Source organism: Perognathus longimembris, chromosome 15 (genome assembly GCF_023159225.1).
Source record: "Perognathus longimembris pacificus isolate PPM17 chromosome 15, ASM2315922v1, whole genome shotgun sequence".
Taxonomy (NCBI): domain Eukaryota; kingdom Metazoa; phylum Chordata; class Mammalia; order Rodentia; family Heteromyidae; genus Perognathus; species Perognathus longimembris.
The window spans coordinates 49999032-50123732 of NC_063175.1; the positions used below are offsets into that span (position 1 = coordinate 49999032).

The window sequence follows — 124701 nt, forward strand, 5'->3', positions numbered from 1 at the left end:
GGTAAAATCACTCAGAGGAAAGTCAGCACATTTCTAGTTGACTCTCCATTTAGACTGCAATGCGTAGTGTTAAGCAGTCTGTCATTATTCCCTCCGTGCACTGAGTTAATGACATATTAACTGGAAGGTGCTCCAAATAAATAATAGGTCCTTATTGCCTTCCTTTGGAAAAGTGTCATCTTTAAAATGTACTTCTAGGGCTGGGGGCATGGTGTTACTGGTAAAGCACTCCTCCTCCAGAGGAGATAAATTTCCAGGGAAAGGTAAGTTCCAGTCCCGGCTGGTGGGAATTTGCTGCAGTAACCACGGGAAATGAATGCACTGTCCTAGCAGAGATGAGGTGCAACCGATTCAGCTGAGCCAGTTTTAATTCCCTGAAATTCCAGCCTTATGAAATTAGAGCACGCCGCCTCTGCACCAGAGGGGCCAGGGGACTGAACAGACTTGTGTTCAGGCTTCACTGAGCAATAGTTGACGTGGAAAACATTTAAACATGCAGTGTCTGGGTCAGATTGGCCCCACCTGGTAGAGAAGGGGATGGGGATTTTCCTCTCTGGATGGCTGAGAGCCAGCTTGTACAGCCTGCTTCTGCCTCTGGGAGGATGGCCATTTAATCTGAAAAGGCAGGCAGGTCTTTGGTAGAAACATCCAGACCCTTGCTACTCTCTCTCTCTCTCCTCCTTACCTGCTTTCTCTCTGTGGCCAGGTTCTCTGCCTCTGTATCCACCACTCTGCTATCTTTGGTGAAGCGTGAAACTGTAGCTTACTCGGATTGGAAATGCCTGCGCTTGGTTAGCATGAAGTCTGTAGCATGTTGCTTTGGGGCACTTGGTTTTAGAACAGCTCAATAATCCCATTGTCTGAGTGCCTGAAATCAGAGCCAGATGCCTGGCTCCTGCAAAGGGCTTCTTCCCCAGGGTAGCAAAATGCTTGTAGTTAAAAGCAACTCCGCTAGGTGGAGCTCTGTTGAAAGTTGGCCGGGGGGTTTTTGTCTTTCCCTTTCGGTATCTGACAGTCACAGAAACAAATTCTCAGAACGAATGAGGAGCTCCTGAAAGCAGGTTTAGAACCTGCAAGCCTGGCTTAACCTTCACACCAGACAGAACCTCCTCCGGCTTCCTTCACTAACAGCCTCATCTATGGTCAAGACCTCCCCGCCTCACCCCGGCTCGCGAAATCAGATGTACCATGAACTCTGCTGGCAACAAGTAGAAGAAATGGGTGTCTGGAGACTCTCAAGTCCATGGGGCTTAATATAGGATGTGACTGTCATTCTGGTCGCTGTGGCCCCCCAGCATGGCGAGTGGTCGGGTGAGCAGGGAAGGCATAGTTAGCACCTCATCATGGGTGGATGCCAGCCCGGGCTGGCCAGACCAGTAGAACACTCTGTGCTCATTAACACCCTTCTGGAACACTCTAAGAGTGGCCAGCTGAGGATAAGACAGTTTTAACACCAGGACAGGATAAAGTACATTTCCAGTTGGAGGGCAAATGCTCAAGATAGAGGAAATGGCTTATTCGACTTCTATCAAAAACATGGTGAGTTTCAGCCTGGGAATACAAGCGTGCGAGCAAGCATCAGGCCATAAATAAAGGGAAATAAATAGTAATGAAACGCTAAAGAATGTTCTCGGGCCTTCTTGTTGCCTATGGAAAGTTTTGCCTTTTCTGGCCATCTTCAAAGTTGATTATAGGTTTATGAATGATGGACACCAGAGCTCAAATGGGCTATAATGTATGTCCTTTATTTGCTCTGGAACAGATTCCCAACAGACAAAGCCAGGTGTGCCAGCTTCTCCAAGCCTCTCCTTCTCTGTTTGGATTTCCAAAGGCAGACTGCCCCTTGAGAGCCCCCCCAGCGGATACTGTAAACTAGGTGAACCTTCAGTATCTTCTGCACTCCGCATCTTCAGGCCTCCGTCTCCCTTGTTTTCCCTCTGTTAAAGCTTCATGGCAGGAGAACATGAACAGCAACCTGAAGACATTCAATATTTGTGTGCTGCTCCTTCCCTTCAGAACATTCTTCCTCATTTAGACAGCACCAAGAAGATGGTGGGAGTGTTTTGGAAGGCGAAGACTTCCGAAATGACCACTGGCCTCACCTCAAAAGACAATTCTGCCTTTCACTCTACCCTAGAAGCTGAAAAACCTGATGTTCAGAGCCGCGGATCTCACCCAGGAATCACCCCACTCCTTGGGTGGCCCCGTCAGAGACATTAATAATAATCTGCTCAATCCTTAAACACCACTCTGACTGAGGGGAAGTTGCCAGTGAGACTTTAAAGGTTTGATTTTATGAGAGATTTGTGGGCAAGAAGGGCTGAGGACTGCCATTGCCTGCTTAATGCCTTTTGAAGGCCAGAGATTTGGGATAATGATTATTCTGTTCATTCTTTCAAATTGTAGCTAGAGCTACAACGAGTGTTAGAAGTATAAGTGAGCAGTCAAAGTTCAGATACCAATGCATGCATGTACAGTCTTGGGAAATATATACAAGTTGGAGTCTTAAAGTAATAGCTTTCATTAGCCATCTCTCAGGTACCACCTCCTGTCTTCTTGTTTGCTCGGTGTAGTTGAGGCTCTGCCTTTGAGCACTCCTCCAAGCCTAATTCTCATGCAAAATGGCCTTTCAAGCAAAAACTCTGGGGCCTCCTTGTTACTGCTGAGCTACCATGGAATATGCTTGGCATTAATATATACGCAAACTAGAGTTCAGGGAGTTAATGCCTATGAGGCCAACTTTTCACCTACATTCGGAGAAAATTGTGAACATTCTGGAATAGGGTGCTCATTCTTCCTGATTGTATGTATTTTGGAGAACAATTATCTTGTTTCTCTGAACTCACCTCAAAAGATAACCCTGCCCTCCAGTCTGTCCCTGGCTTTCCAGAGACAGTACGTGGAGAATGAGCAAAGAAGCTGGGTGCAGAGTGGCACCAATCCTTACTAACACGTTCCAAGCCTTTCCCTCTCCTTTCCATATGTACTCTTTCCCCTTGTGCTGTTCTTTGCTCAATATTCTTTACTATTATCTGGGTGTTTATGTGTCCACCAAAATTCAGCGGTTAACATTCTAAATCCAAGATTGATAGCTCTCAGAGGCGGGACCTCTGGGGAGGTGGTTAGGTTATGACGATTCTGCCATTATGGCTTTGATGACTTTATAAACTAAGCTCAAGGAAGCTCATCCATCACACTACCATTCAAGGATACTGCTAGAAGATGCCATCTATGAACCAGAAAATGGGTCCTTACCAGATACGAAAGCATCTGACATTTTGATCTTGGACCTTCCAGCCACTAGAACTGTGAGCACTGAATTTCTGTAGTTATGTTATTATGTTATAACAGTATAAGTGAACTAAGACACAAGTATTCACACACAAAATTTGCCAAAGGCTTAACTTATAGAAATTCAGAGTACCATCATTATTTCTCATGGAGTAATGATGGAATCTTGAGTAAAATAAAACTCAAGGCATCAAGCTTGAGTAAGTTTTGACTATTGACCCCTTGAGAACAACACTGGAACCTTCTGCAGTGATGTGAATGTTCTACCTATGAGGTCCATGAAGCACAGCCAATATTATACACTGCTATAAACCATGCACAATTATTTATTTCTCTTGACAGATTTGGAATCCTGTAACCCAATTCATTAAGTCAACTTGACAATAATCCCTTTCAGTCCCTGATTGGATCAAGGTAATCTGTGTACTCTAGCTCTCTGCCAGAAAAAGATTCATGAATCCTTGGAAGATGTAAAAATATCCTACAGGTATTCAGCTTAGTCTTTTAATCTAGTTAGGCCTGCCAGTTCACACAACTAAGTGACCAGTGACAAGAGACTAAGCAGAAAATGAAATTGAATCCCAGGTAATCACGATATTGGGGCTATCTGGCATGGTCATTAAGGTAACTGTGATTAATTATTCAAAAAATAGATTTAAAGTGGGAACTTTCAGCAGAGAACTGGAACTAACGTTTTTAGAGGCATCAAGTGGAATCTTACAATTAAAAAGTAGAACAACGAAAATGAATAATTTACTAGAAAGGGTCCATAGATGAGTGGAAAAGGTGAAGAGAACTAGTGGAGTGAAAAAATAGGTCAGAAGAAAAGTATGCCTGAAGCACAAAAGAAAAACTAATTTTAGGAAAAAATGGGCATATTGGATGTGGTGAAGGTGTTAAACACATGCAGTTAGAGCCCCCCAGAATGAGAGAAAAGAGAATGAAACAGGCAAACTATTTAATGAGATAATTGCCTACAATTTTTCAAAAAATAGAGATATTAAATAACAGGCTTACAGATCCATAAATCCTCCATACAAAGAAAACCACCCCTATGCCTATCACAATCAAATGGATAAAAGGAGAAAGTCACGGAAACCTCAAATAGAAAAGATAAGTCACTTTCAGAGGAGCAATGATCAAACCAATAGTTAATGTCTTACATGGGAAAACATTTTAAACACTTGAAGGAAAAATTGTCATTCTACAGTTCTATTTCCTGAAGAGAAATCCTCAAATAAAATAGAAGCAAAATTAAAATATTTTCAGGAAAACCCAAGAAAATTCTTCAGTAGAAAAGAAAACTGACCTAAGGTGTGTTATGAGTTGAAGGAGTGGACACAGTACTCATTTAAGACAAACCCGAGTAAGTCAGAGGTACGTAGAATCCTGGGTAGAGTAACATAAGAGCTCTGTGAAGTGATAGAAACCTTCTGTGCTGTCCAATATGGCACAGGAACACTTTAAAAGCAGCTGATCAACCAAGGAAATAAGTTGTTAATGCAAGTTTATTTCCCTTTAATTTAGATTTAAATAACAAAGTAACTAACCTAAACTGTTAGTGGCTACTTGTTGGACTATGTAGCTCAAGGAACAACTACTAAGCCAATAAACAATAGACAGAGTTTCCATGAGAGAGAAATAGGAAGTGCCAAAGTTGCTAAGGATACCCCCATTGAGTTGTGCACAGCAAAGAAAGTTGCAGCGTTTTAAGAGGACCAAGTCCTGTGGTTCTTGAAACACATGGCTAGGGCCTATTCAGTACCAATACTGAAGAGCTGAGAGAAATTCACAGTGAAACTGAGACTCACTTTTCGGGAAAACTCCTGACCCACTGTAAAGACACCAATGCTAAACAATCTCACCACCAGCCTAGCTTCACCTGAACATAAACATGTTCTTATTTAATCCTGGAGGCTTAATCTTCTTTTTTGAGTCTCAAAGAAGCCCCACTCCGAGACTGGTTTTGATCTAGGCCAGTCCTTTTTACAGCCTCCCTGGCCAGCACAAGAGTCGTGACACCTACAGACCGCCAGGATTCCCAGAAACTCCAACAAAATGTTCCAATATCACCCCATGCAGCTTTTTGAGTCCAGAAAGCAAAATCTTCTATTTAGATTTAGATGTTAAATATGTGGATGTAGATGTTTGGATTTAGATTTTGCTCCAGATGATGGGGGACTAGATTTACCTAGCCCCCTTCCCCCTCCTGTCCCTTTTCTGAGAAAGAAAAGAATGAACTGTTCCACTGTGTGCTCTTGCTTAAGCCTGGAAGACACCTCACCTATGACACCTGTCCCCACAGCTCAGGACCTTCTGTCTCTTCCCCTCTAGACCGCTACCATCGTGAGAAAGCAGGGAGACGGGGAAGAGGAGCCCAATGGTGAGAGACGGGTGGGTTGCTATGACAATTTTCTGAAGACTTAGAAGGCTCTACTAGAAGTTCACAAATACATAAGAATCATGCTTCATTTGGAAAACTGAGGGTGGTCTATTTTACACAATTCCAACCCTCCAGATACGAATACAAAGAAGGAAGTTTTAGGGTAAGGAATTGTTGGTTCCCTGGAAGGAATTGTTGGTACACTCGAGTATGTCCATTTCATTCATTGATTTACTTTTCTAGGCTATGGTAGGAATTTAGAAGGTTAGGCTGTAAGTAAAAATATTGACTTTAGGTGGTCATTTAAGAATAGAAGAGGGCTGGGGATATGGCCTAGTGGCAAGAGTGCCTGCCTCATATACATGAAGCCCTGGGTTCGATTCCCCAGCACCACATTTACAGAAAATGGCCAGAAGTGGCGCTGTGGCTCAAATGGCAGAGTGCTAGCCTTGAGCAAAAAGAAGCCAGGGAATAGTGCTCAGGCCCTGAGTCCAAGCCCCAGGACTGGCCAAAAAAAAAAAAGAATAGAAGAGATTCTGGGTACAGAGGCTGGGATGCCTTGGGCAGAACACTCGGAGTCTGGACATATGAGGGTTTCCTGGTCCACTTCCGCCCTCAATCCATCTTCTCTGGAAGATTGGTGGAAGTGTGAATGGGACTCTGAAGCCTTGAGGTGAGTCTTGGAATAAATAATAAATACTTTGGCACTTGCTCCTGGATTTACTAAAAAAAAAAAAAAAAGGAAATATTCATAAATAAATTTTAGAATCTAAAATATGGGCTACTTGGCATTTAATATGTTTTTAAAACATTATTTACCTTTTTTTTGTCTTTGCCAATTATTAGGGCTGCCAAACAACTCTTAGAGATTTGGCCTAGCCCCACCTCATAAATAAGGATCTTGGCACAAGGGACAAATAGCGTCTGGGTTCAAACCAACCAACTGTCTGTTTGTATCTGCTGAAATAACTCCATTGTAGCCTTGCCTGTGTCAAGCATGTAAGGGAAGGGTAGCACTAGGGAACAGGACACAGCTCAGCTTTGACAGCTAAGAGGCAAACGCAGACAGCAGATAGGAAGCTACACTGGTTGGCATCCTTGGATCCTTGCTCCAATTGCGAGTTAATGTGGTCCCTCCTCCACATGGATTAGGGCCAAAGCCTCATAATCCTCAAAGCAAGTGTCTAAGAGTGATAGTTTAAGAGCAGGCTAGAGAGGAAATTCTGATTAGAGCTTACTATGGGTCCCTAATAGCAAGACCAAAGCCCACAAGGCAGAATGAGCCTTTCCAAAGAGACAGCTGGTTGCCTTTCATATTTCTTGCCCATTCTACAGATGGAAAAATAGAAGCTTAGAGACCGAGTTGCTTAAAATCACACAACTAGTAAGAGGCAGCGCTTTGATGAAGAAAACTATATACCTCATAAGAGACAGAGCCATGATAAAACAACGTCTATCATACCTCAGTGTATCCATCTCCAGTGTGTCTACCACAAGGCCCTCAAGATGGAAGGAGCTGATAAGGAGCATCTGAGGCAAAGGGAGAGAACACGAAATTCCTGGGTGAAGAGAAGAAGGCAGAGGGGCTGGGAATATGGCCTAATGGCAAGAGCACTTGCCTCCTACACATGAAGCTCTCGGTTTGATTCCCCAGCACCACACATATGGAAAACGGCCAGAAGGGGTGCTGTGGCTCAGGTGGCAGAGTGCTAGCCTTGACAGGCCCTGAGTCCAAGGCCCAGGACTGGCCAAAAAAAAAAAAAAAAAAAAAAGAGAAGAAGGCAGAGGGAGTTCTCAATATTAATAAGAATGCCCAGTCCTAGCTGGGGCTGGTGTTGGGTTAAGAGAACTTAAAGGTGGAAGCTGACATTTCCACCAGAATCAAGGTAACTGTGTCCAATGGAATGCCAAAATCCCCTTTATCATCTCAGAAGAGAAACAGATGACAAATGTCTGCTCTATGGTAAAGGTAACCATGCGAATACAAGTATCCATGTTAATGCCAAGTTACATATTGTTGTTATTCTTTTGATTGGCATGAATGTTACCTTTAATTGGCAGAATCCCTTGGAATGCTATCAGTTCTAACAGCAAGGTTTGTATATTTGACACCTGGAACAGATCATTTTTAACAATGCCCATACCATGTGACAAAATTAGTTTTAGTAGTCATTGTAAAATTACACAAATGAAAAAGAATTTTAAAAATTAAACTTCACATATATAAATAGATATAGTAGATATCTGCTATATTAATTCTAAGTTATTTATACAACACATAAAGAACTAGTCTGTTGCCAAAAGTAAACCCGTATCTGCCTGTCACAGTCTCCCGAGTTCTAGTAGTTACAGGTGTGTACTATTATGCCTAGCTTTAAAAGTAAATATTTTAAGCCGCAATCATTTTTTGAGAAAAGAGGAATTTTTTAATCCACATATTGGTGATGAATAGAACATTGCAACATTCTATTTTTGAAACATCTACAAATTTGCTCATGATTTTATCAAAATTGATTTTCCATTCATATTCATTCCAGCAGCATGGCCAGTTCAAGTAATTCATCTTCATTTATCATTGATCAAGTAATTTTTTTCATTCACTTTTAATGTCTGAAATTTTCTTTTCCCTGTAGTGAGAGACCTAAGTGGAGTTACCAAAAGCCATAAGCATAAAGATGAATGTTTAGGAGATCTAGATCCATTAAATCTCATGTCACAACAAGTTCCAGAATGTCAGTACAATTCATGACTTTGTTTCTTGAGGATCAGTTCTAGAAGATTCCCTATGTCTCCTCTGTTGACATTTTTTTTCTAAAAAAAAAAAAAAGGAAGAAAGAAAGATCACAAGGAAATTTATCATACATTTCTAGTATATATGGTTCTTGAGTCTTTCTTCTGCAAAAGAAGAGGAAGAAGGTGGGGGGAGGGAGAGAGGGAGGAAAACACCGGAGAAAAACGGCTAAGTAGAAGTAAACAGGGCCTTGAGCCATTACATCCTTGTCCGGTTCCTGTTGAAATCCACTGTGGCCTCAAAGCTGCTGCTAAGTTTATTCTGCGTAGGCGAGGCTGGCACCTTTGGTCATTTCTCCTAACATTTCCTTTTTGTATGTTGGCTTTTGTTTTTAATATAACTTCATTTTGTCACAATTTTTTTTCTTTGGGCTGATCTTGAAAGAAAAATACTAAACATTACTATACCTATCTGTCAATCAACTTGCTGTTACTGTGATAATGTGAGTGAGATAAACAACTTGTAAGGAAGAAAGATTTGTTGGGGCACGTAGTTTCAGGGGGGTCAGTCCATGGTCAGTTGCTCTATGGGTTTGGGGGTCTGTGGCAGCACAGTACATCATAGTGGAAATCTGCTATGGAATAAAGCTGTTCAACTCATGGCGGCTGGGAGATGAAAGAGAAAGGAATGGGCCAGGGTCCAAAGTGTCCATTTGGAGAGCACGTCCCCAGCTAACTAACTTCCTCCCACTGGCCCCACCCCTGAGAGGTTCCCCCATCTCCCCGAAGAGCCACCGCTGGTGACCAAGCCTTCAACACATAGGCCTTTGGAAGACATTCATCTCAAATTCAAAACACAGTGTTCGCCCGGTGCTGTCGGCTGACACCTGGGCACCTGTCTACTCCGGAGGCTGAGCTCTGAGGATTGTGATTCAAAGCCAGCCTGGGCAGGAAGTCCGTGAGACTCTGATCTCCACGTAACCAGCCAAAAGCCAGATGTGGAGCTGTGAGTCAAGTGGTAGAACACTAGACTTGAGCAAAAACAAAACAAAACAAAAAAGCTCAAGGCTAACACCAAGGCTCTGAGTTCAAGTCCCAGGACCAGCACAGAAAAAGAACCCCGCCCCACCCCCAACTCACTGTAATCATTTGCAAATCTTGGGTGTGGTTCCACAGAATGACAGAATTGAAGTCACACAAGTTCCAACCCTCTGGCTGTACAATCACCCATTGTTTATTTCTCCACCACTGTTGGGAGCAAACATATAGCGGCTGAGTCCTTGTGAGTTGACAGCCAAATTAACTTGCATGAGAAAGCCAATATTCATTATGGGAGAAACAAAGAAAGTGTGCTAATTAGGCTCCTGTATATACTATGAAACTCAACGATAGCTACAATTGTTTAGAAGTTATAGCAATAAAAGATTATTCCAGTAGGAGTACTAGGTCATAAAACATGTATTTAGAATTCCCAGTGCGTGCTGAGAATAAAAAGCAGGCCAACTTTGAGACGGTCTTATTTTTGATGTGTTCTCTACAGAATGTGTCCCTGCATTGTCTAAACCACCCTTGTGGCACCATTAACCCACTTTGAATCTACTATAGACTTTAATTGGGAAATTCACTGACCTCAGGATAGCAGCTCAGATCTGAGGGATATACCTTTCTGTGCCCACAACTCCATCAGGCTTCCATTGTCCTGACTAAATAGATTTAAAGACTGGATGGCCACAGCTTGGCTTTCTCTCCTGCAGAAGCCACAATCTGTTCACCTGGGAAGGGGTCCAGGTCTTCATGGGACCCTAGGAGTTTCCTTCTGGGGTTTCTCTCCCTCTTCCTAGGCTATCTGGAAGGTAGAGTTCTTATCTCCTTTAGCTACAGTTTAGCTTTGGGATTCTGGGATCTCTGTCTCTGCTTTTTTTTTTTTTTAAAGTAGAAATTTCAAATGTTAATTGAATGGTTTCTAAGGTCCTTTCTAATGGCCTCAGGAGATGACTGAGCCATAGAATGACCTTAGCCAGGCTGTCCCGGGCTCCTGCAGATGAGGAAGTGAAAGGTCAGCTCCTGGAACGGCCTGCTCCTCTTGGACTCCCAAAGGCCACTGCTGGCTTTTCCAAGGGTCATGTTTCCTTGCTTGGCATCTTCAGAATGGCTGGGCCCTGGGGACTTCCAGATGTGCCTCTGTAGCGTTCAGAGCCGGATTTCCTGGGCAGTACCCTCCTCTGGCAAACATTCTTATTTGTCATGGCAAATAAGAAGGGGCAGGAATGATTTCTCAAAGACAAGCTGGGGTTCTGCCCAGGAACCATACTCCACACACAAACTCCACTCCTGTTCTCCACACACAGCCTCGAGCTATCTCACGTCAATCTGTGATGGAAAATAAAGAAGCAGATGCCCATTTTAGAGATGGAGAAACTGAGGTGCCGATGGAGAAACTCATGCAGCTGCCTTTTGGGGGGAAGAAATAAGACTAGAATACCTTCCCTCCCAACTTATCCATTTATCCAACCCAACCCCAACTCGCTTAGCTCAGGCTTGGCTCAAGCCCAGTAATCTTGGTTACACAACAGACACCAAGCATGTACTCTGCTAGAGAATATAAATAGACACAGTGCCTTGACTCTAAGAATTCATGATTCAAAAGAAAAAAATCACGAGATTTGTACATTGAGCAACCAGATGTCTTTAGAAATGTGGAAAAAGGAGTAATGGCATAGAAATAGCTCCTTTTCTATGACTTTGTTTGTTTGTGTATTTTTATACCAAAATCTGTTACCTGTGTCTGGCAACAACGTATTTAGGAAATGATCCTTTAAAAAAAAACCCAAACCCTAGGTACTAGGGACTAGAAATTACACATCTGTGGCCCGTGTCCATGTCCCTGTAGATGTTTGTGGCACACTGTAATTTTCATGGTTCCCTGCCAACTTAGCCCACAGTCTCAGACTCTTTCCTAACCCAACACTGCTCAGCCACACATTTCACACAAAATTTCAACCATTAAACCCAACTCCATTTGCCATCTGGCGACAACATTTTAGCCTTATTATTCCAGGAAATGTGAAATGAGTGAAACTTGAGTTGCTTGACCTTTCAACCAGCTGCTCTCTAGTGAGTTTTCTCCCCACCCCCCCTCACCCCGCCCATCCCCCAGACAAAGGAGCAAAGCACTGTTAGGAAGTGGCCAATGGTGGCTAAGAACCAAAGTTATGCACCTGAGATCTATAAAACACTTGCAGAATAGACAGTGATTAAACCAGGGAAATTCTCTTGGTTACAGAGTATTCCTTCCTGCCGCTCTTTCAGAATTCCTGAAACAGATGTTCTTTGTGAAAACTTGCCTCTGGCCCAGATACTCCTGGTGTGCCCATCCCTTTGATGACTGGAGCTTGAGAAAGTTCCTCCCCAGAGGTATTTGCCTTTCCTCAGAGAATGGCATCTTGAAGATTGAGTCAACTCATTTAGAAATGCTTCCCAGGGAAATTTTAGCCAAGGAGAGGATTCAAAGAGAAGAATTTAGAGCCTCTGCCATGTTCTTTCCTGTCTTCTGACCCAGCTGTTTTTCCTACCCTCCCAGGTCCATTTCCCTGTCAATATCAGGTCATTCCAGGGTGAAAAGACCCTGGAGCTCTGGACTCAGTGGAATAGCATCTCCCCACATTCCGCCTTCACCTGGAAGCTCAGAATGTGAGCTGATCTGCAGAAGAAATTAAGGATGGAGATGAGATTGTGTGGATCAGAATGAGTCTTTATTCCAATGAGAGTGTGTGCAATAAGACGCAGAAAAAGGACACCGACCCACAGAAGAAGAGCTGTGAGGACAGAGATTGGAGCAACCCATTACGAGCCAAGGATTTTGAGCAATAGGCAAACGCCAGGGAGAGGCAAGGAAGGAGCCTCCTTGGAATCTTCAAAGAGAGCATGGCTCTGGCCCTGATGTCACTTCCTGGTCCTGATGTCACTTCCTGAAGGCCTTGATGTCACTTCCTGGTCCTGATGTAACTGCAGAACCATGATAGATACAGTTGTGTTACTTCAGGCCACACAATTTGTCATCATTTGTTTCATGAGTACCAGACTAATCCTTCTTCCATATTTGTCCCAAATCTTGACCCAGGCTCTGCTCTTGGGGAAGAAGGGGGTCAAAGAAACTTATCCTTAGACAATATCGATTTCCTCATGGTACAGGTGAGGAAATGAAGACACGGTTTCATTCATAAATCCACAATGGAAGCCAAGCAGGTAGTATGTTGATGGAGGCTGTGTCTGTTCTGTATGCAGTTGTGCAGAGAACCAGTGATTCTGAAGAGCAAACAAAGGCCACAGCAGCTTTCTGGGATTAAACAGCCGAGAAGAACTGCCCAAGGAAAATGAAGGCAACTGTGGGCTTCTCGGTATAAAGACGTAAAAACCAGAGCGGGGCTGGAGGATGGAAGAATGAGCTCACGTTCGCACTTTGGAGAAGCATTCTACCAGCTACTTTATGTCATGTCTATGGTCTTTGTTGGTGAGGATTTCGTTGGTCAGGACATTGTGCTCCGAGGAAAACACAAAGTCATGTGTCTATCATTTGATGTATTTTGCAAAGGTAATATTTCTTCCAGTTTTTTGAGGAATGCACTCATAGATCAACATCAGGAAGAAAAAAAATCCTCCACTCTTGTTACCTTTTGATGAATTTACAATCATCACGGAATGTAATGGAAAAGGATCAGTAGCCTTTGCATATGTTTGTATACGCTTAAATAACCAGCTAGCTGGCCAATAAGCCTTTGTCTTCTTTAGGGAAAAAAATGACTATTCACAATAAAGAAGTGTCTCCGCTGATGATGATTTAGACCTCCTTGGTGGCCAGGAGAGAAAGCATTTTCAGAGGACTGATGGATTCTAGCACAATGACCACCTGGTGTTCTGATGCTTTCAAGGGCTAATGTCTGAACAACTCAAGCATCGGAGGATCAACAGAAGCTAACAGAAAACATGGGTGACAGAGCACCTGCGGGGAGCAGCCTCAGATGGACTGTGCCTCCTCCCCCTTCGCCAGGCCCAAGCTCACGGTGCTTACTGCATCTGCATCTTGGTAGTGAGAACCTCTGTGAGGCAGCAGCCACGCCCAGCTGAGGGACGAGTGGAGTGTCGGCAGACTCTCCCGGTAGCCAGCGTCTCTATGGGATGACAGGCAGGCTGAGGAAGGCAGGTCTGTCACCCGCAAGGCAGTGAGGCCACTGGCTACAAGTTTCAAAGAACAGTGCTGTGGCTCCTCTCATGCCATGCAAAGGGTCTGTGGGCACACAGAGGTGGAAATCTTGCAACTGCACCTCTCTCCTTCCAGGAAGGCTCCCCTACCCATCCCATAAACAGTAGAAGCTCAGGGGAAGCCCCAAACATGGCTGAGTTGTGGCTAGATCTCAAAATGGTTATGATAGGGATTCTGAGCCCATATTCAGATCAACTGAGATGGTTTTATGGGAGACATTTCAAATAGAGGCTGCTGTTCCCTGGGCATCATATTATTTCCCAGAATGCTTTGTGCTGATTCAGTCACCCCAGAAGGTGGCTATGTTTCTAAGTTAAAAGAGACCTAGGGCTACCTGGGAAAGGCCATAAAGAAGGATGAGCACTGTGCTCATGTGTGTGTGTGTGTGTGTGTGTGTGTGTGTGTGTGTGTGTGTAACGCATGCTCAGTGGTTCTTTTGGATGCTTCAAGTCTGCTCCTAGACCTTCCTTGAAAGCTCATAAATAAACAAAAGAGGAACTTCCAGATGGCCACCTGGTCCCCAAATGGTAAACTTGAAAACCAGCTCCTTTTCCTGGAGGATAAGGAAGAGGGTCGGTCAGGGATGGGGGTGATCATTCAAGTGCAAGGAACATGCGAAGGATCACCCGCAGCAAGGAGGTTAAGGGCTCATGACACCGTATGTGCATTTCCTCCACATACATTGCCACGGAACCCTCCATGGAGACTCATACTCGAGCTGTGTGCTCTATGGCCGTGTCAGCTACAGCTGGGAAGGGGCTGGAAGAGAAAAATAATACCCTTGGCTTCCAATTATACTATGATAATAGTTTAGATTTTATTGAGTCAATAATTATCTCTGTACATTTAACAAAAAAAAAAAAAGCAAACCAAAACACAGCAAAGCACCCATTAGTCATCTGTCTGAGGTAAGGCTTAAATATATATTTAACACATATGTTTTTTATTCAATGCCCTGATTCAGAGCAAGGCAGGAGCTATTCATACCTCCAAGGGGTAAATGACTAGTTCTTATGGTAAATTAGGTTTTTGTTTTCATTTCCTTTTTGACTCTTTGTCTTGGTTTTCTTAAATTTTATTTGGACCAAAGGCAAGAATGGGGTGGGGATTCCGGCTTCTTCTCAGGACCTATGTGCAAATTGGAGGTGTTATTAGTCTCGTGGGGTTTCTGCTGGGTCCTGTTCCCAAGGAAACGGAGAGAGGTGCATTGATGTTGCCTAGACCGAGTGGGCAGGCTGGCGATGGAGCTCTGGTCACATAATGAGTCTTTAAGAGCAAGCGAGCTTGCCTGTCATGTCTGTGTGGGGTTGGAAGCAAAGGCTTCATGAACAATGTTAGCAAGTGCAACTGGCAAGTGATTTAGGACAATGGACAGTTGATGCAGAATCTCGGCTCCCCAAAGAACCGAGCACAAGACAACAAGTAGTGAGAGAAGCACAGATTAACTGAGGTGAAAGGAAAGAGATAGTAAAGTGGTAACAGGCTCCAGAGTATGGGAACAGGCCTGAGCAAACACCAAAGCCCCCAGAACGGGGTGAGGGCCAGCTGAAAGCTGATAGATGAGGGGGGAGTTGAAGAGTCCCGCCCACAGAAGGGGATTCCTTCGGGATGGACAGCTTTGAGTAGCAGGTGGTAGCAGATACATAATAGTATTTTTATTTAAACCGTGCATGTCCATTCCCACGATGCAATCTGTTATAATGCTATTAGGGATATGCAGTGTAGAAACATGAGCCCTCAATGAGGGGGGTCTCCCCCCAAAGTTCAGTTGAGGACAGCCAAGTGAATTTCAGCACATGAAGAAGAATTTCGTTTTGCTGAGCAAGTCCTCATTATTGGTCACTTGTACCCAGGGGAGAGGGCTCTACCCCAGTGTAATACTGACGGCCTCTAGAGGCATTATTCCAGTCTAATGTGAGAGACCCCATTTTCACCTCCTCCCTTTGCCACACAAATCAAACCGTGGAGGATACTGTTTCTCAGCTCAGGGCAACTTTACACCTTGGGGTGCCTTTAAGCTTCATCCCACTTTCCCCCCTTATTACTTACTATTCTCTCAGTGATGCAATCTTGGTTGCTTGGTTTTGTATGTGTGCCAGTCCTGAGGTTTGAACTCAGACGCTAGGCACTGTCCTGAGCTTTTGTGCTCAAGGATGGTGTTCTCCCACTTGAAACACAGCTCCCCTGCCGGCTTCTCATTGGTTAATTGGAGCTAGATGTCTCATAGACTTTCCTCCCCACGCTGGCTTCCAACCACAGCCCTCAGATTTCAGCCTCCTGAGTAGCTAGGATTGCAGGCGTGAGCCAGCAGCGGCTTGCTTTTGGCTTTGCGATTGGTTTTTTTTCTTTTCTTTTTAATATAGATTTACTTGTATCCAATACTGCCAGACTTCCTTCTTCTACTTATTTGTATTTCATTGGGAGGTGCTGAAACAATATCTCCCCCATTATCTGTTGAGATTAGTACTCTGTACATAGCGAGTATCCATCATATAGCTACTGATTTGTGGGTTAATATTTAAGCATCAAATCAGACAAATCAATGCTGTAATCCTCTGTGGTGTGGCCTCTCCTAATTACTCAAGCTCACATGATTGTAAGAGCTTCGTCCCGTCACTCAGAAGTGATTAATGCACTGTTGTTGGTGTAGCTTCGCCCACCACCACCTCCAAGCCCGTTGCCAACTGTGGTTTGCCATGGCTGGGCCGACATCCCGAAGGCCCGTTTGTTTGTCCTAGTATTCATTACTACTTGGCTCTCCTCCATCTGCTGCCAGCGCAGAGTTATTTATATCAGTGCAGAGAAGCCATGGTGAGCTTCGCCTTGATAACTCACATCCTCGGCGTGCTTTCCATCCCTAAGGACTCTGGACGTGGTATCTTCTCAGGAAACCTTTTCCCGTGGGCCCAGGGAGGTCGCTTGCCTTCCTGGGAAGTGGCAAATGCCAGTCGTGTGGATTGGTTGATAAGGTTCTTGCATTCGGATTAAAGGCCCTGGAGCACCAAGGAAGTAGTGGAACTTGCCCGCGGAGGTCATGAGAGCTGAGTCAGAGAGAGAGAGAGAGAGAGAGAGAGAGAGAGAGAGAGAGAGAGAGAGAGAGAGAGAGAGAGAGAGAGACAGAGAGAGAGAGAGAATACCCACTAGGAGGAGAGCCAGATGCTGAGTCATGGTCACCAGCTGGGCATGGGTCAAAGCTTCTAGAAGAAGCTTTGTATACCAAGAACACTGCACCAAAACATTACCTGTTACTACATAAACATGTGCAAGTTTTACATGCCATTTTTTTTCTTTATTGAGTGCATACATTTCTTATCCATCTTGTTACCTTCTCCCTCATTTTCCCCCACCTCCCCCTCCCCATCCCTCCCCCTGAGTTATACCCTTGGTTTACACCATATAGTTTTGAACGTATCGCTGTTGAATTGGTTTATCTTTTCATCCTTTATCTCTTGATTTTGGTGTTCCCTTTCCCTCCCCTAGTTCCTAGTTCCATTACAATATCCAGGGTACTAAAATCAGTTACAGTGATATCAGGGGTAAAACCACGGGAAAGAAGTACAAAAAGGGGGGGGCAGGGTTTCACATGCCATTACATGCCATTTTTGAAACAAAATAGACTAATTTTTTTAAAAACCTAACATTTCCCTCCCAAACTTATTTAATATGGAAATGTTTTAACTTAAGAGAAAAAAAAAACAACACAACACACACACAAAAGAAAAAACAAGCTGGGCACCAGCGGCTCATGCCGGTGATCCTAGCTACTCAAGCATCTGAGACCTCAGTATCAAGGTTCAAAACCAGCCCAGGAAGCAAAGTCTATGAGACTCTTTTCTTCAGTAAAACACCAAAACGCTAGAAGTAGAGCTGTGTCTCCGGTTGCAGAGTGCTAGCCTTTGGGCATAAAGCCTCGGAGACAACACCTCAGCGCAAAACCCCAGGACCAGTTCAAAACACAAACAGGTGAAGCTGGGTGTTGGTGGCTCATGCCTGTGGCCTGTAATCCTAGATACTCAGGAGACTGAAACCTGACGAACAAAGTTCAAAGCCAGCAGCCCAGTTAGAAAAATCTATTAGACCCTTATTATTCCTAGATAATAAGAGTGGAAGCAAAGGGGTAGCTCACGTGATAGAGCACCAGCCAGGAGAGGAAAATACCAAGGCAGAGCTTGGAGCCCTTAGTCCAAGCCCCAATAAAAGAAAAGAAAAGTGAGGGGCATTGTTGGGAAGTTACTTACCTCCCCATTGGCAGGCCCAGTCTATGAGCTCTGGCATCTACTCCCAATGATTTGCAGTCCTACGTGTCACATTTGGGCTCCTTCATCAGCTCTCAATTTTCCAAGCAATACAATTAATTACAGTCAGCATTTCATCCTTAGATACAGGATAGAGCATAAATAAAGGCAGCAGTCTACCCCAATTAACAAATTAATACAAGTCTACAGGCACAGGTCTCTAAAGAAATGAGATCAGCTCCCAAAGAAATCAGGTTGGAAGGAGGGGGGAGAGTCCAGCAAGCACTTGCAATGAAATTGAAAGTTTGCAAATTTCTTCTCTTGCTGATTGTTCATCTCAAGTGATAGCTAAAAAAACAACTTCCGGGAAAGGGTCAAAGAGAAAACTTATGGCCTGGTGAGATTTTCTGCTGAATATAAATCCTTCAAACAAATTTATCTACATGGTCAAATCACTACAGAGAAATCACCATCAGGAAGCTGATTCCTTTTTTTTTTTTTTTTTTTTTTGCCTCTAGATAAACATTTCAGCCAGGGAAATATCAACATTGCACCATGAGGCTAGTGTTGAAATCAAGCAGGTGGAGGGAAGGGAAGAGTGGGTGGGAAGTTTCTAAACACTAATTTTGAAATGCTCACAGGTCCCCAGGTTGCTCTTCACACAAGCAGGAAAGCCATTTGCTGCTCCTGCTCTAAGAAAACCACTTGCACGTTCTGTGACTGCCTCTGGCTTTGACTCTTTTTCTTCTCAACACAGCCCTGTCATAGTTCCCTTTGCTGTGAAAGATTCCTCTCATGCTTTCTGAAGGCTAGTTCAAATCGATAAAAACAATTTGGACTTTCAGCTTGGACAAGCAGATGCTAGCTGTTTTGTCTTTTCCATTCTGAAGAAAGGTAAATACATGGTAGTTTGTAAAAAGTCTTGAGAGAGAAACTGTTCTGATAAAATAGCTTCCCTAGAGTTAAAACAATATGTACAATTCATAGCCAGCTTCTGCTCACTAGTGAACATTTTAAGAGATTTTTTTCCATGTGATTTTTATTGTGGACTATTTTAAAACTCATGAATTTTTAAAAAGTATAATAAGCCTTTGAAACTGGACAAGTTTTCCTCCTGTTTTTAAGCCTTTATCTCTTGTTCTATTTCGTAATTACCAGCACCCAATCCTGTGGATTTCATGGAGAAGACAAAAGGAATCAGAACGAAGTTCTGCATCCCACCTTTCCCAAGCTACTGGTCCCCAGCATCCGTTCCCATGCGGGAAGCTTCCTCCCTCACCTGGCGAGCTGAGCTTCTCTGTGCTACCATCTCTGCTTCCCACCTACTCTCCATGCAGGAATATCTGCTGTCTTCTGTACAATGGTACCTACAGGGAAATGAGCATACATCAAAGTTACTATCTTTAAAATCCTTCTTCTCCCACGTCCGCCTCTACCTGCAGGCTCATTTCTCTGCTTTTTTTTTTTTTTAAAAAACAGGGACTTCTTTATGTGAGGCTTTTTCTACCTCCTTTCTGCCCACTTTCTCCTGAACCTGATCTAACCAGAAGTGAAGAAGAGGGTCAATATCCATTTTATGGTTAATCTTTTATTTATTTATATCATTTTTAAATTAAAAATTTCCTTTTGTCAGTCCTAGGGCTTGAACTCAGGGCATGGGCACTGTCCCTGAGCTCTTTTGCTCAAGGCTAGTGCTCTACCACTCTCACAGGGATTTTCTGCCCAGGCTGGCTTCCAACCTTGATCCTCAGATCTCTGCCTCCTGAGTAGCTAGGATTACAGGCATGAACGACCAATGCCTGGCTTATAAGTTTTCAATTTTTATTAGTTGTATAGGAGGGGTGGTGGTTCATTGTTAGCTATGATTTTAAATGAGATGGAAGAAACTATTGACAAATTCCTACCATTGCTAGTGCTTACACCAAGTGACAGCTGAAGTATGACTTTAGAGAAAGGGCCAAAGAGAAAATTTATGACCTGCACATTTTGCATGGAAAATAAATTTTCTTACTGTAACAATGAAATCACTCTCGTCATGATCATCAGTAAGGTTCTCCAATGCCAAACTCAATGGCATTGTCCTGTGTGAGGGTTGAAGTTAGCCATATGGCCTATGACTAGCCAGTGGTGTTACTGAGATTAGATGTGTAGGATCTTTCCTGTGTCAGAAGCTCTTGCTGGTATCTGTTTTTCAACCTTCTCCAGGTTACCTCATCCTTTCACCATTTTGGGATCAAGTACCTAAAACTTGGTTTCTGATGCTTGTAGTAAATGTACAGCACTGAACCCATTCACTCGAAGATAGGGTTACTTCCAAAATACAGAGGTGGGCTGCCATATAGTTTGGGAGAATCTCCAGCACCACACTGAGAACGTAAAAATGCAATTAACTAGAGAAGATTTAGGAGAGGTCTCAGGGCTCCTCACTGCCAGAAGGACTGAGGAAAATTTGGGTGGTTTCTTTGGGGATAAATAATCTATTATCACCTCCCAGAGGAGTCAGTCTTTCCTCTGCCCCTTTCTGGAGGTGTGTTCCTTGTTAAGGTTAACTCTGGTGCTCATTTTATTCAGCTCTGTCCTTTCAGAAGTGGGGCCAACAAGCTGAAAAGCAAAGTGAGCATGTGCTATGCACACAAAGAGGAAGCACTAACAGCCAAACATCACATGCGAAGGTGCTAAAATTCACTGACAACTAGATGCATGCAAATTACAATCGTGGAGAGAAAACAGGCAATATCTAGAAAAGGAACTTTCTGCTGACCTTGGATCACAACTATGGAGAAACTCAAAGGACCCTGCACAACATGATGTACAAGAAGTTGTGAATCATCCGTATTTTCTTTTTAGAAGGAAAACTAGAAGGGAGATTAGGGGATTGGATAAATTATATTTACACACAAAGGAATATCGAACAGCAATAAAAAGTGAACAAACTTCAGGCTCAACACACATAGGTTTCATGGAGCTCGTATGGAACAAAAAAGCAAGTTGTGAGGGGATGCAGAGAATAGTTTACAAAAGTTAGACATCATGGAAAAATGCTGTATTGTGTTCAGGGATACATATACACTAAAATGTGTAAATAAATAAGTGGAAGTGATGAACATTGGATTATGAATAACTGTCATTTCTGGGAAGAGGAGCGTGTAGGAGAATGTAAAGTAGTAGGAAATGTGAACAAAGGCGCATTGTACTTTATGTAATAAGCTGGGTTGTGGGTTAATCCCTTCATATAATGTAAAATATTGCATAATAAGGAGATGGGAGAAACAAAGGAATTAGGTGAGGAGGTCAGCTGTAGGTGTTTCCCCATATTGCCCAAGGGTATCTGTGGTCCCTTATGTACTGGCTTTTCTAGAAGTATCCTCAGGTTCAGCATGGGCACAGATTTGGCCAATATTTCCACGAACATGGCCCAGCTTCCTGGTTCATGAAACAATGAGTATGTTAACACAAGTTTCTGCCTTCTGCAGTTTTCACAGTACAGGAATGAAACGAGAACAGGGAGCAATCAGCTTGGCTCCCTTCATCTCCTCCTTTCTCATCTCCTTTCTGTTGTGGATTGGGTTTATTTCGGAGAAAAATAGGTAACCGGCATTGCCAGGGCTTTCTTCTCTTCTCTCAGAGTTCTTGGCCTGGTGTTTACCCACCTTCTCCAACAGCAGAAAAACCCAAACCATCTGAATAAAAGAGACACATGGTTATCGTGGACTTGTGAACATAAAAACGTGGGAAAGTGAGTTCTATTTTCCCTCTACACCACAAGGATGATTGGTGACCTCTTACCACATGAAGAAATGTCCATCCACGTTGAACAGCTGTAGTACAGGGATAAGGATTTCCCAGGGTTGCAGGAAGCACACTGGTAATAAATTAGCGGTGCCAAATGCCCATGCCCTTCAACCTCAATCCTTCTTCCATTTGTGGTGGTGTTGATACCTTGTGCTTACTAGGCAGCCATTCTACCATTTGAGCCACATCTCCAGCACTTTTTGCTCTAATTGTTTTTGAGAGAGGGTTTCATTCTTCTGCCTGGGCCAGCCTGGATTGTGATCTTCTTATTTGTGCCTCCTGCCCTAGCTAGAATGATAGGCATAAAAGATTATACTCAGCTGTTGGTAGAGGTCAGGAGGGAGGTTTCTTGTGACCATTTTACCCAGGCTGGCCTTGAACTGTAATCCTTCTGGTCTCTGCTTTCTGGTAGGACTACAGGCATGAGCTACAAGTGCTTGTGCTCTTCAACTCTCACAGTCTCTCTGTCTCTCTCCTCCTGCCGCTGGGGCTTGAAGTCAGCTTTCTAGACAAATGCACTACCCCTTGAGCAATGCCTCCAGTTCTTTATTTATTTTTCAAGTAGCATCTTACAGTTTTTCCCTAGGCCAGCCTTCCAGAAGCTGAGACCACAAATGCACATCACCACGTTCAGCTTGCTAGCTGAAATGGGGTCTTGCTAAGTTTTTGCATGAGCTGGCCTTCACTGTAATCTTCCTGATAGCCACGTCCCCAGGAAGTGGGATTACAGCATGAGCCAGTAATCGCTATGCCTGGCTACCTTTACAGCATTAAACAAAGATAGTCATCAAATACTGTGAAGTATTTATGTCTCCCAAATTACGAAGCAAGCCTAAAGTTTTCAAACAACAAAATAGTTCATAAAAATGTAGAAAAATCCAACATGTTGTTATGCAGCCATTAAGTATAGTCTATATAAGAGTCTTAAAAGATGAATGTTCAGAGACTGGAGGTGTGTCTCAGCAGTACAGTGCTTACCTAGCAAGCATGAGGCCTGAGTTCAAACCCCAGAAATGGGGGGGGGGGGTGATATTCAAAATAGTACTCTAGTTGGAAGAAGTAGGATAAAGAAAATTTAATCTAAGATTATCAGCCATGACCTATAAATTTAGTTACTATCTATCAGTCCATACAAACATATAGAAAAACAGTAGTAAGAGACTGAAATGTTAGCAAAAAATACTTTAAAGAATAAGTGAAACAAAAAGTCAATTCTTTGAAAAGGTAAATGAGTTTGGCAAACCTTTAACAAAACTAACCGGAAGAAAGAGGGAGAGGACTCAAATTAATAGAATTAGAAATGGAAAGAAGATCACACACACACACACACACACACACACACACACACACACACACACACACCCCCAGAGTAAATCCAGAGGACCATTAGGGAATATCTCAAAATCTATATTCTGATAGGTGGGAACATTTAGAAAGAAATGGATACATTTCTAGATACATAGAACCAACCAAAATTAAGCCAAGAGAATATAAACCACAGAAACAGATCAATAGGAAAGAAAGAAAAAAACTACCATATGATGTTACTATACCACTCCTGGGCACAAGCCGACACACAGGAGAGACACCTGTACACCAGGTGTATAGGAGCCCTATTCATTATAACTGCACTATAGAATCAGCCTTCATGCCGACCAACCAATCGATGCATAAATAAACTGTAGGAGTGTGTTGGGTCAGACTACATGGTATTTTCGTGAGGGAATTTCACAATTTTACAAGTAGTATATGCTAATTTAAAATGTAAAAGACACACACTTTAAAATATACACACAATAGAGCATTATTCAGCCATATGGAAGAATGAATTTTTGTCATTTACAGAAAATGGATAGAATTAAGTCAAACAAAATAAGCCACACTGAGTAAAACAAATATTTCATGTCCTCTCTCATATTTTGAATCTTGTCCTTAAAAACGAACAATAGGAACATAAAACAGCTTCTGTTTTGAAAGTTGTTTCCAATGGGAAGGAGATCTTGGAAAGGAAAAGGCTATAGAGGGGGATGAATGTGGTTGAAAGACTTTACACACTGTACGAAAATAGAACAGTGAGACCTGTAGGGATTATTTTAAGAAGGAAAGGAGAATGAGAGGAAATGATAGAGGCAATGGTGTACATGTATAAAAATATCACAACAAAACCCCTTTGTATAATTAGTATATGCTAGTTAAAATTTTAAAAATTATTGTTGAATTTTGCACACAGTTCATTTGTCTGATTCTTTTGAGGCAAACAAATGCCTTTCCCTCCATGGAGAAAACCAGTCTTATGGTTCCAGTGGAAAAATCTGACAGATAGGGCAACTCACCTGGAGCTTCCGGATGGAGGGTCTGAAGGAACGAGGCTCACGTGGGCGAGAGATATGGCTTATGTTGTGCCTTCCCAACACCTCCACCACTTCCTATATTAAAGCCCCAACCCCAACACTTCAGAATGCAACCGTATTTTGAGACACTTGTTGGAGATACAGTTAGTTAAGACAGGGTAATGATGGAGTCAGGTGGGTCCCTCCTCTACCATGATTGGGGTTCCTACCAAAAGGGGGTAATTTGCATACAGACATGCTCACAAGAAGAGCTCCATGGGAAGAGCAACGTGTACTGTCGCAAGCCAAAGGCCTAACAGAAGCAAGGAGAGAGGACTGGAACACACTCTTTCCTCGGGAGGGAATATGGGCCTACAGCATCTTGGTTTCCATCTTCTGGCAACCGGAGCGATGAGAGGATAGATTTCTGTTGCTGTTGTAAACTTCTCAGCTGTGGCGCCTTATCATGGCAGCCAAGAACACTTCCATGGTGATCCGTAGCCAAAGGGGAGGCCCTGTAGCTCCTCCTCCTGGCCTCCTGCACCCACAAAGCCCCAGCTGCCTTGTATCCAGAGCTCTGGAAGCCCTGGGTCAGAAGCAGCTGACACTGGAGTCCAGGGCCAGGTTACTCTGGACTCAAGGGAACCTGCTAGTAGGCAGGGTTTATTTCAACTTTCCGGTCCATGTTTATTACTGAACAGACACCATCACACAAGTGACTCATAAAACCAAATATGAAAGGAAGGGTGGCACCGTCTTTACTCCTTTAAAGTAACCTAATGGAGAAATCAATCATTGATTATAGTAGACAATTGAAAGCTACTCAAAGAGTTGCTCATCCAGAACCTTGGCAGTAGAAGGTTCATTTCCCACAGTGTTCTGAAATCTTTGCATCTTCGCAATCTTTGGCACCGGAAAACACCAGATAATTTAAGTCACAAGGTGTGTTTTTGCCTTAAAAAAAAAAAACAACAAAAAAGAAACAACACAAACAAAAACCTTCTTTGTTGGCAAGCCACCGGAAGTCTGAGAATGCAGGTGAGGTTGACAATCTGCAGGTGTGAGCATTCTGGGCTTGACTTTCAAACCAGAACCAGGGGAAACGGCCTGGGCGTTATCCCAAAGAAATGACTCGAGTTCTAACACATTATGCGTATTTAACAGTTACTCTCCTTTCAAAGCGGTTCACGAAGGGAACTGAAATTTGACAATGACCCAAGGGACAGACAGAATTTGCTAAATCTGCAAGAAACTAGGGCAAGAGAGATGACACAGAGGTGGAGCCAGAGGAGCCCAGATGGTCACCCCAGTTGGCCAGCTTCCTCATCCAATGCCCTTCCTTGCCAGCCCAGCCTGAGCAATCATGGGCAAGTTATTGCTCAGCACAAGGGCCTGCGTCTAACAGTCAAGCGCTATTACTCCATGCATATGCCAATGACCATGATGGCGGGTTGTAGTCTTTATTTCCATACACACCTCCTAGTGTTGGTAAGCCTACACTGCTTCTCCACGGCTCAGACACAGCTCAGAGAAGCAGCAACACAGATGTCACTGTCCTCGACACCAGGCTATCTGCAGGATCCCAGCCTGGAAGACATTGTGGCATGTGGCCACAGGCTGATGGGAAGGCTGCCATTTTTCCTCCGGAGAAGACGCCTGCTGTATATGCGTTGCATGTGCCACCAAGCTTACCCAGGCAATTCCGTGTCTGCTCCTAGCAAAACAAAATGAAAAGGGCTAGTGCAAGCTACTAAAAAAAAAAGGGTGTATCTGGCTTTGGCCATGTGTTAAGGCTTCGAATGACAAGGTACAATAATGTGTCCAATGAATTTTTGATTCCAGGATAAACATTGCTTCCAATATCCAGTTCTCTTTGCGTCAGAGCCCAAGAGAACATCCAGTCAAGAAGGCGACATCCTGACAAGAGTTAGGATGTAGGAGTTCCGTGGGCAGGGCCTATGCGGACTTTAGCAGCCATTACCTGCCATCTTTGCTGACGGGTGTGACATTGAACCATCGATCCACCCATGATGGGGCTGTTTTTCTCACCTCCCCAGAAGACCTCTGTGGAAACAGAGCAGCAGAAAGACTGCTCCGTCCTCCCAGCCTCTCACACTGGGATCCCTGGGATCCGAGGCGCACACATCTCCCTCCATCACGTTCTAGCCACAGCTCGCTGAGTATCTACTGTGGGCCCAGTCCCAAGCACTGGGAAGGGAAGACTAGGTATGTTCAGTTTTGAAAAGTGTCTTCTGCTGGGCACTGGTGGCTCAGGCCTGCAATCCTATGTTACTCAGGAGGCTGAGATCTGAAGGTCATGGTTTGCAGACAACCTGGGCAGGAAAATCCATGAGATTCGTATCTTCAATTAACCACCAAAAGTGAAGCTGTGGCTCAAGTGGTAGAGTGCTAGCCTTGATTTAAAAAAAACAAAGCTATGAAAGCTGGGACAGTGCCAAGGCCCTGAGTTCAATCTTTAGTATTGGCAGGAAGAGGAGGGAGGGGGAGGGCGAGGGGGAGGGGGAGGGGGAGGGGAGGAGGGGAGGAGGAGGAAGAGGAGGAGGAGGAGGAGGAGGAGGAGGAGGAAGAGGAGGAGCAGGAGGAGGAGGCTGGGAATGTGGCTTAGCCGTAGAATGCTTGCCTAGCATGCACGAAGTCCTAGGTTCGATTCCTCAGCACCACATAAACAGAAAATGCTGGAAGTGGCGCTGTAGCTCAAGAGGTAAAAAGAAGCCAGGGATAGTGCTCAGGCCCTGTGTCCAAGCTCCAGGACTGGCAAAAAAAAAAAAAAAAGAAAGAAAGAAAGAAGGAAGGAAGGGAGAGATGGAGGGAGGGAGGGAGGGAGGGAGAGAAGGAGCGGGGAGGAAGGGAGGAAAAGCAGGCAAGAAAGAATGAGTCTTCAGTCACTCAAATCCACATTTGTCATATGGAAGCACATCTCAGTCTTCAAAGTTATGCAATCTCCTTCATTGTGGAAAATTAAAACAACAGATAGCAGTGGGTAACTGTTTCTGCATACATTTTTATCTAAACCTCTTAGTGTGTGTATTATGAGGAATAAGAATTTATCAAAAGAGGAATGATTTTCAGAAAGTGAACAAACAGCCAGTACCTGTGTTTGCTAGGCAGGTATCTTTTATGCTTTGATTATTTTTGAGATAGGGCCTTGTGTTTATGCCCTGACTAGTGTGGACCTCATTACTTCTATTTACACTTCCCGCATAGCTGGAATGATAGACGCGCTAACACACTCAGCTCAGTTGTTAAGATGGGGCCTTACTAACTTTTTGGCAAAATTGGCCTCAAACCACAATCCTCCTGATTTTTGTCTCCCAAGTAGCTGGAATCAATGTAAGCTACAGTGCCAGGTCTTTACTTTGAACTTTTCAAAACATTAATTGGACACAAAGCTCTTCCCAGGAATGGACTTTATTGTATTTTTCAGTGTCATTTGTTTAAAAGAATTTAAAATAACTGAAATAAAGCAATCCAGAATTGTCATCCTTGTAAATCAACCATTTATCATTTCATCTGCCAGTTTCCCACGCATCTTGTTTTAAATGTGTAATGTTTAAAATGAAGTTGTACAACATAGATGGAATTTTATTTTTTCTTTTTACCACGAATCACCAAGAATTAAATTTCATACTTATCATTGTTTACAGAGTCTAGTAAGTATATTACCAATTGTCTACCATCATTCCCTATTAAAAATACTTCCCTATGGATTTTCTTTTTGTGTGTGTAATGCTGTTGGGACTTGAACTCAGGGTCGTGGTGTTCTCCCTTAGCTTTTCCACTCAAAGCCAGTGCTTTGCCACTTGAGTCATAATTCTATTTCCAGCTTTTTTGTGGTTAATTGGAGATAGGAATCTCACAGATTTGTTGTTCTTTAACATTTCCTCAGGAAAATTCCTAGCACTAGGTTTATTGGACTCAAGAGTATTCTTCCTGTCTGTACCAAGTAGTTCTAATGGTTCTCTTACTCTTTTCTGGAATAGTTTGAATGTTTCACGTCTTACACTGTAGTCTTTGATCCATTTAAAAAGTTATCTAGTTTCTTTTTCTGCTTGTGGATGTCCAGTTTTCTCCCTACCATTTGGTGAAGTGGATGTTTGGTTTGGTTCGTTTCTTTCTCTATCCTGTGTTTTTGTCTCTCTTATCAAATATTACATGGCTGTAGGACGGTGGGTTTATTTCTGAGGCTTCTGTTCTGCTCCATTAGTTTTTGAGCTTGTTTTTATGACAGTCTTAAGCTGTTTTCATTAGGATAGTTCTGTGGCAGAGTCTGAGATTTGGAATTGTTATACCTCTAGCACTGTTTTACTATTACCTAGGACCACTTTTTTAATTCAGGGCCTTTTGGTGTTTGTTTTTATCTATCAAATGATATTGGTATTATCCATTGGTATTGCATTGAATTTATTGATTGCCGTAGGTAATCCAGGAACATGGGAGGTCTTTCCACTTCCTAATATCTTGATTTTCTTCTTCAAATTTTTATAGTTTTCAACAGAGATGTCCTTCACTTCCTTGTTTGATTTTTAGATTTTGCTTTTTGAGACTATTAGCTTAGGGGTAGAATCTCTAGGGTCCTTTAGATATAGGATGCAAATAGGAATGGTTTTACTTCTTCCTTCCCTACTTGGAACCTCTTTATGTCTTTCTCTTGCCTTAGCTCTCTGTGTAGGGATTCTAGTACTGCATTGAAAAGGAGTGGAGAAAGTAGACATTTTTTATTTGAACCTGATTTGAAAGAAAATGGTTTTAAATTTTTCACCATTTAGTCTGATGTTGGCTGTAAGTTTGTCATAAACAACTTTTGTTATGTTGAGGAATGTTCTGCCTATGCTTAGCTTCTTCAGAGCTTTTATTATAAAAAGTGGTTGGATATTGTCAAAGGCTTTTTCTGCATCTGTTAAGAGGATTGTGTGATTTTGTCTTCCTTCAGTTCTGTTAGTGTGTTGTATTACATTTATTGATTTGTACATCCCTGAGATGAAGAACTTGGCCCAGGTGGGAACTCTCAGAGTAAAGTTCCAGAGGTTCAGCAAGTCAAGGAGAGAATTTACAAATGGAATTGCATCCAACTAAGAAGTTTCTGCATGGGAAAAGACATAATTCGCAAGCTAAAAAGACAGCCTGCAGAAGAGGAGAAATATTGACCAGCTATATATTACAATGGCCTAACATCCAGAATATACACAAAGCTCAAGAAACTAAACCTTGAAAGAATCATCAACTCGCTACGTGAACAAATAAGCTAAATAAAGACTCTTATCTCCAGTTAACTAACAATAAGGCAAAAGTAGAGCTGTGGCTCAAGTGGTAGGCTGCTCACTCAGGAACAGTACCCAGGCCCAGAGTTCAAGTCCTAAGACCAGAACTAATAAATAAATAAATAAATAAATAAATAAATAAATAAAGAGGAATGGGGGATAATGCATTTATAATATTCAATGCATATCCAATGAAACTAGGAGAATTGAGGGGAGGGTTTGGGCAGAGAGGGATGGGGAAGAATGATAAAAGAAGTGACCTAGACACATTGCACTTAAAAACTGATTTGTTGAATGGCAACCCATTTGCACAACTACTTCAAGATAATTTTAAAAGTCTAATTTTTAAAAAGAGTATTCTGAAATGAGTTGCTTTTTTTCCTTTTATAAACTTGGAATTCTTTATGAATTTGTGTGCCACCTGTGCAGAGGGCTGTGCTAATCTCTGTATTGGTCCAACTTTAGTACATGTGCTGCCGAAGCAAGTACTGAACTAGGATTGTGTGGAAAATTTCACAATAGCATCGAGGTCAGGAGAAGCATGAGGGAATTGCAAAAGCAAGCCTGGTGATCCTACTTAGGCTTGGCACTGGCCCTGGCTGGGGCTACATCTCTGGCCTTCATGCACAAAGAGAGGTTTGAAAGAAACAGACAGAAGAAGAGAGCTCCATCTAAAACAATACAGATGTGGCATAGCAATGACTAGATAGAGAAATGGTCTTTTGAAGTGATCTTTTGCCTTTATTGATTTCTTTTTCTTCTGCTATGGTGCTGCTTATTATAAAAATGGAGTTCCTAGTTTTCACTGATCTGTGACTCATCAGACAAGTCTTTTCAACTACTTTGGAGCTCAAAGTTGACTTTATAACCACAGGAACTCAATAAATAGTTCTTGGCTAATATTGAAGAAACTGAATTTTTATTATTTCATTCCATTTTTTTTTACAATTGCTACACGGCATGAGCAACAAATGAATCATTGTTGTGTTATAAACACAGAGATTGGAGGGTTGTTTGTTCTTGTAACAAAACCAACACTGTCTAGGCTGACTGACGGAGGATTTTCTTTGAAAAAAAGCACCAAATGCACAAAGGTATTTAAAATAGCATTGCTTATAATCACAAAGAAAGGCAACTACTCCAAGAATTAAGTTAAGAATGCCACTGTATTTAACTCATTAGACAATCATTAAAATCAATGTTTACAAAGAACTTGGAAATACATGAAATATGCTTATAATGTGAGACTAACTTTATAAGGAAGATAAAAATTATATACAGACATAGTTAACATTGCATTTCAAACGCTATGCCTACAGAAAATGACAACTGTAACAAAACAAAGATGGAAGCATTCAATCTAAGAGAACAGAAAGGACTTTTTTCCTTTCTCCTTTTCTTAATTCTCTGTGTTTTTGAGAGGGCACATGGCTTGTATAATTAACAAAAAATAGAAGGCCATTTTCACAGACCAGTGTCTGTCTACCTATCTATCTATCTATCTAGTAATCATTTATTTGACAAATATTTATACACAAAAATGTATTTATTGTATATCTCCAATCTACTTCTTTCCTTTCAATTTTATTTATGTATGGTACCAAGGCCTCATGCATGTTAGGCAAGCACTCTACCCACTAAGCCATATTCCTAGTCCTCCAATATAGTTCTTAAGAATTCTGCATGCTGGGAACCTAGCCATAACAGCAGAACTCCTGTTCTCACAGAGTTTACATTCTAATGGAAAATTATAAGCAGAAAATCTCTATTTACTTAAATCACTCTGAGAGTTTAGAGCTGCAATGGGAAATACAACCCTACTCTTTGGCCAGATGTTTCAAAACCTGGGTTATTTATTTTCTGTTTTAATTAAAGGCATTTGCAAACACCTTTGTAAGAAATCTATCATCACAATTAGAATTGTGTGTATGCTTTGTAATATTAATAGTGGTTATCAAAATCTAGGACACAGATGCCAATCAGAATACCGTGACACATTAATGAGTGTTCTCACATAACTCTTCTATGAACAGGTTCACAATGTCACAGGTATATATTTAATCACAGGGACGCATTTACTGGAACCAGTCTTGCATAAAAACCTTTAGTCTGGTTCTTTAAACTCCGAATTAAAAATCAGATTTCAAACGGCAGAAAGGCAGAGTCTCCTGGGCATAGGAAATAGGGGAACAGAGCTGGTCCCAGCTACCTTAGTGCCATCTCACTATGTTCTCTGAAGTCAGCAAGGAAAAGAGCTTGAACACCATTTTTCCCTTTAAAAAAAAGTCCAAAACACTTAGCAATTACATACTAAAACAATTAGTAGGGCACTCCATCTGTTTTTTTTAAAAACCTTTATTGTTTTGTGGATTCTAAAAGCAATATAGGTTCTTTGTAGGAAAATACGAGGAATACAGAACATGAAGAAAACTCTGAAGCTCATTTGTAATCCTGCCACACAAAGCTAACCATGGCGATAGTTGTCGTGAGCCTCTTGCGCGTCTTTCTTCCCCAGCAGAGCTGCCAAGCTCCACTGGGAACTGGCCAGGTGGGACATATGTTGGGCTGTGCGGGCCTTCTTTCTCTTCCCTTTGCAATGACTCAACTCTGGCATTGCACATTCAGAGCAGCCTTCAACAACATCGAAAAGAATGTGTGTGACTAAGTTCCAATAAAACTTTTGCCTTTCTGAAACCATTGGGCTGGCCTGACTTGGATGTGTCCATCATTTGCTGACCTCTGTTCTGGAATGTTTGGTTTGAGGGGAGACACGGGGATATATTCTCCCCATTCTCACCTGGTCATCTCCATTGCCATCATCCTAACTGCAGAATCTTTTTACTGTCCATAACTTCTAGGAGTAAATAAGTGTTTATTAAGTACCTAGGATCTGGGGAGGGGCATACAAGTCCACAGAGTTCCTAACCTCCAAAGGGTATAGGCAATAAGGAAATGGTGGCAAACACAGAATGACATGAGCACAGGAGAATTACAGGGGGCCTTCGGGGTGTGGAATAAGATTTTACCAAATCAGAGCTTCGGAGAAAACTTCCCTTGAAGGACGATTACGCTGAAATATGAGTGGTGACTAAAGTGTATCACCGTCCCACTGTAGGAGGGGAATAATCTAAGAAGAAAGGATAGAACGTATGTAGACACCTCTATGGGGCCAGTCCACATGGCCTGAGGAGTTGAGGCGGCCCACGGAGCCAGAACAGACACACCAAGTGGGAGGGGTGGACAGGAGCCACACCATGCGGGGCTTTCCGAGCACCCACAGCATTGTGAACCTGATCCTCTGAGCAGTGGGAAGCCGCCAAGGAAATGGAAGCAGGAGAGTAGCAAAATCAGCATCATGTCAAAAGATTTGAGCTCAGTGCTTCCCCTTCCTGCCCTCACCCCCTTCAGCCATTAGGAACTCTCCTGTCACAGAGTTTTACACATTTCTGCAGAGGAAACTTTTGAGAGTCCTCCTCTCCTGAGGGTTCTGCTGAGTTAACGCCCCTCCCTCCCCGCATGGGGAGAGTCCACAGGGAGAGGACCAGGAGTCCCTAGCCAGCACGGGGCTATTCTCATCTCCTGACCCTCCTTCCACTTTTCCTCCCCTCACTGGCTACTTCCTGGACACAACCCATATTTCCCCATCTTTTTGCTTTGGCTCAAGCTGTTTCTTCCATTTAGAGTGCTTTTAATTGTCATAGTCCATTTAGACTGCTGTCACACAAAAAATACCATTGACTTGATGTTCAAGAGAAATTTATTTCTGGAGATCAAGTCACCTGCAGATTCAAGAACCTGCAGGCCGACTTCCTTGTTGATAGATAGCCACTTTAACGCTGAGACTTCACATTGCAGAAGAAACAGTTGTGGCCTCTTTTACAAGGGCACTGAGCTCATTTATAAGGGGTCCCTCCTCATGACCTTATCACTACCCACAGACCTCACCTACAAATCTAGTCCTATTAGGGACTAGGTTTCAACATTGAATGTGGTCTGGTATTTTGTTATAGAAGCATGTTATTCTTAGGAGTTTTCCCCCAATTTCTGGAAATTAGATTTTATAGAAAAAGCAAAAAAAAAATAATAATCTGTTCTATTTTTTGTCTCTAGTATTAGAAAATACACCAATGAGATGTTTTTTCTTAGTTGTTGAAATTTCCTACCTGAGCTGGCTCCAAACCTTAATTTTCAGATCTCAGCCTCTTGAGGAGCTAGGATTAAAGGCGTATGCCACCAGTGCCTGTTTATTCTATAGCTTTTGTGTTTCTCCCTGCTTCAGCTCAACATCATTCCAATGCATTGGATTAGATCTCAAGCATTTAAAAAATGATTCTTGAAATGCCATCTGGCCAACCATTAGATGTGTCCACACAGATACTTTGCAGATTATCTCCAGGAAGGAAGAAAAAAAAGAAGAAATTCTCAGAACTATTTATACAATTATTCTACAGGCTTTGGCCTGGAAAACAAGAAACTAGGACTTTCAGGTTTTTGATTGCATTTCTTCTTTCCTGTGTTTCATGAAGTTTAAATTACAACCATCTGTTTCAGAAGATATAAAAAATCCTGAATTCCATCTTCTTCTGCGTTAACAGAATACTAACTCTTTGGGAAAACCTTATACTGATAGAGATGCTCACTGCTAACTATGGCCAAATCATAAGGTAAAACAAGTACCATACTACACCTGTCTACTCCACTGGCATTCTGAACCTAAGGACAATATAACATCAGCCTCTAAGCTCTATTTCCTGATGTGGATGTCTCTCTGTGTAGTTGTTGACATGTTTGTTTAATGACTGTGTTGTATAGAGGTCATGATGGAAAAACTCTGTGTCTTCTGATTCTTATTAGGGACTGTTACATGGTTGGGATTAAGATCATTCAGTTAAGATCATTCTTTTGTGCTTCTTTCATTCCAAAAGCATTCCCAAATCATTCCTGGTCCACTTTAAAGGCTGTTCACACTTGGTGATGAATTGAACTTGCTTTTGTTCTTACAGGTCAGGTGTAGAGATAGATGTACCATGTGCAATGGGTTTCATCCTATCAACCCCAGACCTCCCTTTCCAATACTGTGCTATCTCCTATCTCATTCTCCCAAATCCTGGGGCTTGGACTCAGGGGCTGAGCACTGTCCCCGGCTTCTTTTGCTCAAGGCTAGCACTCTGCCACTTGAGCCACAGCGCCGTTTCTGGCTGTTTTTCTGTATATGTGGTGCTGGGGAATTGAACCCTGGGCTTCATATATACGAGGCAAGCACTCTTGCCACTAGGCCATATCCCAGCAGAAAACAACTTTCTTATGGCCCCCTGGATCACTTTTGTCCTATTGGCTAATGTGTTGGAACAATTTACTTCCACAGCAGACTCTTCTTGGCTTAGAAACAGTTCTTTCTTTTTCCACTAATAAACCCTTTATTGAGAGCCAATTGTTATCGAAGTCCTGTGCTAGATCTTAGAGAAAGACAAACAAAACTAAACATTTATCTCAGAGTAACTGAAATGTAAAGAAATATCTACAACACAAGGAAATACGAACCTTCCAAGAAAAGCACTGAGTGATGAGGAGGAGGAATGGTTCCAAAAGTGGGAAATCATATTTTTCCTGCCATGTATGACTTTCTGGTATTTGAGTACAAGTACCTATTTATTATCTCATATTCTCTTAAAATCTCCAAGTTTTCAGTTTGGAGGTGTTATTCAAGTGGTACAGTACCTGTCTCGGAAGCAGTAGGCTCTGAGTTCAAATACCAATACTGCCATCAGTCAAGCAATCAGTCAAATCTATGTGTTTTCCAAACGCATCTTTTCATCTTCTTTTATTCTAATATTCCATTTGTGAAGGGCTTCCTCGCAGATAAATATAACTATTTCTTGTGTTGGATGGATTTGTTGGGGTCATCAAAATCAGGGAAAGAGGGAGATTATAGAGTGTTACTGCCATGCATGCTACTGCAACAGCTGGCTAGTTTAAAAAATCTTGTAAGCTGAGCAAAAGCAGAGACAAAATACCCAGTTGTGTCACACACACCACTGTAGCAAATGTGCCTCAGGCTGTCAGGAGAAAGGAAAAACCAATGACTCAGAAAGAACCAGGAGAGAGAAAGCTCCCCATCCAGCCACAAAGAGAAGAGATTTAAAAAAAAAATTGGGAAGCCAAATAGGTCTTAATAATGCCATTGTCAGGAGCAGAGTAGAGCACTAGCTGGCAACATTGGTCACCTGCCATGCTGTCAAGCTACCACTTAAGAATGACATCTAAAAGGAGATCTATTCAATTGCATTGCTTTCTATTAAGATGCCAAGCCCATTAGGAGGCCAAAGCAAAAGTCTTAGAACTAAAAGTAAACAAGTATTTTAAAGTACTTTTCTGGGGATCTGGAGATGGAGAAAGGCATGTATGCAATAACAAAATATATTATCTCAAAGACTAGAGGACATTAAAATCTCCTTGTATAGTAACTTAAAAAGATAATCATGTTCTTATAAAGCACTGATAGCTTATTAAGAACCAAATGAAAGGCATATTATAGAGAATGTCTGGAAAGTGTATAATAAGATTTTAGGTACACTAAACAAAATCCAGGAAGATCAACCTCCCAATTAGAATTCAGAGTCTTGGACACCCAAATGGGTATAGCCTGGTACAGGTAACTCACGCCTGTAATCCTAGCTATTCAGGAGGCTGAGATCTGAGGCTTGTGGTACAAAGCCAGCCTAGGCAGGAAAGCCTGCAGACTCCAATCTTCAATTAACCACCAAAAAGCCAGAAGTGGAAGTGTGGCTCCATTGCAAAAGCATCAGCTTTGTACAAACAACAGATGAACAAAAAGGACAGCATCTAGTCCCCAGTGTTGGCAGAGGGGGTGGGGTGGGGTGGGTATGGGGAGAGAGAGAGCTCAAAAGAAAAAAATAAATAAACCAACCCTGGAGTGCCATCATCCAGATTGCTGCTGTGAGTAGCGGAAGTCCACTAATAAGGTAGGAGCCCTCGTAATCTAATCACTTCCCCCATGTGTACCTCAGCCTGCCAACCTTTAGCACATGATCTTTTTTTTTTTGGGGGGGGGACATTTCCACATCCAAACCATAGCAGATGAATTTACTCTTCTGACATCATCACATGAATGTTGGGAGCTTTGATGGGATTGGTTCACTCATCATTCAGAACTCTCCCAAGTAAAACACCAACCACTAAGGGAAGGACAGCAGGCACTCCCTGCACAAGGAAGGGCTTTGGGTTTTGTAACTTTCACAAAACTCATTCTGCAAAGGAATATGGGTGAGTTGTCCATATGTTAACAGGATGATTAAATATCAGGAGAGCTGTGTGGTAAAGAACTTTTTTTTTTTTTTTTTTTTGCCAGTCCTGGGGCTTGGACTCAGGGCCTAAGCACTGTCCCTGGCTTCTTTTTGCTCAAGGCTAGCACTCTGCCACTTGAGCCACAGCGCCATTTCTGGCCATTTTCTGTATAGGTGGTGCTGGGGAATCGAACCCAGGGCTTCATGTATACGAGGCGAACACTTTACCACTAGGCCATATTCCCAGCCCCCAAGAACTTTTTTTTTTTAATACTTATTGTCAAAGTGATGTACAGAGAGGTTACAGTTTCATACGTTAGGCCTTGGGTACATTTCTTGTATGGTTTGTTACCTCCTCCCTCATTCCCCCCTTCCCCCTCCCCTTTTCCCTCTCCCCCCATGAGTTGTTCAGTTGGTTTAGGCCAAATGGTTTTGCAAGTATTGCTTTTGGAGTCGTTTGTCTTTTTATCCTTTGTCTCTCGATTTTGATATTCCCTTTCACTTCCCTAGTTCTAATACCAGTATATACAGTATCCAGTGAGCTCAGATGAGATACAGTGATAGCGTCGGTACAACCACAGGAAGTAGATACAAAAGGATCATCAACAAAAGAAGCTATGGTTTCACAGGGCATGTTTAAAGTAATTACAATGGTGATATAACACTCGTTTCCATAACATGGAGTTCATTTCACTTAGCATCATCTTATGCATTCATAGGAGCATAGCTATTAGGCTCTTGTGATCCTTTGCTGTGACTAGCCTAAACCTGTGCTAATTATTCCCTATGAGGTAGACCACAGAGTCCATGTTTCTTTGGGTCTGTCTCACTTCACTTAGTATAATTTTTTCCAAGTCCTTCCATTTCCTTATGAATGGGGCAATGTCATTCTTTCTGATAGAGGCATAAAATTCCATTTGTGTATATGTACCACATTTTCCTAATCCATTTGTCTACTCAGGGGCATCTGAGTTGGTTCCATATTTTAGCTATGACAAATTGTGCTGCGATGAACATTGTTGTGCTGGTGGCTTTAGTGTGTCCTTGTTTATGGTCTTTTGGGAAGATGCCCAAAAGTGGGGCTGCTGGGTCATAGGGGAGCTCTATATTTAGCCTACTGAGGAATCTCCATACTGCTTTCAAGAGTGGCTGAACCAGTTTACATTTCCACCAACAATGAAGTAGGATTCCCTTTTGGCCACATCCCCTCCAACATTTGTTATTGCTAGTTTTCTTGATATAGGACATTCTTACTGGCGTGAGGTGGAATCTCAATGTTTTGATTTACATTTCTTTTATGGCCAATGACATAGAGCAGTTTTTCATATGTCTCTTGGCCGTTCTCATTTCCTCATCAGAAAAGTCTCTTTTTAAGTCTTTAGCCCACTTGTTGAGGGGGCTGTTGGGTTTTTGTGGTTTTGTTTTGGAGGAATTTAATTTTTTTAGTTCTGCTTATATTTTAGAGATGAGGCCTTTGTCCATTGTATGGCGGGTAAAGATCTTTTCCCAATCTGTGGGCTTTCTGTTTAAGGTCTAGGGGCATAGCTTAAGTGGTAGGAATCCTTCTGTCTGGCAGACATGAGGTGAGGCCTATCCTGAATTCAAACACCGGTACCAGCAAAACAAGAGAAACTTTTAAAATCCAGGAAGTCACTCTACTGTTATGCATACTGAAATGTATAATTCTGAAGTATATTTTCATCTTCTCTTCATGCAACATTAACTTCAGATTGTAGTAATGGTTTCATAATTACAGACAGTATCCTGGTAAATATGGTGTTTTCCTTGTACACTAGGACAAGAAGACTTGATCTAAAACTGCAGTGTGACCATATGACAGGCACCATGCAAAAGTGGCTGTTCATATTTAAGTTTTGGTTGTGTGTTTGGGGCTTGAAATCAGGGCCTGGGCTGTCTTTTAGATATTTTTTTCTCTCAAGTATATGACTCTACCATTTGAGCTGCACCGCCACTTCTGGCTTTTTGCTGACTGACTATAAGAGTCTCTCCAACTTTCCTGCCCAGTCTGGCTTTGAGCTTCCATCTTCAAATCTCAACTTCCTGAATAGCCAGGAATACAATGTGAGCTACTTACTAGCATCCAGTTTTAAATCTTAACCAACTACAATTAAGAATTAAAATTCAAAGGGTGAACAAATACACCAGTGGGACTTCCACTGTGTGGAAAACTATACATCTTGTAGGTGGAGACAGAGGGAAAAACTGGAAAGAGCGAGGGAAGGGGTGACATGGTTCAAAAAGGAATCTACTCATTGCCTAACTTACATAACTGTACATCACATCTGTATATCCCATGTACAACAACAATACTTAAAAAAAAAGAATTAAAATTCAGCTTTTCATCCTCACCCCCAAAGCACAAGTGTTCAGTAGCTTGATGTGGGTATTGGTCACCATAGTAGAAGTATAGATACAGAATTATGGCACAGTTATCTGGAGCAGCTGCTACCTAGAACTTAATTAGTAGTTTGTTTTGTTGCTCCTGTTTACTTTGCTTTTGCTATTTTTGTTGCTTGATTTTATTTTTGTTTATTTTGAGACAGGGTCTTGGCTAAGAAGCCCACAATGTCTTCAAACTCCTGATCCTCCTACCTCTGCCTTCCTGGTACTGGGATTACAGGGAAATGCCACCATATCCAATTGCTAGTGCTCTTTAATAAAACACGGCTGTATAAGGATCATAGTTGATTAATAAAAGAAAACAAGGGGCTGGGGATATAGCCTAGTGGCAAGAGTGCCTGCCTCGGATACACGAGGCCCTAGGTTCGATTCCCCAGCACCACATATACAGAAAACGGCCAGAAGCGGCGCTGTGGCTCAAGTGGCAGAGTGCTAGCCTTGAGCGGGAAGAAGCCAGGGACAGTGCTCAGGCCCTGAGTCCAAGGCCCAGGCTTGGCCAAAAAAAAAAAAAAAAAAAAAGAAAACAATATAGAAAAAACTACATGGAGAAAATTAGTTGTTTTGGAATTCTGATTACAAATAAATGTTTAAGTAATAGCCATGAACATAGTAAAACATTTCTTTGCATAGCAGATCACTTTGGCAATATTCATTTATACATTAAAACATGTATACACACATATAATATATGTATAATATATGCAGAGAGAGAATGAAAGAGAGAGCACACACTGGATACACTTCTGTGTTCTACAAGAAAATAATAAAACTCCTTGCTTCTACTTCTACTACATAAGGGGAAAATATGATTCCTTTTTGGGGGCCAGATACAAAGAAATTATGTGCCAATTCAGGAAACAATATGAGATGAGAATATTATTACTATCATGAAGTTATTGCTCATTTAAAAGGGCATAGAAAGAGGTTTGTTAATTGAGATGGTGCTCGCACTAACTTTTTGCCTGGGCTGGTCTTGAATGGCTATCCTCTTCATCTCTGCCTTCAGAAGAGCTGAAGTTCCAGATGTAAGCTATCACCTCGCGACAGTGTTTTGCTTTGCTTTGCTTTTTGAGGCAGGGTCTTGTTAAGATGCTTACACTGGCTTTGAACTTGTATTCCTCTTGTCTCAGCCTCCTACATGTGAGATTGAAGTTACACACCAGAAAATAAGAAGAAGAAAGAAAAGGAAGGCATAAAACTAAAACTTTCAGTGCTTGGTAACTATAAATAAATGGTCAGTTGCTCATGTACTTTTCCCCTAGAGAATGAAGCTAGTTGCACATAGCAGGAAGCATGCTGTCTGACAGGATTGCAAGGAGAATCGGCCTCTGTCCACCCTGGCCTCTTGTCAGATATCCCAACTGGACAAGATGGATCCAGGGAGTGTCACTGTACTTTGAATGGTTGAGCACTGGATTCCAAATCAATGACGCTTCTTTCCAAAGAAAGACAAATAGAGCAAGGTTGAGAAGTGAAACAATGAAGCAGTCCTCGTAGGCCAGAATTATGTGTTTCGATTTTTTGGATTGGTGCCTGACATCTTGTCACAATGGTATGTGTTTGATTGAAATCATTGATCTTCACTTCTTCCATATTTTATGAACTGTGACCCATTTGCTAGGGTTCGTGGAGCCCATAGCGCTGGCTTCACCTTTGGCTGGCTCCCCTCAGTAGAATTTAGTGGCTGAAAGGGAGGGAGAGGATGTGCCGGTCCTCTTTTCCTCATCCGCTCACTGCCTTATGAGGGTACCAAAACCCCTCATGTGCTATGTCAAGCCTCTTCATGCTCCCACAGACATCCGCGTTTGGTCTTCCTTGGGCCTGGCAGAAAAAAGAAAAACAAGCACTGGCATTTCAGCAAGCCCCACTCACAAGGATGGGCCCAGAGGAAAGGCCCCGCTGACCGTAGAGTGGAGAGTGTGGACCATGCCCTGTCAGGACAAACCCATGTGACTGAACAGAGCAAGTACCAAGCAAGGCCCCTGCCACATGCTTTGACTTGGCTATGTCTTGTCCCTACCCAAACCCAGAGATCTTGTATCACTTGATCAGTGGTGGAAGAAGTAAGTGGATCTGACTAGCTGAGGTGCTGAGCCCAGGGACTCAGGACAGAGTCAGTAGAATCAGGGAAGGTTGGGCTGTGGAAACATTTTGCCACCTCCGCTTCCCACCTCCATAAGAGGCTGACAAGCTGCAAGGAGGAAAAGACCGCACATGCCCTACCTAGTGCCAAGGGCGTGTGTGTGACTCACAGGAGGTGCGCACAGTTATGAACGCATAAACACAGGACACCTGTCACTACCTAGCACCATATACAAAATGAACACCCCAATATATTCATTTCTAAAGGTTTTTGGTTTTTTATTTCCTTGATGGGCTAGGCATTAAACCCATGGTCTTGCTCGTGCTAGGAAAGTACTCTACCACTGAGTTACAACTTCAGCCCTAAGTATTTGAAAATAATTCATTAATTAACCATACAAATATAATAGATTATAATTAAACATTATACATATCCTAGAATATAAATATTAACATTGAAAATAAATTATTGACTTCATTGAAAAATTAAAGCCTTTAAGTCATTAAACTGAATGTACATGAATTAAATTTACTTCTTGGAATTTGGAATTTCTGTGCCTAAACAGAAAGAGAAGCAGACTGCACTGTTGCAGAAGTTGAAGATGGGGGATGATTTAAAATAGTCTTAAGGAAGCCCATCCTAATTTTTTCCCGGTTTTAGCATAAACACACCTGCTGAATGCAAACAATTCAAGAGGTTTGCCTCATATTTGAAAGAGTTCATCCACCAACATAATAAAAAACCATGGCTCCTAAGACAGGTCTGCCAAGTAAGGTTAAATAGATTGTTTCTATATATTTAGTCCATGTTCTTGAAAAAGAAAGTTGTCTTAGCCTATATGCGTGTGACTATTTGTGCTTGATCTTAACAGCTCTATTATTTTATCAAACTTTCCAAGCCCTATTGCTATGAGTGCCAACTCCTTCAATCTGTGCGGTGGAACCTTCATTCCTCAGTATTAGGAATCAGGCCTTAGAGGGAAGGGTTTGGGCCCTGGGGGCAGAGACCTAAGGCACAGATTTATGCTTTCCTTGCATGAGTTCTCAATCTTGTAGAACTGGTTAATTCCCTCAAAAGAAAGTTCTTTTAAGATCTAATTTGGCTTTCTCAATTTTCTTCCTTTTCCTCTTGACACGCAATCCCATTCACTTTCTGTCAAGAATTGAAGAAGCACGAGGCCTTGACCAGATATGCCCTTCCAATCTTGAATTTCACAGCCTTCAGAACCATGGGCCAAAATAAACCTCCTGTCTTCCTAAATTACCCAGCCTCCTGTATGCTGTTACAATAGAAACCAGACTAACACAACTATGCATCTGATCTTTGGCCAGAAGGCTTGAAGTGCGGCCTACCATGCTTCTGTGTAAACAGGCCATCGCTCATCCTGACACACTGTTATATACACTTATTCAAAATAATAAGATAGATCAATGGCACAGTGGTGGGAGTCTACTAATAGATCCACACATGTATGGCTAATTGAAGGGGCTGCTGAGACAATAAAATAGGGGGAAGAACAGTCTTTCAAAAGCAGTGCAGGAGAGCTGGATATACAAGAGCATGAAGTTAGATCCTTATTTTATAATGTATATAAAAGTTAGCTCAAATTGAATCACAGACCTAAATTTAGAAGATAAAAACGAGAAACTCATAGAAGAAAACAGAAGAGTAAGTTTACTGCCTCAGTGCCGGGCTCGGGTCGCCTCCCCTGGCACGGGGGTTCAGGCTCTACTCTAATCGCTCCCTTTCTCACCCTCTCCTCTGGTCACCCGACCCACAGGTAAGGCCAGAGTGGAGTGGGGGGCTCAGGAAAGACCTCAGGTGCACGCGGCCGTACGAGATCGCTTTTCCTCCCTCCTTACCCGTGAAGAAAGCCAGGCATACGCAGATCTTGGAGACGCTTCAAGAGCAAATCTGATTTAATAAGGGAGGGGCTAGCAGCTGATATAGCAGGGGTGACGAGAAAAGGGGTGATCGACCAGAGAGCTGGCGATAGGCTGGCGAGCTTGTCATAGGACCCCCTCATGAGCTAACGTCATTTGCTTAGCACCACACCAGGGGCAAAAAAGGCCGCGAGAATGGGGAGCACATGGGCTGGCGAGAAAGTTGGGGGGCTGTTCGCAAAGCCAGTTCTTCTGGTTCCAGACCCAAAGAATTGTGGCCTGCTTCCGCATTCCCCCAGGGCTGGGGGAAGGGCGGCATCTCGGGAGCTCTCCATTGCCCTTCCCCCTCAAGGCAAAAGCTGAACCCCAACACCTCAGATTTGTTAAGAGACTTAGAAAAATGATGCGAAAGGACAAGAAGCAAAATTACTACTTGGGGGTGAGCCAATGCACTAGCAATACTCACAGGACAGTATGTCGAAAATGAATTGTACAACTTGGGAGGGAGTCTGGGGGGAGGGAAGTGGAGAAAAATGAAGGAGGGGTAACAAGTTTGACAAGAAATGTACTCACTACCTTATATATGTAACTGTAATCCCTCTGTATATTACCTTGAAAATTAAGTTAAAAATAACTAATTGAACTTCATGGGAATTAAAAAATTTAACGCATAATAGGGCATTATCAAGAAGAGAGTGATGCTGGATGTGGTGGCCCACACCTGTAATCCTTAGGTTCTTTTTTTTTTTTTTTTTGCCAGTCCTGGCCCTTGGACTCAGGGCCTGAGCACTGTCCCTGGCTTTCTTTTGCTCAAGGATAGCACTCTGCCACTTGAGCTACAGGCACCACTTCTGGCCATTTTCTATATATGTGGTACTTGGGAATTGAACCCAGGGCTTCATGTATACGAAGCAAGCACTCTCGCTACTAGGCCATATCCCCAGCCCTCACACCTGTAATCCTAACTACTTGGGAGCTGGGCTTGGGAGAGACTGCAGCTCAAGGCCAGCCTGGGTAAAGAGTTCACAATACCCATATCAAACAATAAAAAGCTGGGCTTGGTGGCATTCACTGTCATCTCAGCTATGCCAGAGGCATAGTTCAGGCCTGACTGGGCCAATAACAAAAAAGAAAGAAAAGGCCCTATTAAAAAATAATGAAATAATAAAGGCAAGAAGGGTAGAGGCATGGACCAAGTCATAGCAGTAGATCACCTTCCTAGGAAGTGAAAGGACCTGAGTTAAAAGTCCAATACTGCTTTAACACAAAGACAGAAAATGGTTGCAGATCATATAGCTGATGAGAGGTGTAACCAAGATACATCAAAGTTGACACATCCAGTTGCCTATCTTCACACACGAGTAACCTGAGACTCACAGAGGTTAACTGATTTTAAAAAAGGTCATCCAGCCTAGTCAAAAGTTTCATTTCTAGTAGAATGTCACTTAGGGAAACCTGGAACATTTGTTTGACTTTTGGAAATGCTGGTTCATAAATAGTTACCTGCTAAGACAGTTAAGATCAGGATTGGTTTTTAACTTTTCTAATTGCATCACCAGATAAGTGTCAGTTTCATTTCAATTTCTTCCTTCAATTAAGTTTCGGTTCTGTTTCTTGGGATGTTCTGTTTCTATTTTTAGTGGTTCCATCTGATTGTGTTCCTTATCATTGCTCCTTTCTGACCTTTAGCTCGGTTGAAATAAAGCAGTTATTCTAAGGCAGAGGTTCCCAAACAGGAATATTAAAGAGACTTAAGGGGTTAGTACCATGCCAGTTTACACTGATCAAAATGTACCTACTTCATTAGAGCATGAATTTGCCAGTCGCAGCCTCAGTACCGATGGGTGCATTTGCCTCACTCACCTGGACAATTTCTTCGTGTGGAAAAAGTCCCCGAGAATGTCTGCCACTCTAGCTAGCCTAGTTTAAGAGGCTCACACCTGTAGTTTTGCCTTTGCCTACAGAAAGGACTGAGCCTCTGGGGCTAATTACAATTCTGTTCTGAAGTAGATGAAGTCACCATCTTGCTTTCTTCTATTCTTCATTCACAGTTGATCTTCAGAAATTCAAACTGTCCTAGGGCTCTGGTTTCTAATAGTTATACATTATTTGTAATGTATTGCTCATTAATTTTAAATATTAACACTTCAAATGATTCTATGATGAACACGTTGTTTATATATATATAAGGACTTCCTTTTTATCTTTTCTGGTTCAGTTTTTTCTTCTGGGATGCATTCCCAGAAGCAGGTGTTCCAAATGTCCACAAACTTTTAAGATTCCTGATACCTACTGTCATTACTTTACAAATCGGTTGCTGCAGTCATCTGTTTAAAGAGGCCTGTTTGGAGAATTTACAACCATGAGAAAATACATGTGCTCTTCCCAGATGCAGCACATAGATAAAGAATTGTTACAATTTTCTTTTCAAATGCACTAAATAAATTTGCCATTTACCTGGGCACAGTTTAAATGTAGTTTTTGTTTTAAAAGTATATTTTTAACTGTCATCAGTTGAAAATGGAATTTGAGTCTGGTATATATTTCTACTGTACATAAACACTTCTAACTCCCTCTAAATTTGATAAGTAATATTTGAACTTGTAGAGTTTATTTCAGTTATTCCAATTACTTTGAATAAGAATAGTGTTTAGGGCTGGGGATTTAGCTCAGCTGAAAAGCACCTGCCTGGCAAGTGCAAGGCCCCGAGTTCGGTCTTCAGCTCTGGGGGGGAAAAAAAAGAATAGTATTCAGCTGGGTGCTGGTGGCTCACACCTGTAATCCTCGCTACTCAAAAGGAGGCTGAGATCTGAGGATCGCAGTTTGAAGGCAGCCCAGGCAGAAGAGTCCCTGTGAGACTCTTATCTCTAATGAACCACTCAAAAATCAGAAGTAGCACTGTAGCTCAAAGAGGTAGAGTGCCAGCCTTGAGCAAAAGAGCTCAGGAACCGTGCACAGGCCCTGAGTTCAAGCCCCATAATTGATTAAAACAAAAGGAAAAAAAAAGAATATTATTCTTAAAATGGTATTATTTGGGATCTAAATTACTTGTTTATAGGAATTATAAATTAAATGATGTTAAAGAACAAAGAGAGCCAGTCACCATACCTAGGCCACCTAATTTACCCTACATTGGTAAGATTCACAGGGAGTGAATTCTCTCATCTTCGAGGATCTGGTAAAGCAGAATGGCACTTAATTATAATGTTGGATATTCTGGATTTAGCCCTAGGTTTTGCCTCTCCATTCACCAAAGTATCATGTTTCCCAGCAGTAAATCATTGGAACACTGGATTCCTAACCAAAGGTTATTTGATCTGGAGTCAGAATCACAATATGAACATTTGAGAGAGAAAACAGTAGAAAAGTCAGGTGCCAGTGGCTCATGCCTATAATCCTAGCTACTCAGGAGGATGAGGTCTGAGGACTGTAGTTCAAAGCCAGTCCAGGCAGGAAAATCTGTGAGGCTCATGTCTCCAATGAACTACCAAAAAAAGCTAGAAATGGAGCTTTGCCTCAAGTGGTAGAGTGCTAGACGTAAGCACAAAAAGCTCAGGGACAGCACCCAAGCCCTGAGTTTCAGGACCAGCACCAGAAAAAAAAAAAAAAGTAGATTTTTCATGAGGGTAACAGACAAGCCCAAAAAATTACCTCTTCTTCAGGACAGAGTAGGTTCTTCAAGTGATGTTGAAGTCCCATCTACCAGACTTACTAGCAGTTCACCTTGAAGAGTGCATCAGCCTTAGCACGTGCAGATATAGGCCATGCTCCCTAGTTTAGATTACAAGGAACTCCTCTTAAATATCTTTTTGAATTATGGCAGATAATAAAATTAGCTAAGAGAATTTAATTAGAATATACTCCACATCGAATACCATGACTTTGTGTGGCTTGGCTCTACGACAATTATTTTGAAGACTCTTTAAAGAATATTTCTGAGGATGACCTTGCTTGGACTTGGCTTAGATTTCCTTCATAACACATCGACAAACTGTCTCCTGGGACAGCTTCTGACTCTGCAATCCATGACAAGTTGATTTTAACCAGCTTCACTGGCTAATTTTTTGAAATATCACACGATCTGAGGTAACGCATTCAAAAAACCAGTTTTCTGAAGCCCCATCTGTAAATCTTATACTCCTTTAGTTTTCAGGTACTTGATTGGTTTTTGGTCTTATTTATATAGCTCATTATTCTAAGAATTTTAAAGGCATTGAGCTGTGCTTATACATGTAATAGTACAGTAGAATATCACTTAACTGTGAAGATATATTCTGAGAAATGTTCTATTGGTCAATTTCTTTGCTATACTAACATCACAGAATGCACTTATACAAACTCAGGTGGCATGGGCTGGGGATATGGCCTAGTGGCAAGAGAGCTTGCCTCGTATACAAACTCAGGTGGCACAGGGTCGCTTGATATAATCAAAACACATGACAAAACAACCCATGTGAGGTGTAGTGTGGGTGTTCCACAGCATCCTTTTATGTGGTAATGTTTTTATTATAGTATAGAGGATAGGTCAAATTAATGATAGAACATATAGCATACTAAATACACCAACCAGACACACAGTTATTTTCATTCTAAAGTATTGTATGTGCTATTCTTTCCTACAACTGCCAATGACAATGAGGAGTTTACTGCACTATGACAGTATAGTGGCCCTAACTCCAATAAGTGGTAGGAAATTTTCAGCTCCACTGCAATCAAATGGACCACCACTATAAACAAAGCACACCACTGACCAAAAACCTCATTATATGGTACAAGACTACATACTGTGATTTTATTTTATATTCTGAATGCATCAAATAGTACAATGTTTGCCCATTCACCTAGATATACCTACCACTAATATTTTAACAAATTTGCTTTGCATTCCTATGTCTTATTTTCTGAGCTATCAGTAAGATGTAGATACTATACTATGACACTGCAACTTTCAACGTTTCAAGTATCTCTTGAAAATAAGGATCTTTCCCCCAGAGAACCAGTGTCTTTACTTCACCCAAGAAAGCTGGCACTGACACAGTGTCTAATAAGGAGTCTATAGTCAACATTTATCTATTGGCAAAATGTCTTATGAGTGTTTTAAAATCCAAGAGTCAGATCATGAATCGAACTTTAATGTTATGTCTCCTTAGTTTCCTTTACTCTCGAGCAATCTCCTGCTTATATTCACTTTCATGGCATTGGTATTTTGAACATCCAGCTCAGTCATTTTTCATATAGTATCTCACAATCCAGATGTCTTATTTCTTCATATTTAACTACCTTGGCTGGCATATTGTAAACGGTGCCATTTCCAATGGCATTCATGACACAGGGAAGAATTCAATATTAAACTGCCTCATTTTTGGTGATACTAGTTGTAAGATAGTTAAGATAGCATAGTTAAGATAGCATCCATTAGATTTATCCATTTAAGAATACCTTATCTCCCTTTTTTATTCTTTTTGAGGTTATACTTGGGGAACAAGTAATTCTTTCCTTTTCCCAACAACTTTGCACCTAATGGTGAAAATGCCTTAACCAACTGCTATGTTTGGTGGTGGCAAAAGGATATTTCTACCTTTTTTTTTTTGGCCAGTCCTGGGGCTTGGACTCAGGGCCTGAGCACTGTCCCTGGCTTCTTTTTTGCTCAAGGCTAGCACTCTGCCACTTGAGCCACAGCGCCACTTCTGGCTGTTTTCTGTATATGTGGTGCTGGGGAATTGAACCCAGGGCCTCATGTATACAAGGCAAGCACTCTTGCCACTAGGCCATATCCCCAGCCCCTGTACCTTTTTTGCATCCTTCTCTAAAGAGCTTTCCTAGAACCATCCTCAACTCCCCCCATCCTCACTTTTTTTTTTTTTTGAGAATGTCTATGGATTTGGCTATTTTTAAAATTCAGTAATAGATATCTTTTCTCTTTTGAAACTTGATTTTTGTCAGATTTGGCCAGTGGGAACCCCCTTCAAATTGCCTGGCCTAGCCTAACCTTTTGACATGTCCCATCATGAACCAGTTGCATCATGGACCAATCAGCAAATGTATGGAAGTCTTGATCGGTTCACTGATCGAGATCAATTTGTATCACTAGCAAAGATATTACTTTGTTGGGAGAAGACTAGATAATGAGAACAAAAATCAAAAAGGTAAAAGGATAAGAGATGGGGGAGAATAAACAGCTCACCAATAATTTTATGTAACCATTTATTCTAAGGAGTTCATGAGCCAGGTCATCCTAACTACTTAGGAGGCTGAGATCTGAGGATCACAGCTCAAAGCCAGCCCAGGCAGGAAAGTCCATGAGACTCTTATCTCCAATGAACTACTCAGAAAAAGCTGGAAGTGGCACTGAGCTCAAGTGGCAGAGTGCTAGCCTTGAGCACAAAGAGACTCAGGGACAGCGTCCAGGCCCTGAGTTCAAGCCCCAGGAGCAGCAAGAAAAAAAAAAGTTCATAAATTCAGCAAATTCAGTTCCAGAGATCACTAAGGGAAACAGGAATGGTTATTTTCCTATCAGGCTAACCTTCAATTCTCCATTTCCATGGCAGAAGTCAGTGTTGACTTCTTCATGAACTCTTGACAACCCTTATTGTTTTGAACAGTTGGGCCAAAGGTCTATTTGCCTAGGAGAGATCTTTCAGAACCAGGGATTTTAGTGAAGGATGCCTGTATGGTAAGTACATCGTGTCATTCTGTTCATTAATTCCTATCATAAACCAGTTGCCCAATGGTTTTCAAAACCAAATTTTATTAGATCAAATTTATTTCCGGACAGCCTCTAAAGACAGATGGATTTCACTATTACTTCAAAATTTTCAGTGTACCATGTTTCTTCAAGTTCAGTAAGAACTTGGGCAGCTTAGTTAATGTAGTCCCTAAAAATCTTTCTGAGAAATAGAACCAAACTTATGGAAGACTGAGTTCAAATCCCACTACCATCCAAAACAAATAACAACAAAACAATTAAGTAAATGACTTATTGATGCTAAGGAAAGTGTAAAAAATCTTTGCCTGAATCACATGTAAAAATCAAGTTGAAGGTTAACACATTTACTCACTCTCCATGGCCTGTGCATTAACTAGCAAGATTAGCATGATAATTAGTGCTTAAAGCATTCTATCCAAGGCTTTAGGAATGTGAAAATAGGAAATAAAATAGTAGCACTAGATGCCAGGGTAGTTGATGTTGACAGCAACAGAAGAAGAAAAAAGCCAAGAGCCAGGAAGCATTGGGTCACACCTGCAATCCTAGCTACTCAAGGTGAGATGTGAGAATCACAATTCAAAGTCAGCCCTGGGCAAGAAAAGCTGAGAGACCTCATTTCCAACTAATCAGTCAAAAAAAGCCGGCCAGGAAGGCATGGTTCAAGTAGCATAACTCCAATCACCAGCAGAAAAGGTCTAGAGAGCTTAAGGCCCTAATTTCAAGCCCCAGTGCACACCAAAAAGGGAGGGACTTCCATACAAGTCCTCCTGGAGTTTTGGCCTCATTTTAAATTATACTTGAAGAATATAAGCAAACGTCAGATGACAGGGTGGATCGCCCTCTGTTTTGCCAACCTACAGTCTTGAAAGTAATTTTCCATTTCCCAACTTTTATCGCCTAAGCTGGTTCTGGATTCAGTTCATCTTTGTACTGTCTTGTAAAGCTTCTTGGGTATGACATTGTGAGATAAAGAGGGTCCAGCCTATTGCTCTCTCCACAGAGATACCAATCCTTGGGGGTTTAAAGAGTCTTATTTTTCTTTACACTCCTACTACATAGCTGTAGTGGGACTTTGTAATTTTAAAGCATTAAAGATCTTACTCTTCAAATTAAAAAAAAAATCTACCTCTTTTTTAACGCTCAAAAAGAAAAACCCAAATAGGTTTAAAACTCCGGGTGAAACCAGTAAAGCAGCAACCGTGAGAGGGACATTTCTGGAGTTCTTTAAACTTTAAAAAACGTAACCAAACGAGAAACGTTTATAACCAGTCAAGGTGGTAACTTATTAAACAGTTTTTGAGTCACAGGGGATTAACTCTGGCACGAGGATCCCAAATGCTCACGTGAGGAACCCACAAGTTTCTCAGCAAATAAATGATTCCTAAACGACGGGCACTTTGGGGTTTTTTTTCTTGGGGAGTGTCTTTCACTGAACTGGGGGACATCATTTTCAAAGGCCACGCAGGCCGGAGCTCATAGGGTCAGAGGCGTCCCTCGCGCACGTCCCCCCACCCCCCCTCACCCCCGCCGCCGGTCCCCACCCACCCGCCAGGCCCGGCGATCGCCCCGGTGCCGGCGTCAGCGCCGCCCGCGCGCCATGGCTGCCGCCCGCCGGGCCACCGACCCCGGCCGGTCCCCGCGAGGCGTCGCCGACGCCAATCGCACGAGTGACCCCGGCAAAGTTTTTGTGCACGGCTGGAATCTTCCCATGGCTGCTTTCACGAAGTCCACCAGGGGCGAGGCTGTGGACGGGGTCACGCAGGGGTTCGCACGGTCCCTCCGGGGACACGGTCCGGACGGCCGACCCGGGGATTCCCGTGCGGCTGGCGGAGGTGGCCCAGCGCCGCGGGGCCGGGCAGGCAAAACCGGGCCGGACCGGGCCCCTGAGGAGGGAAACACACCGAGTCGTCCGCTTCCCCGTCTCCCGTGGGTCCCGCAAGCCTCTGCCGGCGTCCGAGCAGGCTCCCGTCGCCGCCGCCCCGGGGGTTCCCACCCCGCGTCCGCCCGCCGCGGCCAGAGGCCTGACGCTAGGACCGCGCGGGAGCCGCAGGGTGCAGGGGTGGGGGTGGGAAGGCGCCCGGGCAGCGGTTGGGCGTGGCTTCTCGGAGGAAGGCGGGCCCCGGGGCGGGGAGGTGTACGTCACCGCCATCCCGGAGCGCTGATTGGCCGAGGCGCGGTGCGCGGAGCCCGCCAGCGTCTCGGCCCAGCACAGCCGCTCGGTCCGCACGGGCTCGCGAAGGAACCGCTCAGGCGCCGCCGCCCCAGCCCAGTGCGGACGACGGGGACTGGGAGGCGGAAGGAGGACACGCTCGCTCGCTCGCTCGCTCGCTCCCACCCGCACCCGGGCTCCCTGAACCGGCGCGGCGTCCAGCGGGGAGGAGCCGCTGCGGGCACGCCCCGCCTCTGGTCCGGGACAACGACGCCAGCGACCCCGGCTGGCTGGTCGCCGCCCCCCTCGCCGGCCGAGACCCACCCCCGGCCCTCCCCGGGCGGCATGGAGCGGCCCCGCTCCTGACGGCCGCGCCGCCGCCTCGGCCCCCGCCGCCGCCGCCGCCCCGGCCCCCGCCCCGCCGCACGGCTCCTCCCGCCCGCCCGCCCGCCCCCGCTCGCATGTCCGCGCCGCCCTAGCCGAGGATGCTGAGGATGAAGCTCCCGCTGAAGCCGACGCACCCCGCCGAGCCGCCGCCCGACGCGGAGGAGCCCGACGCGGACCCGCGGCCGGGCGCGAAGGCACCGCCACGCCGCCGCCGTGACTGCCGTCCCCCGCCGCCGCCCTCGGGCCCGCCGCGGGGTCCCCCGCCGCCGCCGCCGCCGCCGCCCCTGGGGCTGGGGCCGCCTGTTGCTGGCGGGCCGGCGGCGGCGGCGGCGGGCATGCCGGGCGGCGGCGGGGGCCCCGCGGCGGCGCTGCGCGAGCAGGAGCGGGTGTACGAGTGGTTCGGGCTGGTGCTGGGCTCGGCGCAGCGCCTGGAGTTCATGTGCGGGCTGCTGGACCTGTGCAACCCGCTGGAGCTGCGCTTCCTCGGCTCGTGCCTGGAGGACCTGGCGCGCAAGGACTACCACTACCTGCGCGACTCGGAGGCCAAGGCCAATGGCCTCTCGGACCCGGGGCCGCTGGCCGACTTCCGAGAGCCCGCCGTGCGCTCGCGCCTCATCGTCTACCTGGCGTTGCTCGGCTCGGAGAACCGGGAGGCCGCCGGCCGCCTGCACCGCCTCCTGCCCCAGGTGGACTCGGTGCTCAAGAGTCTGCGCGCGGCCCGGGGCGAGGGCTCGCGGGGCGGCGCGGAGGACGAGCCGGGCGGCGGCGAGGCGGGCGACGCCGAGCCGGACGCCGAGCAAGACGGCTCAGGCCCGGAAGGCGGCGGCGGCGGCCCCGAGCCCGGGGCGGGCGGCGGGCTCGGCTCGAGGGCCCAGGAGGAACTGCTACTGCTGTTCACCATGGCTTCGCTGCACCCGGCTTTCTCCTTCCACCAGCGGGTTACCCTAAGGGAGCACCTGGAGAGGCTCCGCCACGCGCTCCGTGGGGTCGCCGAGGACGCGGAGGTGGAGCCATGCAACTTTGCGGGCTCCAAGCCCCAGGTAAGGCGCGCGACGCGGCATCACTCCCCCCCCCCCTCCGTCCACCCCCGCCTCGCCCTCGGACGCCCCCTGACCTCGTCCCCGGCCCGGCGCAGGTGCCCTGAAATTCCCTTGCGTTGGCCCTCAGAGTCCTCATCTTCGTTTTGTTGGGCCACTTAACAACCCCCCAACCCCCCCAAACACCACACACACACCATGCATGCTTAGCCACCCGCCATAACAGAAGGCTCTAGAATACCCTACGTGCTGGGGTGGCACCGAGGTCCCGGAACTCCCAGCCCCAGGCTCTTCTCGCCCTAAGGGTCTTCGGACAGTTTTGGCTTTGGGCATTTTGGGGGCACTTAGGTATAGGCCAAAGTGAAGCCTGTCAACCAGCCGGCAGTCTGGCTGGCCCCGGGCAGTTAGTTGGTTCCCTTTCTGGATCTCAGGTCTTAAAGCTCTGCCTGATCTTGGATGAAGTGTTGGAAAGGTACGCACCAGGCCTGCTGTCCTTGTCTTCTTGGCAGGAGCTTTTTTGAAATGCCAAATGTGTGCCAAACTTAAAAACGGGTCGTATGGGCCTTTTGGTTTCTATTAAGAGGAATTAATATTCCCCAGAAAGATGTCCATGTGGAGACCTGCGAATTTACTGAAGTACTGATGCAGGGTGTCTGGGTCAAAAATACAGCTCTGGGGGGTGGCTTGGCTCCTCTGCTCCACCTCTGGCTCATCCACCTGTCTAAGGAGCCTACTTCCTAGTATTCTGTTGGGCCTTTACTATGGGGATGGATGTCGTCTAACAGTTATTATTTAACCTCCAAAGTGTCGTGGATGAGAATCCTAACGAGGCATGAAAGCAATTTAGTTATCTAGGCCCAGTAAAGTCCTTTGGAATAACAGTTTAATGGAGAGGAAGGGAGTAGGTTTGGGTTAGAGTAAAACCTATGTGCATTATTAACGACTTATTGGTGTGGATCAGTGTTTTGAAGAGTATTGATTTGGATGTCATGCTTTTCAGCTTAAATACTCTCCAGAATACCATAGTGGGAAGGAGGATTCCCTCCTCCTCGATGAAAGTTAATTCAATTTATACATATGCTGTCATTCAGTATCCCTGAACTAAAATTGTGCATCATGTTTCACCAATGGTGGAGACTCATTCATTACCTGTGGATTGGAGGAATTCAGGGGCTGAAAGGGACCTAGAAATAATCCAGGCTGAGCCTCTCATTTTTATTCGGATGCTTCTATGAAGTGACAAACTCATCTTTCAGGATAGATTTTTATCAAACTCAGATGTGGTAATGCTAGTAATCAGCGTTTTCTTGTGGATCGTGAAATTTCACCCTTTCCCAGTGCCTACTGCTACTAGTATGTGTGTGTGAAAGTGTAAAAGCCCACTCCACCCCTCAGCCTACCCAGTGAAGTGTATCTGAAAAGATCTGCCAAAGCCACTAAATTTCTAGAAGAAGGCACGAGTTCTGGAACAATGCGTAAATATTTTAACGCGTTTTCTTTAACAGTCTATATATAGTAAAGATAACCTTGAATGTAGGTCTGAGGTGAGGGGTGCCACGATGGAACCACTTCTGCCACATTCCACTCATACCATTCCAACAAGGGTACATCACTGGTTTCAGGTTTTTAGCTGCCAGTAGTCTTTCCCCCCCACCCCTTTCTTTAAATTTTGCTCCTAATGTGAGTATTGTAGCTCAACTAGACCAAGGGGAGAGATCCGTGCTATTAGAGTAACTGGATTTACCTTGACCGCAGTGTGAGGCCTTTCCGGCCGGTCGGTGAGGGCTGGGAGGAGTGGTCAAGCAGGTTGGGTGTCCTGCCAGAATTTCTGCCCCCCCCCCCCCAATACTGCTCCGGAAGTGGCCCTGTGACTGTGCCGCCCGCCGGGGGGGGGGGGGGACACTGAGTCCAGGGCACGCGCACCACAGGTGACACTGAAGGTGATTCCCGGACACTGGGGGGGGTGCTGAAGCACCTCCCACAGCAAGCTTAGGGGTTGCCGTGGGAAATCACGTGGTCACTGGCGGCCCCCTCCCCGCAGGCAGCCCGGGCTGTAACCCCGGGCCCCCACCTCCCCTCCCCGGCCTCCGGGACCCCCCCTCCCCCCGCGGAGGTCCCGGGCTGTCGTCACTCGGGCTGCAGGTGCGCCGGCTGATTGCAAAGCTCGGTTCTTCGCCGCAGTCGCACCCAGCTGTCGCTCCGGCCTCCGCTGCCCACGCGCGCACCGGGCCTCCTCCGAGTCCGCGGGCGGAGGAGCCTGGGGCTCGCGGCCTCCCCGGCGCCCAGGCGCGGTGGGCCAGCCCGAGGTGCCCGGGGAGTGGGGGGGGGGCCGCCAAGCACCACCCTCCCCCACCCCCCCTCCCCACCCCTCCCGCACCGTCCTCGGTCGTCGGGCGACGGCGTGGGGTCTGCCCAGGGGCGCCTCCCCTCCACCCCGCAAGATGGCGGCTGCGTGCGGCCCACGTGACCGGTGCGGTCCCGCCCCTCCCGGCTGGCGGCCGGGGGGGCGGGGTCGGGGAACGGGACGAACACGCTGACGTCGTTATCACGTGGGCTGTGGGCCCGGCCGGCTGTGGTCACCTGGGAACGGAAGTTCGCGTGGAGGTAACCTTGCGGCCACTTGCAGGCAGCTCACAATTGATCAGGAGTCAGGTGTTCCCCTGATGAATACTTGACGCTCCGGCGCTCCCCTGTATCTTCACCTATACTAAATGGATAAAGCAAAACGGACTCCTTTTAGTTTTAACCGAAAGGAGACGGACCCGGAACAGTGTTTTTTGGCTCTCCCAAGACCTGTACCAATAGCTGTCTTTAAAATGTCCTGTGATAACGAGCGATGTTTCAGGGAAAGCGTGGACTTTAGTACCCGTATTTTGTTTTATACCCCTTGAAGTGGGCCAGGTCCAGCACATAATTAGTGTGGTGCCACGGTTAAAATGTGAACAGCTGTGACAAGTTTCACAAACTGCCACTAGAATGGTAATTACTAGGTGGTGGTAGTAGTTTTTAAAGGTGGGATCTGGATGATTTTTTATAGTAAATGTGACATTGAATTGCATCTTGAATATTAGCATTCCTTTTAGGAGACTTGTGCACATTAAACCTCATTTCCTTCCCACCCAACAGCACTTGATTGCCAGTAGGTTTCATAAATTTCAGCACTAGGTCAATGGGCATTGGGGAAAGTATTCATTAACAGGAAGTGTGTGATTGAAGTAATTCTGTCAGAGCTGCAGACCACATGTATAATGTAGCTGAAGATGCACGGCTTTAAACATGGATATCTTCCTATTATTCGGGAGATAAAACATAAATTATATGTTAAGAAAAAAGCACTGCATCAGTACTTTTTTTTTTTTTTTGCCAGTTCTGGGCCTTGGATTCATGGCCTGCGCACTGTCCCTGGCTGAGCACTGTCCCTGGCTTCTATTTGCTCAAGGCTAGCACTCTGCCACTTGAGCCACAGCGCCACTTCTGGCCGTTTTCTATATATGTGGTGCTGGGGAATCGAACCCAGGGCTTCATGTATATGAGGCAAGCACCCTTGCCACTAGGCCATATTCCCAGCCCTGCATGAGTACTTTTAAAAAGACACTAGCACCAAAGAGTGCCCCTTCGTTGAAAAGGAACTAAGGTTTTCAGGTTTAGATGATTAAAGAAATGTTTCACCATACATAATCGTGAAGATCTGGCCCCCAGCTAGTAACATAAAGGTGTAAAAACAAAATACATAGATGCACACTAGTTAGTGGTTAATATGGTAGTTTGGGCTATTCTCTGGTTATTGTATTTTCAGGGTCCTCAAAACTTAGTTACTTGGCTTGATAAATAGTACTGTTTGAATGAAAAATGAGAATGTTATTAGACATGATCCTGAGCCTTAGTGTCATTTGAGCTATTAACCATACATGAATGGTATCATTTGAACTCAAAAAAATTACTAAAATTAGTAAAGTGAATAAAATAATTTTTTGTGTGTGAAATTGATAATCTTTGTATTATCCTTGAGCTTGGACTCCTTTCATAATATAGAAACTGTATCATCAGTTTGGGGCCTGAAAAAATTCAAAGGGTTGCTACACAAAAATGTCAGTGTGAGAGCAGCTATGGAAAGTGAGAGGGAAATAGTTGTCAGAATTTCTGCCATTGTATTAGGAACTGAAAGGATGCTTTTTTAAAATGACTTTTAAAAAGAATGTTTTCTGTTTTGAGACAGTTCTTACTGTATACCCCTGCTGGCCTTGAACTTGCCATATTTCTGCTTCAGCCACAAGATCGTAGGTGTATACTGTGTGTCTAGGTAAAAAGAAGAGTTTCAATGCTCGCTTTTGTTTAATATTTTTGGGCATTCCTAGAAATTTGATGCCTTAAATTCAATAGTGTCTTTGAAACTATGGTCCCTGCCTATGACTTTGTTCAGTTACAAGTTGGAGGTGGCTGGGTGCCATTTCACGCCTGTAAATCCTAGAGATATCTGAGTATCATGGGATTAAAACTAGCTGGGGCAGAAAAGTTTGTGAGGCTCTTTATCTCCAATTAACCAGCAGAAGCAGAGGTGTGGCTCAAGTGATAATTCTGTCAGCCTTGAATGAGAAAAGGCAAACACACAAGGCCACCCTGTGAGCCCTGAGTTCACGCCTCAGTGGCAGGCACACACAAAAAGTTGTAGGTGGGGCTGGGAATGTGGCCTAGTGGTAAAGTGCTTGCCTCATATACAGGAAGCTGTGGATTCGATTCCTCAGCTCCACATATATAGAAAAAGCAGGAAGTGGCACTGTGGCTCAAGAGGTAGAGCGCAGGCAGGACAGTGCTCAGGCCCTGAGTTCAAGCCCCAGGACTGGCAAACAAAACAAAAAGTTGTAGGTGGTCCTTATGTTTAATTGCTAGGATTCAGTGTACAGTAGACTAAAGCCTGGCATTTGGTCTTCAATAACAATTGAATATCCAGTAGCTAAGCTATTGGGTATCCTCTCTTAGGGCCATTTTTTTCTGTATACTGTGTTTGTTTTTTCCCCCCAAGTGAGGAGAACTCTGATGGGGAGGGGAGTATCCAAGGCTTTAACTCAAGTCCACCGATATATGCCAATATCCACCTGTCTCTGTAAGTACATGTGCTGGTCTTTATGACCTGTTTTAATTTTGTGGGGCAGTATACTGTGAAGGCCTTGGGGGAGTGGCATATTGTGCCAAGTTTAGTCAGGCACTTCTTGAAGTCTGAAAGTTCATCCCTTTCATGAACTCAGTTTTATTAACCAGGCTATCTATAAAATGGGGAAAGTAACTTCCTTTTGGGGTTATGGTGATGATATTATCGAGACAGGCAAAAATAACATGTACTATTTGGAATGTGCATTCTTGGTGGAGAATAGCCCTTACTACACTTTTTCAAATTGTTTTTTTCAGGAGTAGAATGTTTATTTGGATTTTAAATTTCTATCTTTTTTAATTTAAAGTTCACATAGCAGAGTATTTTGTATTGTTCCCCCCTTTGGTCATGCCCCTAAGTAGATTGCATTCAAGAAGGGCTGGTAATTGAAAGGATAGTATTTGGAACATATTTATTTGGGACAATTATTTGCATAATTCTTAGATTTTTAAAAAGTTGTTGAAACCCAAGAAGAAGAAATTCTGAGTTACAAGTCAAGAAAGTACATATTCTTTAGGTCAGGCATGAAGACTCACACACCAGTAATCCTAGGTAGGAGTTAGGATCTTCCTGAGCTAGTTGGGAGTGTTGTAGGTCCAGGCCCATTCAAGCAAAAAGGTAGCAAGACTCCATCTCAACTAATAAGCCATATGTGGTGATTCACTTCCGAATCCAAACTATGCAGAAACTCTGTTTATGGCCTGAGATTGCTCATGGGCAAAAATGTGAGGCCTTGCCTAAAAAGTATCTAAAACAAAAAAGCATTGGGAGAAGAGCTCGAATACTAAAGTGGTTCCTAGCAAGCTGAAGGCCCTGAGTTCAAACCACAGTACTGTACTACCCAAAATAGGAAACATAATTGTACCACTGCTGTATTTGGGGATGGGAAGAGAGAAAGTACGTATTTGGATTATCATCCGCATGAAGATATAATCTTTATCTACTTTTCACATTTACATAGAAGACGAATTTAAAGCTATTTTGAGTTAGGTTTTGTGGTGTATTCCTATAATCTCAGCACTCAGTGGGCTGAAACAGGAAGATTACAAGTTTGAGGCTAACCTGGGCCAAAATGTGAGCTAGTACATGAAAAACAAGCTACCATGAAGTTACATAGTTATTGGTTGGGAGCAGACTGACATCTACTTTATTTTTGTTACTAAGTAGCTGTATAAAGAGGTTGCAGTTCCATGTGGAACATCTTTTTATGGAGCATTTTCCTATCTTTTTATAGATGCCATTAGGTTAGCTAAATTTTTAACATGTTATACTATTTTCCTTGAGATATATTAGACTTAAAAAAACAAAAACAAAAAGTGTACGAAGTGCTGGTGACTTACACTGGTAACCCTTGGCTATGATTTAAGGATCTCAGTTCAGAGCCATCTGCACAGGAAAGTTAATGAGACTCTTACCTCCAACTTACCTTACTAACTACTAAAAATATGTGCACACAAACACACACACAAGATCTGTACTACTCTGAAAGCATATTGGGCTTTAATGTCACCAGCACTATTTTTCATTATGGATGACAGTATATAAAGTGCTTCTTTACACAATGAATTCTTTTGTCATGACAAGCTTGTTTATTCAGTAGACACCCCCCCACCCCCCCCCACCCCCAGCTATAAAGAGTCCTGGGAGAAGGGAAGTGCCTGGAGGAGTGTTTATGTTATAGGTGATGGGTCCTGGGCAGCCCTTTTCCTTCTGCCCCTGTGCTCCCAGGAATATGTGGCCTTTAATTCCCTCCACATATCTTGGCTCCTTGGGAGTGTTTGATGCTCATTCTGAGGTCAGATTTTAAGTATTGAAAAGGTATAACCACTATAAGGTAGGATGTCTTCCACATCTAGTTCATATAACTGTTGTGAAGTTCATTGTGATGATTTGTATAAAAATAGAGCAGCTATATAGACAGTTGAGATAATAGGAGTTGGATTACAAAGGGCCTTGTACATTTCTTGAAGAAATAAGGCTGTCAACAAGTTTTATGATCACAAGCAAAAATATTGTGTATGTTTGCCTATGGCATATATCACCTGAAGGTCTGATTTCACTTGAGACTTAATCTGTATAAAGGGAACTCCAGACTCACCCAGTTCTTCTACTGGTACTACTATATAAGCCTTGTATTCTGGCTGTCTAGTCTTCATCCTTACTGCCACCAGAATTTCATGACTTTATGCCTTAAACACTTAGAATACTCTCCTAACTGATTTCCTTGCTTTCAGCCTATCTTCTATCTTTTGGATACTGATGCCGGGTACATCTTCCTAAATAAATACTTAATTATAACTTCATTTTCTTTCGGTGACTGGTAGACCCTAAGTGGGTCTTTGACTTCCAACTCCCATTTAAGTCACAGACCTTACCTTGCATCCTAAGTTGGGTTTGAATAGAACACCCACCTCTGTGGTGTTTGTTAGAACTGTTTTCTATGGCAATCTTAGGATACTTGGCCAAGTCTGAGTCCATCTAGCATGTATATTTGGTTGGGGTTTGGGTACTTCTGTAATTCTTAGTGTTATTTTAAAATATAAAATTGACCTTCCCTACTGGGCTTTTAAATTCCCCAAAGTTTAGGCATCATTGGCTCATTTATTTTTGGGGGGAGGGTCAGCATAGCAAATATCCTGAGTGCACAGGCATAATTTCTAATGCTTCTTCTTTTCAAATTTAGCTCAAAAATACCAATGTGACAAATTGCATTAAGACTAAATGCATCAGACAGTAATTTTTGCTCTTACTTACCCAGGTACTTCATAAAAATATATATATTGCTATATAATGTAGCCACAGGTTTTGGGGTTGTTTTTGTTTTTGTTTTTGCCAGTCCTGGGGCTTGAACTCAGGGCCTGACCACTGTCCCTGACTTCTTTTTGCTTAACGCTAGCACTCTACCACTTGAGCCACAGCACCACTTCTGGCTAGTTCTGGTTATGTGGTGCTAGGCAAGCACTCTGTCATACAACTAAGCTACATTCCCAGCTCTCACTGTTATATATATATATATATATGTATACATATATATAAAATATTAAAAGGAATTTTAAAGATTGGACATGAGTCTTCAATTAGTGAATCCTGAATAGTTGCACTTAAGAAATACTTGTCAAGTGAGGACATTAGCATTGTGTGTGTAGAATAAGTTGCCACTCTATCTAGCAGTGATGTTTTGATAAAAATGGAGAGACATAAGTTACAATGTATTTTCTTCTTGTCTGAATAGTTTACTACATGGAGCCTCTTCCAGTGTTAAATCGCCAGTTTTTGGTCTACAGGGAGAAAGGTGGCAGTAGAGTAATACCTTGCTGTCCTTAGAAAGCTAAAACTTGTCTTTTCTCATTGAGAGGAGCAGTCTACAAAGTAACTGATGTTTATGCTTCTTTTTTTTTTTTTTTTTTTTGGCCAGTCCTGGGCCTTGAACTCAGGGCCTGAGCACTGTCCCTGGCTTCCTTTTGCTCAAGGCTAGCACTCTGCCACTTGAGCCACAGCGCCACTTCTGGCCGTTTTCTGTATATGTGGTGCTGGGGAATTGAACCCAGGGCCTCATGTATACGAGGCAAGCTCTCTTGCCACTAGGCCCATATCCCAGCCCCTGTTTATGCTTCTTGTTAAGACTGTCTCAGCTGGGATAGTTTCCATAGACTAATACATTCTTGCTCTACTGGTCCCTGGAGAGGATAGTGTGGTCTCATGGGGGTGGGGGTGGGGGAGGAAGGGGTGGCTGTAGTGTTTGGAATTACTTCATTTTTTTTAAAGACCCATTTACATACAGAGAGGATGCCAGTGTATTTTGAATTGAATAGTTTTGTTGGTTTGGGGGAATGATTTGGTTAGCTTATAAAGTGCTTATTCTAACAGGTGCTGTTAATGCCAAATCCTACCATAGTTTTACCTAGTCCTACAATGTGGGAAATTTTTTTTTTTCTGCCAAGGTCCATTTGGATACTTATAGCATCATTCGTGGGCATACAAAATTATCAATACAGGCAGATAGGTCACAGGAAGCTGATGGAAAGCATGTGTTTGTGGCTTTTCCCTTTTCTGTTATGTGACAAATGATTTTTTTTTTTTTTTTGGCCAGTCCTGGGGCTTGGACTCAGGGCCTGAGCACTGTCCCTGGCTTCTTCTTGCTCAAGGCTAGCACTTTCTGTATATGTGGTGCTGGGGAATCGAACCCAGGGCCTCATGTATACAAGGCAAGCACTCTTGCCACTAGGCCATATCCCCAGCCCCTGTGACAAATGATTTTGAGGACCTTCTATGTCTGTCCCCAGCCAGATGTTTCCAACCTTGCAAGTACTTACTAATCTACAAATTACATACGGTCAAGGGTCTTCCTTAAACTCCATAAAACCTGAATTTGTATGTAGTTGAAAGACTTTCTGTTCTGAAGGCTAGTTGTGCTGTAAGAGCTAGTGCTGCTATAGGAGCTAGAACTGCTAACCGAGCCAGTGGGCCCAGCAATGCCTGGTTTCTTTCACAGCAGCCAGCTCACTTCCTGTTGAAGATAAGTGGCCCAGGTATGTAGGTAGCAGTTTCCTGATTCAGTTTCCTCATTTCTGCTGAGAAAGAGAGCTTCTCTTCTGTAGGGGGCAGAAGGAAAAGGGCACCCAGCTACTAGTGCTGAAGAGCAGGCCCCAGCATTGGTCCGGGCTCTGAAGCCAGGCCGATAGCCTCTCTGGATCCTGTACCTTTGTCCTTTTGTGGTCTCGTACAAACATTCTTTTTCACATGTCAACTAGAAGATGGCACTGTTCAGGTTGAAGTAGCAGAAACAGGGAGAGCTTTACAAGGAAAACACCAAGGCTGCCATTACTTCTCTCACCCTCTTCCACTCCTGTCCAGAAAGCTTCTGAAAGCATTGTTTTACTAGATCTTCCTTAATGGAAATGAACCTGCAAGTTCAGTTTCTTTTTTGTTAAAGACAATTTTTAATTTTTTAGTTAATAATAAGTGCATAGAGTTCCAAAAGAGAGTATGGTTTTCCCTGTTTTATCTTTTGTCATCTGTCCAGTTCTGCTTAGCTACCCATTATTAGTTCTCACATGTGGCGAATACCTTTCATGGTCTCTATATCTTTCATGGTTTTTGTTACAGTGTCTTCCTTGCAGTAGTGGCCTCGTCTGATCTGTTGACTAATGGTGTTGTACACACATAACTCACTAAGTCATCCTCCCAACTCCCCATTCAATAGCTACAGTGCATTTGCCCCCAAAAGGTGGCTAATTCTATTACACTTTGCTGACTCACCTTGTCACCCACCTTTCTAGACTATATCTCAAGGAGCCTACCATCACAGCAGAAATCCATTTTGTGCTGTTTCTGGGCTATTGATTCATTGGCCTCCTTTATACTGCTGTGTCAGTTTTGTTATTTCAGTGCAGTTTTAATACATTACCATGCATGTTTATTTTCAGTCCATAAGTTGCCTTTTATCAGATGCTATGGGGATGATTCTCAAGGAATTACCTTGAGTTAAGTGGTACTATTTCACTGAATAGAGATTAGTCCAACTTTTGCCTCTTATTCTACATCTTCTTACATTCTCTTGGTTAAACAGAAAGGCAATAATAATTCTTTAAATACTCCTTGGGAAATGGAAAGATCTGGAAAAAAATTATATTAAGCGAAGTAAGCCAGACCCAAAGAAAAGTAGGTTGCATGGTTTCCCTCATTTGTAAGAACTGAATATGTCTAGGATATTCTTAACAGGGGATCTCAATAACCCAGTTGCTAAGTGCATAAGGCAATAAATAATGAAGTATATCAACATGAACTCCAAGAATTGGAAATGAGGTTCTTATTATATCCTGTATGTAGTTTTTTTTTTCTTTTTCTCTTAGTTTTCTGTACCTTGTGTCTTGTATATAAGTCTATTCGATCTGTGACAGGGAAAAGGAATCACAGAAACAACAGGACAAAGGATGAACTAATGCAACATTGACACTCACTTGACACTATGTTGGATATGAATCTTACAACTTGGTGGGGGGGAGGAAGGAAGGATAAGATGGAGGGACAGGGTAACAGTGTTTAAAAACAAATGTACTCATCACCTTACTTATGTAACTGTAACCTCCTGCTCATCACCTTTTCAATAAAGATTTTTTTAATTACTCTTTAGCATTCCAAGGAATGGAATTCCCAGAAATGGGAATTCAAACTTAACGGAGAAAGTGGGTGTGATTCCCCTCTGTACAATTCCTTAGGCCAGTAGTTCTCAGGTTTTGTGGCTCCCTCCCCTCTACTGAATGTCATGGTATGTGACATGTAAAAGGGAGACAGTATGTGGCTAGTAAATGCTATAATTCTGATCGTTGAGCCTCTTGTGTGACCTGTGTAAATAGCTTCTAAATTTAGCCTGATTAGACAGCATTAGTCCTACTGAGACTTAGGACAAGAAGAAGAAATCAATAGATATTTTATGAGATTATTGACTCTGATAGAAACTCTAACTTCATTTTTCTCCCTAGCTTATTAAATAGGAGGGTTTTCCCCCCTTGACTGTTAAGTTGTGTTCTACCCCCTACTCCCCCACACCCTTAGTGTACTGGTAACTAAACCCAGAGTCTCCTACATGTTGTACCACTGAACTAATACCTTCAGGCTTTGTTGCCCTTACATAGAGACAGATCTTGGTAGATTCTCAGGCTGGCCTTGAACTTGTGATCCTCATGCTTCCAGAATAACTGGGATTACAGATGTGTACCACATTTCTAGCAAATTGTGTTCTTCAAACTAAAACTGTGATTTTTTAAAAATTTTGAAATAAACTTTTCTCATCCCTACTTTAATAAGTATTAGAATATTTGTAGAGGCAGATGATTGTTTTACTGTTTTAAGATGTACATAACAAAATTTGCCGTGTTAATCTTTTTTTTAATGTACCTGGGTGTTTAGTTCATGCCTTCACTAGCTCCTCTTTTCTGCTTTTTCTTCACACACATTGGGGTATGAAGTGGTATCATTGTGGTTTTGATTTGCATTTCTCTAATGAAACTGTTATATTTGTATATTTTTGCTTCATTTTTTTAAAGTATAATTTTTAATTTATGAGCCACATGTCAGAATGTAGGAAAATATTCTTTAGAGCCACATGCTAATGGCACACAATGTAATCATAGGTACTCAGCTTAGACAGGGAGGCTTTTAGTTTGAAGTCAAACTGGGCAAAAAGCCTATGAGATGCCCTGTGTAACTAACCAGCCAAATGCCAGACTGGAGATATGGCTCAAGTGGTAGAGCAACAGCTATGAGTGAAAAAGCTGGGAGAGAACACAAAGCCCTGAGTTAAAGCCATAGTACTAGCCCCTCCCCCAAAGATATATTCTACTATAAGAAATGATTGGAGGGGCTGAAAATATGGCCTAGTGGTAGAGTGCTTGCCTTATATACATGAAGTCCTGGGTTCGATTCCTCAGCACCACATATATAGAAAAAGCCAGAAGTAGTGCTGTGGCTCAGGTGGTAGAGTGCTAGCCTTGAGCAAAAAGAGGCCAGGGACAGTGCTCAGGCTCTGAGTTCAAGCCCCAGGACTGGCCAAAAAAAAAAAAAAGAAAAGGAAGGAAGAGAGAGAGAGAGAGAGAGAGAGAGATTGAAGCTCCAGTTATTTGAGAGGCTTGCATTGCCCTTTCTTTCCCTTCTCTTTCCTTCCTTTCCCTCTTTCTTTCCAAAAGAAAAAAAGGAGTAGGGATGATGCTGGCACTCTTCCCCTGGGCTGCCTCCCATTTCAGTTGCTATTTGAAGTACTTATAGCAGTGTTACGTTTTTGAAAAGTAGAGTCTTCTCAGGAAAATATGATCTTAACTACCTTGTGAGAAAAGGTGGTGATCTGGGTTCAGGTGTATGTGACTTGTTTATTGTTAAATGAATTATATCTACTTTTTTTTTTTTTTAAGTGAGAGCTAGGTCTCTCTGTGTAGCCCAGGCTGGCCTCCAGCTTCAGGTACCCGTGCCTCAGCCTCCAGAGTACTGTGATTGTAGACATTGGCCATCAGGTCCAGCCTGGTGGCCACATTTTAAAATCAGTCATATTAAAAGTTGGGAGATGGCCATCATATTAAATGTCTGAGAAACTGCAGGTTGACTGAGAAGGTCTAGGTACTCACTAAGTGATTCTTCCTTGTAGACAGTGTTTATTTCTTGGGCTTCTAGAAGACTGTAAGGCTGGAGCTTGGCTCCCCAGAAGATCTACTGTACTGTATTTTCACAAGTAGAATTGCAAAGAGGCAGTCCATACTATGTATCGGCTGACCAGTATGCAAGATTGGACAGGAGAAAAAATACTATACCTTAAGTGGACAGAGGTCCTTGGGAAGTTTAAGATCTTCTATTCATGTCCTTTACACAGTTTAAAATTTGTTACATGTTATTTACTGCAGGTTTGTAGAATTGCAATTGGTTCTTGAAAGATGAGCTGATTTTGATAGGAGTGATAAATTGAGGTTCTGAGCGGTAAGGTGTGAGTTGTGATAGGAATATAAGACTTTTCTTTTTTGGCTTAACCAGTATGATAATAACATATAACGTTACACTGCTTTGCTACTTTAATTCTGGAAAACTGTAAGACTTGCATGCTCTGATCCTGAAGGCATACAGTTGTATAGTTCATTAAAGATTAGTCAAATCCAGTTAAAATTAGAGTTCCCAGTTGGTATTAAGTGTCTTGCTTTAAGAGTAAACTCATTGCCAGAAAATAGTGTGGTTTAGGGGGGCTGGGAATATGGCTTCATGGTAGAGTGCTTGCCTAGCATGCATGAAGCCCTGGGTTCAATTCCTCAGCACCACATAAACAGCAAAAGCCAGAAGTGGTGCTGTGGCTCAGGTGGTAGAGTGCTAGCTAGCCTTAAGCAATAAGAAGCCAGGGACAGTGCTCAGGCCCTGTGTCCCAAGCCCCAGGACTGGCCAAAAAAGAAAAGTAAGAAAACATAGTGTAGTTTAGAAAGATTTTCTTAACAAAGTAATCCTGTAGGCTATCTCCAAAGCAATGGAATGAATGATAATTATGTAATAAAAGTACAGATATCTTTATGGGGGAGTAGAATGAAGTGTACCATTTATTATATGCCCCTTTGACTTTGGTGCACTATTCTTTAGAATTGACATACTAGCAACTTTGAATAGCAATGTACTTTTTTTTTTTGGCCAGTCCTGGGCCTTGGACTCAGGGCCTGAGCACTGTCCCTGGCTTCCTTTTGCTCAAGGCTAGCACTCTGCCACTTGAGCCATAGCGCCACTTCTGGCCGTTTTCTGTATATGTGGTGCTGGGGAATCGAACCCAGGGCCTCATGTATACGAGGCAAGCTCTCTTGCCACTAGGCCATATCCCCAGCCCTGAATAGCAATGTACTTTGTTTCAATATTCTTAGCTATGTAATAATACAAAAAAAAAAAGGTATTACTATTGAGTACAAATAAACATTGACTAGTCTCCTTTTACTTGTGGTTGTGACACTTATTTGGTCCCTAAACATTGCTTTTAGGATCATTATTGTAACTACTGTAGTTTATTTTTATGGGATTTATTGTCCTGTGGTGTGGATTAATGCAGGCCCTTCTTTATCCCCTAGAATGCCTTCGTTCATGGTGATTTCATGCAAAGAAGTGAGACTGGTTTCATAGAACAAGTCCCAGTACCTCAGAATGGACTGACAGTGGCCCCTCACAAAGCTCAGCAAGAAGGTATGTTACGTTTATTGTGAACTTAAAGCACAGTACTGATTAGACTTCTTAGAGAAAAATCTGCTGGTCCTATATTCTGGGCCCCTCGTGCCCTGTCTCCTAGCACACGTGCATCTGTCTGATCTCAGAGGCAGTTGTCTTTTTGTTCCTCTGTCTTAAATTAAGCCTGGTCATGTGCTTTCAGAGGATGAATACTTTACCGTACTTCCAAAGTATTTAGAATAATATTTTATCTGTAGAATGTGCTCAGTATATACTGAAAAAATAAGTTTTTCCAAAGTCCACTGTAAGAGAGTGAATAGAATACATGGCTTGCCAACCCATTTTTCCTGCAATAATGCATTTCTTAATAGGATTAGGGTTGAGGAATAAAAGGACATTGCCATCTAAAAGGAAATGAGCTTGGTCCTTTCCCTCTCTTTGCATTTGGAGAGTCCATTAGTTGTTATTGAGAGAAAAGCAGAAACAGAAAATACATGCTGTAGAAGAACAAACATACTCTGTTAGAACAATTTAGAATTCTATCAATATGTCTCCATTTAGTCCCTGTAATAATCGTTTTTGTGTCATATATTTCTCCTTAGAGGAAAAAATAGGTCTGAATGTTTACTGAGAACAAACGTTAATGTAATCATTTCTTCTACTCATCACGACAGCTATGCTACTTTAATCACAGATTTTTAAGTTAGTACTATTGGTAATTTTTCTTACATTCATAACTTTTCACAGAGTGTGTGTAAGACATTCATTTTAGCTTTAGTTTGGGAGAAGGTAGAATGCTCTCGTTAGCGTTTGCTTGCCAGTATTCTCTTCACTCGATTGGGAGATATCAGCACGTTCTCATTGAAGTCCAAGCTGAAGCTGCAGCCTTGCTTCCATGTCCTGTAACATCACCATGGTTTTCTCTGCTAAGCTAAACTGAGATATTCCCTTCCCTCTCCCCCAAAAAAACAAGGTTCCCAGGCCCCTGAGTCTAATGATTTGCAAAGGTGACCTGCTTAATTTCTGAACACCATCAATTAGTTAGGTCAATTTTTAGTTAATAGCATCACCCCTTATTTATTTAATGTAACAACTTTTAGAAAGAGCAGACCCTCCCCTCCCTGCTTTGACCTCTGAGGTGACAAGCTTTTCATCTGACTTTTAAGATTTTCTAGTGCTTCCATTTCTGGCTAAGAAACTGGCCATAAAACAGGACAGCAGATACTTTATGGCACAAAGGCTAGTATTTCACTCCTTTGCTAATTCTTGAGTGCCTGTTGTCCTGCGTATTCCTGTTTTATACCTCGTGCTTTTCCATTGCCGCCTTCCGTGTTATATAACAATCATTTTCTTCTCTGTGCTTTTTGTCACTGTTCATTTTCCTGTTTATTATTGTTGTTTACTTTTTATCTGTTTTAACTTCTTGTAAATCTAAATGAATCCTGCCCTTTACTTTCTCATTGCCTGCTCCCTAAGTCTAGCCATGCTCTCTCTACCATTACTGTTGGTTACTTTCCTAACCTCTCTGCTGCCCCAGAAGGTGTTCACTGCCTCCAGCGCGGCCTCCCTGCTGTGGAGCAGGTCCTCCTCCTTCCCTTCAAACCCAATCAGCAGTCTGCTCTTCTCGAGTCCTTACCGGATAGTTAGTGGCCTGGCTGGTTTTCACTTTGGCTCTTTAAACATTTGTTATTTTCACACTGGGCACTAGTTGCTGATGCCTGTAATCCTAGCTGAGAGCTGAGGTTCAAAGCCAGCCGAGGCGTGAAAGTCTGTTTATCTCCAGCTAACCACCAAAAAGCCAGAAGTGGAGTTTTGTGTGACTCAGGTAATAGAGTACTTGCCTGGAGCACAAAAAAAGCTCAGGGACAGCAACCAGGCTCTGAGTTCAAGCCCCAGCACTGGAACAGAAAAGAAAAAAAATTCCTCTGGTGATACTTGATTGAAAAATGAATAGTTAGAAATTCATACATTTGCTTACTTTAAGAATAAAATGATTTAAGTAGTTGAATTCAGAGTAATTGGGTTTAAACTCGATGTTATTTATATCTACTATTTTATCTCTATACTAAATTATGGAAAGTTCTTTTACAATAAACCTTCATAATTGATTACAATGTTTAGGTTTTTTTTTTATAATTTACTGCTGTATATTAAGGGTCACATTTGAAAAAAATTCACCTATTTCATTGGAGTTTTTGTCAACTTACTGTAGTACTTGAATTTTTTAAAATTAAAGATATAAAAGTAATTACTATAGCCAATACCTATTATGTATAAGTAATGGAATGAATTGCAGTTAGCCTAAAGTACTGTTTTTGTAGAAATGTAAATAACAGTTATCAAGTTGTCTTCTAGAAAACGATCTTCAGTGCACGTTTTATTATTTGTCCTATGGTTTATGTTTGGTGTTAGTAAAGTGTTTGACAATACTTAGGTATTGGGCATGTGCAATGCATATTGAAAAAAATGGCTTTGTGGGTGAGTGCCATATTGCTATAATAAATTCAGTTTGCTTTATTTTATGATTTAAGTCCTATAGTGAAGTAGTTTGATTCCTAAGCATTTGTCAAATTACAAGATTACCTTACATAACTAAAATGCGCGTCTAATCTCTATAGTCCAAGTCAACATGTATGTTTTGTCTTTCAGCTGTACACATTGAGAAGATAATGTTGAAAGGAGTGCAAAGAAAAAGGGCTGACAGATATTGGGAGTACACTTTCAAAGTAAGCTTTTCTCATCCACAAGAGGTCTCTCACCTGCTAGGTTAAGTGATTTTGATCTTTGAAAGAACTTCTGGCAAGTTTGGGAATTTAAAAGGGAATTAACATGCACACACATATACACATATAAAGTATATAAGCTTTCCTGTGTCTGTGTGCATGCAACATGTTCATAATGAAAGAAATGTACTGTTTTAAGAATAACACTAGAGTTTGCCAAGTTTTTAAAAAAGAAATCACATTAAAATTTTTTATTAGAGGAGAAATAAAAGCCTTAGATTTAGAAAAATAATTAAAGCACATATCTTTAAAAGTAAAAGCAAGTATTTTCATACTACATGTAAAATAAAGATCTCAGGCTTCGTCTTTCTGGCATTGTTCTTGCTGACATTCTTCTTCCTCTGCTTTCTCTGTGCTGGTTTGTTGTTTTTTTTCTGTGCTGTTTTTAGTCCCTGCTTTGTGGCCTCATCTTCTGAGCTGTAATTGCTCTCTTGTCTGCTGCCTGATTAACCGAAGAGCCCAGCTCTGACTCTGTTTTGGCCAGGATAAGACTCTCCCAGTCTCCTTTTACCTGCTGACCTTGATGTGCATTCCTTGCTCATATCTTTTTGGCTCAAGTTTTACTGCCAAACCTTTTCTCTCTCTCCTCCACCCCCCACAGTTCAGTATTTTATTTGCTCTAATATATTTATTATCTGAAATATAAGAAATATAAAAATGAAGTTTTTTCAGCTTTGTTTGGTAGTAAGTCTTCAAATCCTGGTATGCATTTTACACTTTATTTTCTCAACTGAGACCAAGCATATAATTGACAATCCCTTTTTCTTAAGCCATGTGGAATAAGGCCACATTTCTCTACTGCTTCACCAGATTTTAGCTGTACCTCTGGAGTCATTTCTGGCCCTCTGACAGAATGTTTCCTCCTTCCAAGGTCTCCTCTTGTCATCTTTCAAGGTCCTTCTATCAATTATCTTCTTGTGAAAGCAGGCATCTTCAGCTTCTGCCTTCCCATCCTGAGTCACTTGCTCAATACATTTATTGAGTGAATGTCAAAACTCTGGCTTCTAATTCAGAGCTAGAAATATGCTTCATTTTCAGATTTTTATTCCTAATCTCCATGTCTCACTTGTAGCATGTTTAGCTCTCTTTGCCCCCAGGGCTCCCTGGGTTGCTGTTGCGACAAGCTTGTTCCTTAAAACCTCACTGTCCCTGTGCCCTAGAGCAAGGCACAATTAGTGTTGGGCACAAATGCTTCTTCCTCCTAGGGTCTTTTGACACTGGCTATTCTTGTTCTGTTTTATACTTGCTGCCTATAAAGCACTAACTTCTGATGGTTTGGTTTACCTGTCTCTGGCATTAGACTGAACTAGGACAAAAGAGATTGTTGTTGTCTTTCTTGTCCATTCCTGTATTTCCTGACATAGAAGAAATAGTGCCTAGTCCCTGAGCATTTAAAAGTCAAAAGACAATCAAAAGTAGGTGGCTGGATAAAATTTCATATGTATTTTTAAGCAGATGATTACAGTATGAATAGTTTGTATGGCTTAGATATATTAGCGTAGCTCAAGTAATTCTATAGTAGAAGTTACTCATGGTCTATAACCAAGTTGAGGAGGTAGAACAGCATAGTAGCTTCAGTTCTGGCGTTTCTGCTTATTAGAATCGTACTGCAATAAGTTAATCTTTTTCAAGTATAGTTCGTTTTTCTATCTGAAGATAGAGGTAATACTTGAGCCAAGCATCTTGCGAAGATTTTAAAGATGAAATCTCTTCAGAAACCAAGCATACATGCAATGGTAATACCCTCTTTTAGGCAAAGTGCATTGTGCTCTTTTTTTCTAAGAATTTATATTTAGCCAGGCATGGTGGCTCACACCTGTACTTGGAAGTTGCTTTGGACATTGAGATCAGGAGGAATATAGTTCAAGGCCAGATGAAGCAAAAAGACTTTAACCAATAAAAGCTGACACGGTAGCACGTGCTTTTTCTCCCAGGGAAGCGTAAATAGAAAGACCACAGTCCAGGCTGGCCCATGCCACAAACAAGACCCTATTTGGAAAATAATAAAGGTGGGGAAAAAGGGCTGATGGGGCATGGCTTAAATGGTAGGATACTTCCATAGCAGATCAAGGCCCCGAGTTCAGATCTCAGTACTACACCTTCCCTAATGAAAGGAATGCTGTTTTATAATGCCTTAGGAGATAGCACTTTTATCTTTTGGAGGCATGAATCTACACTGTCATTTTAGTCATAAGATTACCAAGCCAAAAAGTAAGACTTAAAAATTTTTTTCTGAAAAACTAAAATGTACTCACAGTATAAGAATGCTTTTATAAAAATATGTGCAGTTTAAAGGGATTCATTGGAAAGCTGTTACAGTACAGTTTTAACAACTGAAGAATGACAATGCTAGATACTCAGCTTTGTAATTGTTACTCTAAATAAAATTTAAGTTTTTATTTTACACATGGCTTTTATTTTTTAAGCCTGTTCCTGTCTTAGCAATAACCATGCAATATGTGTTTTTTTTAAATCAGGTAAATTGGTCTGATCTTTCAGTCACAACAGTAACAAAAACCCATCAAGAACTACAAGAATTTCTACTGAAGGTAAAATTACAGATTTTTTTATTAAAATAATTTTTTCATAATATTAAATAATCTAAAAAATTCTGTTAAAAAAAAAAGTTAAGAGAATTAAAACACCGTTTAGTAAAGTCTGGCTTCAAACTCTTGAAGTTGTAGAACACCCAATGTTACTAAAACCTAAATTAGCTCTTGTTACCAACATAAAACAATGAGGAAGAGGTGTTTTTGTTGTTGTTGTTGTTGTTGTTGTTGTTTTAAGAATAGTATCTTATTCCTAGTTTGCTACCAAGATGTGCATTGTTGGTGGCTGCTTATAAGGGTGCTTCTCTTAGTGTATCTGCAAAATGAGGCGAGGAGCTGGGTGCCTGAGGCTCAGGCCTGTAATCCTGGCTACTCAGGAGGCTGAGATCTGAGGATCACAGTTTAAAGCTAGCCGGGGCAGGAAAGTCCGTGAGACTCTTATCTCCAATTAAACATCAGTGGTGCTGTGGCTCAAGTGGTAGAGCACTAGCCTTCAGCTGAAGAGCACAGGGGCAGCACCCAGGCTCAGAGTTCAAGTCCCATGGCCAACAAAAAATAAAATGAGGTGAGGCTTGTCCTTTGCTCCCCGTCTGGCCTTCCCTTGAATTTTTGTTCTTTCTCATTTGAATTCCAGCTCTTCTCCCCCATATTACAGAATCTTAAAACTACTGGGAATAAAATGTTAGAACACCTTATTCAGGTTTGCAGAGGTAAAAGGTATCTAAATACATTTTGTTAAAACCCTTGCCTTTGAAAAAAATAGATTTTATTGAAAAGCATGTGGGTAGAAATCAGTATTAAAAGGAAAAGAATAGGTTTAGCTGACGAATGAATTACTTTTTCTCAGCAAGCCAATACTTTAAATTTTAATGTTAATAAGGAAATAAAAACAGAAAGTCCAAAAATAAGAAACACTCCTAATTCAGTTACCAACCTTTGAATTAAAGTATAATTATTTCACACATAGCACCTGAAGTTTCCAGGCCAGTGCTGTTTTTGTTTGGTTTGGGCTTTTGTCAGGGCTAGGGTTTGAACTTGGGGTCGCGTGATTGCTAGGCAGGCATTTTACCACCCCAACCTTCCAGCCCTCAGTTCTGGTTTTTAAGTTGTCTGCTTATCATCATATATATAATCTATTCACATCTGGTTAGCCTGTATATTCTAAATCTATAGAGATTGTTTTTTGCCTATTCACAGAGCTTTGAGTAGCACATTAGAGACAGGTTCTCTAAGGTACACACAGTTCAATTCAGCTCAGTTTCTTTCTAGTCCTTTTGAATTAAGTAACACCCAGAGGTGACATAAGTAGTAATTCTATTTTTCTGTGGCTTATTTTAAACTAAGCTCTCTCAGGGTAAGGACTCTTTTACCCATTGAAGTTAGTGCCTGCCTGCTTATAAAGGTGGAGGAGTTTTGTTTGCTTCTAGTCACCAGAGGTCTTGACCAGCAGTCCTAGAAGCTTGGTGAGGAAGATGATGGTGTTAAACGGAGCCAGCTTGTGAACACGGGCATTTCCTGGACTTAGTTGTGGGAGTGGTCAGAAGACATTGCGGTGGGCCAGGCACCATCCGTGAGGCCGTGCCCCATCGGAGAAAGTGCTAGTGGCTGGCTCGCTGGCGGCTGCTCCACCCCTCCCCCCACACTTACCTGTGATTTTACTTCTGCTTATGTCTAACTCATCTGTCTCTTGATATTACAGTTCTATCAGGTTCTATGGGCAGGAAATCACAAATAGAGCCATTTGGTTTAGGGAACTATGTGCTCTTAGTCTGTCATCTTTTTCATGACACAGGTCTAATGGTAGAGGTGAGGAAAATGAGGTACAGTTAAGATAAAGGCTGAGAAAAGGTCTTAAGTGGGACCTCCCACATGACCGTTGGTGAGGCAAAGTTACTTCATGCAGTTTGCATGTGGCATGGTTATGGTTATCTTCACGCTCAGTGGGGGAGCACCGCCCTCCTCAGTTCGACCCTGGCTCCCAGGCAGCGCTCTTTCTCTTCACTTGTTTCCCTCCCGTAAGCTTAGGTAAGCTTAGGTGTTGTCTTGACAGATTATTTTTTATGTCACAGTTTTTCTAAACATTCAGTGCTTAAAACAAATAACAGCTGCAAATAAGGAATTTACTCTTCTGAATCATGGCTAATGAATGATGCCCCTGCTTAGCCAACATTTGGATGTGATGTTTTTCTAAAATAGTACAAATGTTTCTTAATTATGTGAAATAATATGTAACATTGTATATTTCTTAAAATGAATTGCCTCTATTTAGATAGCCTTCAAACTTGCTGTCATCTTTTCTCCTCCCTTCTTTTTTAATGCCATTTTCAAAAATTCAAGAGCAGAACTTTCCTTGTGATAACCTTTATTTATACACTGATATCCTTTAACTTCGGTGGATGCTGTTGACCTGAGCTTCTTCTAGTTTTGAAGAGTGGAAAAATGGGGGCTTGAGGTCAGGGTTACCAAGTTCTCTTTTCTTCCCCCTGGAAATGGCAGTTTTCTGTCTCCCTCATCCTGGTCCATGCCCCAGTTTTGATTTTCTTCCTGCCATAACATTATCAACTTAGGGCTGACAAGTTTTTCTTTTCTTCCTTTGCTGCTCTACCTATAACAGTATCTGAGATCAGAGCAGGGGTTTGAATATTCGTTGATGAGATAGATGAAAAGAGTATCAGAATGAATTGTAGTAGAGTTTTGTAAGTGACTATGCATTAGGCTGTATACTTAGAACTTTTTTTCTCTTAGCAAATATGCTTTCTTTAGGACTAGATATAGGCCCTGAAATTTCAGGTAAAAAACACTTGAAAATAAGTCAAGCTGCAAATACAGATGGTTTCATGTCCACACCCTGTCTAGTAATGTGAGCAGTTTGTTGAGTTGGTGGAAATTTATGTATGTGTCTTCAGTGTCTAGAACAAATGATTTGGTAATTCAGATAGACTTTTCCACAAATATAGTTTTCTTTGGCTTTGTACAGATGTTTAGCAAAGATTATGTGTTAAATTGGTGATATAATAAAGGCGTAGGGTCAGAGGTTCTCTGTTTGAAAAATGAGTCAGTCCAGAACTTGTTTCTGTCTGTTAGTGGTCAGAGAACGGATTTCCTCAGCTGGTGTATGTTTGGTTATTATCATCAGAGCTCTTAATCTTCCCACATTAAGTCATGAGCCCAAGAAGCTTCATTCTGTCAGAACATCTTAAAATTAGTAATGTTTTATGCTATCTTTGCTAGGTTATCCATTTAATTGTTGACTCAATGCTTTACAGAAGGTACTATGAAATTAAAACAACATGTAGATCTGTTTATATAGATTTTTATATTTCTAGGGCCCTTTAGTTATGTTAATGAAGTATACTTACTTTCAATTTTAGTAATTCAGAAATTAGGAAAAGTTAAATTTAAACTTGGAATTTTTGAAAAACTTGAAAAGTTAGTTTTGTAAAGAAGCAACTTACTAGCATGTTTTTAAAGTAAACAATTCAAATAAAATGTCAAGATTTTGCTTTTAATTTTAATTATTTTTTGACCAAGTGATGCTTTTTTATGGTTTGTAGCTCCCAGGGTACCTTCACCGAATTGAACGAAACTTTCCATTAGTATAGTTGATGTGAATAAGATGAAGTTTCATCTGGCTTTCGTGTCTCTTAGTCCATTATGTGGTGTATCAGTAGTCTGGCATTGCCTGAGGTTACAATGTGAAACTTGGGTCTCAAAACTGGTGGTTATCCTTCCAGAGGACTGTTCTAGAATTGTAATAATACCAGCTGTGCTTTGCAAAATGCTCAGCCTAACTCAGAATGCATTGTGAGTGACTTGTGAGCCCCATGCAGGTCTGTACCAGAAGCATATGTGCCCCAGAAGCTTGCACTGTGGCGAGCCCCACGATGTGTGCCCTAAAGGAGATGCCATATTCCCTCGGGAAAACCACTTAGGTGTGGGGCCTGTGTGGTGAAGGGTTGGGGAAAAAGCTGCTTTGGGATGACCAGTGAAAAGGCACCATTTTAGGGCGTAGCCTATATTACCATTTTATCGTTTATTTTCATTCTCTGCCTCTCACATGTAATGTATTTGTCAGTGAGGAGAAACTCAACTTGAGACGTTTGTCTTTCTTTCCTAGCTTCCAAAGGAATTGTCTTCAGAGACTTTTGACAAAACCATTTTAAGAGCCCTGAATCAGGGTTCCTTGAAGAGGGAGGAGCGGCGACATCCCGACCTGGAGCCCATACTGAGGTAATGTCTTACCCGTGCACACCACAGCAGCCGACATGTCTTTTCTTAGGGAGATCACAGAGATGGTTTCTCTGGAAAGTTGACCATTGTGCTCATAGTATAAAACACCATACTTTGTCATTGTATTGCTCATCTCTCTAACATAATAAAATTTCGTTGCTTCTAAGATGTGAAAATGTTGAGTAAAAGCTATTATTTTCTCCACACAATATTTACCGGGAGATGTGGTAAGTTGTCAGATAAGTAGGTTACTGGATGGGAATTGAGGGGAAACATCCCTTCCCCAAGCACCTGTTTCCCGCCACTTGTTCTTCTGGATCCCCGTGTGGGGTCAGGTCGGTATCTCTGTTCTCATCAGATTGTTGAGCTATTGGATAGGATGGTGAAATGAAAAGTAAATACAATGCCATAGGAACATAAGACTTTTCCCCAGAACCTCCAAGTGTGTACCCAAAGAAAGGGAGAGGCAGATGATACAGGTGAGGGTGCTGATTCGTGGACAAGCTCCCTTTCCAAGCAGTGATGATGGGAACTTGAAGGATGTTTTGGCTAATGGCTTATATATTCTCTCAAAAAAAGATCCATATAAAAACGGGAAATTAAGGAGGATCAAGTGCTTGAAGTAGAGAAGACTTAAAGCCATGTATGAGGACCTATAGAACAACAGATGAAGGAAGCCTGATAAACTGTAGATCAGTATGTACAGTATCAATCTGACCTGTTACATACATTTAAATTTTTTTTCCTAATAATTCCAGTCCAAATATAAGGAAAGCAGGATTTGTCCTGGTTGGGGCGCTTGTAGATGGGACAATAGGACAAAAGGCAGAGGAATTTAGGATGACTGTTCAGTTTTTTTTTTTTTTTTTTTTTTTGGCCAGTCCTGGGCCTTGGACTCAGGGCCTGAGCACTGTCCCTGGCTTCTTCCTGCTCAAGGCTAGCACTCTGCCACTTGAGCCACAGCGCCGCTTCTGGCCGTTTTCTGTATATGTGGTGCTGGGGAATCGAACCTAGGGCCTCGTGTATCCGAGGCAGGCACTCTTGCCACTAGGCTATATCCCCAGCCCCGACTGTTCAGTTTTAAACAAATGATGGACAAACAATCTAAGCTGGACTGGGAATTGTGAAGTAGATGAATCGGATCCGAAGAGTCTGGAAAGCAGGTGTCCCGGGAGTTATTTACAGCAGAATGGTCAAGTTGGGGTTAGAGTGTTCAAGACCTATCTGGGTAATACAGTGAGAACTTGTCTCAAAAACAGATTTTTAGTGGTAGTCAGCAAAAGTATAAATGTAAACAAGGAAGCATAAGATTTGTTATATGAATATGAAAGGTTTTTTCCATGTCATATAATACCTAGAAAACATTAAAAAAAATTGAATGCTAAAGGTAAAAATTTCTGCATAAGGTAAGACAAGAAAGTACACTGTAAACAAACAAGTACCTTGGAAAAGTACTTGAAATTATTTCTTTCTTTTAAAAATGAACTTCTTCTGGGTACCGGGGTCTCATGCTTGTAACCCTAACCCTAGCTACTTAGGAGGATTGTGGTTTGAAGCTAGCCAGGGCAGAAAAGTCCGTGAGACTCTGATGTCCAATTAACCACTAATAAAGCTGGAAGTGGAACTGGACCCTGGGCCTGCAACGCTCCACTGTAATGCAGGCATTGGGCTCTCCCATACCTTCTCTGGTAGATAAATGTCCTGTTCTGATGGAAAAGGAGATGGTATTAACATTGAACAAATGTTACTGAAAAGGAGCACATACCGAATGGGACTTAACTCAGACACCAGATCAACACAGTTTCTTACATGGCCATAGTAGGAGAGATTCAAATAAAGGGAGATACAAATATACAAAAATGGTGGAAAGAACTTTCTAAAGAAGACGTAAGGACTTCTTTTGGTCATTCACCGAACAAAATAATGACTGGAAAATGCAATGGGAACAGACTCAATCTAGAAGAGAAACTGACCAACTTATAGGACTTGCCTCTAAAATGCACCATACTGTAGAGGAAAACAGCGAGAGTGTTCTACAGAGAGGACAGAAAGGCTACCACAGCTCAGAAGGTGCAGCAGATGAAACAGAGGCTACATGAAGGTGGTGATATTGGCAGCCTATTTTTACCAAGTTTGGGTTGTGTCAGTCATTTTGGTTGGCTGGACACTGTTATTCACCAACATGCCCTGGAAAGTTTTGCCCGGCAAGCTTCTGCACTAGTAGCCGACAGTGCTGCCTTCATCTCAAGGGTTTGTCTGTTAGCGTCAAATGCTTCATACCTCAAAATTGGTACAGTAGAATAGACATCAGCCAGATAAGTGATATTTGCAGTCACCGGCCCAGCCCCTCAGGATCTTCACTGCAGGTTCCTCTAAAACCCAAGATATAAACTGCTCTGAAATAAACAATTGGTATTCGTGAAAAACTGGTACAGTTTGCAACTGTATTTACACATGTCAGATGTAATACTTTACCTGACCAACATTGAGAAATCCTTTACTACAATACAAGGATTGGTTGGTTTTGGAGGCTGTCTACATTTTAACCTGCATTTGACATAAGCAATAAATACTGTGGTTTTAAACTGCATTATTAATGGAAAGAAAATGCTGTTTCAATTATTGTGTAATGTACATGTATATAATATATAATGTTGATATGGACATCAATACCTTCTATATTCATTTCAGGGTAAAGATAATTTTATAAGTACTTAATCTTTTATAAAAGTTAAGTGTACTTTTTTAAAGCCCAATTTGAAGTCTGTTACCACAAAACAAGTTGTATGTTGATTCAGTTGTATACTGAATACATTTTTCCTTTTCCTAAAAGAAAACGTTTGATGTGAGCAATTGGAACTGTGACTAGGCAATTTCTATATGTATTTGCATTTCTTTTATGTTTTACAGTTAGCCCTGTTTTAAGAAGAAAAGTCAAAGACACAGAATTTTTCTATATGTGTCTTTTTTTTTTTTTTTTTTTTTGGCCAGTCCTGGGGCTTGGACTCAGGGCCTGAGCACTGTCCCTGGCTTCTTCCCGCTCAAGGCTAGCACTCCGCCACTTGAGCCACAGCGCCACTAATGGCCATTTTCTGTATATGTGGTGCTGGGGAATCAAACCCAGGGCCTCATGTATATGAGGCAGGCACTCTTGCCACTAGGCCATATCCCCAGCCCTCTATATGTGTCTTTTAAGGAAAATTCTTATTGAATAGTAAAGTAACAGCTGATCAAGCTGTTTGTAAAGGAATTGGTTCCTGCCAGGTATTACAGTACACATCTGCAATCTCAGGGAGGCTGAGACAGTAGGATCACAAGTTTGAGGCCATATTGAGTTACATAGTGAGGTCGAGTACAGCCTGAGCAACATAGTAAGACCCTATCTCAAAGAAAAGAGGGAAAAAAGGGAAGACACTGGATTCCGTAAAGCCCATGCATGACTCATACTGGTTTTTGTGTTTATGTCAAATTTTCAATGTAATTACCCTAATTTACAATTGGGCTAAGTCATTATTTTGTTCTAAGTAAAAGAAGCAGTAAACTTCAGTTCACTTGACTGAAGGACGTAAGATTTTTTAAGTTCTCTCTACTTCAGTAAATAGTGTAATGATGTGTCCTTTAAAAAAGAAGAATAAGCTGGGTGCTGATGGCTTATGCCTATAATCCTAGCTCACAAAAGACATTGCAAAAATGCAACTACTAGACCACTGGGTCAAAGACTGAAATAATAGATCTTTGCCAGAACTGCAACCTTACCGTTAAAAATCTATTTAGTAAATTCTTATAAATGAGTTCTGTTGTATTTCACTTGCTCCTTCCTATAGGAAATACATTTTACAATACTCTTGGGGGGGGCACTTTTTTTTTCGGTACTTGAATGAAAAAAATCACTTAAGCCTGTTTTATAATCTAAACTGCAGTTTTGTGGGTGTATATACCTGATATGAATAAAGTATTTGTTTGTTTTGTTTTTAATGTGCAGGCAGCTATTTTCAACGTCATCCCAAGCTTTTCTACAGAGTCAGAAAGTACACAGCTTTTTTCGGTCCATGTCCTCAGACTCTCTACACAATCTCAGTAAGCATGCTCTGTATACCCTGTTTATCTGTGCAAGTCTGGAGTTTTTCATTTGCTTAGTGGTCTTATAATTAAAAGTTAACAAGTTTCAATTTGAAGGACTCATGGCATATTATGAAATATTAAGAAATATGAAATGCTAGGAAGTATTTGTCATTATGTAAATGCATTTTATACAGTGACCCCCTCACCTATCCTGGAGTTATGTTCTAGAGACCCCATGATAGGTGAAATCCTCCCTCGCTCTATCACAGTTCACTCATTGCTACTTTGTGGATTTTCACCTATTGGGGGCGGGGGTTCTCTGGAACATCATTTCTGCAACAGATTAGGGATCACTATGTTATTTCTTTTAAAAAACCCACGATACAGTGGAATCACAATCAGGGAATTGCGAGATAGGGAGGTTTGACTGTACTGAAAGTTTAAAAGAGAGTAATGTGTAAAAGCTTACATAGTAGAGTAGTAGGCTAAGAATTTCTGACACCATACTCGGGCCTTTAGTTCTTCAGTTCCTTGGCAGTGCCTACTTACAGAGTTGGAGATGTGATAATGCTGCTATAATCTACCCTACCTTCTTCTTGGGGTCACCTAGTCGTGTGGTGGCCTTCGTTAATCCTCTGCACTTCCACTTGTTTAAAGATCAAGTCATGCTGGACAAGGGAATGTCTTCTTTTTATCCCTTGTGATTATTTCATACATGGGCAAGTTACCTGCAAGTCCCTGTTGTTTTGTTTTTTGCAAGTGTGGGCCTTGAACTAACAACCTGGGTGCTATCCCTGAGCTTTTTTGCTCAACCACTTTGAGCCACAGCGCCACTTATGCTTTTCTGATGGTTAGTTGGAGATAAGATTCTAACTGGCTTTCTTACCCTGGTTGGCTTTGAGCTACAGTCCTCAGATCTCAGTAAGTAGCTATGTCTCCTAAGTAGCTAGGATTACAGATGTGAGCTACTCACCTTCCTGCTCTTAATTTGATGCTAGTTCTTAGTTTACCATGTCCCAGGACTAGACAGGGATAAATTTGATGGCAAATAACATGTTAAAAAGCTTTAAAAGGGGGCTGGGGATATAGCCTAGTGGCAAGAGTGCCTGCCTCCAATACACGAGCCCCTAGGTTCGATTCCCCAGCACCACATATACAGGAAACGGCCAGAAGCGGCGCTGTGGCTCAAGTGGTGGAGTGCTAGCCTTGAGCGGGAAGAAGCCAGGGACAGTGCTCAGGCCCTGAGTCCAAGGCCCAGGACTGGCCAAAAAAAAAAAAAGCTTTAAAAGTGTGATAAGAAAGTCAAGTGTATCTTTGAGCTTGCTTTCTGGTCTTATGGGCTCTAGCTACTTGAAAGCTCCGCTCTTTCCTGAGCTCCCTGCTCCCAGTGTCTCAGTTTGTTTCTCCTCTTATTTAAACATCTATCCTTTATCACCACCCACTGAAATCACAGCTCCACTGAAATATCACCTCCTCCCAATGTAATTTTTTGTTAGTATTTTCTTGTGTTCAGTTTTGCCTTTGTGCTTCAGCATTTGTCACACAGTCTGTCTTGTGTTCAATTTTATACACATCCTCTACAACCTTCCTTTAAATATTTTGCCAGTAACAGTTGTCTCTTTGAGAATGTCTGCTTCCTTAAGGAACATTATTTTTCTTTAAAGAAAGAAAGAAAATGCATTTTTTCCTCACACTGAGAAGGTAAAAGACTATGGTTGGATGGTATACATATGGGATAAGAAGTTGTAGTATTTGTGAGAGGGAGTGTGTGTTTGTGTGTACATATGTACTTGCCTTATTTTGAACATAATTAGCAATCAGAATTAAAAATACAACTCTTTGTGACTAGTTGACTCAGATAAGATGCACAGCTCCATGGATGAGTTTATGTCCGAAAAATGGCAATAAATTTTGTTAAAGTCATGTTTACTCTACAGCCATATAGATTTAAGTGTTAGTGCTTTCCCTGAACCAGGTGTAATTGCTTCTTAATGTTATCTGTCAGGAGCATCTGTTTAAATCTAAAAGGGCATTGAATTAATCAGCATAGGGCAAGGGGCTTCTAGGAAAGGATTGTGCCATGTGATTAAGGATGACTCTGGATGGCTTGGTAGTGTTTTCATCCCACAAGCAATGCCAACAAGGATAGTAGATTTTCTGTTAAGGTTGTGAAGTTAAAATACTGTGGAAAACACACAACTTGATTTTAGAAACTACCAGCATGACTGTGTCTAAGTGGTTTCACTGATGAACACATTGCTATCAAGGTTCATTTGTGCACATAGGGTTTTGGATTTGTTTTTATTTTTTTTTATTTTTATTTATTTATTTATTTATTTTTGGCCAGTCCTGGGCCTTGGACTCAGGGCCTGAGCACTGTCCCTGGCTTCTTCCCGCTCAAGGCTAGCACTCTGCCACTTGAGCCACAGCGCCGCTTCTGGCCGTTTTCTGTATATGTGGTGCTGGGGAATCGAACCTAGGGCCTCGTGTATCCAAGGCAGGCACTCTTGCCACTAGGCTATATCCCCAGCCCCTGGATTTGTTTTTAATTTGATAGCGCTACTGTTTGTTCTAGTGCAGAGAGCAGTACTATATATCCTGACAACTAAATCTAAGAAAATAGTGTTAAATTCCTAAATAACTTAAGATGTCCCGGTCTAGGCCCCATATCAAAATGTACTCCATGAGTCAGTGTTGGGGCCACAGTTTGCTTGTCACTGTTCTGTAATAGAAGGATATAAATTTAAGAGTAGTACTGAGAGTTTTGTAGTGGTCCATCATAGCTACAACATGGTTGTTGTGTTTTATAAAAGTAACAAAAGCTAGATGAAGTGACTCACACCTGCAATCCTAGCATCTTGGGAGGTAGAGATTGAGGGATTGAGGTTTGGAGCCAGCCCAGGCATGAAAGTTCAGTGACCGTGTACATTGTTGCTCCCTGTCATCTCCAATGATGTGAGGAAGCTCCATAGGAGGATGGAAGCCCAGGTCCGCCCAGACGTAATCCAAGGCCCTGCCTTGAACATTAATGACCACAGGAAAGTGCTAGGTGTGGCTGAAGTGATGGAGCAAGTATTAGGCTCTAAATCTAATCTCCAGTACTACTCCCTCCCCCTCAAAGAAGGAACAAATGGGAGATTTGAAAAAAGTTGAAACAATATTCTTAGAAGTTCTCATTGCTTGAGAGCACCCGTCTTGTCCAGTTCATCTCATGAGGGAGCACCTTGAAGCTGACAGCTGTTGTGTGCTTGCAGGCTTGCAGGCCATATGTAGTCAGTGCTCCATGTCATCACGCTGTCTCAAAGGCTCAAGCAGTAAAAATGTTCTCTTTATCATTTCCCCTCCACTCGCCTCTTCCTTGAGAGGGAAGTAATCACTGTGTTATATTTGTTTATTTTATCTCCCACTATAATAGAGTTAATAGTAAGAATTATTTCCTCAGGTAACTTACCATCCTCTCTGAAGACCTCTAAGATATTGGAACACTTAAAAGAAGACAGCTCAGAAGCTTCCAGTCAAGAAGAAGGTAAATGCAGGTCTCACTAGGATAAGTCATTCTGTCAGACATTGTTACAGGGATGGAGCAGATCAAATTATGGTTCTAGAGATTGTATCACCTATAACGATCTCAAGTGAATAGCAACTTATTTGTAAAATGTTAAGTTTAAGCTTCTAAATGTTATTCTGAGAGAGAGAAAGGCAGAACATGATGGTACAGTTTACTAATCAATTAGGAAAGCTTATATATGATAAAAGAAACCATATAATTAGAAGGCATTCCACAGACCAAGAGAAAGTATTAAAAGGGTGTTTATAGATAAAAGACTAACTGCATATTAAACAAAGATTCTCCCTTAAAAAAAAATCAGTGAGAAATCATACATCAGAAATACAGGCAAAAGACGAAAGTAGGAAATCCACAGAGCAAGTGCACTCTCATTAGAATTTGAGAATAGGGCTGGGGATATAGCCTAGTGGCAAGAGTGCCTGCCTCGGATACACGAGGCCCTAGGTTTGATTCCCCAGCACCACATATACAGAAAACGGCCAGAAGCGGCGCTGTGGCTCAAGTGGCAGAGTGCTAGCCTTGAGCGGGAAGAAGCCAGGGACAGTGCTCAGGCCCTGAGTCCAAGGCCCAGGACTGGCCAAAAAAAAAAAAAAAGTATTTGAGAATATGCAAATGAGAACCGTGAGACATCACTTTACATTCATCAGATTGGCCTTATCAAGCCTAGAAGCAAAGAGAGCTCAAGCACTCTGGAGGTCACATGCGGCGAAGTTGGAGAGAATTTTATGCTGCTATCCAATGATTATACCTCTGTGAAACCTGCTGCACATGTGCTCAGGGAGAAGCAGAGAGAGGTACTCAAGGCAACCTATTTGTAACAGCAAATACCGGGAAAACTCCTGAATATTCCAAGTGTTAGTAAATACAAATAAATTACGATATATTAATTAGTCTTTGGTGATGAGCATTTGTAGTATATTTAAACATGCACACCAGTGCATGTATTTATGAATCATATATGTGGGTAGTTAAAATGAAGCTTTCACCTGGGCATGGTAGTCCACAACTGTAATCCCAACCTCTCAGGAGGCAACAGGTTTGTCGTGGGGGGCGGGAGGGCACAAGTTTTTTTAGTGGCTATACTGGGGCTTTGAAGTCAGAGCTCCCCATTTGCTAGGTAAGCACTCAACTGCTTGAGATACACCCAGTCCTTTTGCTTTCAGTTAATTTCTCAGATATGTCTCATGCTATTGCCTGACAGGCCTTAGACTACATCCTCCTACCTTTGCCTCCCCAGTAGCTGTGATCACAAGTGTATACCCCCATTCCCAGAACGATTTTCATAGTTTTGAACGAGGTTGATGTGCTATTAGGTGAAACACATTTGAGAGGATATTTAAGGCAATTTAGTAGCTCATATATCTTTGAAAACTTGACTCCTCAGAGTATCTTCTGTGTCAGGAAACGTATACAAGTGCTTGAGCCATCCGCCTCTACTGTTTGCTTTGTATTAGTAGCACTATCCTTTTAGGCATTTGGCTGGAGCATGTAGTGTGATAAATTAATGACTTTTTCACCTATTCTAGATGTGTTACAACACGCCATCATTCACAAGAAGCATACTGGGAAAAGTCCCGTTGTGAAGTAGGTATCTGATTCCTAAAACATAAATGTCTTCGTTAACATTCAAGCAATTAAAATATATTTGGCAATAGTTTCGTATTTTGCTATTTGTTTTCTATTTGTCTTGCCCATTCTGTGTTCTTGTTGTCTTTCAGGTTGCTGTTTTTTGTGTTTTTCTCTTCTGTTTAGCCTTGGTAGTTACACACAGTTTTGGGGTTGGGGGGGTTCTCTTTCTTGATCACAGTCCCTCCTATTTTACAATTCCTGTCATAGCTGGGATAAGAGGCATGCACCAGAGTGCCCAGCTATTGCTTTTTGCCCAGGCTGGCCTTAAATCACAACCCTCTCAGTCTCTGCCTAGGATTATAGGCAGGGGCTACTAGTGCCAGCCAATAAAGCTGTTAAATATTTGCCAATTTATTTCTCATAATAATTTTTTCCTTAAGCCTATCACATGGCATTCAAATGAGACAAATACTAAGTCTAAGACAAATTGAAGAGTTACTATAGCTTCCTCATTGAAATGATACAGCAGGTTGATTATTGAAGGAACATCTTTCACACTGTCATGACTCCTTTTTTTGATAGCAGTGTTGGTACAAGCTGCTCTCCACTGGATGGGCTTACACTACAATATTCCGAACAGAATGGGGTTGTGGATTGGAGGAAGCAAAGTTGTGCTGCCATCCCGCACCCAGAGCACTGTGTGACCTTCGCTGACCAGGTAGGGGGTAGGAGCTGTTCGGTGCCATGTAAAGCTTTGCTGCTTCCTCTGGTTTCTTTTCTCAAAATGAGGATTTCTGTAAGCACTCAGTCAGACAGTATATTTGGGAAAAAGAAAGGAATACTGACAAGCCTATAGCAAATTGGACATTGGCCTCTTTATCCACAGAAGATACATTCTAATCTAAAGACTGCAAGGAGATGCCTGAAAATGTGCGTGTTACTGAATCCCACATGCTCTGAGTGTTGTTTTTTTCTACACATTACAACCTGTGAGAAGTTTCAGTTAAGTTAGGCACAGTAAGATTTAAAGGGCTAACAGTAAATAAATCAGAATATTATAGCAATGCATAGTGATAAATGTTAGTGAATATGGCCACTCAGCTAGCATAGTGCTAGTGGGGTGGTAGTGAGATTCATGTCCTGAGATTTCATCATGCTACTCAAAGTAACAAGTGAAAACTTTAGGAAATGTTTATTTCTAGAACTTTCTGGGAATATATTTTTACCATAGTTGATTTTAATCATGATTACTAATAAGTATGGTCCCAGAATATGTAAGTTTTAGTGATTCTGGTGACTTCAAAAATAAGTTGGAAATGGAAATCTGTTAATAATGTATGAGGGAGAAAGATATTCTTTAGTATTAGAATAAAAGGTAGGTATAGCAGTATAATTTAGCTTTTGTCTGACTTGTATTTTTATTTCTACTAGCATTCTACTGAAAAACGGAATTTATCTTCAGTAAATAAGAAGAAAGGAAAGCCACAAGTAGAAAAGTAGGTTCAATTTAATGTTTCCAATAATAGAAATTTAGAAGGAAAGACTGCATGAAGCATTTGACTATGGGTTTATCTATTTCATATAGTATAAATAGTATTTTTTATTAGTGATTTTGTATTAGTTCTGGGCTTAGTGGTTTTTAGTTGGAAGTATTAGCAAATGCAGAAGATAGACAAAAAACTGGGTTTTTCAGGCTAGGACCTCAAGGCTGATCCCTTGGTTCATTTCCCCTCCCACAAGGGGGACAACAAAGAACTCTGAGAACTCTACACTGAATCATGAATCTTGTATTGAAAGTATCCATGAAGACATCCAGGAGAATTTTAATAGTACAGTACTTATTACTATGCTTGACAGAAAACCTTATAAAGTGTTGGTAATGTATACATTTGGTTTAGGGAGAAAATGAAGAAAACTGACAACAGATTGAATAGTAGAATAAATGGTATTAGACTCTCCACTCCTCAGCATGCCCATGGTGGAGGTGTAAAAGGTGAGTTCCTTTCAAATACCCATTCCCCAAGCATTCTTATTTAACCTAATTCTTACTGATATTAGTAGATATTGAGCTATTGTGTCATATCCTGGTAGAATTTTACCTTTGATGTGTGCAATCCAGTTAAACTATTTTGAAATTAATGAAGTTAAACTTAAGGACTGTAAGTCAGCCATGGAGGTAGACATTTCCTTCTCCTTCTTCTCCATGCCAGGAGTCACCCAGCTTGTTTCCTTCTCTGACCCATTCCTACTCAGAGCGAACAGGGATCTACAGTTCTGCAGGCCACCCTCCGGGTAGTCTGGGCATGTTCTTATAAGAGTCGTATTTTCAGTCTTGTTGACTTTTTCATTCATAGCTTTCTTTTGTGGGGTTTTAGGGAAGTACTCAGGTTTTTGTTGGACTAGAATTTTTTTTTTGTCGTGTCCATTTACCCACCATTATTTTAATGTCTCTTAGGCTCATTTTCAGGCTCATGGTTCATTTGATGTGATATGCCCCTTCTGCTAGTTCATTGACTGCTTTTCTGTGTGTGTGTGTGTGTGTGTGTGTGTGTGTGTGTGTGTGTGTGTGTGTGTTGTCCTTTACTCTTGATAGTAAAGATGGGAGAGGGGAATGAAAATGAAAGCCCACAGACTTCTGGGGAATATTTATTTGATCTGTATGTTTCAAACATGGGGACTAGCTGGTCTCATGAATAATTTTTAAAATTTAAATCGTATTAGCTGTGATGGAATGTAAATCACCAGAATGTATTTCTTAAATGGGGCCTATTTTTTAACTCAGTATTATATAGAGAGATTGAATAATTTGTGAACAAAAAAAAATGGTCACGTTTTGATCTAAACTCATCTAGCCAACTCAGTGGATTCGCTCAACTAGGAGTAGAAATGACATGGAGAATCTCATCCAGTCAGTACAAGGATGCTGTCCCAGCAGCAGGTTGTCATGCTGTACTGGCTCTGATGTTCCTTGTGTGATGGCCGCTGAAAGCAAGAGGAAAAGGCCAATAGCTGAGGATGGTAAAATGTCTGTGGGTTGATGACTAGAATCACGCACGCCTAGATTCATCTCTGCTGGAGCCTCTTGGCTTATTTTCCATACAGCTACATTTGTCTTCAAAGAACATTCCTAACTGGTGAGCCTCCTGATGAGATTCCTGTCCAGTATACCTCACCTCTCACAGGACCAGCTGCCTTTTGTTTCACATCTTTGGAACTCCTCTTCACCCATGGCAGTTGCAGCCATCCTTACCATAGCTTCCTATTTCCAAAGGATAAGCACAGGGACTTTGATCAGACACAGCAGTGGATTTGGTTTTTGTATCCCTTGTTTCTTACGTACGTGGCCTACTCACTTATCACCAGGAAAATGCCTCCCTCAACAGACTGTAAGATTGTATGTAAAACCTTACAAATAGTATTTCAGTAGTACTAAGTCCTGTGCTAGTCACTAATTTAGTTTTTTCCCCATTAGTATATATGAAAAGATACATTTTATAGTTTATTAAACTCTATAACCTCCAAAGATCATTTGTAACAGGAACTTTGTAGCATCTGAAGCTCCAGTCTTTCTTCATCTGAGTTTCAACTCAGGGCCTTAGTTCTTATTGCTGGTGCTGTAGCACTTGAGCCACACCTCTAGTTCTAGATTTTTGCCGCTTAATTGGAGATAAGAATATGTGGTTTGTCTGCCGAGGCTGGCTTTGAACAGTGACTCCTACATCTAGCATTCTGAATAGCTAAGATTATAGATGAGAGCCCACCAGTGCCTGGTTCCTTTTATCTCTTTAATTTTCAAGTTTTATAATAACTTTAAGATTTTTGAATAGGTCAAAATTTATTCTGTTACTGATGCATATTTACATTGATGGAGTATGATTGAATAAAAAAATATTTGCAATAGCTTGTCTCATTAGTGTCTAATTCAGAAGTATGGCCAAATTCAACTTTTAAAAAAACCTGTTTTAGAGCTGGGAATGTGGCTTAGTGGTCGAGTGCTTGCCTAGCATGCATGAAGCCCTGGGCTCGATTCCTCAGCACCACATACACAGAAAAAGCCAGAAGTGGCGCTGTGGCTCAAGTGGTAGAGTGCTAGCCTTGAGCAAAAAGAAGCCAGGGACAGTGCTCAGGCCCTGAGTCCAAGCCCTAGGAGTGGAAAAAACAACAACAACAACAACAAAAAAAAACTTTTATTAATTTCTCTTTGAAATATTAAAGTACCCTCTAAAGAAATAATTGCCTTTAATCAGTAAACTTGGGGATATGTTTAAAGTTCTTTTTTCCTGGTGGAACACCAACTCTGTGCTGGAGCAGAAAGTATTGTGCCCTGATTAGGTGTTTAGGTTGTGTGTGTGTGTGTGTGTGAATATATATGTATGTATGTATTTAGGTTGTTGTTGTTTTTTAAATGTATTATTTAGCCATGCACGGGTGGCTCATTTCCTGTAATCCTAGCTACTCAGGAGGATGAAATCTGAGGATCATGCACAGTTAAAAGCCAGCCCAGGCAGGAAAGTTCATGATACTCTTATCTCCAATAAACTACTCAGAAAAAGCCAGAAGTGATTTTGTGGCTCAAGTGATAGAGCACTAGGCTTGAATACAAAGATGCTCAGGAATAGCACCCAGGTCCTGAGTTCAAGCACCAGCAAATATTGTATGTATGTTTGTGTATATGTATATGTGTATGTGTATATGAAGCTGCGCACCAATGGATCACACCTGTAATCCTAGATAATCAGTAGGCTGAGATCTAAGGATCTTGGTTTGAAGCCAGTGCAAGCAGGAAAGTCTGTGAGACTATTTCCAGCTAACCACCAAAAATCCAGAAGTAGAGCTGTAGTTCAAAGTGGTAGATTACTAGCCTTGAATGCAAAAGTCCAGGAGTAGCACCAGACCCTAAATTCGAGCCCCAGGCTGGCACGCGTGTATACATGTATACACACACACCAGTTGTTTTAAACATTAGCTTTCTACTTTTGGATAATATGTTCATGTAGCTTAAAAATCTACAGAATAAAAAAGGGAAAAAATAAAGATCCATAAGTACCTTCATTTATTGTGTTTTCTAACTTTTTCTGTCTCAGCATTAGGCCCATTGGGTCCACTTCTGTAATCCAAGCACACAGGAGGCAGAAGCAGGAGTATTACAAGTTTGAGGACAGCCTGGGCCTTTCTCAAAATTGCAGGCCTCTGTTGTATGCATTACCACACAGAGATCTCTAAGATTACTCTTTACTTAGTGGGTACCAGCGGCTCACACCTGTAATCCTAGCTACCTCAAAAGCAGAGATACAGATGATCAGGGTTTGAGGTGAGTCTGGGCAGAAAAGTCTGCAAGACTCCATCTCTAGAACAACCAGTAAAAAAGCCAGGCTGAAAAACTAGGGACTTGGTGGCTCACACCTGTAATCCTAGCTACCTAATTAAGAGGCTGAGATCTGAGAATCACAATTTGAAGCCAGTCTAGCCCTTTGAGCACCAAAGCTCAGGGACTGTGCCAGGCCACACACACACACACACGCACGCACGCACGCACGCGCGCGCACACACACACACACACACACACACACGCTGAAGTCAAATAGTGGATTGGCAGCTCGACAAGCCAAGCGAGCCCAAAGCCCTGTGCCTAAACTCTGGGATTGGGAAAATATATATATATTATTTATTTATTTATTTTTTAGTTTATCACAGCATCTCTTCTTCCACCCCACGTTTGTGTTGCTAATGGTAACACCAAAAAGTTTGAAGGGAAATGAGTTGGTTGGCCTCCCAGTTTCTTTTACAAGATTTTCAATGCTATAAAATTACCTAATTCTTATTAATAGTCCAGATGATAAAGGTGGCTCTGTCCCCTATTAAACGGTTCTTAATTAACAAAATTCACTTTTTCATAACTAGCAGTAAGGATGTTTGGGGGGAACCAGGTGGCATTGGCTCACATAATCCTAGCTACTCAAGAAAGACTGAGAGCTGAGGATCACAGTTTGAAGCCAGCCAGGGCAGGAAAGTCTGTGAGACTCTCATCTCCAATGAACTACTCAGAAAAGGCCGGAGGTGGCGGTGCTGTGACTCAGGTGGTAGAGCACTTAAGCTTGAGCAGAAGCTCAGGGACACTGCCCAGGCCCTGAGTTTTCAAGCCCCAGGATCAGCAGGAAAAAAAAAAAAAAAAATATATATATATATATATATATATATATATATATATAATAGGGAGTTAGGTTGTAAGTCACTGTTGAGATATGATGAAGAATCTCTTCACACCCCTCTTTGAAAGGCAGTTGTGGCATAATAATGTGTGGCATAAGTGTGTTGTCCTCACCTTTCATGGCTTCTGTCTCTACATACAGGAGTGTGTAATTTCAGATCATAAAAGTTTCCAGGGCTGCACAGTTCTCAAGCACGTCATCAAAAAGATAATTCTAGTGTAGATTTAGACTTATGTGGTTCTTTGAAAACTGCAATTTAATATATAGCATTGTGGTAATTAAAACACTAGCTAGAACAATGTAAAAATGGTTTTATAAATTATGCTACTTGTGTGGCAGGGGGGGAAGCTACTTGGACTGTTCATGTTGTTAAATGCTGACTGCAGGGCTGGGGATATAGCCTAGTGGCAAGAGTGCCTGCCTCGGATACACGAGGCTCTAGGTTCGATTCCCCAGCACCACATATACAGAAAAAACGGCCAGAAGCGGCGCTGTGGCTCACGTGGCAGAGTGCTAGCCTTGAGCGGGAAGAAGCCAGGGACAGTGCTCAGGCCCTGAGTCCAAGGCCCAGGACTGGCCAAAAAAAAAAAATAAAAAAAAATAAATGCTGACTGCACTATTTCTATGCAAAATTTCCCTATGTGAGCAGTTTTTAAAGGTGTATTTTCACGGGTACAGTTTAATGCTAAGCTGTCTAATCAGTATGACACGTTGGAATGTCTTTGGCCTATACCCCTTTCTTTAGCCGCATTGTGTCTAGTAATTCAGAGCCTATCCTGTGTAAGTGTCCTCAAGATTGCTTTTTTATATAAAAGTGTTGCCTACCATTTTTTTTTATATTCTTGTGAGTTTTGTGCAATGTGGCATCCTTTAAAATACTACCAAAGAAGACCTAGAAGTATCTGCATTCTTAATGCCTTTATTTTTCTGGAGTATTCATGAGTGAGTATGCAAAAAAATCATTCAGTATTAAATAATGAGTGTTTATTCTTTTATTATCTTTTGGTAGGTGTTCAAAAGGGATTCAGTTCGACAAATCAGTGTCGCCCCTTCCATCATTCTCCTCCATCCTTTCCAACCTTCAAATTACCTAGTTAGCCTTAGGCTTCTACATCTTAATTAGTTACACACTTATCCCCTTCAAAAGACACAGATTAGTCACCTAAATTATTCAGAACACAAATCATCTCTTGTCTCTGACATATATTTTGCCCAAGTAATTAATAATCACCATATTTGATTGGTTCTACCAGGTTGCCGTAGAAATTACTCCTCTATAGATATTGAGAACCCCTTGGAGCTACACAATGGAGATTTATATAAAGATACATTGTGTGCTTGCTTTAAGACAGAAGCTCTACTACCTACGGGACTTTGAAAACCGGATAGGACGTGTCTCTTAGTTCTGAACCAGTGTATGGATTTTCAGTACCAAACAGACCAATAATCAGTCTCTCCTATGTGCCCAAAACAGATGTAACTAATTAGTCCATCACAGATTCTGCACTCACCTCCACCTCATCTTGGTGTAGGGTTGACCCCTGGGCAGAAATTAAGGGACTGTTCAATCTTCTGGATACCGAAGCAGTTTATTCTTTTGGATTCACTGGTTTAGGAGTTAAGTGAATTGTCATTATGCAATACTATTCTATTCTTGTAAGAAATTTTCAGCAAGCACTTGGGGATTTAGAATATCTAAACTTAGAAAGTGGCTCAAAGTGTGGTATTGCACAGTCCCTACAAAGAAACCTTAATGCTTAAAGTTAGACCGACTTCTTGTTCTAAGAATATCTGTATCAATTACTTTGAGTCAGCATTGTTATTTAGTAACCAATTTTCACCCAAGTCAACAGCTATTTAAGGTTCATAGGAAAAGTGATAAAAGTATTTATAGCTAAAACTAATTTCTAGTAGTGTACTTTGGAAATTAATTGAACTTCTTAACATGATTTTTTTTTAAATAGAGTTGTTATTTTTAGATGTGAATTTGGACATTGGATCTGGACATGACACCTGTGGAGAAACATCTTCCGAGAGTTACAGTTCTCCCTCTAGCCCACGACATGATGGAAGAGAAAGTTTTGAAAGCGAAGAAGATAAGGACAGAGGTTTGCTTTTAGGAAGGGGTGAAGGGAAATACTGTGTTCTTTCTTAAAATCAAAGCCAAGCGATTTTATGTTTCTATAAACATCCTATATTCATTTTAAATTTGTTACAGAGGGTATAGATACCTTGCTGTAGCAGTTTCTAGAAATGTTGATGTTATAAGCTTATTTCACTGCATGTGAAATAAAACAGGAAGAAAACAGGATCATAAGAAAATGTGGAGTTAGTGTATGAAGACTATATTGTGCATGTTAGTAAATGCATATACATTTATATTTTAAATGTCTTCCTGGTCTTTTTTTCTAGTATCAATATTTGTCTTAAAAGTATATTTTGTGAGATAGTAATATAGCCACTCCAGCTCTTGGGGGTGGGGGGAAGTTCTAATTCTACGGTACCTTATTTTCTTTAAGTTCAAACCTCTTTATGTCTTTAAATCTGAACTGTGTCTCCTGAAGACAATATATAGTTAGATCATGGGTTTTACTTTCCTCTTTTTGCCATTGGGGCTGAATATTTAGTCCCTTTAGATTGAATGTAATTACAAATAGGATGGTTTGGGTATGCATACTGCCCTAAGTATGAGCATAGCTTTCTTGATTCTCAGTGTATCTGAAAGCGTTCAAAGCTCCCTGTGGACATCTCATTCTAAGTATTTTGTTCAGTCTCTTTTTAGCTCCAGATGAAACCACGACCTCATATAGCCATGTTGCTAAACACTTGCCACTGATTATGACAAATGTCTTGTGGATAAAAGATTGTTAATGCAGTTATGAACATGAACTACCAAGCATTGGTTCACATATGGACATTACAGGCTTGAAAAAATCCAAACTTGTACCCTTTCTCTAATGACTGCTGGTGCTGATTTTCATGGCTACCATAACTAAAATCAGCAAGACTGCTTTAGAGATGGAGAAATAGTAGCACTGGGTTAGCACAAGCCCATAATTTCTGCTCTCAAGGATTTTTTTCCTCCTCAGATTGCTATGAGCCTTAGTTTCAGAGGAAGTTTATTTTGATAGTTCTGCTGTGGTTCTTGTTGGCTTTAAGGATTGTTGGAAGCCTTTATTCTATCCCTTCTGCAAGTGAGGTCTTCTTGAAAAGGCATATGTTGAATAGGATGTCATTCTTTATATGTGCTGACATCTTGGTCATAAAGTGTACCCCTGCCAAGAAGCATTATCAAGTGTTTTCTTCTGTAGAGATCCTTGGACCACCGTGTGGTTCCTTGCTGGGCAGCCTGCACATCTCTGGGACCTTATCTTCTATATTGCCTTGTCAGAGACCTATGCAGCTATGCTGCTACTTAGAAACAAAGTCAGATTTACTTTGTAGTTATTTTGTAGCATGCAGTGACTCTGCCACCAGTTCTGTCTGAGACATTTCTTCTGCTCTGCAGTTTACTAAAGAATATGAAGATTACCTCTCAGTTACTATGAAGCTTGAGAGACTGGTTATGCTGTACCCAAAATAGATGTGTCATTGGATAGTATATTTGGTCTTAAAGGATGCACACATGATCCTGTGCTGCTTTACCTCACTCTGCAGATTTGACCTGGTTGTCAGATACTTGGATAACTCTGTAGCATCCCTTTCCTCGATCAGACAGCATGAGTTGGCGAGCCTATGTAGAAGAATTTGCCTTTTCTTGTGTAATCTGAGTTACTTCAAATTAGAATGAATCTTCCTTAGGTAAAAGACTCATTTAGACCTTTCTCAATCCATATATATTATGATAGAACATTTGATCATTTTTTAAATTTGAAGTGCTTACTAACATTGCAATGAAATTTCTATTTTGTTCATTTTAATTAAATTTTAAGTGCTTATTATACTTCTTCAAGAGAAATTAGTTTTGTCTGAGACTTAATGCTTTCCAGTCAACACAAGAATAAGATTAGACCTCTTAATATGTAGGTGAGTGTAGTGCTCAGAAAACTATTTAGGGCCATTTAATACCATGATACTATTTGCCTTGACTTCAGAAAATTTAAACAAAGCCTAAGTGCACTCATAAACTTAACTAGTCATCTGAAAAATGTTCTTGGACATTTGGACATCTTGGAAAAATGTTGTCTAGACATTATTTTTGCTGTTAATTCTGCACTGGTGAAATGGTACAGATAGAGTGCCTCAAAGCAGTTATTGATTTGGAAATAGTCCTTGTTTTGCGGACTTTAGTAAGAAATTCCCAGAATAGTCTGCTATGAGAAGTTGCTAGAAAGACTTCAATTGAACTTCTATCTACTGAAAATTAAAATGGGTTCATTTAATGTCATTGCTGACATTAAATAGATTCCATTCTTGATTTGTTTTTAGTAGTTTTAAATTTTTTAACATCTTTCAGTAAATACATTTTAAGTATGTAGTATACTTCAACTTTTTTTTTCCTTTGTGCCAATACTGGGACTTGAATTCAAGGGCTTCTTACTCTTGCTTCACTTTTTTGCTCAAGGCTAGTATTGCACTTGAGCCATGCTTCCACTTCTGACTTTAGTTTTCCCTTTGGACTGGTTAATTGGAGATAGGCGTCATTGATATGTCTGGCCAAGCTGGCTTCACATCTAAATCCTCAGATCTCAGCCTCCTGAGCAGCTAGGGTTGCAAGAATGAGGCACAGATACCAGTTCTCAGCTGTTATTTATGAGCAGAAAGATATTTTGATTAAGTACATCATTTACTGGAATGGTCACTGTACATATCATCAGTGTGATATTTGGATTGAACATAAGTAAATGATTGTGAATTTGGTAGTGTCCTTCACCTGCTTTATCACAAAAGTTTGGAAATCGAGACATCTAAACAAATTGTTTCAGTATACGAGGATAAATGAAGTGCTTTCATACTTGCCTTTCTTCCTGTGCTATACATTATTCATTTTATGACAAGTAGTAGCTTTAAATTTTCTTCACCCATTTGAAATATGTATAGTATAAATATTCTTTTAAAATGTGTCTATCCCCTATAAAATAGGGAGCGAATGTCTTAGGTTTTATACTGTACCTCATGCAGTCTCCAAGTAGTAAGCTTTTGGGGGTTTTTTGTGCCTATGCCCTCATAGTTCTTCAATAAAATATGCGTGTAACGATGAGCCATAGAAAGCCAAGGCTTAAAAGGAGGTTAGCATGGACAATTAGGAGACATGATGAAGGGCACATCCGAACTTCAGAGGTCATTTTATACCTGAATTTTAATTCTAACAAGAAAGATGAGAGTTCAGTTTGGGTTAATATTTATATTTGTTGTTGTTTTTTAGATACAGACAGCAATTCTGAGGATTCTGGAAATCCATCCACCACCAGGTTTACAAGTTATAGCTCTGTCAACCAGACTGTCACTGTCAAGCCACCTGGTCAGATTGTTTCTCTAGGAAACGAGAATGGAAACATTTTAGAAGATCCCCTGAACTCCCCCTTGAACTCCCCCAAGTATCCGCACATCCCTTTCATGCCAGCACTACACTGTGTCATGCACAACAGTGCCCAGAAGCCCGAGGTGGTCATTCCTCCACCCAAATCTGCAGATGGCAAAACGATAGGAATGCTTGTTCCCAGTCCTGTGGCTATTTCTGCAATAAGGGAGGCTGCAAATTCAACCCCAGTCGGAATCCTGGGGCCAACGGCTTCTACAGGAGAATCAGAAAAGCACCTTGAATTGCTGGCCTCTCCGCTGCCTGTGCCGTCGGCCTTCCTTCCACACAGTAGTACTCCTGCTTTGCACCTAACATTTCAAAGGCTTAAATTGCCACCACCACAGGGATCTTCCGAGAGTTGCACAGTTAATATCCCACAACAACCAGCAGGAAGTCTGAGCATCGGGTCACCAAACACTGCCTTTATTCCTGTCCATAACCCCGGTAGTTTCCCAGGATCTCCTGTGGCTACTACGGACCCCATCACGAAATCTGCATCCCAAGTGGTAGGACTAAATCAAATGGTGCCTCAAATCGAGGGAAACACAGGGACCGTCCCTCCGCCTGCCAATGTGAAGGTAGTTCTTCCAGCAGCCGGCCTCTCGGCCGCACCGTCACCAGCGTCCTACACCTTACCCGGCTCTCCCCTTGCTGCCAGCGTGTTACCCACTCAGAATTCCAACGTGCTCAGCGCAGCAGCCCCTCCCGCCCAGCCAGCAAGCGCAGGGATCAGTCAGGCCCAGCCCACTGTCCCTCCCGCCGTCCCTACCCACACCCCAGGCCCTGCCCCAAGCCCAAGCCCTGCTTTGACACACAGTACTGCACAGAGTGACAGTACATCCTACATCAGTGCTGTGGGGAACACGAACACTAATGGGACGATAGTGCCACCCCAGCAGATGGGCTCCGGGCCGTGTGGTTCTTGCGGTCGAAGGTGCAGCTGTGGGACCAATGGAAACCTTCAGCTAAACAGTTACTATTATCCCAACCCCATGCCTGGACCAGTGTACCGAGTCCCATCGTTCTTCACTCTGCCATCCATTTGCAATGGCAGCTACCTCAACCAAGCACATCAGAGCAATGGAAACCAACTTCCTTTTTTTCTGCCTCAGACTCCATATGCAAATGGACTCGTGCATGACCCAGTCATGGGAAGCCAAGCCAACTATGGCATGCAACAGATGGCAGGATTTGGGAGATTCTATCCCATCTATCCAGCACCTAATGTAGTTGCCAATACCAGTGGTTCGGGGCCCAAGAAGAACGGGAATGTCTCCTGTTACAATTGTGGTGTCAGCGGGCACTATGCACAGGACTGTAAGCAGTCGTCCATGGAGGCCAGCCAACAAGGTAATCACAGTAGCTCCCAGAGGACTTGTTTTTGAATTCACCCGTTTGTTTCTCCTTCTTTCCTTGATCATGCAATTCTGTCATAGAAAGATCTGTTGGTGTGCTTGTTTACAGATGATTTCAGTGACATCATAAAGTGTAGCCAGAAAAACCTAGCTTAGACCAGGTCACACATAGCACAAGTAAGGTCAGAGAACTGTCAGTTTTCAATTAAGGGATACATTCCAGAGGCTTTTTTCAAGGAATATAATGGGAATCGGAATTATATGGCATAATTCTTGCTTACAGCCTTTTTTATTTTATGCTCCGTAGCGTAAGCAGAATTCAACTATTGAAAACGAGGAAGAAAGCCAGCGATGTGGCACATGGGGCTTGTAGTCACTTCAGTGTCTGCATGTCCCGCTGGCTTTCTTCTATGTGTGCTACCCTGTTTCTTCCCAATGAGTGTATAAGAAGAAAAAGCCCAAAGTTCTGTTGCATTACATAAGAGAAACGAGCTAGACACTGGCTTGGAAACAAGAGAAGTTGAACTAAGTTTAATATTATTACCACTAAAGTACCAGATTCAGTGTTTTCCTCAAGCCATTGTCACTCAGATGTGGCCTGTGTCATCTTGCCAGCTCTTCCCTGGGTGTGGGGAGGGGCGGGGCCGGGAGTGCATTGACTTGGCGCTAAGGGAAGATCAAGTTGGCTAGCTTTAGTCTGAACCTAAAGCACAAGCTTGCTACGACTGTCTTCTTAAGCTGCTTGCAGTTGAGAATGGTGTGCGTGCTGAAGAAGGTGCTGTTTGCAGAGCATGTCCTTCAGTGGCGTGTAGAGGTTTGTCATGCATGTCATTGTCAGCGGTGACTTAGCCCTTGTGTCTTTCCTGTTTTAGGCACTTACAGACTGAGATACGCACCTCCCCTCCCCCCTTCTAATGATACGTTGGATTCTGCAGACTGAAACAAGTAAAGCTTGCCTACTTAACACACTCACGTGTGGGGATCATGGGCTGTGGAGGGGAGGAAAGGAAAGGTATTTTGTTTCTTTGTCTATACATTGCCTAGATTTCTATGCAGATGGAAGTTTTCATTTCTCTTGTACCAATGTCCAAAATAAGAAAGAATGAAATGCTTCTGAGCCTTTGGTCTCCTGGTTCAACAACAGGCTTTGTATGATACATGTAACTTAAACTTCCAGACGAACTATCAAAAGGAAAATGTTGATGCGTGCTTTGTTTTTACACTGAATACTTGCTGTGTGCAATGTTTACTGAATCTTAAACTGTGTATTTGACCTTTTTTTTTAACAACACTGGTGACAGTCATATGGTTATGAAAAAAGAAACTGCTTCTTCCCCGCCCCCCCCTTTTCTCATTTCCACCCTAAGCTACACTTCTCTCCCACCCCCCTCAAAGCCCTCCCTGCCCCCTGCCTGGCCTATGGCAGGTGCCCCCCCCCCACCCCCGTGTGTATCGTCCGCACTCCTGTTAACTGCTCTGCAAATAGTCCAGGGGCAAAACGTTCAACCTTCACCTTATGGGAGAAACCAAGCTCCCAAGGTAGTATGTATATACGTAAAAACAGCATCACATGAACACACATAAGCAGTGCTTGTTGTCCAAACGAACGAGAACAAGGAAGAAGTTAAACCCTAGGAAGCCGAAACATGCGTTTGAAACGGACAAAAAGCATTTTCTTGAAAGGAACCAACTTTTCCTTCCATCATACTCCTCTAGCCTGTTGCTTCAGAGAGACAGCATGAACACACGTGTGAATGTTCTCTGTGTGCTTGTGTTTGTGGCGAGAGGCGACGGTCGGTTCTACTCGTCGTCTACCACTGTGTCCTGCTCAAAGACACTACTTGAGTAAATACTTTTGCTGTACCAGTTGTTACAGTGTTACGTTGTGTTTAAAATATGTGTGGTTTATTGCAATCCAAACTGAAGCTATGGGTTTCCACAAAGTCAGGTATTTGTCCCCTAACCTGTCTCTCGTAGCAAAGTCACTTTTATAACCGTTTACCACTATGCTTGATTATAATGTGAAAGACTGAATTCCGAGTGTGTTGAGAGACGGTATTAATCATGTCAGTGTCATGTCACTAAGTTTAATGCTGCTGTTTTAAAAAAAAAAAGTTTTGTTTTTTTTTTAAAGCCAATCTATGTACTTAATTGCTTCCAGGTAATTTTTGATTTCCTAAAGTGCACTGAGGTTATCTGGAAGATGGAGTGTGGTTCTTGGTGACTACTGCTCTCGACAGCAGCGAACAAGTACCGCTCTGTAGTCACCGCGGGAGGGGCGAGGGCCAGGCTTTCCCATTCTTAAGCACAGCAGACGCGACGAGTCTTTGTTGGGGGGGCCTGTGCTGGCGCGGAGCAGGAGCGTCACGCCCGGCCTTGGTTCCGAAGCCTGACATTGCTAGACAGAAGGGAAAACCTGAAGAACACAAGCAGCTCGCCCTGATGCTTCCGAAGCGGCGTTTCTCTTTATAGCACCAGTGGACGTTTTGAAACCTTCAGGGCGTGGGGAGGAAAGGGAGAGGGGGCGGAGGGGGCGGATGAGAGCTTTAATTTAGACAGAAAACAAAGTCCAAGCAAAGGAAATTATTTTGATTAGATATATTTTATTTGACCTGGGTATTTTTGGACCACATTATTAAATTGCTAAGCTGCAGTTGAGTTGCTCAGGTGAGAGTGTCGATAAAGCCACGTACGAGCAAGCGCGCGGTGTGAGTCACTTGCCAGTTGTACTTTATGGAGCTTATTTTATGATTTAAAATACTGTACTGTACATAGGAGGTATGTTGCCTTCTCCTTATTTGTATGTTTACCATATACTTTGATATTTGAAATGTTATGTACTGGAAAGGCCACTTATATTTCTAGAACAGATTGGATTTTATGCAACCTTTTTTCCTTGAATTAACAGCAATAAAAAAAAATGAAAAACGGCTGAAGAATTGTTCCTTGTTATAAACTTTGTGGAAACTATAAAGACAGACTTAGCACGCTAGCATGGCAGTTTGGTTTCAGTTTGTTTAAGGATCACCCCATCTCTGTAACCTGGGCAGTAAGTCGCAAGCCCTCTAGCACCTGGCTCTTGTTTAGTTGTTGCCCCGGCTGGCTCTTCCCGCGCAGGCCGCCGTGCACCCCCCGGGAGGAAGGGGCTCGATCCTGCGTCGAGCGCACGCCATGCAAGTTCCCAGCAACCTGCAGCACCCGCTTCTGGCTTAGGACTTCCCTTACCAAAAGCATAAAGAATTCTTCCTTTTCTGGTCAGCCAGGGGCTCAGTCACGGATATCTTCGCCACCACTGGTTACTTCTTCTCCAATCCAGTCTCAAGCTGAGGCCTTCAGACGGTCCGTCGTTTCTAGAGCATCTGTGAAGCTGGTGTCCTGTTCTGCCAGGGCCTCCCCTCCTCCCTCCTCCCCCCCCCCCCCCCAGCGTAGTGAGGGACTCCAGAAGGGCTGGGCCCAAGGGTTGGCGTCAGGAGGGGGTGGGGAGCGTAGAGGACCCCGCAGTCTGTCTGAGTGCGGGGGACGTGGGAGCCACCGTCGGATCGGGGACAGCCTCCCGGGCCTCAGCATACGGCACGAGCACACTGCGTGCTAGGTTATCTTACTCCTGTTTCCACGTCTCTCATAGCCCCCCTAAATATCCAGCTCATTTTTGCCTTTCTTGAACTTCAGGCCCTGGCTCTGTTCCTTTGACTCCTTTGACTTTATGGTCCTAGACATGTTTGGTCCTGTCATTTTTGTTTTCCATTTTGACACCTTAAAATATTTTCATGGTGTGGGGAAGAATACCAATAAATAATTTACCCAGTACTTTGTCAGTGGACGTTAGAATGGTTTCATCCCCTTCCTGCCTTGCTATTACAAACAAGGCTTCTGGGGACTTCTTCCCAGCAGTCTTCTGGTTCCTGTGTGTAAGAGTTTGAGGAAATGGTTGGAGAAAGAAAGCCTAGCAGTTCAGACACTGGGTTCACCGACAGATGGTGGTGGCATTTGGCAATGGCAAAGTCTGAGATTAGCCATTGGCTTGGTGAAGCCAGTTTAGAAAAGGCTCGGAGTGGGTGAAAGGAGAAGCAACCTTGGACTTTGAACTTCATTTTCCCCAGATAAAATGAGCTTGTTTTTTAAATCAGGGTTATAAGGGAAAATGAAGTCATGTACGGGGAAAGGCCCAACGTAATGAAAGAATACCCACAAGGTATTGAGAAGTTAGTTGAGTCCAGTTGTGATGAACAGGAGGATTGTGATTCTGAGAGATGGGAGAGAATGTCATCAGAGGAGGTGGCGGCTCCCTGGGCGGCCGGGGACCTAACTGTTCCTCGCTCTGTGTGCACGTTGATGCCCCTGAGCCCTGGTGACTCCGTACCCAAGTAAAACAAGCCTTTTCACCACACTCCTCACTGCTGACACACACATTCTAAAGTGCAGGCCCTGCAAGCAGCTACAGTAGTTCAGCGCCCCCCCCCTTCATCTCAAAGCAACGCAGCAAACATTGACCCATCGCCGTTCTCCCCACTAAAGGGTCTCAATTTATTTTCAGAGATGGGTTTGAAAGGGCGATGGACAACATGAGGAAATGGGTGCTGTGCCTTGAAACATGGCTCTGTGCTCCTCGTCTCCCTTCTTGTTCTGGGGAAAGGTCAGATGAGAATGGTTGTAGGGCCCCAGAACTGGGCAGCAGGTATGGCCTAGGGGCAAAGGTTACATTTCAATGGCATTGTTGACCTTCACGTTGACCTTCAGCGTGACTCTGAGCAGAGAGCCCGCAGGGCTACGTTGTGCAACCCTTCTCCAGATCCCCCATCAGTTAGCTTGCACTCTTGAGGTTTCCTAAGTAATCTAACATCGATATTTCATATCGACTGCCTTCATATCCTAACTGTTGTGCCTGTACATGCAAAACTTAACTTTGGCCAGGTTGCAGAGAAATTCACACAATTCCTAAATAATGCCCTTGGAAAATCTAAGCCCTCGTGATTGGCACGTGGCTGCCCACTGCCTGAACTTTGTGTGCACGGCTTTTCTTTCCGTCTTGGAAGCACCGGGGCAGGGCCAGATGGTGGGGGGGGGGGAGGGGGGAGCGGGGGGGGGGCAGGGGCTGTTATGCCTTTTCCTGTTCTGGGAAATCAGCAGCGGTCACTCTCCATCGATGGTAGCTTCAAGCCTGAGGCACCAAAAAATCTCTTAACCCCCAAGTTTTGCCTCTCGAAAGTGGGGGTCGGAGGGCGGCAGGCCGGGTAAGGTGGGGCTCGCCTGGCTCTTCATTGTTTCTCTCTTTCTTGCAGCTTCGGTTTGATCCACTGCCGAGGAGGGCTGGGCAGGCCTCGCCGGGAAAGAAGTTGCTCCTTGGGAAGCAGCGCCACCTGGTGGTTGATGAAGACAGTGCAAGCAAGCAAACATTTTCTACTGACCTAATTTAGAGAAAATGAAATGCAAACGAGAAAGCACTGGAGATTGTGAGCCTGTCCCCGAAGCCTTTAAGAGCGCAGGCGGAGGGCTGTGGGGGCGGTCTGAGCAGTCTCCTCCTCCGGGGTTGTGTCTGAGTGTCTCAGGGCCGTGGATGGCACTGCGCGCCTTCCCTGGCGCTTCCCCTCGGGGGGCCGAGTCGGTCGCCACAGCTGCAGAGGGGCTAAGAGCTTCCTGGTTTCCTGCTGGACTGTGAGCTTTCAGTGGCCAGGGAGATGTATGGTCCTCAGACACGCAGTCACGAAGGCAGTGCCCCCATTTCAGTCTAATGCTCTGCTCCCCTTCCTACCTCCCTAACGACAAGTCGACTGTGATACCCCAGCTCCTGGGGGGAGAGGGGGGCCTTAGACTCCCGGTAGATGGCCGGCCAGGGCCGGAGCAGGCTGCGGTGTGGGCCAGGCCGTCCTTCCTTCCCTGTGGTGTCTTCTCCATGTCCCTTGAAGGATCCGCAAACTCGGGAAACAAGAAATCTTAGATCCTTGAGAACTAAGCTTTGACCCTATGTCTTGTCATAAATCTGAGGACTGTCAGCTTGGCTGTATTATTATTACATGGAGTTTTTAAATATGTACAAATACCCTCTACTATAACTGCCTTTTAAAAGCTTTTATTATCCCATTTTTTTTTATGGTACTGGGAATTGAATAAGCACAGAGCCTCGTGTTTACTTACCAGGCGCTCCCACCTGAGCCACACCTCCGGCTTCTTAAGTGTTTTAAGTGTAACATGATTCACGTTCAAGATTAGGAAATTACCCAGACACTGGTGGCTCACATCTGTAATCCTAGCTACTCAGGCTGAGAACTGAAGATTGGGGTTCAAAGCCAACCTGGGCAGACAATCCAAGAGACGCATCTCCCACTAACCAGCCCAACAAGCTGTAAGCAGAGATGTGGCTCAAGTGGTAGAGAACCAATCTTGAGCTTAAAAAGCTAAGCAAGAGTGCAGAGCCCTGAGTTCAAGTCTCGGGATGGGCACAAAAATGAATAGAAATTTAAAAATGGGTTAGTAGTGCAAGCAGAAAGGACCACTAATTACAAAGCACCTCCCATCGTGTGTAGATTGTCGCATTAGGTCATTGGTCACACAGGAACTTCATTTGTACCTGGGACACCTGCAGGGGGCAGCGCCACCCACGCTGGAATCCACCCATCTCAGGCCGATCGTAGCCCAGAACGGAGGAGCACCCTGGACAGCCGTTGCACGGACTGAGTACAGCCAAATGCAGGCAGCAGCCAGCATCTTCCGCAGCAGCGGCAGAAAGTTCCTGGCCGTCGGGAGCACCCGTGGCTCTTCAGCCTGTGACGTAGGGAATGCGAGACACAAAGGCGAGCGAGCACCGAGGACAGGAGGACGCGGCCCTGTGTCCCGCCGTCATAGACACACCACTGGGGAATAGACAGCTCTGATCTGCTGTCAGGCTCTTCCTTAAAACAGGAGGAAGAGCTAGACCTGCAGCCCCACATGGGCCCGCCCCCCCACCCCACCCCCACAACCCCCCTCCCCCATCCTAGCCCCTTCTGGTCTGAAAGAAAGCTGCACAATCGGTCATGAGTCTCCAAAGTGCCTTCCAGTTCCCAAATTCTCTGGTTAAAGCTTGGTTCTTGTCACTGTCGATGCCTTGTTATCGTTTAGTTTTCCTTTGTCTTTTGGGCTCCTGGGGACTTGAACTCCTCCCTGGGCGTGGCGGAGCCGGGAGACCAAGGCCTTGAGGTACTTGGAAGGGAAGGCAAAACAGAAAAGACTGGAGTTGCCATGTCCAGCCGCTAGGTGGCAGCACAAAAGCGCTAGTGCGCTCGGCTGGCAGCGGCTCTGGCTCCACCGTTTCTGGACTCTTCTCTACTCAGACCCTTGGGGTGGGGAAGACTTTAGCCAGAAAATAAAAACACCGAGATATGAGCCTTGCCCTGGAAGTCATGGGGTTTCTCGTCGTGTAAAGATTGGCCACGAATACAAAGATCTGACCAACAGCAGCCCTGCAAGCTAAGGCTAGATCTTCAAACAGTGGAGACGCTGCAGCAGGATCGTGAGTTCAAGGCCAACCTGAGCTATGTAAGCCAGACCCTGGCTCCAAAAAAGTAATTTTTATTGGCACATAAAGTGATGTCAAATGCAAAGTTCAATGTCTACAAATAAAGTTGGTTACGTCACAGCTTGGCGTTTGGTTACACACTGCCCGCTCTCCACCCGTGACAGCCACCTTGCCCCCCAGACCCTGGGCACACAGGCTTGCTGACCCCCCCCCCCCAGATGGCTCTTCCCTTCCTCAGATCAACTTGTTCTTCCTGCTCCCTGAAGGCCACTGCAGCAGGGAGACCCCCCACCACAGGTCAGGGCGGAAGCAGCATGGCCGCCCCGCGGTGGGAGTTTTTCAGGGAGGTCCCAGAAGGGGCCTGGCCGGTGGGGGGGGGGGGGGTGCCCAGGACTGAGTGCACGGGGGGGGGGGGAAGCTGGTCCTCTCGGTCCTGCAGGCCATGGGCTGCGTGCACAGCCATGCATTTGGGGTTCTGCCACTCTAACCATGGGGGAAACCGAGTCAGGACAGGGCGCACTGGTCTTGCAGCCACTTCTTTGGGGCCATCCGTCCTCTTTCCCGCCTTTCCTCCCCCCCACCCCAGCCTCAAGGCCACCTACGCTTCACAGGGCAATGGGCCCCCGGCTCCATTTGGGCTCCACTACTTTGGATTAAGGGCGAGGAGACGAAGCTGGCCTTGAACTTGCCGCCCAGGGCAAGGGGAGGAGAGAGTGCTTTGCTACACCAGAGCAGAGCTTGTATTTCGGGGGGGGGGGGGGATGCTGCCCGGCCCGCGCCCCATCAGAAACTACCATCTCCTTGATCTTCTATGTATTTTTCCTTCCACATACTTGATCTTACAGTTGAACTCCAGCGCCAGGCTGCTCGCTGGGCCTCTGAGCCTCCGTAGGGAGACGTTGTTGCCGTGGAAGACCAAACCGTGCCACTCCGGATACACACACGCGCGGAGGAAGCGCGGGCACCAGCCCAGCTTGGAGGAGCCACACTTTCATGAAGAGCTATGTCTAACCACATGAATCAGGTAAAGGGGGGACGAGCGGGCTGTCCCTGAGCCTCCTGGTTCCTCACCTGACCTGCGAAAGAGCACGTGGACCCCCCGGCCCCCACCCACCCCAACTCCCACATCCTAAAAACCAATCCTCCGCCCTTCGGGGCTCGGACTTTGCCTGGCTTTTGTGCACTTGCTGGGGTGTTGTGTATGTTTCCTCCCTGAAATTCTGTGTCTCGTCTGCTTATTTCATAGCCTCCGATATGGAAACCACAGCCGAAGAAAATTTCCTTTTTTCCCCCTAATCTACCACTTACAAGTTGGCATTGCAGAGCCTGGGGGCCCTGACTTATAAATAAAGAAAACAATGGAGTCCACTTCTTGTGTGTGTGTGTGTGTGTGTGTGTGTGTGTGTGTGTGTGTGGTGATTGCTTTGGTCATACTTTTTTTTTTTTTTTTTTTTTGGCCAGTCCTGGGCCTTGGACTCAGGGCTTGAGCACTGTCCCTGGCTTCTTCCCGCTCAAGGCTAGCACTCTGCCACTTGAGCCACAGCGCCGCTTCTGGCCGTTTTCTGTATATGTGGTGCTGGGGAATCGAACCTAGGGCCTCGTGTATCCGAGGCAGGCACTCTTGCCACTAGGCTATATCCCCAGCCCTTGGTCATACTTTTAAATAGGGGGCAAACACAGCAGCCCTAAAACATGTTTGTTTTTCCTGTAAACGTATTTCCTTATTCAAAATTTCCTTTCCTATTTTAGGGTCTCTCAAAATCAGGAGTGCTTCCCTTTTGGATTAGATGGAGCTTTGCTTTTTGTTTGTTTTTTTTAGTTGTAGCTGTTTTTACTATTTGTAAGCATCTCATACCTGCATTTTCTGTTTTATATTTGATGAGCTAATTGTTGATACTGTGTGTGTGTGTGTGTGTCTGTGTGTGTGTGTCTGTGTGTGTGTGTGTGTGTGTGTGTGTTGGTTCTAAGGCTTGAACTCAGGGCCTGGGAGCTGCCCTTCAGCCTCTTTGCTCAAAGCTAGCACTCTACCACTTGAACCACAGCTCCACTTCTGAGACTTCATCCCACACTAAGGCCCACAGTGGCATTAGAGTTTCCCACGGTGCCATCCTAGCCCACAGACGATCAAAATGGAGTGACTGGGAATTTCAGCTCATTGCTACCACCTGGCACCCTACAACGTATTGCTAGCCCCGTCAAATCAAAGTCTGGTTTCTATTGCGTCCGTATCCATTGGCCCGCCATCATAGCTGGGGACTTCGTGTTCTTGGAGTGAATTAGCATGGAGCCTCTTCGCATAGACTCTCACTTCACAGTGGGGATCTACAGTTCATTATCGCTGTCCACAACCTGGCTTGTGTCTGAAGCGCTGCATTTTGGTGACATAGACATCATTCACCAAACCCAAATTGGAAGACTTAGTAAAAGTACTGGCATGAATCCAGATTTCCAGGAATCAAACATTGTGTTAATTCTCACCCTTTGTAAGAGGATTTCCTTCTCCAAGGCTAGGTTTTTGCATTATACTGTTGAATAAACATTTCTATGAAGGAATTCCACAAGATTTGCAACAACTGTAATCTCTACAGGGCTAATGGAGTGGCTGTTGTTTACTTTATACTGTATCACATTTTAACAGTGGATAGGGTACCTTTTGAATTTTAATTGTGGTAAAATACATCTATCATAAAATTGTCTTAATCATTCTAAGTGTAAAGTTAAGCAGTATTAAGTACATTGGCATCTTGTACAACCAATCTCCCGAAGTCTTTTCATCTTGCATACTTAAACTTTGAGTGACTGTCTAGCAAGTAGAAGGCCCAGAGTTCAGATCCTAGGACTGCCAGAAAAAGAAAAAGAATTAAACTCTGTACCCATTATACAACTCTCCCCGCCCCTCACTTTCTAGCCCTGTTTCCTGTCTCTATGAGTTTGGCTACTCATACCATTTGGCTTTTATGACTGGCTTGTTTGATTTAGCATGGTGTCCTCACATTTCACCTGTATGGTAACATTGTCGAAGTAATGTTCTTAAGGCTGAATTATATTTCATTGTATGTATAGCCATCGTTTGCTTATTAGTTTATCCAGCAATGGATACCTGGTTTTTTGTGGGGGTTTTTTCACCTTTGGACTATGGAAATAGCACTGCTCTCAAGACTGAGTTGCAGATGCCTTTTCTGGGCCCGTCACTCAATTGTTTGGGGTCTTGGAAAGTGGATTGCTGGATCATATCATAATTGTGTTTTTAATTTTTTGAGGAGTCATCCTACTGTTTTCTGTAGCACCTGCACCTTTTTATATTGCTACCAACAGTTCCGAAGGGCTTTCATTTACATACCCTTGCCCAAACTTTAGTTTTTTAAGCTTTAGCAAGGATTTATTTTAGTATAATAGGACTAAAGAAGGAAACACTTCCTGTTTTCCATGGAGGAAATGGGAGTTCAAGTCTCCTCTGCTTTTGTTTTGTTTTTATTATTATTATTACTTTTGTCGGTCATGGGGCTTGAACTCAGGGCCTGAGTGCCGTCCCTGAGCTCTTTCTCTCAAGGCCAGTGCTCGACCACTTTTAGCCACAGCGTCATTTCCAGTTCCTGGTGGCTCAGTGGAGATGAGTCTCACAGACTGTTTTTTGCCTGGGCTGCCTTCTAATCCCGATCCTCACATCTCAGCCTCCTGAGTAGCGAGGATCGTTGCCATGAGCCACCAGCACTTTCCATGTGGATTTTAAATAATAGCCATCCTGGTGAACAGGAGCTGGAACTCCCTGACGTGGTGCTTTGCGTTTCCTTAAGCAGGGCCCAGCTCGCCAGTGAAGCCCGCGACGAGCTTCTTTCCGCGGCTCGTCAAGCCCGTCATTGGAGAAAGCGCATTAGCAACTCTTAACTCATCTTGTGGATCATTGCGAAATTCTGAGTCCATATCACTGGACACGTCAGGAAATCTCCTGCCACTGGTGAGCACGGAGGGCGCAGGGCACTGGAGCACGGTGGTGCAGGGCACTGGAGCACGGTGGTGCAGGGCACTGGAGCACGGTGGTGCAGGGCACTGGAGCACGGTGGTGCAGGGCACTGGAGCACGGTGCAGGGCACTGGAGCACGGTGCAGGGCACTGGAGCACGGTGCAGGGCACTGGAGCACGGTGGTGCAGGGCACTGGAGCACGGTGGTGCAGGGCACTGGAGCACGGTGCAGGGCACTGGAGCACGGTGCAGGGCACTGGAGAACGGTGCAGGGCACTGGAGCACGGTGGTGCAGGGCACTGGAGCACGGTGGTGCAGGGCACTGGAGCACGGTGGTGCAGGGCACTGGAGCACGGTGGTGTCAGGAGACGCAGGGCCATGGAAGGAGACCCCACGGGCCCCGCGCTGGGCAGCCCCCCAGCCCAGGACCAACCCTGCACGGCGCTGCCCCCCCCCCCCCACCTCAGATCCTGGCTGGGCTGTGGGCGCAGGGCAGATCTGCAGAGGGCTCGGCACCCAGCCCAGGACCCTGACACCCTCAGCCCGAGGCTCTGGGGGGGCCTGGGAGGGGGCGCGAGGCCCATTGCCCCAGGGTAACAGGATGGATGGGCCCATCTCTGCCTCCTTACCGCATCAACCTAACTAAACGAGCGCAATGGCGTCCTCTCCCCTCACCGGGCACAGCCTTTGGGTCACCAAACCATCTCCTCCTCCTTCCCTCGCTGAGCCATTCGTCCCTTCCCCTGGGGAGACACCCCAAGTCACTGCCTGGGGGACCTCTTCCCTCTCCCCATTGAGCACACAGTGAGCGCCCCACTGACCAACGAACTGCAGCCAGGGGTCACCGCCTTCCCACGTGGGGCCTGGGGGCGGGGGACCGGGCCCCCACGGGAAAGGCACTAGGCAGCGCCCTCCTGTGATCAGGCCCTGATTCCCAAAGCCCCCGCCCCCCGTCCACTTCTTCTTCTTGGCCTCTGGCCTTAGCGCCAAGGTGGTTTTCCTGTTTCCTGGGTGTCCCTGGCTGCCTCGGCCCTTTTCCTTTCACTCTTGGGGTTAAAGGGCTTTGCTCCTATGCATGGGAATCCAAAGCGTTTGGGTGGTGTGTGGTGGGGCTGAGGTTTGAACTCAGAGCTTTGCATTTTCTAGACAGGCGCTCTAGCCAATGGAACCAGGCCCCTGTCCCCTTTCGCTCTAGTTATTTTTCAAGTTGGCCCTCAGGATTTTGTTTTTCTTGTTTGTTTTGGCCCCAGGACTGGCTGGCCTAAGCTAGAAATCCTCCTAGCTACAGCCTCCTAGATCGCTGACAATTCCCACCCTACCCCACCCAACACCGAATTCTGGACTAAAATGGAATCTCACCAGCTCTGGGCGCTGACTCAACTCAAACCGTGCTCCTCTATGTCCTTGAGTAGCGGGGATTGCAGGCGTGCGTGACCGCACTCGGCGTAAAGGGTGATTTTTTTATTCTTTCACCATTACAAGACTTTGGGGGACCGATCTGATCATGCTTTGGCAACCCTTTCCTCAGAAGCTTAGCAGACTGCTGATGTCGGTGCTTCTGGTCAGACTCTTGTACCAGGAGCCACGTTCCAGTCCTGCCCCAGAAGGCGCTTCGTGGCTGCCTGTTGCTTCATCACTGTCCCGAGGCTGCGGGGAAGGACCGTGGTGGAAAGATCAGTTCTCCACTCGGACTCACTACCCGGTTTTCGACTAAGGGTCCGACATGCCAGGGGCATCCCAAGGGGGATCCCAGGGGAGATCCCAAGGGGGATCTCGTTCTGTGCCTGTGCTGCTCAGAGCTTTTCATGTCCAACTTTCTTTACCATTCTTTCTCCTGGTAGGGCTGGGGATGGGAGCGCCTGGGAGGCGGACCCTCTGCCCTCAGATCGCTCTTTGATGTTCCTTCTCCCGTGCTGGGGGGTTGAAGCAGTGGCCTCTTCCTACCAAGGTCGCTGCACGCATCTGGGACGGGTCCCAGGCCCTCTCCCCATTTCCGCTTGCAAATGGCCAGTCCTTCTCCACCACACAATGCCTTCCTCTCACATCCGGTGAGACGCTGCTAATGACCACCGAGATCCTATTCACCAGGCTCCTCCTGAGGTGCTGCTCATCTCTCTACCTCCCCCTAACTCCCAGGAAGTTTCCAGAAGGCATGCTTCTGCTGATTTCCAACCTTCGGTTACGGGTGCTAATACGTAGGAACCATACGGTAAGGGCAACTGGCCCGAGTGGGCCGGGGTACGGTGGGTGACTGTTTCCATCGTAACGGGCTGTGGTCAGTGGAGCCTCCATCTTGCCCTCCTCCTGGTCTCTTTCTCCTTCTCGGGATGTGGCTCTCACGCTGCACCCTGGAGTGTCTTCCTCTCAAGATACACATCTGTCCGAAGGTCACCACATCTGGTCTGTGTCAAAACACCAGCCTGCTCCGCTCACGTTCTCGCTGCTCTCTGCACGTAGCTTCTAGTCTGACCCCTGCTGCCCCCAAAGATTTCACCAGGGGGCCCCCGTGAAGCCGGCTTTGTTCCTTCCACTCTCCAGGTCTCTAGGGCATTGGTTTTCCCATGTGACAAACTTCTGAATCTGAGTTGGGTCATGTTCCAAGAGGACAAGCGGCTTCCTAACTAGAGTGTGCAGCTCCCAAGATCTCTGCAAACGTCTCGCTGCAGAAATCCCCTGTGGAATTAGCAGGAACTTGAAGTCGGTGGCAGCGCGGACGTGCGCTTTCTGTGGCTCGCCAGGACAGCTTGGCTTGTTCTGTATCTTCATTGAATGCTCAACAGACCTGGATTATTGTTACGCCCATAACATAGAGTAGAGCCACTTCAGCAACCATTTAGTAAGCCGAGCATGGTTGCACATACCTGTAATCCCAACCACTTGGAGGCAGAGATCAGGAGGACTAGAGTTCGAGGCCAGTCCTGAGGAAAATGGGAGAGCCTATCTGAAGAATAACTAAAGTAAAACAGGACTGGAAAGTAAAACTTAAGTGATGGAACTCCTGTCTAGCAGGAAGGAAAGAAAGGAGGAAGGAAGGAAAGAAGGAAGAAAGGAAGGAAGGGAGGGAGGGAGGGAGGGAGGGAGGGAGGGAGGGAGGCAAACACCTACTCACCTATAATCTCTTTCTCCCTTGATTCTGTTGAGGTCTCCCTGATAGTTCTCTCCATTCTGCAAAGAGAATAATCCATTTGCTTTCTTCTTTCACTTCCTTTCCCTCTTTTCCCTCAGAAACTTGAAAACTCGCCAAACAGTAGCTATAATAAAAGTGCTGTATGTGTTCCTGGATCATGAGAAGAATAATGACCATCAAAGTGGAGCAATTAGGGTGTGAAAGTGCCCAGCTGGGTTCTGAGAAACCAGAACTCCTGTGTTTTGACAACACAGAAGGCCCAAGGGCAGTGGCCGGCCTCCGGGTTCCTACCTCTCATGAGGGTTAGCATTTTCTGGGCTAATTGGGCCATGCTGTGTGCTCTGGTTAACCCCTTACGTTACTTAGGAAAGAGTTGTATTTTGAGAATCTCTCTGGTGGCTGATAACTAGATCCGATCAGGGCCTGTGAGGGATAAGGAAGGATCTGCAGTCCTCCTGTCTCTGTTCCCCTGCCCATCCCATAATGTCGACGGTGTGTGTCCTTTTCCATTCGGATTCTTCTCCCTGCTGCCCAGTCCGGCCACGTCCAGCTGCAGCCTCGTGTATTTCTTAGCTTGCGTTGGAGCAGAGAGAGACAGAGGCAGAGAGATGAACTGGTCCGGTTTGTTTGGGCTGATGTCACAAAGGATAAGTTAGGTGACAGAAATGCATTGAGCCTGTGTTTGGGAGATGGAGAAAGCCCAGAGCAAGGGGCCTGGCAAGGACAGTTCTTCCTGAATCCAGGCCCTCACCCCGGGGCCATCTGCTGGTTCTTTGGAACCCATCATCTGATCGCTGACTTCTCTCCCTGTCATTCTCGCTGTGTCTCAGAACCCGTGTGGCAGACCACCCACTTTCCTAGAGGGGGGCAGTCATTTGGGATTCGGGGTCCACCCCACTCCTGAGGGACCACGTATTAGTTATATCTGCACTGAGCCTATTTTCAAATTAGGTCATATTTGAGGTACCAGAGGTGAGCACTTCTGCCTGTGAATTTGGGGGATACACTGCAGCCCTAATAGCTCTGCTTAGCTGTTGCAGCCGGGCAACATCATAGAGGGCTGCTGAGTTTGTCTCCTAAGGCTGCCAGAAGAGATTAGCGTCAGCTCTGAGGCTTAGAACAAAAGCAATATGAAGTCCCCCAGTTTGGGAGACTAAAAGCCAAGAATCAAGGTCAGCAGCACCCTGTTCCCTCAGAAACCGGTAATGGAATGTCTCCTATTTCCGAATAAAATCATGCTCACAGATTTCAGGGTTTACAACTTCAAACTCTCTTTTTGGGGGTGGGAGCACGGAGGGACCGTCTTGTGATTGTTTCTCAGGTTTAGTTGTTTCTGTTTCAGTCCGTTCTGTTTCAGCTGTTCCTAGCAGTTATCCTAGATATTTTCCTCCATTGTACACGAATGTGTACAATTGTACACAGCTCGTACAGGTTCTAGAAGAAGAAAGATTTTTGTGTTTGTTTTTTTGCCAGTCCTGGGCCTGGAACTCAGGGCCTGAGCATTGTCCCTGGCTTGTTTTCGCTCAAGGCTAGCACTCTACCACTTGAGCCACAGCGCCACTTCTGGCTTTTTCTGTATATGTGGTGCTGAGGAATCGAACCCAGGGCTTCATGTATATGAGGCGAGCGCTCTACCACTAGGCCATATCCCCAGCCCTCGTGCAGGTTCTCTAGAAGCAGAGCAGGAATAGACTGTCTGCATGGGCAGAAAGAGAGCCGCCCCGCTCCCCTCGGCTCCCACATCCACAGACTGCAGGTAACAGCGGCAGCCATATTGATGACTTGTCCTTACTCTCCCCCAAACCCTGTAGGCACCATCAGCCTCCCGAAGGGACCCTCCGCCAGGAGGCCAGCCCTCCGCCATTAGACGGGCCTGTTCCGAATGGTGGGTAGGAGAACTTGGACTGAACCGGGTCGTGTTCCCTTCACCGCTGGAGCTCCTGCTTGCGGAGGGGTTGCCCCCCCCCCCTTTCGGGGGGAGCCCCGTGACTCTCCAGCTTCGTTCTGAGGCCTCACATTCCTGTGAGGGACCTTCCTTGTGGAGTAGGGTCCTCTGGCCCTCACAGGCTGGGAACTGTCATGCTGACACCAGCCCTGCAGCAGCTCTGGGGCCCGCCATGGGGCCCCACCCTGGGAATCCCCCCCCCCGCCCTGGGCACATCACCGATGCCCTCCTTGTCTGGAAGCCACAGGCCAGTGGCCTCCCCGTCGGTGGCGGCACTCAGGAGAGGCTGGCAGGCCAGCTCCGTCACAGAAGTCACTGTGAGCCGGCTCGGCCAGAGCCTGTGATGATGAGCTATGACCTTCAGTGACCTTGAAAACTGAACTCAGCAGTCACTGTTCAAAGCCTGCCTTGGGCAGACAAACGCGAGAGACGAACCACTAAGAAGCTAAATGTAGAGCTGTGGATCAAGATCGAATGGTAGAGTGCCAGCCTGCACACACACACACACACACACACACACACACACACACACACACCCCACCCCAGGCGAGCTGGGCATTCTCTATGCAGATCCAAACCTTCCTGAGGTCTTCGAGGTATATACACCCTTTGCTTTCCAAACATGATTCCTCATTTGATCCTCAAAATAACCCTCAAGTCTAGATAGGCTTAGGATCTTCACTGAGTAACTGGGGAAACCAAGGCAGGGAACCCATCACTGATCTATTCAGAGTCACCAGACAGAACTAAGAACTTCCATGTCCTGATTTCTCACCCGTCATTGGACGTCGCACCGTCCGGGATGCGAGGACCCTATTAAGCAATGCATAAGAAGGTCACGCTGTTTAATCCCCCGTTCCCTTGCTTGGCATCTTGCTCGTCTTGTTAGCAATTCACTTGGCACTTTTTCTGTGCTCATTATGCACACATCATTCTGTTGGGGGCGGAGGGGGGGGGCAGACGAATAATGAACTCCCTGCTCTGCCACTCCTTTGACTCAAGCGCTCTGCCTCCTTCTCCTCTTTCTCCTCCAGAGATCAAACTTCTTTTCATCCCCTTTGCTCGTTTCCTTTGATGCAGGCTGGGTGGATGGGAGGAGATGCGCTTGTCAGTGACTGTTCTAAAGACTCCGGGGTCATTTCAGTCCCTGTGTCTGTAGGAAGGGGAAATGGTGGTAGAGGCAGCCCCCCCTCCCCCTCACCCCTTCCTCCTCTCCTCCTGTGTGTGTTTGTATCATCTGTTTTCAGCAGTAATTGTCCTGGATATGAAAACGTGAACCCGTATTTTGACAGCTGGATGTGTCTTTGAGATGGGAAGATGTCATTTGGAGGAGAAGGTAGGCCTGGCAGATCGGAAGCAGCTGTTGGGAGCATCAGTAGCCTCTGAGCACAGCTGGAGGGGGGGGTGCGGGGGGGGCCGAGGGAGACACAGGCTTGGGTGGGTTTCAGCGTTTCTGTTTTGTGCTCTGCCGAATCCCCCAGGCTGGATGTCATTAGGCTACAAGCGTCACGTTATAACCAGGCATTCCCAAGGGAAAGAGAGGCAAACAGACAGACACAATCAAGAAAAGAAAACCTGACAGGAGAGGCGCTCCACAAGGCCCGGAAGCCCAGCTCCTCGGGAGGCTGAGATATGAGGACTCAAGTTCAAAGACAGTCCAAGCAGGAAAGCATTGAGACACTCCTCTCCCAGAACTGGAGGTGAGGCTTCATAGAGTAATGGCCTTGAATGCAAAAGCTAACTAAGGGGCTGCGCCCAGGCCCTGAGTTCGAGTCCCACCGGAGACAGTGGAAATCTCAGGGGGCAAAAGGAGGTGGGGGTGAGTGAGATAAGCCAGGCTCTTTGCTACATCTGGAAATTTCCAAACCATATTTACAGATCAGAGACACAGAGGCCTCAGGAGATGTAAGCTTTGGGGGTCCTGGGCTTCCTGCCTTTGCTGGCTGCAGACAGAGCCCCCCTCCTTGCATGGCAGCCCGCTCCCCTCCCTTGCTCCCATCCGCAGGCCAGGGTGAGAACGGGCAGCCGTCCCCTGATGCTGTACCCGGGGACAGGGACGCTTGCTCTTCCCCCCGTCCAGGGTCTCGGGCTGGGGAATCTTCCGGGTGTGTTGGCGGCCTCTCTGCCACCTTGCTACCCGAGCGGGCGTGGGAAGGACGGCCAGGCCCCTGGGGCTTCCCCACACCCACCCAGAACCCCACGCCTGGCCAGGACGGCCCTGGCCATCAGAACCACAGCCTGGGGGTATTGCTGGGACACACAGACTCTCCCCCGGCCCTCGTCCCTGGAGTGGGGGGGGGTGCCCCACATGCCCCCCCCCAATGACATTCTAGGAAGACAAATGCCTTGCCATCTGTGTCACAGGCCTGGCTACACATGAGGTGCACAGGCAGCACCCTCAAATCCAAGAGGGACAGGGTGGCAGAAAGGAGGGCTGTGCTGTCAGCATCCCTTGCTGCTCATTCTCCCCCCTGGTCCCCCTTTTCAGCCCAGCAGTGAAGGGTGCGGTGCCCGGGAGGGAGCCGGAGGGAGCCCTCTGCCCGCGGAACGCAGTGCCTGGCGGCTCCAGAGGATGGGGGAGCCATTGAGGCAAGGCCCCGGGGGAGCCTTTCTCTTGCTGCTGACCAGGGCGGCCTTCTAGGGTCCAGAGAGCAGCCCCAGCCCCCAGGAAGGGGGCATTTCAAGGAGACAGGGGTGCCCAGAATTCAGTGCTGTGGGAGCTAAAAGCTGATAGTCCAACTCGCACATAGATAGATAGATAGATGATAGATAGATAGATAGATCGTTCAATAGATAGATAGATAGATAGATAGATAGATAGATAGATAGATAGATAGATGGATGGATGGACGACAGACAGATAGGTGCAGAGACCAAAAAGGACTTAAAATTTCACATTATTAGTGAATGCTTTGTTATAGACCATTCATTTTTGTGTTTTGCCATTTCTTACCATATTAATAGTGATGCTATAGATTTTCAATTAAGAACATTTCTTTTGATGGTACTGTGGTTTGAACTCCTGGCTTCAGACTTGTTAGGCAGGCAGGCAGGCAGTCTACCACTTGAACTATGTCCTGGGCCCTTTATGCTTGTGCTATTTTTCTAATAATGTCATGCTTTTTGCCCAGGCTGATCTGGGCAATCAGATTTCCATGTCCTGCGCAGACTGGTGTGTACCACTGGGCCCCCGTTTAAAATAGCTGGGGCTCCCTAGCTTTTGCCTGGGCTGGCCTTGCTCTGAGATCCTCTCCAGCTCAGCCTCTAGAGTAACTCAGATTACAGGACTCAGTCACTGTGAGCCCAGCTGCCATGGAGTTTTAAAATAGGATTGTTTCTAATTTTTGAGGCACAGTCTCCCCAAAATGAAACTACTGGCTCAAAGCATATGAGATTTGATAACTCATTACATTTTGCCACATTCTTTTTCTGTGAGATTAAAGCTATTTTTAGAACCACTAGCAATATATAAATAACCACTTTCCCTTTAAACCTAAAGATAGTTTCTTTTTTTTTTCTTCTTAATTTTTTTGTGCTTTCTGAATTTTCTAGATATGTAAATGTGTGCTGAGGACTTCTATCCGAGTGACATCCCCACCCCTAAAATACATTTGTATTTTGAAAGTTGAAGGGGAGTTGACCTGGCCTTCTGATGCCATTTCAAACTGCCAGAGCCTCTTCACCCTGACAGCAACCCCACATCTGAACTCCAAGTTTCTCCCAGACCCAGGCCCTAGCCAGCTGGCTCCTAGGTGCGGCGCAGCCGGCCTGGCATAGGTCATGTCGCGACGAAGGGGCAGGCAGTCCTCCCCTGGGCGTTGGACTTCATGAATCTCGCGGGTCGGAAGGAATGGGAGCTTCCTGCTCTGAAGCATGCAACAGCCACGCATGCCGCCTAAGGAGCTTGCTTTGCTCGCTCCTCTGTTCTGAGCACAGCAACCCCATGTCTGAAGTCTGCTAGCATTCAAACCGCGTGCACCGCCAAAATATGGAAACAACCCAGATGCCCCTCCACAGACGAATGGATCCAAAAAATATGGTACTTATACACAATGGAATACTACATAGCGATTAGGAATGGTGAAATACTGTTATTCGCAGGGAAATGGTCAGAACTTGAACAAATAATGTTGAGTAAGACAAGCCTAGAACACAGAAAACAAAGGGGCATGATCTCCCTGATATATGACTGTTAACAAAGGGAGACGGAGAGACAGTAGAGACCAAGTCTGTGAATACTGTATATGCTCTTGATACATTGTATATTGCATATATGTCAACCTGACCTAGACAAGGGATAGAAAAACAGGTCGTAAGATATCACAAGAAATGTACACACTGCCCTACAATGTAACTGCACCCTCTTTGCACAACACCTTGTAAAAAAATTTATGTCCAATTAATAAAAAAAAAAAAAACGTGTGCACCTTTCTATTGAGATCATGGGTCCTTGTGTTTAGGAATCATGGGTCCCAGCGCATTGGTCTCCCACATCAAATGGACAAGGGTTCAGTGCAGGTGTACAGCATTAAGAGTAGGGACGAGAGCTAGGTGCCTGTCAGCGGCTCACTCCTCAGGAAGCTGAGATTTGAGGATCAACGTTTAAAGCCAGCTCAAGCCAGGAAAGCTCATGAGACCTAAAAGCTAGAGGTGGAGCTGTGGCTCAGGTGGTCGAGTACCAGCCTTGAATGGAAAAGCTAAGGGACAGTGCTCAAGCCCTTAGTCCAAGCTCCAGATCTGACACACACACACACACACACACACACACACACACACACACACACACTGGACCATGTCTTATCTGTAGTTCCAAAGCTTTATCATCTCTTTCCTATTTCCTACACCATCCTTTAATTCTAAAATTGATTCTGCTTGCTCTCCTGTCATTTAGAGAGTTGCTATTCTTTGAAAATACAGATCCTAAAATAGCACTCATCTCTTCTCCCTTCCAAGCTCTGAGTGTGTCTATGGGAAAGTGGCTTCCAGAAATATAATTTTCCTTAACGTGTTCCATGTAATGAATGATGCAGAAGTTGAAGGCAGCGATGCATCCAGCGTTGACTTTCTCACTTCCGGTCCTGCTGACAGCCGCAGGTGGGATTGGAAAGTCACCAACCTCCTGTTTCTACTTGGCATACAAATTCAAGTTGGCATGGCCACAAAAGACATTTGTGGCCCTAAGTGTCAGTCATATAAAGCTTTCATTACAGCACCATGAAGGCATAGTTTTCTATAAATATTCTAAAAATGAATGATAAGCAACCTTCAAGAATTACATTCCAGGGCAGCATTTCCATGCTGCAAATCCTCTTGGGTATCTGAGGAAGAATTCTGGCAGATGTTTTGATTCTACATTCTTCACATTCCAAAGACTTTCACATCTCTCCCATCCCAGATCCCGCCCCGCCCCCCCCCCCCCCACCTCGGGGAGAACTCTCCAGAAGTTGGTCCTTGCTGTTGAATCCCCAAACCGAAGATATACCAGGAGACCAATGCTCATTATCAACTTGGAGGTCACAAAGCAATGTGAGCTTCTGCTATAAAAACACCCCCATCGAGATGGGCTGGGTGAGAATGGAGGGCAGAAGACAGCTTATTAATGGAACAATAAGTTTCATAGGGCAGAAGTAAAACCCTGCCTGGTCACATTTCTTTCCAGTTGATGTCCTTATTCCTCCACGACACCCTAATATCCTGAGCTATTGAGCCCAACATAGAACCCGAGGTCCAGACATGATGCATAGCAGAATGGAAGGGTCTGGGCAGGAAGTGACACAGTGTTAACTGACACCCAGTGGCAGATACCAAGTACAAGGCGAGCTCGGAACTCCGCTGGAGATGTGCACTGGGGAGCTGTCTCCTCGGCAGAGCCCCAGGTGGCTATCAGAATGGAAGGAAGTGAGGAAACAGGAGCAGGAAGGATGCCTGATGGGAGCAAGAAAAGACTAGAGCAGCAGGAAGGCTGCCCAGGCAGTGAACCAGCCGTCTTCAACTTAAAAAGAGCTGTGATGGCGAAGGAAATAAGCCAGTCACAAACCCACCACGTGATTCCACTTCCACGAGCCAGTCCATGTCATAGAGACAAAAAGTAGTTGCTAGGGGCTTCCCGGAGAGGAAAAGGGGGTGCTTTGCTGGGTTCAGCGCTTCCGATTGGCAAGATCTGAAGAGAGATCTGGAGATGAGTGAGAAAATTTTGTGAAAGCATTTAACATCCTGAGCTGAGGCTTAATGGACAGAGCGTCCATTATGGTATCAAAGCCAAACCAGGTGCTGGTGACTCACACCTGTAATCCTAGCTACTCAGGGAACAGATCTGAGGATCATGGATCAAGGTTCAAAGCCAGCCCAGGCAGAAAAGCTTATGAGACTTTTATCTCCAATCAACCAGCAAAAAAGTCAGAAGTGAGTGGAGGTATAGTCCCAGGGGTATGGATTCAGCCTTGAACGACGAGGCCAAGCAAGAACACGAGGTCCTGAGGTTAAGCCCCAGAACCAGCACAAAACAAAACAGACAACAAAACAACCACCCTCAAGTGATTCTCAGCTTCTAGTCAACTTTTAAGGTATTCTCAGGTGATGCCTAAGCCCTAGAGAATTCTGTCCTTTTTCTTTTAAAGCTTCTCCAGCTGATTCTGACGCTGTAGGGTCTCAATCCACAGGCTAGTAAGTACAACCCTAAGTACACATTAATTAGCCCAATGATTCTCAAAGTGTGGTCTGTGGGCCCTTGGCCAGCCGCAGTGTCACCTGGGTACTAATTACAAAACCAGATTCCCAAGCCCCACCCAGCCCTGCAGGACTAGATCTTCTCTGGAGGTAACACCCGGAGATCTGGGTGTGAAGAAGTATTTGGAGTGATTCTGGTTCACACGGATACTCAAGACAGAGGGAGCAAGCTCTTCCCCCACCCCCCCATTGATTTGCTAATGGCTGAATCAGACCTTTAGACAACTGCATACGTGTTATCTTCATGCTTGGGACCAAATGCTGCCCCAAGGACTCATTGTGTGTCTTTCTGTTGTCCTGGAATTGTGATTTAAATAGTACTGGAGTTAAAAAAAAAAAAAAAGTTGGGCTGGGAATATGGCCTAGTGGCAAGAGAGCTTGCCTCGTATACATGAAGCCCTGGGTTCAATTCCCCAGTACCACATATATGGAAAACGGCCAGAAGTGGCGCTGTGGCTCAAGTGGCAGAGTGCTAGCCTTGAGCAAAAAGAAGCCAGGGACAGTGCTCGGGCTCTGAGTCCAAGGCCCAGGACTGGCCAAAAAAAAAAAAAAAAAGTTAAGGAAGAGAATTGGAAATATTCCTGTACCAGAGGCCACACTTGGCATAGTTGATAGAAACTTCTAGGAGGTATATTGACCCACTCAAGGAACTATGCTATTATGCTACTATGGGAGGGGAAGGGCTGTCCTGGGGTGTGGAGGTCACTCTTGAGAGACCTGTTCCATCTGCCTGGGAATGGAGAAAGGTTAGATGGAGCCAGAGGGGTCCAGATGCCTGTGACATCCATGTCAAAGCCACCTGGATTGTGGAACATCACTGTGGGTCCCCACCCACACAGATGCCACTTGGACATTGGAATTACCCAAATGCTTATATATGCAATTCTTTACAAATTCTAGGATTGTTCAAAAGAAAATGGAGTGCCATGTGTTGGTGGGACATGCCTATAATCCTAGCTACTCAGGAGGCTGACATCTGAGGATTGGGGTTCAAAACCAGACTGAGAGACTCTTACCTAATTAGGTTTAAAACTGCAATGGAAAAGGATTTGACAAGGAGGAAAAATGACTTGACAATAAGGTTTGTTACACGTGTGGGTGAGCTAAGATGGTGGACAGTGGACGACTCTTCCCTGGAGATGTTACAAAGCAGGTCCACTCCCGCGCGGCGTCTGCGTGGAGGGATGCTGGGTACCATTTCATTCCTTCCAATCATGATTCCCACATCCTGCCTCCCCAGCCATATACTGCCTGACACAGACTCTGTGTTCCCCAAGCCTATAAAAGATCTGTGATGAAGGTTTTCTTTATTATTAAATTGCTCATAAAACAGAATCAGCAAGTGATGAATAGGTAAAGGACCTAACATCCTATTAAGAAGAGGAGGAAAGCCTAGTTTATTGTTTATCTGTCACTTAATCCTGTGGTGGGGGATGGAGAGGGGAGTCCCTTTAGAGGCATCGGTCTTCCTGAGCATTAGTCCTATGGCAATCAAGTCTCCAATAAAGAAAAAGGAG

General features: G+C 43.8%; 1 protein-coding gene, 2 long non-coding RNA genes and 1 other non-coding gene across 8 annotated transcripts; 2 read left to right on the forward strand and 2 right to left on the reverse strand.

The window, feature by feature from the left end:
• Positions 1 to 8872: 8872 nt before the first annotated feature.
• LOC125364143 lies at positions 8873 to 10172 on the reverse strand. The gene is made up of 2 exons (XR_007213420.1): positions 10034 to 10172; positions 8873 to 9070 (listed from the first exon to the last, which is right to left on the reverse strand). It is a non-coding gene; the product is annotated as an uncharacterized LOC125364143 (long non-coding RNA).
• A 19514-nt stretch (positions 10173 to 29686) lies between these two features.
• Positions 29687 to 29789, reverse strand: LOC125364333. The gene has a single exon (XR_007213489.1). It is a non-coding gene; the product is annotated as a U6 spliceosomal RNA (small nuclear RNA).
• Positions 29790 to 52209: 22420 nt separating this feature from the next.
• Zcchc2 (zinc finger CCHC-type containing 2) lies at positions 52210 to 103340 on the forward strand. Of its 5 annotated transcripts, XR_007213455.1 has the most exons (15): positions 52210 to 53273; positions 67995 to 68106; positions 70738 to 70814; positions 73349 to 73420; positions 77538 to 77650; positions 81633 to 81727; positions 85155 to 85238; positions 86807 to 86864; positions 87432 to 87567; positions 88281 to 88345; positions 88748 to 88842; positions 95023 to 95166; positions 98424 to 99929; positions 100807 to 100946; positions 103246 to 103340. XR_007213455.1 is itself a non-coding variant. In XM_048363799.1 (14 exons), the coding sequence occupies exons 1-14, from the start codon at positions 52332 to 52334 to the stop codon at positions 100872 to 100874; spliced, it is 3567 nt and encodes a 1188-aa protein (XP_048219756.1). In that variant the 5' UTR covers positions 52210 to 52331; the 3' UTR covers positions 100875 to 103238. The 5 variants fall into 5 exon arrangements, 4 of the variants coding, with proteins under 4 accessions (XP_048219756.1, XP_048219759.1, XP_048219758.1 ...); XM_048363799.1 differs by lacking the exon at positions 103246 to 103340 and having other exon boundaries at positions 100807 to 103238; XM_048363802.1 differs by lacking the exon at positions 103246 to 103340 and having other exon boundaries at positions 95038 to 95166; positions 100807 to 103238.
• LOC125364290 lies at positions 57886 to 58863 on the forward strand. The gene is made up of 2 exons (XR_007213456.1): positions 57886 to 57939; positions 58134 to 58863. It is a non-coding gene; the product is annotated as an uncharacterized LOC125364290 (long non-coding RNA).
• Positions 103341 to 124701: the final 21361 nt, after the last annotated feature.

Coding starts and splice junctions, on each gene's coding strand:
- Zcchc2 (XM_048363799.1), top strand. CDS start 52,332: ATGCTGAGGATGAAGCTCCCGCTGAAGCCGACGCACCCCGCCGAGCCG. Junction 88,843..95,022: donor CCATGGTGGAGGTGTAAAAG/GTGAGTTCCTTT, acceptor TTTTTTAAATAG/AGTTGTTATTTTTAGATGTG. Junction 95,167..98,423: donor CGAAGAAGATAAGGACAGAG/GTTTGCTTTTAG, acceptor GTTGTTTTTTAG/ATACAGACAGCAATTCTGAG.